We start from the raw sequence: 144,179 nt of genomic DNA on the forward strand, positions 1-144,179 counted from the left end.
AAAAAAAAACAAAAGAGAAAGGAAGTTAGTTACAAAATGGTGGTGTGTGTATGCACGAGTGTTTGACGTATCAAAAGTGTCTAATATACGTATGATGTGTGTGTTATATCAACAATGTATGTGTAAAGTAGGTTTAAAGGAATTGGTCTCTGTATGTATCGAATTGTGTTGATGGGTCAAAAATTGAAAAATATATATATATATGATTTGTGTGTGTAATTATGTAAAGCATATGCATGTGCATGTATGTGCGTATGACTTATTACTCTTCTACATCAGTGAAATTCACATTCATGATTTTCAATATAGAGTTTATGGGTTTTATGATTTGATTTATATGGTTTTATATATATTAATTTTGCCATTTTAATTGGTTCTACGATGGCCCAAAGCCATTCACATGTTAGGAACCAAATCTCATACTAAAGGCAATTATTATTTGATTTTATTAAGTTATGTATTCCAAATTTATTATTTAGAATTAATTTATTTATCAAGTCCTCATCCTTCGAATTAACTTTATATATCATCATGTATTTCATAAATTGATAACTCAAAACCTTAAAAGTTTCCATCACGGGAAGATCAACAAATTAGACCACGAAAATTTAAGTTCCATAAATCTCAAATTCAAACTATGATTAAATGTAGGCTCTCGTACTATTTGAGGACGGCATAATTTTTTTTTGTTTTGCTTTAGCTAAGTAAGGTATGGATTCTTTGGTCTTCACATCATAGTATTATTTGCTATTCGTTACGTCGAATTACAGATTCTGTCCTTTTTTTCATCGTAGCACAAATTCTAGCTCTTTATAAGAGTACGAATTTTTGGGTCTTGATATCGTAGTATAATCTTATCTTCATTACTCTTTAGTACGGATCCTTGTCCTTGTTTTAACCTCTGATTGTCATGGTTTGATACCTTTATCTGTTGATATGTGATATGTTATCTGAGTCGGTATTGTCTTTGTCTGCTTGTTTATTAGTGTGGTGTAGCATGCCATACCTCAGACTTATACTCATGGTCGCATGTTCCCGTCGGTAATTAACTTTAGTTATCTGTAAATTACATATATGGCCTAAGCTTTTGTACTCTGTCACCCAAGTATGTCTGGCTTGTCGTTTGGGCGTCAACGGCATGGCACTTATCGTGACAGTGCGTAATAAAGGTTCACGACGTCTCTAGCTCGTGCTTGTGTAGCTGATGTGTGTGTGGTGCTATATATATTAGGTGTATATTTTAAGCCCCTTTTTACACTTTTTAGCCAACTTTTAAATTTATAAAACACGATATTTACTAACACTAAATACACATATGGGCAGTTATCTGTAAATTACATATATGGCCTAAGCTTTTGTACTCTGTCACCCAAGTATGTCTGGCTTGTCGTTTGGGCGTCAACGGCATGGCACTTATCGTGACAGTGCGTAATAAAGGTTCACGACGTCTCTAGCTCGTGCTTGTGTAGCTGATGTGTGTGTGGTGCTATATATATTAGGTGTATATTTTAAGCCCCTTTTTACACTTTTTAGCCAACTTTTAAATTTATAAAACACGATATTTACTAACACTAAATACACATATGGGCAAGTGTACCCATCGTGGACGTAGTATAGTGTTGGTAAGATACCGAGGTCGTCCAAGGACACAAGAGCTTTTAGTACCGGTTTATCCTCAACGTCTAATCAAATCAAAAAGTTAAAAAAGGTTTTTAAACTAGAAAATAAGACTAACTAAAATGCTGAAAAATAAAATAAAAATAAAAACAGATAGCAAGATGAATCACTTGGATCCGACTCGTGTGTAGTGTAACCTTTGATTATTTCCCCACTTTTGCACATTTTAAGAGGTTATCTTAGTTATTGTAGTAGGCCCCTCTTTTGAAGGTGACGTTACCCTCAACCCAGTAGTTTGAGTTAGCAAGGATACAATCCTAAAGGGTCAGATTATTGAAAGATAATTAATTAAGTTATTAATGCATAATGTGGTAGGCCCCTCTTTTGAAGGTGACGTTACCCTCGGCTAAGTAGTCTGAGTCAGTAGGGATACAGTCCTAAGTAGCCGGGTTAAAGTTTTAATAGTAGTTTAACTTATGAGGGGTTTTAATAGTAGTTTAACTTGTGAGGGGGTCAAAGAGTTTGGACCCCCGCCATCCAATACCGGTGGGTATTGAAGGAGGTCCTACTAAATTTGACCCAGGTCCTTTGCAGAATCTATACACTGAACAATGGCAAGACTCTTACCAAACCGTTCCCTTAACCCCCGACCAGGTAGCCAACATATCTCCCTATAGACCGTGGAGATATGAATGGTGAAAATCTTTTATTTTATATAGATAGTAAAATAATGCCAAGACACCACGGACAAACGATAAGGAAGAATCACCTTCAACATAAGAAACTAGTTATTAAAGTCATTAATACATAACCAAATAAAAGTGCGAAAAGATTAAAAATAAAAAGTATTACACTAAACACTTGTCTTCACCAAGTGATGTAAGAGACTTAGGCAAACATGGCCTTTGATTGTCAAGAACTCTTACGATCAATCTTGGATCCCGAGACGACTCACACACTCTATGATGGACAATGGATGATGGTGGTGGATGATGGTGTTGTGATGGTGGTGGGTGGTAGGTGAAGTGTGAGAGAGGTGGTGTGCCAAGGGATAAGTTGCAAGTGAACCAAGCACTCCTATTTATAGGCTGAACAGAAGCTCGGGCACGACCCCGTGTCCGTTGGGCACGACCCCGTGTCCATCCTCCTCTCTTTCTTCATTAATTGCAGTTTGTCTGCATTAGTTGACCATGCCCCCGTGTCCGCTGGGCACGACCCCGTGTGCAGAAGCATATCTGTACTATCAAGATTTGCCTGGATTCCACGAATCTTATAGTTGACCACGGCCCCGTGTCCGCTGCGCACGGCCCTGTGGTGGGCGATGGAAGCTTCTACAACTTTGTCTTTTCTGCTGACACTTGGGCACGCCCCCGTGCTCACTGAGCACGGGGCGTGTTCAGCCTTCTGTTCTTTTGTTTTGTTTGGGAAGATGCTGTCGGGGGGGTCGGGCATGCCACGTTTGTTCCTTTTCTTGTATTTGTGTTAGATTTAGCTTCCTTTTTTGCTTCTTTTGTTTATTTGAGCTCATTTAATCCTGAAAATACAAAAGTAAGACAAAAACATACTTTTTCAAACATTAGTACTAAAAAGGGTTAGTTTTATGCCACAATTGATGTAATTTATATGTTGCATTTTGTGCACATCAAATACCCCCACACTTGAATCTTTGCTTGTCCTCAAGCAAAACTCTTTATAATGTGGCTTTACACTCCCAAATGGAATGGTTAGAAGAGAAGGTTTTTGGGCTTGTCATAGAGTGTCGGGATTTCCAAGATTCATTATTAAGTTTTATTTTTGTTTATTTACAATCCTATTCGTCATGATTCATTAAAAACGTTTCATAAGACAAATTACTTATTAGGGCATAACATACCTTTTTAAAATTCCATTTATATACTAGTTCACATACCTCACGGGGGATCACTCAACACTCGGCCGAAGGTGTATTTTTAGTGAATCACTCGAGAGCGGCATGGAATTTACTCCTACTATATGCTTGCCAAGTAATCAATCCTCCTCCTTTTTAACTATAGACCTTTGTAAATATCAAGAGGACTTTTTGGGTGAAGGGTTAGGCTTGGGCTAAAGGTGGGTGGTTGGGTTAGTGGTTAGTAAAGGGGAGAAAAGCTTAAAAAGCGTCGGTTTTCGTAAGACTTGATATTTTTCAAAACTTTTTATTTTGATGAAGCATTTCAAACAAAGTCATTTTTTGATAAACTTGTTTGTTTATTTATTTGGCTTCATTCTCATCATTTTTTATTTTATTTTTTTTTATTTTTTTTTCAAAGTCGTAAGAGAAACTGAGCTTTGTTACTAAAATAAAGGGTTTAAAAAGGAAAAGGGTTTAGGTGGGTAAAAAAGGTATTTGAAGTGGGTTAAGAAATGAAAAGGTTTAGGCTCAAAGGGGTTAACTAGGGGGATTTTGGGTAGGTGGTAAAAAAAGAAAAATAATGGTGTAGAAATAAAAAGGGTTAGTCCTAATGCCTCCATCATTTACTTACTCGGGTTTAAGTTGGTAAGGACCGAGAATGTATTGTTGTGGCAAGTTCTAGAGTTGTAAGAACCAAGCGGCTATTCACACAAGAAACGAAAAATGAGAATTTAGTTTAAAGATATGTATTTGTATGTTCAATAAAGGCTCAAAACTCACTTTTGTGAGAATGGGTTTTTATGTGACCAAGTATATATAATAAAATTTTAACTAAGTTTGTCATGTCGTTTCATAATTTTCTTATGTTGGTTCTTTTTATCACGACGCTGTCGGTTGTAAATTTGTAAAAATATAACCTTTTTTAAAATTTTGAAATTCCCAACTTAAACTTAGACAAGTAAAAAAATGAAAATTTGAAAAAATTTGGGGTGATTAGCGGTTCCAATAGAGTTTGGTGTAAGGCTTGTTAATTAGGACTTGCAAGATTCAAAGTTTTAGCATCCCCCCCCCCCACACTTAAATTACACATTGTCCTCAATGTGTCCCAAAAATAAGTTTTTAGGTTGATTGAATGTGTAAAAAGGTGTGAAAAAGCAAAATTTCATGTTACTGGTACTCTGGACATGGCCCCGTCGTGACCGGGCACGGCCCCATGTTCAAGTGCCAGTAATAAAAGTTTGTAAAAAGAAACAGAAGCCTGGACACGGGGGCGTGTTCAGTGAACACGGCCCATGTCCAGTTACCTGAACTGGACATTTCCCGCAGATTGTGCAGCACGAGGCCGTGTCGGGCAGACACGGCCCGTGCTGAACTTGCTGTATTAAAGAAAATTTGTCGGATGACCCTGTTTTCGTGCATGGAGCACTGGTGCAAGTTTCCCTTATTATCCTTCACCATCCCGAGTGTGTTTTAACCCTTACAACATCATCCAAACACTAAAACCATGATTTCATTAAAGTCATAGAGAATTACATAATCCTAAAAAGCTAATAATTTAGATAAGCAAGTTAAATGAAGCACAAGAAGCTCAAACCAAGAAGTTCTAGCCTAAAAGTTATTCTAATTAGCAAAATTTCCGAAAAGATAATTCTCTCGGTTGGATGCGGCTTTAAAGAACTCCTTTCTCCGGGCATGGGTTTCTCACACGTCGGCGAGCCATTCCTCTATCTCCCTTGGGAAGAGAAAGGCGGGCTCGTTGGCGTCGGTTTGAGGGGGTACAACTTCCACCGGGACTTCTTGTAAATTTTCAAGTGGAGGCTCCGCTGGAATGTCATCCCATCTGGTAGGATTGTTGACTCCAAGTGCTAGGTTCCAATCCTCTTGAGGGAGGATTGGTTCCATGGGAGGTGTTACAAGAATGTTTAACCTCTAGTGCAAGAGGTTAATTTCTTGAAAACTGTTTTCCAGCCCCACCGTAAGATAATTTATACGGTCTATTAGGACCTCTTATACCGAAGTCATCTCGTCAAGAGCTTCCCGTAGTGCCATGATGTAGCGTACGAGGGTAGCTTCAATTGAAGACCTTCTCTCTCTTCGACTGTTTCTGGAATGTGCAGAAGATGTTCCATTGTTTTGACTTAACATTCTACGAAAACAAACCAGAAATAGCTTATTTTGATGAAACAGTACTTTGGAGACGGCCCCGTGCTCAATGAGCACGGCCCCGTGTTCACCTTTCTGCTGAATTTTGGAACAAGGAATCTCGAAGTTTCAAGTTATTTTTCCAATTTGTGAAGCATTTTTGAGTAATAATAACTTAAAACAACGTTATACAACTTATTTTTAACAAGATTCCTTGAACAAAACTCAACAAACCTCACAATAAAGCTTGAAATCTCAAGCTTTAATGGAGGTTTTGGAGCAAGAAAGATAAAGAAGAAGGAAATGGATAAAAGAGGAAAGGACAAGATGGTTGTTAGAACCTTCTTTTAGCAACTACCTAAGATGGTATGTGAGAAGATTCCTTCAAATCTCTGTCCCTGGATGGTCCAAATGTGCAGGATTCTTGGCTACATTTATAGAAAACGACAGCAAGCTGGACACGGCCCCGTGTCGACTGGACACGGCCCCGTGTGCAGGCAAGATCCTGACACACTTTGTCCGTATTCTGACAGAAAGTCAGAAAGGAATCTTTCTGGTGGACACGGGGGCGTGTCGGCTGGGCACGGCCCCGTGTCAAAAGGCTGTTTATGAAGTTTGTCTCTTTTTTTAAGGAATTTATTCATATCGGTTGGTTCCTCACTCGATGGAACAACCCCAAAGTGCCTAAGATACCTTAATTGCTCCAGATTAAGACGAGAACGCAAGAGGTTATCGGTGAGGGTGATTCCTATGCTAAATGTAGGTGGACAAGTCCAACCCTTTTCCGGGCTCTCGTTAAAGAAGGTGTATGCCGAATCGCTCAGGTCTATGTATGCACTGAATGAAGTCGATGGAGAGTCCTTCACAGCACAATCGGCACAGGGACGACTATCGATCAAGTCCTCGCTAGAGTTGGAGGTATCATCGGGAATATTAGAGTTGTTTGAATGCGATCCCAACAATTCTTCTTTGGTATCGTCTTGAGATGGATCACAAAAATCCATCCTAAGTTCTTTTAACCAATTAAGGATTAGATCTTCTAGTTGAAATAGTTCATCAAGAAGCATTTCTCCTAGAATGTCCGGTTGGGCGCATTCGAGGGAGAGATAGGGATTATTTTTACTTTCGCCCCTCTTAAGGATTCCGCGAATCTTATAGTTGACCACGGCCCCGTGTCCGCTGAGCACGGCCCTGTGGTGGGCGATGGAAGCTTCTACAACTTTGTCTTTTCTGCTGACACTTAGGCACGCCCCCGTGCTCACTGAGCATGGGGCGTGTTCAGCCTTCTGTTCTTTTGTTTTGCTTGGGAAGATGCTGTCGGGGGGATCGGGCATGCCACGTTTGTTCCTTTTCTTGTATTTATGTTAGATTTAGCTGCCTTTTTGCTTCTTTTGTTTATTTGAGCTCATTTAATCATGAAAATACAAAAGGAAGACAAAAACATACTTTTTCCAACATTAGTACTAAAAAAGGGTTAGTTTTATGCCACAATTGATGTAATTTATATGTTGCATTTTGTGCACATCAGTAGCACCTTGGTCACTAGAGGCGTATAGATCGATCTTAGCTCTGAGTTTGAGTTTGTTTGTCTGGAGATGGAATAATGGGTGAACGCCACACTCACCATCTCATAGGTGCATGGACTAGCTAGCTGTGTACCAGTCTGTTCTGTTTATGGCTTTGGGTGCTTCTGTGTTACACGACTTAGTTTGTTGATATATCTGTCGTGTAAGTTAGCATATGTTTCAGTATGTAAATATGTTCAGTATCTGTTCAGATATGTTTTGTACGCATCTGATTATGCTTCCGATCGTGTTTGGGGTTTGCTTTCGATTATGTTCGGTATCTGTTCTGATATGTGTACGCATATGGTTATGTCTTCGATCAGTATTGGGTTAAGTATGCTTCTAACTATGTTCAGTGTCCGATTCTGTTATGTATTAGTTATGTCTATTTTGACTCACTGTCTGTTTTAGTTTCTTCCCAGTAGAAGTCTCAATTTGGGTTTCTATTCTGTGTTATATGTATAGTTTGTATCTACGAGTACCTGTTTTCAGTATTTGATTCAATCTTTGTTCTATACTTGTCGTTGAATCTGTCTTTGTTTCGTGTCAATTCTCTCGATCGGTTTAAAAAGTTTTGTAAGAATTAAATTATTCTACTTTTAAACTTAGGTTATTCGATTATTTTGGTTATTGAATATAAATCTCCAAAGTAATAAAAATAATTATTTTTATTATATAATCACTTATTAAGTATGATTAATTAATAGATATTAATCTTAGTCCAAACATTTATTTAAAGATGATAATTTCAACAGTTCTTTTCTTTTAAAGGTTAGGGGATTTTTAAATGGTATTTAAAATGTTTCGATCTACGTATTTGTTTTGGTTTGTGTATTGTTTTCCCATGCTGGTTTACGAAATTGTCATAAGTACTTGGTTTGAGATCCAAATTAGTTGAATTATTCTATTTCCTAAACGTAAGTTTTCAAAGTTAGAAAATTAGTTATTTTTGTTTAATGATGATCCGCTATGAAATTTGATAAATTATTTTATTGATCAAATTCAGACGTTTATTATAAGAAAACAGTTTTGTCAAGTATCTTGTTTTCACAATAATTGTATTATTTAATGTTGTTCAAAATATTAGATAATTATTAGTATTTAATTTGCTCAACGTTTCATTGATAGGTCAGAAAATCTCTGTATATTAATACTAGATTAGTTAAACGATGTTTAAAAATATGTTTGTTTATACAAGCTAAATTGTTCTAGTCATCATAGCCAACGATGTATCAGTCTCAACATCAGTTTTGTGTTGGGTTCGGTATCGGTGATGCATATCACTATTTTTTGTTTTCGTATCAGTTTCCGTTACTGATGAAACAATGGTTAACCGGGCAGGGTTAACACACTGGTCTCGTCAAGAAGGGTTAATCCCTTCCTCTCGGAGATCGCTGGCTGGGTCACCGGTGGATGATCTCCTGCACAAGGGAACAAGCCGTGACTCGTAACAAGGAGGATGGGGTGGGGGGTGCTCCTTGTTACCACTCTCCGGCGTGAGAATCAGTAGTTTGCTTGGGAAGCAAAGCAAGATAGTAGTAGTAGTGAGAGAGTTGTGAAGAGATACCTCAAACCTGGTTTGGGGTCGGTATTTATAGCCGAGGAGTGAAGGAGGAGATTGATGGATGGGCTGACGACGAGCTGCACCGTTGCAGGTGTGTCAGTCTCGCCGGCCGTGGGGGTTACGCCACGTCAGCCCATTGCTTTTAATAGCTCTGACAGGGGGCTGTCGCCGGCGCCACTTGCCTCGTGGTGTCAGCCACTTGCATGGCGTGTCAGTCCACTTGTTGGATATGCAGGATGCGGTGCGAGCCGTATCGCTACATGCGGTAACGTCTGAAGTTACCGCGTCTCCTACTTGTGATCAAGAAATACGCGAGATGCGGTGTTGGCCGCATCATCGTATGTGGAGACTATTTGCTCGCTTCCCTTGTCGTGACGAAAATGGCCATATGATGCGGTGCCAGCCGCATCGATATGTTCATCTTCTTTCGTACTTGGGTCAAGCTATTCATCTTCGAACCGAATGGGTTCGAAGGATGTGACCGCATGGGTGCGGTTCGAAGGATGTGACCGCATGGGTGCGGTTTGCTTACTGGTAGGGGTTTGTTTGATGCGGGTAATGGTCGTTTTGGGACCATACCCCTTCAAGTCCCCCCAGTCTAGTGTTGCTACCTTGTGCAAGTTGCACGTGGGAGGAGTACTGGACTTATGGTGTAGGAAGGTAGTGTGGCAGTCTGGAGAAAATTCTAGGCCGGATCAAACTGGTGATCTAGTAAAAAATCCGGCTATGCCTCTTCCGTACCGGTGAAGGGGTTTCGCTTGATGCGAAATTCTCAGCCGTTGCATGTCATCAGGTGGGTTGCCACCTGTTGTTGTGTTGAAGGCCTGTTAGGGACCTTCATAGTAATGCTGCACAAACTTCGAACCAACCTCTGGGATGGTGGTTCGAAGGTTTGCACATGTTTCGAACCTCTTGGAGGTGGTTTCTTCTTCGAACCATTTGCCAGAATGGTGCACGAAGAAGAAAAGAAAAGCTTTTAAACCAACCTTTGCGGTCGGGTTTGAAGGTTCTGGATGTTGTGTTAGAACTTTGCTCAAGTTCTATGTTCAGCATCCTATGACGAGATGACCATCCCTTTTTTGTGGGGTGTTCGTGTTCATCTTGATAGCTCTCAAGTAACCGTACGTTCTTTGCGGTTACTTCGTTGCGTCATTGTTGGCCCTGTTTGGTCGAACAATGTGGATCTAAACTATGGGTAAATAAACATGGTCATAGGCAAGGGGATGCCCATCGTTGTTTATTCCATGCGATCCATTGGTAGGTAAACAAAGTCCTAAGCAGACTTGTTACCGCGGTCCGTTGGCAGGTAAACAAAGTCATAGGCAGACTTGTTACCGCTGTTCGGACACTTGCTGCTTGATAAGTGCTTGTTTAGAGCATGTATCTGCGTTCTTTCTGGAGCCACTTTCCTTCACGCTCCAATACCGAGTTTATAACGAGGTAGCCTCGTTCGGTGATGTGGAGTGAGCTTTGCTCTTCCGTAGCAACCACTCTGCGGAAGCTATGTTATGTCTGTAGCTCTTCATGGGTGTCTGCGATGTTGCAGTCCCATATTCGCTCAAAGTGTGCTTGTTGCACGGATGTAACTCTTGAAGGTTCAGGAGTCAGGGCTGCTGATGTGCGGGAGCGTAGATGCCGTTCCTTCTTTTTTCTGAAGAAGTTGTTCATGCACCCTCTGTGGTTGTGAACCGGACAGGAGGGATTTGAAGCTTGAAGAAAATGAAGGCAATGCGCTTTGCCTGTTCCTGAGATGCGGTTCAGTCCAAAGAACAACACTGGTTCGGAGATCGCTGGCTGGGTCACCGGTGGATGATCTCCTGCACAAGGGAACAAGCCGTGACTCGTAACAAGGAGGATGGGGTGGGGGGTGCTCCTTGTTACCACTCTCCGGCGTGAGAATCAGTAGTTTGCTTGGGAAGCAAAGCAAGATAGTAGTAGTAGTGAGAGAGTTGTGAAGAGATACCTCAAACCTGGTTTGGGGTCGGTATTTATAGCCGAGGAGTGAAGGAGGAGATTGATGGATGGGCTGACGACGAGCTGCACCGTTGCAGGTGTGTCAGTCTCGCCGGCCGTGGGGGTTACGCCACGTCAGCCCATTGCTTTTAATAGCTCTGACAGGGGCTGTCGCCGGCGCCACTTGCCTCGTGGTGTCAGCCACTTGCATGGCGTGTCAGTCCACTTGTTGGATATGCAGGATGCGGTGCGAGCCGTATCGCTACATGCGGTAACGTCTGAAGTTACCGCGTCTCCTACTTGTGATCAAGAAATACGCGAGATGCGGTGTTGGCCGCATCATCGTATGTGGAGACTATTTGCTCGCTTCCCTTGTCGTGACGAAAATGGCCATATGATGCGGTGCCAGCCGCATCGATATGTTCATCTTCTTTCGTACTTGGGTCAAGCTATTCATCTTCGAACCGAATGGGTTCGAAGGATGTGACCGCATGGGTGCGGTTCGAAGGATGTGACCGCATGGGTGCGGTTTGCTTACTGGTAGGGGTTTGTTTGATGCGGGTAATGGTCGTTTTGGGACCATACCCCTTCAGTTACCGTTTCAGATCGGTTCATGTATTAGTTTTTGCATTAGTCATGTGCCTGCACTTGTTTTCAGTAATCGTGTCAATGACCGTTTCAATTCAGTCTCAATTCTGTTCTTTTGTGTTTCGCTTCTGCTGATATGACTTTACTTGTACTGTTGATTTCTCCGTTACTGGGCAATTTTTGGCTCAGCCATATTTTCTTCTTGTGTTTTTCCTATTTGTTTTACAGGTAATATGGGATGATCTGGGACTTCAGTGAGGAGTGTTAGGAAGTTGCTGGCCAAGATTCTTTATTTCAGTAATGTAATAAATGTAATTAGGATCTTTTATTTAATGTTATGGATTGGTTTTTAGTTTTGATATCTGTAAGAGTGACACGTCTGCCCTAGCGGCGTTGGGGTGTTACATGTATAAACAATAAAGTCATTGTTGTGGTAATTAGAATTTGGTTTCGGTTCGGGACGAGTACCGGGTAAATTTAAAGGTATAGAAGAAGAAGGAGTTGAAGATGGTACTGTGGTCGTGGGGGTGATTTTGAAAATGCAAGGTGAAGACTCAAAACCAGTTGGTCCGACCTGATTATGAGCAGAGTTTCAGATGACCTGGCAAGAACCTGCAACATCACAAGGAAGAGACACACCGTTAGCCTCGTCACAGGGAAGGGGGCTTCTCTGTGACCAAGCTCGGGCGTGAGAATAAGTATTTGTGAGGAGAAAATAGGTCAGGGAGAGAGAGAGAGAGGAGAGTTTAGAGAGAGAAAGTAGCGATTACCTTTGGTGTGGAGTCTTGGCGGGGTATTTATACTTTTGGGGGATGCTGACGTGGCGAGTTAGTTAGGGTCGGACCAGTCATTGTCATAGTAGTTAAAGTTGTGGGCCCCTAGTTAGTTACTTCGGATCAGGGAGTTGGATCGTTCCACCTATGACACTAGGTGCGACTGTTCCTTTGAGCATTCGCCTCGGTTTTGTGTTCCCTAGACATTCGGTCTGACCAAGGACGTATCCTCATCAAGTCCCCCTAGTTCGTAGCGTTTGTTCAGCAAAAGCTTCGAACTAAGTGGCGAAGTTTTGGCGATTCGGAGCCTTTATTTGCCGCTGATTTCGCTAATTTTTGAATTTCGAATTTTGGCGGTGACTTTTGTTTTGGTGACCGTCGGTTACCCTATTTTTACCCTAATCGATGTGACTTTTGATATGTGTCACCCATCCTGACGTGTCAATACTTAATTGGTCGTTTTGAGGCGGTGGAGGATTCCTATAAAAGGAGGAAAAAGTTTTTCATTTTTACCTTTTTACTTCTCCTTCCTCTTCTTTTTCCTCTGAAACGGAACACTGTTTATCCACCAGGTTAGTGTCTTCTTTATACAATGGCGAATAAGAGTAACTTGTCCGGTTGCTTTAATATTTTGAATAAAAACGGCTTAAAATGGTACGTGGATCAGTATGCAATTCCTACTTCTTTAAATCATGTTCTCGCTAAAAAAGATACAGCCATTTACTCCTTTGTTCCAGGAAAAATAGGTATTTATACCAGGTTGTTCGATTACTGTAACTATCGTCTTCCTTTGATGAAGTTCTTGATCGAAGTTCTTTTGTTTCATGAGGTTCATCTCTCTCAAATGAACCCTTTCGGCCTCGCCAGGGTGTGCCATTTTGAGTTGGCTTGTCGTGGTTTGAATTCTGACCCAGATTTGAATGTGTCCCGGGCTTTTTATAAGCTGAATCGGTCCGATAGCTGGTACACTTTTGAGGTTAGGAAGAAAAATGCCTGTTGTTATACGTGGATTACTACCAGTTTAAAAGATTGGAAAGACCGTTTCTTCCTGGTTGATGACCGATGCGTTCCAGCCGAGATGTCATGGAGACTGAAAAAGTCACGCCTCCCAGCCCCTCTTCCTGAAGACTTTGCGTTTAATTAAAATTTATATGCGGCTTTGATCAAGGAAGCCGGGCGCGTACAAAAGTATCCAGAACACATTCTTGTCATGGGAAGGATAAGCACGATTTGGGCCGAACCGGAATGGTATCCTACCCTTAGGTGGAACATAGAGGGTTAGTTATACTTTTAACTAGATACGGTGTTTCTCGTACTGCTTATTGATTATTTTATTGCACGTTTGTGATAACCCTCACCAAACCAGGTATCCGTACAAATTAATTAATATTTAATTAATGGTTAATTACTGTGCTTAATTACAATTACGAATAAACTGCTTCTGTTTTCTGATACATACATGTTCATGCATCATACTGTATTACTGTCACTTCATTCATGGCACACAAAACTATAGTGACAAACTTGATGCACAAAGCACAGTTAGCACGGTGAGCGGATAACCCAGTAAACATGCTGACATTGCCAGCACTAGACAGACATTGTCTCTGAGGCCAGTATGAGCCGGGAATAGATTACTACACTAGTAGGGAGTGTAGGGAGGTGAGGATTACAAAACTGCGTCAGTAGGAGGTAGTTATAGTGACCGGATGTGCCTAAAACATACTTTAATTACAAAATTCTGCACTTTATGCAGAAATTCAGCATTTAACATAACTAGTAAAGTGCAGAAACTGGGTAAAATAATACTAGACACTTTCCAAAGTGTCGGGAATTTATTGTGTCACTAAAAACACTATAAAAGACACTTTAAAGCTTCACTTGACACTTTAACGATCAATATCCCACCGAACAACCGGACTTTACCCGGAACATAAAAATATTGCCAAATACATTGTTTTTACTTTTCTGAGCTAGTTAGGTCCCCGAACACCCTAACACCCTATACATTAATAAACACATCAATATCCTAACAAAGTGCCATTTGATTTCAACTAATCACTAACTATATCATCACAAACCAACCCTTACCCCCCCCCCCCCCAAATTGACGGTCACAAGGGGTGACCCACCCCTTGCCATTTCTTGATTATTTTAATCACTTGTGTTGGAAATCTAGATGACGCATTATACATTGGTTAATGAGGAATTGGATTATAAGTAGACATGAGGGTTTAAGACTTTCATTTTCATCAAATCACACAACAAACCACTACTCTCTTTCTCTCCTTTGTGTCTTCGGCCGAAACCCCAACCACCATACACCCACCATCAAGTCTTGATCTAGCTATTTTACATACATACAAAGGTTCAAGGTGACACACAAACAAGCTCGGTGCACTCAGAAGCTCAAGAACCTCTCTAGATTTCTTTTACCCACCTCGTTTACCTCTTGTTTCTTCCCTAGCCTCGAGCTAGTAGTAAGTGCCTCTAAACATCATCTTGATCTTGTTTATGGTGGTTAATAGTAGATGTAATGGTTAAAAATCAAACACACACAAGAACATAACATAAAGTCTTGATCATATGATAAATAAGTTGGATAAAGAGAAACTAGTTGTGTAAATCTTGTGAAACTTGTCTAGTTGTGATTACTTGATGTTGTTTGTCACTAGAAGTGGGATGGATCATCATCTAACCATACTAGATCATGTTCAAGAACATGAACTAGTAGTAAGTTAGTGTTAAAATTATAAAAGATGATGAACCCTTCCACTCATGAAACATGAACTTGAGTAAATGTAATTTTTCTTGTAAAATAAGGTTCTAAACTAGTAGATCTAAAGATCTACAAGTGGTTTTTCGGAAGAACCAAGTGAAAGATGCTAGTCTTGTTAAAAAACCCGGATCTTACATAATCTAAAGGCATTTTAGTGAATAAACAAGTGTGTAAACACTTGTGTGACAAGAAAGTTTGGCAAAGAAATATTTTTGTAAACCTTGACTAGAAGTTGTAAAACTTCAAGTTCCTTAAAAATAAAGTTTTTAAGAAACTAATTTCATTTTTAAAGATAACAAGATCCACTAAATATGTTAGAAAGTTACTACATATTTTTGCAAAACTTCCAAGTTCATGAGTTGTGATTTAGGCTTGTTTTGCCAAGTCTGATGTTTAAATATGGTATATTGACGATTGTTAAATTGCTTGATTGAATTTTTGAAAAGAAAATGATACGCTTGTAAGCGTGGCCACCTCCAGTTACAGAAGAAACTCTGTCGAAATTTTTCCAGAAATATAACACTTAGAAATATTTTTGTGACAAATGTTTATAAATATATTTTTGACTTGTTTTTCCAAAATAAACTTCGCCATGATTTTTATTACAAAATAACCAAGTGTCGGAGGTGGATTTTCGTAATTAAAACTTGTTAAATATAAATTTAGAATGTATATTTTATAATAAGACGCTTGTGTGATTATGTGATTATTTTGTGAACTAGAGATATATTATTTTTAGGGTAAAAATAATATTACTTGAAATATCATGAAGTTACGATCTCCAAAATAATATCAATGCTCTCACAAAATAAATATATAAGTTATATAAGTATCGTAATAAAACGCGAACTTTAAAATGTAACTTACGTATTTTCGGAAAATACTCTTAAATGTGTATTTGATAAAGTATTATTTTGGAAAACTGAATGAAGTAAAATATAATATTTTTGGGAAACATATGTATATTTTGGAGTCAGAATATTTTAGACAAGTGATTTAAAAATATATTTTTCAAGTGAGACCTAAAAATATATTTTCGGAATCATAAAAACACACATGTATTAATACCCCCATCCTTGGGAAGGAATATATCTATTAAATAATTAAGAAGTGTAAATACGAAATAGTTGTCTAACTATTTCCCAAAAAACGTTAAACCTTAAGCCAAGGCACGGCCGTCCGTCTAATAGAAGTTAGTACGCGTAGGTCGTCACGCAACAGGTTGACTGGGATTGACTATTTCGAGACGCACTTCAGTGAGTTCATGTCCCCCTTTTCTCTTAACTGTTTTCAGTTTTTATACTTCGGGGGTGGAATACATGTTACAGTAATTACAGATACTTTTATAAATGGTATGGTTAGCTTAAGGAGGGTTACTACTTAGATCATGTGAGTGGGTAGGCGGGAACTTGAGGCCATTAGTCCTCATAGTAGGACCGAGGGTCAGTAGCGGTAGATCTATCTGGGTGTAGCGAGCCCAACTCCAGGCCCACTGTACGGACCTTGGGTTGACTTTGAGCCCGACGAAAAATGTGACAACCCTCACCAAACCAGGTATCCATACCAATTAATTAATAATTAATTAATGCTTAATTACTGTGCTTGATTACATTTACGAACAAACTGCTTCTTGATTTCCGATACATACATATTCATGCATCATACTTTATTGCTGTCACTCCATTTATTACACACAAAACTATAGTGACAAACTTGATGCACAAAAGTACAGTTAGCACAATGAACGGATAACCCAGTAAACATGCTGACATAGCCAGCACTAGACAGACACTGTCTCTGAGGCCAGTATGAGCCGGGAATAGATTACTACACTAGTAGGGAGTGTACGGAGGTGAGGATTGTAAAACTGCGTCACTAGGTGATAGTTATAGTGACCGGATGTGCCTAAAACATGTTTTAATTACAAAATTCTGCACTTTGTACAAAAATTCAGCATTTAACATAACTAGTAAAGTGCAAAAACATGGGAAAATAATACTAGAAACTTTCCAAAGTGTTGGGAATTTATTGTGTCACTAAAAACACTATAAAAGACACTTTAAGGCTTTGCTTGACACTTTAACGGATCAATATCCAACCGAACAACCGGACTTTACCCGGAACATAAAAATATTGTCAATGACATTGTTTATACTTTTCTGAGCTAGTTAGGGACCCCGAACACCCTAACACCCTTTATATTACACTACACACTAATAACCTACTTAAAATCCTAACTAAACTTAACTAGACACTAACTATCCATTTGAAATCCAACCATATACCCCCCCCCTCAATTGACGGTTACCATGTGGTGACCCACACCCCACATTTGTTGATTATTATATTAAACCATGTCTAGTATCTAGTGAACATTTTATATGATGGATAAAACACCAAAGTTGGTTTATAAATATGCCTACTAGTTCTCCATTATCTCACTTCAACACTTCACCAAATTGCTCTCTTTTTCCCCCTTCCTTTGTGTTTGGCCGAGATCACACACACACACCCACCATCACCATCAAGTTTCGATCTAGCAATATTACATACATACAAAGGTGCAAGGTGACATACAAGGAGGCTCGGTGCTTTCGGAAACTCAAGAACCTCTCTAGATTGCTATTATCCACCTTGTTTACGCCTTGATTCTTCCCTAGCCTCGAGCTAGTAGTAAGTGCTTCTAAACATCCTCTTGTTCTTGTTTAAAGTGGTTAATAGGTGATTTAACGGTTAAAATTCAAGAACACACAAGATCATAACTAAAAGTCTTGAAAGTAAGATAAACTAGTTGGATAAAGAGAAACTAATGGTGTAAATCTTGTAAATCGTGGCTAGTTGTGATTATTTTATGTTGTTTGTTGCTGGTAGTGGGACGGATCATCATCTAACCATACTAGATCATGTTCATGGAACATGAACTAGTAATATGTTAAGTGTAAAAGTTGTAAGATGATGAACCCTTCCACTCATGAACATGAACTTGTGTAAATGAAATTTTTCTTGTAAAATAAGGTTCTAAACTAGTAGATCTAAAGATCTACAAGTGGTTTTTCGGAAAAAACCAAGTAAAAGATGCAAGTCTTGTTTAAAACCCGGATCTAACATAAACTAAAGGCATTTTAGTGAATAAACAAGTGTGTAAACACTTGTGTGACAAGAAAGTTTGACAAAGAAATATTTTCGTAAATTTTGATTAGAAGTTGTTAAACTTCAAGTTCTATAAAAGATGAGTTTTTAAGGAACAAATTTTATTTTTAAAGATAACGAGATCCACTAAATATGTTATAAAGTTACTACATATTTTTACACAACATTCAAGTTCATGAGTTTGCGCTTTATACTTATTTTTGACAAGTTTGATATTTAAATATTGTATATTGATGATTGATAAATTGTTTGATTGAATTTTGAAAAGAAAATGATACGCTAGTAAGCGTGGCCACCTCTAGTTACAGAGGAAACTATGGCGAAATTTTTCCAGAAAATAACACTTAGAAATATTTTTGTGACAAGTGGGTATAAATATATTTTTGACTTGTTTTTCCAAACAAACGTCGCCATGATTTTTATTATAAAATAACCAAGTATTCGGAGGTGGATTTTCGTAAATAAAACTTGTTAAATATATATTTAGAATATATATTTCATAGTAAAACACTTGTGTGATTATATGATTATTTTGTGGACTAGATATATTATTTTTAGAGTAAAAATAATATAACTTGAATACACTGAGAAGTTACGACTCCCAAAATAATACCAACGACCTCACAAATAAATATTTAAGTTACACCGGTACTGTTGTTACCACTCGAACTTTAAAATGTAACTTATGTATTTTCGGAAAATACTCTTAAATGTGTATTTTGATAAAGTATTATTTTGGAAATTGTACGAAGTAAAAATATAATATTTTTGGGAAAAATATGTATATTTTGGAATCAGAATATTTTAGACAAATGAATTAAAATATATTTTTCAAGTGAGACTTAAAAATATATTTTCGGGATTATAAAACACACATGTATTAAAACCCCCATCCTTGGGAAGTAATATATTTATAAATAATTAAGAAGTGTAAATACGAAATAGCTGCCTAACTATTTCCCAAAGACGTTAAACCTTAAGCCAAGGCACGGCCGTCCGTCTAATAGAAGTTAGTACGTGTAGGTCGTCGCGCAGCAAGTTATTTTGGGACGGACTATTTCGAGACGCACTTCTGTGAGTTCATGTCCCCCTTTTCTCTTAACTGTTTTCAGTTTTTTATACTTCGGGGGTGAAATACATGTTACTATGATTGCGAATACTTTCTACATGGTATGGTTAGCGTAAGGAGGGTTACTACTTAGATCATGTGAGTGAGTAGGCGGAAACTAGAGGCCATTAATCCTCATTGTAGGACCGAGGGTCATTAGCGGTAGATCAATCTGGGTGTAGCGAGCCCAACTCCAGGCCCAACTGAACGGACCTCGGGGTGACTTTGAGCCCGACGCAAAAATCTGCTAGGTTTGAGTCTTCCTACTGCACTTCACACATATCATTGGCCTTGCAAACCAATGGTGATCTCATTTTTCCTTATTTGCTACATACCAGGGATTTTTCATACATACAAATGTATTACCAAGGTTTTTACATACTCACTTTACATGAACTCGCTCAACTTTTGTTGATTTTTCAACTTACATGTATTTCAGGGAATTAGGGATCTGGCGAGGTAAGCTATGTCTTCATGCTGCGTAAGAGGAGTGATGTCATCCAAGTTTAGGGATTGTGACTTTTACCTGGACGAGTCACAAGTCTTAAACTATGTTATTTCATGTTATGTGGTTGTGTCTTATGAACAATGTTTTTATTTTGTTGTGTTGTATTTTCATTGCATGTGTCGACGTTTGAAAACAATGTTGTCGTATTTTACTTTTAAAACTTGAATCAATGGATGATCATCATGGTTTTACTTTCATATAGTTTTGTTGTGATTAAGCTATGGTATTAAGAAGTCACGCCAAATAAACCCACGCTTCCGCAAAGCCAGGGTGTGACACAAAAATCTGCTAGGTTTGAGTCTTCCTACAGCACTTCACACATATCATTGGCTTTGCAACCCAATGGTGATCTCTTTTTCCTTATTTGCTACATACCAGGGATTTTCATACATACAAGCACATTACAAAGGTTTTTACATACTCACTTTTACATGAACTCGCTCAACTTTTGTTGATTTTTTTTTAAATTACATGTTGTTGGTGCACTTATGTCTGTACTTTGTCTATATTTTGTAATGTATAAAACGATGTCTTTTGTCTGTTGTGTTTACGTCTTTTGTTGTACTTGTTTAAGTGTTGAGATGTAATGTTTGACCAAGTCAACCATCCTCCTGGTTTGACTTGGCCAAACAGTCAACACCTTTGTGTTTATTATGTATGCTTCGAAGGATGTCATCGAAGGATGGATTGTACCCTTCGATGACCTCGAAAGATGATCCTTCATGGGATACTTATGGACCTCGAAGGATATATCATCCTTCGAGGTACATATGGATCCTTCGATATCTTTCGATGGATATTCTGGTCGATAGATGATCCTTCGACCAGAATGCCTTATCCTTCGTGCATGTAAACTGTTATGGGTATATATATCCCATGTGGGTTTCACTTCACAGCTAGTTGTTCTAAGTTCTTGGCAGACACCTAGAAAGATATTGAGAGCATTTGTGAGTGAACCCAAGGTCTTGTAAGAGAGCATTTCAGTTTGGTCAAGGTCTGTAACCGTGTCCACTGAAATACAAGAGAAAACTTTGATACTTTGCTTGTCTACTCTTTCTCTTTGTAATCTTTGCTTTCATCTAAACTACAGTTTGCACTCTAGCTTGGATTCCGCACTTGCTAGAGTGTTGAACATAACAAGGAATAGGTTTATCCTCAACCTCAGAGGGACCTACAAGTGGTATCAGAGCCGTGGCTCTTTTCCTTGTTAAAACCGGGTTTGTGCAAGACTTTGGTTGTGTTTTGGACAAAAACTTTCTTGGTTTAGCACTCGTTTTTAGTGTGTTTCTTGCCTTTCTAACCATAAAAACGTGTTCTAAACTAACCGGGTGTGTTACGGGAAGGTTTGGGTAACTTAAAAATCTTGTTCAAAGAGGTTTGCTATTTTCCGGCCAAAATTCCGGCTAAACTCCGGTTGCTTGGTTGTGGATAAGAAACTTCCTTTTTGGGCTTAATTTTGAAAGTCAAATCTGCCTTGGTGAAAAGTTGGTGCAGAAACATCCCTTCTGCCGAAAGTTGGTTCACCAACCACATCACCTTTTCACCAACCAGTCGTCCTTTCTGTCAGTGTGTCAGACCAGTCGAAAGATACCTTTCGAGCTCGAAAGATCATCCTTCGATCAAGGATATTCGATAGATAACCATCCTTCGAACATCTTTCGAAGTCAGTGTGTTGTCTTTCGAGTCAAGGAATCTTTTCGAAAGATACATCCTTCGAGTTACTGTTTCCCTTCGAAAGATAAGGATCCTTCGTGTAGGAGAATCTTTCGAAGTGATTGTTCGAAACTCAACAGTGATCCTTCGAACACTGTTGATCCTTCGAACAAGTGTCATCTTTCGAGCATCTTTCGAGTCTTATCTGTTTAGACTTAACAGTTTGTGATTTTCAGGTCCTTCGATCCTAGATCCTTCGACAGTTTGTTATCCTTCAATTTTTAACATAGTTTGTGAAAATCAATTTTTTTAAATTTTTTTTTTAAATTAATTTTCACCTAATATATTAAATATAAAATGGGAACAAACGGTCAATGGGATCCATCTGCGTGGACTACAACAACTTTGACTCCACAGTCATCATCTACGCAATCATCAACCACGCAATCTGCGCCAGAGTTCAACAAAACTGCATGGATGCAAGCTATTGCCCCAACTCAAGCTGCAATGATAACTGCAAATCAATGGGCATTGGTCACTAATCAAAGCAGCAGCATTCAAGCAATGATGCAGAACGATAGTGAAACTGGTACAAGCACAAAACCGCCAAAACTTAATCACATCAATGATTGGGGATGGTGGAAAGAAAGGCTGAGAACTTATGTTCAGGGGCAAGGTCAAGATCTATGGATGTGTTTCTTTACTCCATTTGAAAACGAGTTGGAAGTTGTAGGATCAAATCCAGAAACTTACAGCACGATGTCTGATGATGATAAGAAGAAGTTTGAATTGGAAAAGAAAGCATTCATGATTCTCACGCAAGCTCTTCACAGAGATATATACCACCAGTTTGTTTACTGTACAACAACTAAAAGCTTGTGGGATATGCTTACATTGAGATGTGAAGGAAATGCTCAATCAAGGAAGATCAAGCAGGAGCTGCTAAAGAAAGAGTTTGAAGGTTTTACCTGCATGGAGAATGAAGGTCTAGCAGAGTTGTCTACAAGATTTCACCATCTGTTGAGTGAAATGTTTGCCTTCAGAGTCACTGCCACTCCACAAGAAATGGTGAAGAGATTTGCTGATGGCTTACCAGCAAAGTGGAGCAGTTATCTTGAGATTCTCAAGGAAAACGGTGTTCTGGATACAATTACCGTTTATGAGCTAATTCAGAAGTTGGAAAACAAAGATGTTGAAGAAAAGCTCAAGGCGAAAAGAACAATCACTCCTCAGAATCCAGAGATGTATTTTGGGATTGCAGGTGGTATTACTGGAGAAAAGCCAGCTTCTCAGCATGCTAAGCTTCAAACAGCGTTCATCTACAACACCGGACCTTCAACAGCTAATCAGTTTGATCCTTCAGCATACACAATGATGTATTCAAGACCAGATTCGTCTTCTCAACAACAACAACAACAGACAGCTCAACAATTCACACCACCGCCTTTCTTGGATCCTAACAGAGCTCAACAGCAACAACCACAACAGCAAGGATTTTATGGAAGTTCTTCAAGCTTTCAAGCTACTTCCAATCCGAACACTGTCAGATTGGACACTTCAAACTTTTCAAAAGTCAGTGTCGAGATAGCCAAGGAGCATATGGAGATGTTGAATACCTTGGTTAGTGCTTACTGTGGGTTGGTTGCAGGTCAGATTGGAAATATCAATCTAACCAACGAAGATTACCAGCAAGTTGACAAAGAAGAGTTTGAGATGATGGATATAAAGTGGGCTCTTGCTAGTGCTATCCGTAGAGCTAAAGAGTTTATGGAGAGAACGGGGAGAACCAACTTGGAAAGCAACAACAACACCAAGTATGGTTTTGATAAGAATGTTGTCACTTGCTTCAACTGTGGTGAAAAGGGTCATTTCAAGCGGGAATGTCAGAAACCACCCAAGCAAGGCAATCAGAATCCTTTCAGGAATCAAAGACAGCCTCAGCAACAACAGAACAACTCTGACAGACAAATAGTTCCCGTGGGAGGAAATACATCTGGAACCGCAAACTCTAATCCCCACAGAGGATTAGTTGTTCAAGCTGATGAGATTTGCAACTGGAATCTTCAGCTTGGTGAAGGAGGAAATGGTGGAACAGCATGTTATGCTAAGGTGGTTGAAAAGGTTGAAGAACCCGTGTCTGCTGGTGAATCTTCAGAAGATGAAGATAGCTCGGGTTACAGTGGAAGTATGGATGGGGAATCACTTGATGCTGGTGATTTATCAAGTGAGGCTTTAGATCTGGAGGTTGATGAGCTATTGGCTGATGCTGAAGCTTTATGCAAGAGGAGATCTATTCTTTGCCAGAAAGCTGCTGGAACTTCTGAGAAGCTTTCTCAATTTTTCTCTGAAGATGGATCTTTTTCTTTTCATACAGCCTTCATGGCTCATGTTGAAGGACAAACCTCTCAGGTATGTGATTCTAAATCTGACTCTATTTCTGCTGCTGTTGAATGTGCTAAATGTCTTGAATACGCAGAAAAGGAAAGTCTTTTTGAAATCACACACAAACACAATCAAGAATTGATTGTTGATCTTTCTAAAGCAACTGAGGCTAACTTGTTTTTAACAAGAAATGAAAAAGAGTTTAAAGCAACAATTGCGTCATTAAAACATGATGTTTCTGAACTTCAAAAGGCTGTTTTGAGAAAACAACATGCTAATAATAATTTGATTGACACAATTGAAAAACAAATGGTAGAATTAGCTACAGCTAGATGTGAATGTGAAACAATCAAGCAGAAATTGGAAAGCTATTCCAATTCCCGCTATGTTTTGGATCACATTATTGATGTCCAAAGGAAAAAGGGAGATGCAAAATGTATTGGTTACAAATCATGCCCTCCTCCGATGAATCACAATTATTCCAAATTGCCTAATGACGAGGATATGCCCCGTTTTGAACCTACTGTGCCACTCGGTCTAGATGACTTTGCAGCAGGCCTCGGGTTCACAACTGGTACATCATCCTCGGGGCAATCTGAATCTGAGAATGTGAAAAATTCATCGTCTGTTAAGGAACAGAGTTCTCCGATTATTGAGGATGCTGATTCTTCGGACGATGAATCTGAAGAAAATGAGAAACCACAGTCTAACTCGGTTACACCTGACATTCCAATTGAGAATCACATCCTGTGTGATCCACCAGTGAAACCGAGTAAGGCTGAAACACCAAAGGCAATGAAGCCCAGTGTACCTAGCATTGAAAAGAATAACTTGTTGTATACGCTCAAGGGAGACAGCAAAATTTATTCTGAAAGAGATTTTCCAATCAAAAATGTAAATCAAGATTTAATTGAGAAAATTTTTGAAGGACGAACTGATAAGTTTTTGGGAAACAAAGGTAACAAAGTGACGGTCACTCAATGTGAACCAATTCCGTGTGAGCTAATTAGAAAACAATACGGAAACCAAAAACTGCCAGTTGAGCGAAAACAACAAGTGAATTCTGGAAAGGGTAAGGGCCAGGTACAAGAAAAGAGGGCTCAAAACAAGAATGCTCAAGCACCAAAGGTTCAGCAGCCTAAGACTGAACAACCAAGGGTTCAACAACCTAAAGTTGAGCAGTCTAAGGCTCCTCAACCTAAGGCTGCACAACCTAAAATTCAACAATCTAAGGTTGAGCAACCCAAGGTTCAAAGGGTGCAAAACAAAAGAGCTCCTGTCAAGAAAAGAGAACAGAAAGTGAACTTTGTTGGATCAAAGGGTACGGACAAACTTGAAACATTTCAAAATAAATCTAACATTGATTTTGTAAAACAAGTTAGGATTTTAAAGCGAAATGATGAGAACAATTATACCCAACACACAAATGGATGTGACTTAGGTCCTAGCACATCTAGATCACAAAGTTCAGTGTCTGGTTCTCAGTCTGGTCATCAACACGTTTCTCCGAGGTTTGTAGAGCGGAGAATGTGTTTTGAATGTGGAACAGTTGGGCACATTGTAAGATATTGCCCATACTTGCAAAAATTGAAAGGAAAAACAAGTGCTCCCCAAGAAACCAATTACCAAAAACAATCGGTTTCCCCGAAACAAGACCCACGTGTCTTGAAAGAAAGGGAAAAGAAGGTAAAACAAAAGAACAAAAGGGTAATTGAGAAGGCCTTAAAATCAGAGGTCAAGGATGAAAAACCTGTACAAGCTAAACCTACAAGTGTAAAACCAGTAAATCAAAAACAATTAAATCAAATACTGGTAAGGGACAACAAGCTTGGAAACAAAAACAGGTAATTCAGTCAGGGGGAGCACCAGAGGTTTTATTTCCTAATCATCAAGTGATTAAGATCACTTTCCTTGATGATCAAGGACGACCCAAGTCCACAAAGGCTTGGGTCCCCCTCTCAAACTGATGTGTTAATTGCATGTGCAGGCGGCTCCAGGAGGAACTATTAATAGTCTTTGGATTGTTGATAGTGGGGCTTCCAGGCACATGACGGGCGACTATCGTCTTCTTTTCGATGTGCGAAGTATAAGAGGAGGATATGTTGCGTTTGCTGGAGACAAAGGAGGGTATATCACCGGCGAGGGAATGATCTCAAATGGAATTGTGAGTTTCGACAAAATCAATTATGTGCAACAGTTGGATCACAATCTCCTGAGTGTTTCTCAAATCTGCGACAAGAAGTTCACCGTGCATTTTGATGATGCCGGTTGTTATGTGCTGAAGCCAGGTTTCAAGATTCCCGCTGAATGGATTCTCTTATCAGCACCAAGAGTTAATGATTTTTATGTCCTTGATATGAGCCAAGCAATAACTCAGTCAAAACAAGTTACTTGCTTTATTTCAAAAGCCACTGAAAAGGAGACGATCTCTTGGCACAGACGAATGGGTCATATTCACCTCAGAAAAATGAATCACCTTGTCAAAAACAACTTGGTGAGAGGTGTTAATGTGAAGAACTTTCAACTTCAAGATGTCTGTGTGCCATGTCAAAAGGGAAAGCAGACCAAGAAATCTCATCCATTGAAGAAGGTTAACACTGTCAACATGCCACTCGAGCGTTTGCATATGGATCTTTTCGGCCCAGTCAAACACAAGAGTGTGCACGGAGAAGTTTTCTGCTTGGTAGTTACTGATGACTATTCAAGATTTTCATGGGTTGACTTCATGGTCCACAAGAGCGAGACTCCAGAAATTCTGAAGAATTTGATCACCTTGTTGGAAAATCTGTATAATCTAAAGGTGAGGCGAATTCGAAGCGACAACGGTACCGAGTTCAAAAACAGGGTTATGGATGAGTTTTGCACTGCAAAAGGAATCCTTCATGAATACAGCTCTCGGTACACGCCACAACAAAATGGAGTCGCTGAAAGAAAGAACAGAACCTTAATTGAGACTACTAGAACCATGTTGGTTGAGTCTCAGCTTCCAGTTCGATTCTGGACTGAAGCTGTTGCCTCGGCTTGCTACACGTTAAACAGGGTTCTCACAGTGAAAAGACATGGAAAAACGTGCTTCGAACTCCTACACAAGAAGACTCCTGACTTGGAATATCTAGAACCTTTTGGTGCATCATGTACCATGATTGAACCTGATGGGAAGTTTGGTGCCAAAGCTATCGAAGGTTACTTCCTTGGGTATGCTACTCCTAATCTGCGAGTATGGAACCTGACTACCAAAAGAATTGAAGAATGGGGTGAAGTCAGAGTTCAAAGATATTCTAATCCTCCGAAGCCTTCTGGAGATCCATGGATGTTCGATTATGATGGTCTTTTCGACTCATTTAATCTGCCGACATTTGATGATGACAATGCAATTGCTCAAATGTTGTCTGAAAGCGAGAATGCGACTGGCTCTCAGTTAGCTCGTCCAATCATTGTTGACTCTCAAGCATCTTCTTCTGTCAACAATCTCGCTTCAAATGAGGTGTTTAATGATGTTGTCGATTACAATTTGTCATCGGAAGATGAGGAGTATGTTGATGCAAATGATGGTGAAGCACTGCGTCCGGTTCAAGGTACTTCAGAAGCAACGGATCCAGTGTCTGCACCAATTATCCAAGAAGAAAATGCATCATCTTCTACAACTCATCAGCTTCAGAATGATATCGGGAATTTAAATATCAATAACTTGAGGTCAAATGTTGAAGTTCCTCCAGTTTCTGAAACCCAAATTCATAACATTCATCCTCAGCAGAATATTATAGGTGATGTTCTCAGTGGTGTAAGGACAAGGAATCAAATCAGAAATAACGAAAATGCTGGCTTGTATGCTGAGATACGAGAATCGGGACAACAAAATGATTGGTCTTTCGCCTGCTATGTTAGCCAAGAAGAGCCTAAATCTTGGAAGGAGGCATTGAAAGATGATTCCTGGGTGGAAGCCATGCAAGAAGAACTTCAGCAGTTCGAGAAGTTGGGCGTATGGAAATTGGTTGATAGGCCCGACAACTACAAAAAGATCGGAACTCGCTGGGTGTTTAAGTGCAAAAAGGACGACCGTGGGATTGTTGTCCGAAACAAAGCAAGGTTAGTGGTACAAGGCTTCAGTCAGATCGAAGGTATTGACTACAATGAAGTGTATGCACCTGTTGCTCGTCTGGAGGCTATTAGAATCTTTCTAGCCTACGCATCCTTCAAGAAATTCAAGGTGTACCAGATGGATGTTAAAAGTGCTTTTCTACACGGAGTAGTCGAAGAGGAAGTATATGTCGAGCAACCACCGGGGTTTGAAGATCCATTACATCCTGACAGGGTTTTACTACTTAACAAGGCGTTATATGGTCTTCATCAAGCACCTCGGGCTTGGTATGAAACGTTGTCTACCTATCTGCTCAGCAATGGTTTTCGACGAGGTTTGATCGACTGTACCCTCTTCATCAAAGAAAAAGGTGAAGATCTTCTGTTGGTACAAGTGTATGTCGATGATATTATCTTTGGCTCTACCGATGATAAGTTATGCAAGGAATTTGAAAAGGTGATGCAAGATCGATTCGAGATGAGTGCGATGGGTGAAATGACGTTCTTCTTGGGTTTGCAAGTTAATCAGTCCGAATCTGGAATTTTTATTCATCAAACCAAGTACGTCGGAGACATCTTGAGCCGGTTCCAGATGTCCGATACGAAGCCAATTTCTACTCCTCTTCCGCAGAATCACGGGATTACTCCGGATGAAGAAGGGGATGCTGTGGATTCTTCACTTTATCGTGCTATGATTGGATCCTTAATGTATCTCACCGCATCAAGACCCGACATTATGTATCCAACTTGTCTTCTCGCTAGGTATCAAGCGAATCCGAAGGTCTCTCACTATGCTGCTGTCAAAAGGATTTTTCGTTATCTGAAGAGTTACCCTGACACCGGGTTATGGTACCCTAAGGATGATAACCTCGATCTCAAAGCTTTCAGTGATTCTGATTTCGGCGGCTGCAAGAAAGATGGAAAATCAACTACAGCAGGATGTCAGTTCTTAGGCAATCGCCTAGTCACTTGGCAATGCAAGAAGCAGACATGTGTGGCTACGTCTACATGTGAAGCAGAATACATTGCTGCGTCTAGTTGCTGCTCCCAGGTTCTATGGATCCAACAACAGATGCGGGACTACGGTTTTGAATTCCTAACTACTCCTATTTATGTTGATAATGAGGCTGCCTTACAGATCACTAGAAATCCTGTACAGCACTCGAAAACGAAGCACATCGATATTAAATATCACTTCATACGTGATTGCTTTGAAAAGAGACTTATCGATGTGGTTCATATTCATACCGACCACCAACGTGCCGACCTTTTTACCAAAGCATTTGATAAATCAAGATTTGATTATTTACTTTTGGTAAACGGCATTACGGTGAAGCAAGAGTAACCGACATCAGGAAATCGTTTTTGTAAATATTTTTCTATAAACCAAAAATCCAAAAATATTTTTACTTTACTTTATTTTTGAATTTTAGGGGGAGAAAGTTTCAAGAAAAATACAAAAACATTGAAAAACCACAAAAATACAAAAATATGTCCTTAATTTATTTACTTTCTGCATTTAAGGGGGAGAAAATTCAGAAAAACACAAAAACAATAGAAAAACAAAAATGAGTTTCTTGGTAATATAAGAGAAAGTGATATTACATCAGAGGTCGGTTGAAACATGTTTCCAGAAATCAAAAGAAAAAGAAAATGATAAGTAGCTCTACTAATGATGTACCGGTAGACTCACGATCATTTTAAAGTATGCAGGAGATATAAACATAACGAACTGAAAACCGCGTGGGAACCGTTCATTGGCATATGGTCTTGGTACCGAAATTTCGTTTGATAGATTGCCGAGGTTCTGAGATATTCGGGGTTTATGCTGTTTATCATCTGGGTATCATGGTTGTTTCTATAAAAGACAAAGTCTAAGTTCTTCCATGATACCATACATACGTGTACATATCTCATATTGCATTCGACCTCAATAAGTGATAAACAATCACATGTCCATACAAAATAAGTGATAAAATATCACATCTATCCGGGAGTCAAGTTCGTCTCTCTGCTGTACGGAAGTACTGACCTGTTCACGGACTTGCTCCTGTGCCTTCATGCATCGAAAATCAAGTTCCTCATCAATAAGTGATTCTATCACATAGGGCTTGTTTTCAAACTCAAATAAGTGACTTGTTCACATTGTAAATATATATACGTTAAAAACGGATGATAAATGGTATACTCCCCAGTATGATGAACTCTCGTGCATACCTTGATACGGGAATGTGTCGTGAGTGGATGAACAGCGGTCGGTAAGTATAAATCATACCTTAAACATATCTCATTGTATTATGATTACACTTGATTGTTGAGTTTAAGTGGATAACAATATCGGTAATTGTGGTAGAATGTTTATCAACTTCTGTAAAAGAATTAAAAGGAAATGTGTTTTGACAAAAGATCGCCAGCTGATATGATTCTCTTCGCCAGAAACTCGCAAAAATATTGTTGTGTTGGTACATATTTATTTACTGCTTTATTTTTAAACAAGTTTTTGTCGTTTGGTGCATATCAGCACGACATTAGCGGTGATGTCGTTTGATAACATTCAAAGGATACTAAAATTGTTGCCTTTTATTTTATCAAATCACAAAATACAAAAAGATTTTCCATTTAATATTATTTTTGATTAACTGATGTTGGTGCTCGATCCGATACCTGACAAGCCGAGATACTTCATAAAACTAACCTTTGCAGAACTTCATAACGGACAACTTTTCAAAATGGTCACTTCTGAAAACCTCCAAAATTTGAAGTATGTGAATTGGAAATTCCCAAAAATCCAAAGTGTTGGTGGGAAATCTGATCCTTCGAGGAAGCAATGGCCCTCGAAAGATCAGATGGTCAAGAAAGTCAAAGAAAGTCAACTTTCTCAGTCGAAAGATGCTTTGGTCAACGAAGGATTTGACAAATTGATCCTTCGAGTTGACCAGACCCTTTGAAAGATGGTTTAGATCGAAAGATATCTTTCGAAGGATTCCAAAATATCTGGTATCCTTCGATCCAGATCTTTCAAATATCTGGATCCTTCGAGCCAAACAGGGATCTTTTGAATCAAAGATTATCTTTCGAGTCAGTTGTACATCTTTCGAATGGTCTTGTGTCCTTCGAGGCGGTTGGACTTTCGAGGTCAGGGTATATAAAGGGTCTTCTTCTTCATTCATCATTATCAGTTCAAAAATTCATCTCAAAACCTTTCATCCTTCCGAAACTCTGCCAAAATTTTCTAAAAATTGTTGATTTCAGGATTTGTAAGCATCACTCGGTAGGATGATCATGTCTTAATCCCTTAACAAACATTAAAACAAACAACTTCATGAAGATTTCATTGATCATGTTATTTAATGTTCTTACTTTCAGTTTGTGAAAATCTAAATGATGTATGATGAATGTAGTCAACAGATGTTATAAACATGATAGTTATAAGATTCTTATGATTGTAATGGTTATAACAGGTTTGTGTTTGAATGTTGTTGTCGGAATGTTTGGTTTGGGTTAAACAGGGGATGTTTAGGGTTTATGGTAAAATTTGATGTATGTGTCTGGTTTCATATCCGGGTTGGGTTAAAATGTTGATGGTGTGAAATGGTTATTAGTGTTGTGTTTGTGTGATATAACATACACCTGAATCCAGTTTAAACAATCACCGGAATTTCATTTAAAATCCACCGGAAAATTTCGCCGATGAACAGTGCCTCCGGTAATCAAAACGAAAGATGATGACTCATCATCTCGATAGATGTGCAGAACAACATCCTTCGAGGTGATTCTTGAAAGATGTTAGATTTCACGAAGGATCATCCTTCGATTTGATCAACCTTCGAAGGATCAAGACATCTTTCAAATTTCTTGATTCTTCGAAAGATGATCTTTCGATATGGTTGTTATCCTTCGGGGAAAGTGACATCCTTCGAACCATCTGTCATCTTTCAAACAGATTGCCATCTTTCGTGCTTTGATTAAATCCTTCGATGGATAATTGGATCCTTCGAAGAGTTCAACACTTAGAATTTTTCAAGAAATTGAAAATTTTCTAAGTGTGGAATTCCAATGTTGACCGTTTGACCTTTTTCTTATTACGTGTCAATGTGATGTGCAGAAATGGCACCGAAAGTGAAAAAGGAGCGGGCAAAGCCAACAAAGAAGGAGAAATCGGAAGTTGAGGCTATGTCTGAATCTAGACATAATATGGCTGCATATTTACAACCGGAAGGCAGTATCAGTCCGGAGTTTGCTGGCATCATGGAGTACCTTCACCGCTCGCGCATCAATTATGCTATCACAACGCAATACATTGCCTATCAGTCGCACATCAAGGCATTCTGGAGTTCTGCTGGGATTGAAACGGTAGATAATAAGGAAGTGATCAGGGCTACTGTTGCTGAAAAACCTATGGTTATTACTGAAAACACTATCAGAGAACGTCTACGACTTGGAGATCAACCGGAAGATCCTACTTCTATAGATCTACAATGTCAACGGGGGTTACTGATGAGGATTAATTACAGCGAAAATGTTTTGGCTAATCAAATCAACAAGAAGTATATGCCACTTCGGTATAAGTTCTTGCTGCATATTCTTATTCATTGCCTGAGCAACAAGCGTTCTGGGTATGACTTGTCACCGATCGATTTGACTGGATTGTTTACGGCGTTGATTCTGAACAAGCCGTTTAACATATCTCGCTATATCTTCGACAACCTAAAGGAAAACACTCGAAGGCCACTTCCGTCTGCAACACAGCGAACATCCACCAAGTTCTGGTTATATCCCAGCTTTCTGCAGATGATGATAGATGATCAGATTCCTGATCTTGCTAAAGCCGAGGCAGATGTTCTTCCTGTGAATCCGATGATCGAACGTACTCTGCTGATATTCAAGTCTATGGCCGCCTATAAGGAATCGGACCCAATTAGGAAGCTGATTGGTCATCTTAATATTCCTAACTATGAGGCACCGCAGCACAAAAAATGGCGACATGACGCAAGTGATTCTGACGATGAAGAACCAAGGTTGATTGCTTTGGCTGACACGCAGCTTGGGGCTAAACATGGAATCAAGGCAACTAGAAGGTCTGCTGGCAGTTCTAGTGCTGCAGCACATGTTGAGGTTGACGTAAATGTTGCTGCTGAAGAGGTTCAGGAAATGTCTGTGGATCCTGATGTTCGTGCTGGTACTGGTGGTGATGGTGGTGCTGTGGTTGTTGAAACAGGTGGTAGTGCTGGTGGTGCTGGTGGTGTTGCTGGTCAGTCTGGTACTGTTGCGACTGACAAGGGTAAAGGTAAAGTAGATCAGCCGAGGAAGATAGTTGATGAAAGCAGCTCGTCTTCTGAAGAGGAAGGAGGTTCTGATGGCGATGATTCTTCGTCTGAGGATGATAATCCTCCTCCTCCAGGGATGATGAAAGTCTTTGATAAACGCGGGAACCCCCGATTTGTGCGTATCAAGAAGACGGGTGATACTGGAGACTCTGACACGGATGAAGATTATACGCTTACTTCTCCGGGTTTTCTTAAGAAGAGGAAGGCAAAACGACAGGTTGTTCGTTCATCGAAGAAAACTGCTGATGACACCTCTGTTCCTGTCTATGTCCAGCCTTCATCTGCTCCTGAGCAGCAGTTTCCTCCCTCTGGTGATCAATTTACTGAAAAAGAGACGTTGGAGCTAATGTCTTCTCCTCAGAGGTCTTCTGGGACACGCACGGCGACTGTTAATCAACAGCCGCCTGCAACTCCCACCTCAGGTACACATGCTCGACCCCCTCTCACTATTACTGGTCCTACAGGTGCTTCGGGTCAGGTTGGTCAGTCTGGTTCTTCAAGACCTGAGCCTTCAAGGCCAACTCTGGCAGAAACCTTGTCTGGATTTTCTGAAGCTGACAAGATACAATTCCTGATTGAACAAGTCAGTGAATTGGGATCTATAGTTGGTCGACACACAAGAACTATTGAAGAACATCGTGTCTAGCGTAAACAGGATGCAATGGCACACAATCATCTGTGTAAAATTGTTGAAGCTCAGAATATTAAGATCAAGGAACAAGCTGAGGAAATCGAAAGGTTAAAAGAGGCAAACAGGGCACGAGATAGGGAGGTGGAAATTATGAAGAGGCATAGTACTAATTTGGAGACTCAGGCGAAGGCGTTAAGGGAAAAGGTTAGTAGTCGTGATGATAGACTGATGGAAGCCTTCAAACCCATGTATACAAACTTCAATAAGGTTCATTCGATGGTTGGTACATTGTGGAATGAAAGGTGCAAAACCTTAGGGATAGTTCCCTCAAGGCGTGAGGATGATCAAGATGATGATGCAGCTAATCCAGATCAAACAACTGCCTCAGGCTCCGGTGCAACTGCATCCGGTGCTGCAGGTGGATCTGGTACAACTCAGGATACTCCTTCTGCTCCTCCGACAGCTACCACTGGCCCAACAGAACAGACAGAAATACTGGAAACGTCTACAGGGCCTGAACATATTAGTATTGAAGCAGAAACGTTTACAGATCTCCCTGAATCCTCAGGTGCTCAGAAGTTTCATCCAGTTACGGGTGAAATGTTAGAAGAGGGAGAATATATTGCTGAAATGTCGGATGAACAGATACTGGCTCTGAAGGAATTGGATGATATTGCAGTAAGCATGATTGATAACACTCCGTTAGTTCAGGATCAAACCGATTTCTCTTCAATAGATGAAATCTTCATCGGTTCGGATTCTGATCGTCCTGTATATGTTGGAAAGGACAATGTGGAGGTGAATGCCCTTGATGATGATTTTGTGGCTGAAAAGACTGCAGAGTTCGCCAATCTTTCTTTTGATTCGCCATCAGCTCAAGAAAACCGTGAGAAAACCGTGAATGAATGGCGAGCGGTTTTCCTTGCTAGGAATTCTCCTCCGCTCGCTCCTTTGGAACAGGTTAACTATATGATGCTGGAGAAGAATCGGGCTCGGGGTCGCATTATTAGTTGGATGTTTGTCAAAGATCTTCACTGCATGGTCGTGAAAAGAGAAACGGGTCTTCAGTATTTCAGAACTCTCCTCAGTATTCTCACACTTCCATATTATGATGTTGCAGTGTTAGCCCAACTAGATGTCATCAATCGGAGCGAAGAAAAGATGGTGGATCTGTTCGCTAAGAAAATCAGGTTGGAAAGGAGATTGGGTTGGAAGGATCCTCTGTACAAGCCACAGTTTCCCAGATACGAGCAGATCAGGTTTACACTTGATCCAGACACAAACACAGCTCGTTATCATTTGGTATATGATCCTCCCAAGGTGATGAAGAAGATACCCTTGCTGAAGATGAAGACCGACTTTCTTGGAAACTTCCGTTGCTGGGTTTATGATGCTGATACTGGAGAAGCGGTGATCCTCTTCAGAGATAGTCAGGAGAACTTCAGGATAATAGATCCGATGTGGATTACTAACATGTCCAGATCGGATATTATTGTTCTGACGGATCATGAGATAAACTACTTAGTTCAGGATCGAGATCAAGCTATGAAGTTTCAAAGGATGGCCCGATACTGCTTCAATCTGCTGGTCAACGCAGGAAGTGCATGGTCATCTCATCATCTAACAGTGGAAAGGACGTCCGAGACTTAAGACACGAAGACCGAGACAAAGCTACAGCCAAGGGGGAGTTTGTTGGTGCACTTGTGTCTGTACTTTGTCTGTATTTTGTAATGTATAAAACGATGTCTTTTGTCTGTTGTGTTTACGTCTTTTGTTGTACTTGTTTAAGTGTTGAGATGTAATGTTTGACCAAGTCAACCATCCTCCTGGTTTGACTTGGCCAAACAGTCAACACCTTTGTGTTTATTATGTATGCTTCGAAGGATGTCATCGAAGGATGGATTGTATCCTTCGATGACCTCGAAAGATGATCCTTCGTGGGATACTTATGGACCTCGAAGGATATATCATCCTTCGAGGTACATATGGATCCTTCGATATCTTTCGATGGATATTCTGGTCGATAGATGATCCTTCGACCAGAATGCCTTATCCTTCGTGCATGTAAACTGTTATGGGTATATATATCCCATGTGGGTTTCACTTCACAGCTAGTTGTTCTAAGTTCTTGGCAGATACCTAGAAAGATATTGAGAGCATTTGTGAGTGAACCCAAGGTCTTGTAAGAGAGCATTTCAGTTTGGTCAAGGTCTGTAACCGTGTCCACTGAAATACAAGAGAAAACTTTGATACTTTGCTTGTCTACTCTTTCTCTTTGTAATCTTTGCTTTCATCTAAACTACGGTTTGCACTCTAGCTTGGATTCCGCACTTGCTAGAGTGTTGAACATAACAAGGAATAGGTTTATCCTCAACCTCCGAGGGACCTACACATGTATTTCAGGGAATTAGGGATCTGGAAAGGTATGCTATGTCTTCATGCTGCGTAGGAAAAGTGATGTCATCCAAGTTTAGGGATTGTGACTTTTGCCTGGACGAGTCACAAGTCTTAAACTGTGTTTATTTCATGTTTTGTGGTTGTGTCTTATGAACAAGGTTTTTATTATGTTGTGTTGTAAACTCGTTGCATGTGTCAACCTTAAAACAATGTTGTTGTATTTCATTTTTAAAACTTGAATTAATGGATGGTCATCATGGTTTTACTTCATATAGCTTGGTTGTGATTAAGCACCAAATAAACCCACGCTTCCGCAAAGCCAGGGTGTGACAACGTTGTATGCTTCTATTATTCCAGACTATGGATATTATTTGTTTTTTGTGCAGCTATGGGTTTGAAAGATGCTTTGAGGTTGAAATCCTTCGATTCCACCGAACTTGATGTTCGAGCCACCAAGACGCCGAAAGGCGATCCGCCGTATTTGAGTATAGTGCAAGAAAATCTTTATCAAATTAGAGAACCAACTACCTCGGTCAATCAAGGAGGTTCAGCTGGACAGGGGGGTTCGGGATCATTTCTTTCGATACGGACGATGAATGTAGCTCCAGCTCAGGCGGCTGCGGTAGTTGGTGGTGTCAAGGGAAAGAGAACTGAGTCGAGCGGAGCGAAGGGGTCTGATTCCAAGATTATTTTGTACGGTTCTGAACACCTCTCTATGGAGGATGAAGGAGTGAACGTTGAAGATGAAGGTGATGGTGATGATGTTGAGGCGCGTCCTCAAGTTAGCTTGAAAAGAGGACGGACTACTTCTTCCAAGGCTGACCCGAATCCGAAAACACTGAAGAAGAAAAAGTTGGATTTTAAAACAATCACACTGGAGGATGATGAGGACGATCAGGCCACCGGGTTTTCTACTGCTGGGTGCTTGTTGGAGAACTTAGATGCTCATCTTCACGGTGGTAGAACTCCAAGGGATCAACCGGTCAATCTTCCAACGAGCCCGTTATCTTTTGGAGGGCCGACCACCAAAGTTATTGAAGACATCCATATGCTTGATCCTTTGTCTTTCAAGAAGATTGAACCTTCTCCTTCGGGTAAGCCCACAGCGGGTGTTACTTCTAATGTGTCGAGGCCGAGCCCTCAACCGATTGACGGTGGGGATAGCGCCTCCTCGTCCCCTTTATGGTACGAGACTGAAGCTATTTTTATATGTCGAGAGCTAGATTCGGGCGATGCTGTGGATGTGGACTCTGCTCATGCTCTGGAGAAATATATCCCTGATTGGTCGTTGGCGAATAAGGACAAGATCATGGATGCTCTATCGGCAAAGATGGCTTTGTTTCATCTCGGAACTCCTGCTGAGCATGCGTATTATCAGAAGATGAGTGGTCCGGAGCTTGGAAATGCCCTGATGCTGAATCAAGCCCAATCTAACTCTCTGGTGGTGGAAACCTATAAGCGTTGGGTTGAATCAGAGTCGAATTGTCGTAGGTTTGAGCGCAAAATCGCCTCTTTGAAGAACGAGGATAATGTTCGCTCGAAAACCAAGCAGGAGCTCTCATCTTTTCGATCTCAGGTGGATCGTCTGAAGGAGCAAGTCTTGAAAGCAAAAGAGGTTAGTAAATCTTCACTAGCTTTGGCTGCAGCTGCTCATGAAGCTCGGGACAAGGCTCTTCAGGACCTGGAGGCTCTCAAGTTGAAGTTTGGTAACTTGGAGAAAAAACTATCTGATGTCGAAGGGAGAAGCAAACAAGAGATGAAGGAGATGCAAACCCGATCATCATCGTCTGATTAGCGGTACATTCGTAAAACGGGCTTTATTGTTTTGTTTTTCTACTCCTTTTTAAATCCTTTGTTTCTTTTGTCAGATAAGGCTGAGCTTGAGAGGGCTCGTGACACGGCCATCGAGTCACATCAGCAACGATTGATGAAGCGAAGGGTATGTTAACTCGTTGTGATGGTGAGATGGTCGAGTTGTACGCCCTCGTATCGGAGCTCATGCTTACCAAACAGTGGTTCCTGACTGATGGGGTAGCTTAGGTTGTTAAGCTGGTTCATCAAAGCCCCGAATTAGAGAAGGTTGTTGCGGATCTGGTGAATAGTGTTAATGCAGTTGGTGTGAACGAGGGAATTAAGCAAGGCTTCAAAGCTGCCAAAGATTCAGCCCGGTCTGCCGAAGAAGTTCTCGGGTATGATGAAGGGGCCAAAGACATCTTAGATGCCGCGATCAAAGCTTTCGATAACTTTCATATCTCTGTTCTTGACAAAGTTTCAGAATTGGTGAACGAATCGTTGTCGGTCATAAAGCAGAAGAGTGAACTTCCGATCGTCAAGGAGGATTGAAAGACCTTTTTTCTGTTTTTGTAATCGTATAACGTTTTACTTTCAATATGGCATGTAACCATACAATTTAATTTCTTTTTGCAATCTGCAGAACATGTTCCTTTTGACTTTATGGTATCGTACTTTTGATCATGATATTCAATGCTTGGCTTCTTAGTTTTAGTTTGCGTCCAAGCTTCCACTACTTAGCCAAGACTGTATTGGGTCATCTAGGTTGACCGGATCGTAGCAAGAACTTTTATAAGTTTGTTTTTTCTTGCTTAGATTCTTTATGCTTTTTATAGTCGGGTCGGATCGGATCCTTTTGCTTAATAGATTTTTGTTATTTTTTGAACTATTTAAGCCTTCTCGATCGGCGCGAGGCATGGGTCGAGGCCCGTTCGTGCACATTTTATATTGTTCGAACTTATACATAGATATGCTATGTTTTGTATTTGTAAAAATGCAGATCGCTTTATTTAATAATTCACTAGTCATAGTTCCGGGGTAGACCCTCCCGGTTTACAAGGAAAATAGAAATATACTCGGGGCATTACCCTCCTGATTTTTACATGGAAAAAGGAAATACTTAAAAATAAAAGATAGCGATCTTTCTAGCCCGTAGCGGACTGGCGTTTACATGAAGCACTTCTTTAGATGAACCGCATTCCATGTTCTGGGGACGGGGGTTCCGTCGATTTTCTCGAGTACGTAGGAACCTTTATCGCTTGCCTCTTTTATGCGATATGGTCCCTCCCACTTTGGGGTCAACTTCCCAGGAGCTTCGACGCGGCTCGCATCATTGCTTCGGAGCATAAAATCTCTAACTTTAAATTTGTAAAGTTTGGTACGGGCATTGTAGTATTTATCGATCTTCTTCTTGTACCGTGCTTCTTTAATTGCGGCCACGTTCCGCCGTTCTTCCGACAGATCGAGATTGGATCGGAGCTCCTGTTTGTTTTCCTCCCAGTTTTTACACCTCTGATTTGGGAGTCCGATCTCTGTGGGAATCACGGCTTCGGTGTCGTATGTAAGACTGAACGGTGTTTCTCCGTTACTCGTCTTGTGTAGGGTTCGGTGAGCCCATAATACGTTCGGCAACTCGTCTGCCCACCCCTTTCCTTCGTAACCAAGCCTTCTTTTTTTCCCATCGACGATTCGTCGGTTTATCTGCTCGACCTGTCTGTTCCCCTGGGGATGAGCAACCGAAGAGAAGACTTGGTTAATCTTCAAACTTTCGCACCAGCGCTTGAATGGGTTCTCCGCGAATTGTTTTGCATTATCGCTCACTATGTAGAGCGGGAGACCGAAACGACACACGATCTGCTCCCAGAAGAATCTCGTCACATTATAACCGGAGATAACCGTAAATGGTCGTGCTTCTACCCATTTGGTGAAATAATCCACCGCTACTAACAGATATTGAGCGCTTCCACTTGATCGTGGGAAGGGTCCGACTATACCAACGCCCCATTTCTGGAAAGGTCATGCGGCGATTGCCTTGGCTCGATCTGGTGCCATGTGCCTTTTCCTCTGTCCTATCGACTTGATTGATTCTTTTATGTTCAGATGGTGCTTTGCCATGGACCTAGGAACCCCTTGCATATCGGAATGCTTCCATGCAAAAACATCGATTGAGTTACTCAACAATTCCCATAGGAGCTTCTTTGTTCGTTTTGGGAGCTGAGCACCGATAGCTACTTGCTGTTCTGGGAATTCTGGGTTAATCGCCCAGAGTTCTGTAGGTACTTTGGAGTTTTTGGAGCTTGTTTCTGCTACGTGCCTTACCTCTGCGACGAGTGAATTTGATTCCGAAAGGATAGTGGCGACCCCAGCTTCGGTGGGGAATTTTATGGCACCGTGTATTGTTTAACTAATTGCTCCAAGAGCTCGTAACCCTGGTCGCCCAAGTATTACGTTATGCGACGAATGAGTACCCACAACCAGGAAGGTTAACTGAACAGTTCTGCTTCTGTCATTATCTTTAAACGTGGTCGGAAAGGTGATTTGCCCTATCGGACGGACCACCTCTCCCGAAAACTTATTAACGAAGTAGACACCTCGATTAATCTCTTTCTTGTTTGGGGGTTCAGCTGTTGAAAACATTACAAATACATTATCTAAAAGGCGCTTCCTCCGTCTACGTAAATTCGTCGGACCAGATGTCCTGCAATCACGGCCGATATTGTGACCGGTTCGTCTCAAGCATCTTCCGGATCGATCGGAGGAAAGTATGTTGGTTGTTGCATCCAAGCTGCCATGTGTTGGTTTGACCGCTTTACCCCCTTGGTTCGGTAGACCGAATTATATTGATTCCGGCCTCGGTATTCGGATTGTCAATCGCTGCTGCAGATTTCTTCCCATCCATTACTTCTTTCACGAGATGGGAGAGTTTTCCGGATCGTATGGCCTTCTCGATCTCCTGTTTTAGTGCCCAACATTCGTCGGTCGTATGCCCTTTGTCTCGGAGATACTCAAAGTACTTTTTGGAGTGCTTATCTGATGTAGGCCGCTGCTTTGATGGTGTAGGAAAACGGGTAGTCCGTACTAAGGATCTCGCTCGGCGACTTAGTTAGTTCGAAGAAAGTGTTGAAACATACGTTACCGGTTCGGAAGCTGTTTCGATCAGACCTTTGATATGGGCCACGACTTCTGTTCCAATTGTTGCTTCTATCTTTTGGTGGTGACGCGTTCCGTCTCCATGTTGCGGTTCGAGCCTTGGCATTCTTTACTATTGTTTCATTCGGTTGACCGCAGGCGCTCTTTCCTCGGACAAAGGCTCGAGCTCGTTCCATAAGTATCTCCATGGTTTTCGGGAGATCTTCGTGGAGCTTTTCTACGAGCTGATTGTTTCGGACTCCATGACAAAATCTGGAAACACAGAGCTGATCAACTGCCCCGCTTATCTGCATGCTTTCTCGATTGAAACGATCGATGAAATCTTCTACGGACTCTCCGTCGCGGCGTTTTATGTGGTGAACTTCGGTGATGTCTTTCTTGCAGCGTCGTTGCTGACAGAAATTTTGCAAAAACATACGCCTGAAATCTTCAAAGTGATCGATCGACCCTTCCGGTAAACCATCGAACCACACCCTTGCCGACCCGGTGAGAGTCTGAGCAAACATGTGACACCATGCCGGCTTGGGCCATTGTTCGACCTTAGCTGCTCCGGCGAAAGCGAACATATGATCGTCCGGGTCAGACGTGCCATCATAAAATTTCAACGTTGGGGGCATCTTCAATTTTGCCGGGAGCGGCGCATTAACAATCCTTAATATGAATTTCGACTGAGAAGTCATAGACGTAGGATGATACGGCATGATTAACTCCTGATCCTGAGGGTTTAGACCCATAGATCCCTAGCGAAACAGGTCGCAAAGACCGTTATTTATTGGAGCGCTCGTAAATGAGGAAACTTGTGAAACACATGTTATGGGAGTGGAGATTATAGGACTTACCATAGATCCAGAGGTGAAAGCTCCGACGAAGACGGGATTATCCCCTAGATAAGCACTGCTGAACAAGTTTGTGCGGAGACTCTACAACATTTCCTCTCGCTGCTGCTGCTGCTGTAGTTACCGTAGTAAGTCGACATTCCATGAAAGGAAAGCGTTGTCGAAACTAGGCAACAGCGTGGCGACTAGAGCAGTAACTGAGAAACTGGTGATAGAGCTCGCGATTGCGGAACTTGTAGGTGGAGGTACTGTTACCGATCCTGCTAAGACTACTGAACTGACAACTGTTGTAGGAACAGCTGTTATAGGTGCAACACTTCCTTCCCAACTGTCGCTAGAAGATAGGAAAGTGTTTGTGGAGACAACTATTGTGGACTCCATAATTTTGAATAAAAAGAATCCAGAAAGTTATGTGAATTTGAGGGGATGGCGCCACTGAAGACTCAAAATCAGTTGGTCCGACCTGATTATGAGCAGAGCTTCAGATGACCTGGCAAGAACCTGCAAGATCACAAGGAAGAGACACACCGTTAGCCTCGTCACAGGGAGGGGGGGCCTCTCTGTGACCAAGCTCGGGCATGAGAATAAGTATTTTTGAGGAGAAAATAGGTCAGAGAGAGAGAGAGAGGAGAGTTTAGAGAGAGAAAGTAGCGATTACCTTTGGTGTGGAGTCTTGGCGGGGTATTTATACTTTTGGGGGATGCTGACGTGGCGAGTTAGTTAGGGTCGGACCAGTCATTGTCATAGCAGTTAAAGTTGTGGGCCCCTGGTTAGTTACTCCGGATCAGGGAGTTGGATCGTTCCACCTATGGCACTAGGTGCGACCGTTCCTTTGAGCATTCGGTTCCGTTTTGTGTTCCCTAGACATTCGGTCCGATGAAGGACGTATCCCTATCACAAGGATAGGTGACGGTAAATTTTCAATTGAGTAGGTAGTGTGAGTAGGTGTGGAATTTAATGTTGAACTTGAAGGAGTGGGATTGGAATTGTGAGTGGAGGGTGAAAAAGTCATCGAGAGGGTGATAGTATACCATTGGTCAACAGACGGGTGAGTAGATTGTGTTGATTTTGATAATTTAGGAAAAGTAAAAACATTTTCAATAAAAGAAACATGTCATGATGTGTACAATGTGTGAGTAATTAGGTCCAATGTATAGTATCCACTTTATGTGGATGAATAGCCCACAAAAATGCACGGAATAGAACGAGAATGTAGTTTGTGTGGAGAACAATATTGAAGCAAAGGGTAACATAAACAACCAAAAACTTTTAAATTTAAGAAAATTCGTGTGTTTTTGAAAAAGAGAGAAATAGGGGGATCGATTTTGGGGAGTATCAGTGGGCATACAGTTTATAAGATAAGTAGTGGTGGTTAAGGAAAAAGGCCAATAGGTAGTGGGAAGTTTGAAATGGGAGAGTAAAGCAAGTTTGATTTCCAAAATATGACGCTGATGTCGTTCGATGTAACAATTGTATTTCGGGGTGTAGTGTGGATGTAATATGAGAAATAATTCCGCAAGAGGTTAAATGAGAAAAAGATTGAAATGAAGAAAATATGATAAAAGTGGTAACACTTTATTATGAGGATGGCCTTAGTGATGATGCAAAGTCTTGGTGGACATTTGAATAGTGAACACCATATGTGGAGTGGGTGATCATAATTCATATACTCCTTTGCTGGTTGTGCCCTCGGGGAGAGGGAGTTTAGAAAAATTCATAAAAAAAAATTCAATTAGAAAATGATTATTGATGCATAAACGAGATAGAGATATGATGTTGCGAGACAAGGAAGGTACACAAAGAACATTTATTTTTAAGAATCAATGAAGTAACAGAAGTGGGAATAGTAATGGAACCAATATGAGATAAACACAAATCATCTCTAATCACTAGCTCCTCAATTCCATCATACAGTGCATGCAAGGACAAATTGTTGAGATCGTTTCTAATATGGTGAGATGCACCAATATCGAAAAGCCAGTTTGTAGTTGATGAAAAAATTGAGATGCCCATTGTATGAACTTGTGGTTGAGAACCTTAGCAGTTAAAAGAGAGAATTATAATGTTGTGGTTTACCTTTTTCAGTGCATCACAATTGGTGAGAATATGCCCTTTGATACGGCGCCATTGGCATTACCTAGATTTTTGTTCGGTTGTTGATTTGGAGTCGGCAGGAGACCAATAGCAGGCTCCTTAACGATGTTGTTGTCTGACCATTTTTTGTTAAGTGAACGAGACTGAGCCACAAAGGCCGAAGCAGTTTGGTGCAAGCCGGCTGATGCAATGGTTTGAGCAATGAAAAACTCAAGATTTATGAGCTTTTCATGTTAATAGTCTACCGTAAATCACGGTAGTGATTTATGTATATATGGATTGTAGTTATTGTATTATTCTGCTTTATTTGCTTTCCTAGAATAGGCTCTCTTGTACATCTATATATTGTATCCTATTGTTCAATAATAAACTCGATTGATTGAGTCCTAATATGGTATCAGCCTAACACGGCGATCCTACCTCTTTTCCCTTCTCTTTCGATCCCTTTTTCACCCTTCCAGCCGTCTCCTTTCTTTCTATTTTAACCTACCTACCACCGCCCATGGCCACTCCCTCCTCTTCGATTACAGCCACCTCCACTCTTCACTCCCTTCTTCACTTCATTCCCCACAAACTAACCTCCTCAAACTATTTAGCGTGGAGTCAGCAGATCACCCTTTTGCTATCCCTACAAAAACTTACCAGTCATGTTGACGGTAAACAATCCATCCCAGCCGAAACTATTCAAGAAAATGAAAAACCTTCTCCCAACCCTGATTATCTAACCTGGATAGCCGATGATCAGACTGTTTGTCTTCTTATTCAATCCTCTCTGTCGGAAGAAGCCATGTCCGAGGTTATCGGCTTATCTATGGCACGCCAAATCTGGTTGGCCTTAGAGAGTGCCTACAGCCATCGTTCAACCGATCGGATGCATACTCTGCGTGATAATCTTCGTCTTCTGCAGAAGGGTTCCTCCACAGTTGTTGAGTTTGGTCGCGAGTTCAAGGCTATATGTGACCAACTCGCTGCCATTGGTCATCCAGTTTCTGAAACGGACAAGTGCCACTGGTTTCTCTGTGGTCTTGGTCTGGCCTACGAGCATTTTTCCACCACCCACTATGCTCTCGGAACTGCCTCCTTTCGTGAGCTTCTAGCAAAATCTAAAAATCAAGAAACCTTCATGCAGTCTTTCCATGGCCAGCAACCGCCCCTAGTTGCTTTTGCGGCCCAACAATCCCGAACTGGTAATACTTCTCGTTCCACCTCTACTTCCTCTTATTCTCGACGTGCAGGTCGTGGCCGTGGCCGCGGTGCAGGCCGTGGTCGATCTCGTCGACCACCTCATTGGCAACTCTGCAGAACTGATGTCACTATGCCAATACGTGCCCAAATCTTGCCAGTTTTGCCAAACAAGCTGCCCCCACTGTCGATGCTCATCTCGCACATGCGTTCCATGCTAAATGTCATGTCACTAACGAGGACCATCCTGACTGGACTGGTGAGGCAGGTGCGTCTGCCCACATGACCCCCTTTGTTAAGGATCTTAATACTTCCTCAGCCTTATCGGGTCCTGATTTTGTTCGCTTTGGTAATGGTCATACATTACCCGTAACGAACATTGGTACAAAATCACTTTCAAATAATATTCATTTAAAAAATATTCTCGTTGTACCACATCTCACCAAACGCCTTTTATCCATTAGCAAACTTACTCACGATTCTCCTGTTGATGTCTTGTTTTCTAATAATTCTTTTCACATTCAGGATCGAAAAACCAAGGCGATCCTAGCAAAGGGCACATGTGAAAATGGTCTCTATGTTCTTCGCGAAGGAAATCATGCTTTCATTGCTTCCTACTCGACTCCGCATCTAAAAGCCTCCTATGAAAAATGGCATGACCGCCTTGGACAGGTGTCTTTTGATATTATTTCTAGACTTCATAAACATGGTTCTCTAATTGTTACTTAATTATTGCCAAAACCTAACGTTTGTGCTTCTTTTCAATTGTCTAAATCTCATCGTGTGCCATTTAATTTAAATTCTAAACCGTCTATTCATGCTTTAGATTTAGTACATTGCGATTGATGGGGACCATCGCCTGTCACCTCCTCTAGTGGCTATCGATTTTATGCCATCTTTGTCGATGACCACTCCCGCTTTACATAATTTTATCCACTTAAGCAAAATTCAGACTTTTATGAAGCTTTATTAATTTTTGCACCGTTTGTTCAAAATCAATTATCATGTAAAATAAAGGTGTTTCAAAGTGATGGGGGAACCGAATTTACAAATAATCGTGTTCAAAAAATTTTTCATGATCAAGGCATTCATCATCAAATGTCTTGTCCTTACACCCCTTACCAAAATGGTCATGCTGAACGAAAACATAGACACATCACCGAAACAGGTCTTGCTATGCTTTTCAACTCCCATGCTCCCGCCACTCTGTGGTCCGATGCCTTTGCATCTGCCACCTTCATCATCAATCGCCTACCTTCCTCGGTCCTTAACTTCAAATCTCCTTATGAAATCTTATATGGTCGTTGTCCGACCTATTCCAACCTTCGCATTTTCGGTTGTCGTGTCTTCCCGTACTTGCGCGATTATGCCAAACATAAACTTGCGCCTCGCAGTGCTGAATGCATCTTCATTGGCTACGATGTTCAATATAAGGGTTATCGGTGCTTAGACCCTTCCACTAAACGTATTTACACTACTCATCACGCACAATTTGATGAGGAAAATTTTCCTTTTGGTGCACATGTTTCTCAGGTTGATCAAGCCAAATTAATCTTCTCAAATTTTGATGAGATCCTTCCAAATAATCCAATTCCAAACCCAACATGTTTACCCACACCTACTGATCACCATCCATCTTCTCGGCCTAACTCACCCACACAAGGTTCCTCTCCTTGTTCCATGTGCTCGGCCCATCCCTTTCCATCCTTATCGGCCCAACTATCGCCCCATCCTGTTTCCGCTTCCTCCGCCCAATCGGATCCAGCCCCCTCAGCCCCATCTGGTGCTTCCTCGGCCCCTTTCGATTCTTCACCTCCCACATCTCCTTCGCACACCTCAGCCCACTCGCACACCTCCTCTCCATCACACACCTCGGCCCAATCGCACACCTTATCTCCTTCGGCCCAATCACCTGCTCCCCACTCTGCTACCAGTATTCTTGGCCCTCCTCCTACCATTACTTCAAACCCTGAGGATGGATCATCTGCTGGGCCAATACCTACTCATCCTATGCGGACTCGATCAAAAAGTGGAATTTACAAACCCAAATATTTTGCTAATCTGTCTTTGTTTTCAGGTCCTTTACATTATGCATTACTTGCAGCATAGGATCCTCGTGGTTATAAGTCAGCAGCAAAACATTCTAAGTGGGTAAAAGCTATAGAAGAAGAGATTAATGCTCTGCAACAAAATCATACTTGGGTTCTTGTTCCTCGTCCGCAGGATGCAAACATTGTTGTCACACCCCAACCGATGGCGGAAACATCGAGGTGTGGCACTGAGCGAAACAGATTGTCCAGAAGTTTCCATAACAACTATCATTACCAATTATTTACAGCATCATGTCCCATACCATGACATAAAAGATAACATAATTATTACAGACAAAATCCAGTCAAATTGTTCTGTTCCGACAACTCGGATTTCAATTACAGACAATTCGTTTATTTGTTTCTAGACTTTCCTAGCCTCGATTTCACAGCAAGCAACACATTCAAACATCTTAAGCATCTGCCACATACGTTAAAGTAAAAGTCAATACACATAGTGTAAAGGTGAGCATACAAGTTTAATAGATATAATAGAGTTCGAAATCGATTACGCATAACCAGCACGTACACAATGTGAAATGAAGCACGTTAGTTATCGACATGAACCTATCGATACCAATGACCGCGGGTTGACTGCCCATGGCAGTTCGTAATACACACTCACCACTATGAGCCATGTAACAAATTGTCCTTAACAACCCTTGAGTGAACAGGTGCTGAGTCCAAACTAATAGTACTATTGTTGCTAAGGCAGTAAGACAGCATTCCATGTGTAAACATAACAAACAAGCATTCATTAAGTCACGTATAACATGCGGTAATGGTTAGCGTTAAAGTATTTCGTAGTGTGTTCGATGTGATTTTAGAATAAGTAACGTATGTAACACCCAAAAGTGCGTAAAGAAAAAAGGGATCGAGTATACTCACAGCGATGATGGATTTAAGGGAGCGCTAGAGTAAGTTTAGCCTGATCAAAACGATAGCATAATGATAAGTGATACGTAAATTGGTGAGAGGTGTCAGTGGATCGGACGGTAATCCGATCGGATGGCAATCCGATCGGGTAGCCGGTCGATCGGGTGACAATCCGCTCGGATGGTCATCTGATCGGGTGACCTTTCGAGTGGATTGTTACTTTGTTTGGGAAGGATGTGCTTGTGTATGATGGATTGTCTTTTGAAGTTTTCGTTGTAGCATTTTGAAAACATAGAAGTATCTCTACCTTTCAGGTCGATCGATCAAACGGTCGTTCGATCGGGCAACAATCCGATTGGTTGGACACTTTAGTGAGAACAAGTTCACAGCAGTTTGTCACTCGATCGGATTGTAGTCCGATCGGATGGCAATCCGTTTGTATTGAACATGTTGAAAATTGTTTAAGTGTTGAGTTAAAAACATCACAGGGTCGGATGGTCGGTCGATCGGGTGGCAACCCGATCGGGCGGCAGTCCGTTCGATGTTTAAATCTCTTGAAGTTTGAAATAAAAGCTAAGTGTGGGGCCAAGTTGCAAGTCGATCGGGTGGCAACCCGAGCGGGTGTCAATCCGATCGAACGGCAGTCTGATCGGACTGCATTCCGTCCTGGTCGACCTGATCGTCTTACACTTGGTTGTTTTAATAGTTTTGTAGCTTTATCCAGACGGTGTGACAACGTGCTAATCAACAGAACCCCATCTTGACCCAAATAACCCGATCGAACAGGAATCACCCAAGTTCAACTAGTTAACCGGTTCAAGACAATTGTTCTTGCTTAACCCGAAATCAGTGGTCTCATGGATAGGATCTAGATCTTGAGCTAACACAACACTAAGAACGAGTAGAGGTCAGAACGAGATCCGATTCCATCGGTTTTGAGTGCATTGAGTGTAAAAGAGTTGAAAGAAAGTTAGAAACCATCCTTCAATCCTTTTTCACCATGAATATGTTCAGGTCTATGCAAGATCTTTGTTTATTTTAGTGGAAATCGTTCAGATCTAAGTTATTCTTGGTGGATTGAAGCCAAAACATGAAGTTCATAAGAACACCATGATGACATCATCCTAGAACACCTCAAATCTAGTGATTTCACGGTTAAAAGTTTAGATTCAAAAGATAGAAAGGTGTAGGAGTGTGTGTAGATCAAGAAAGTATAAGATTTAGGTTGAATACTTACAAGAATCGCGAGAAATCTGAAGAAAAGTGGGCAAGAAGCGCTGGTCGGACGAGAGGTGTAGAAAAGGTAAGTTTGTGATGTTGACAGGGGTATTTATAGGGTTTCCGTAAAAGGAAAGGGGGAAAAGAGGCTGGTCGATCGAGTGGCATCCTAGTCGGGTGGGCAGCTCGATCGAGCAGCACCTCGATCGGGTGGCAGCTCGGTCAGCTGGCCACTCGATTGGAGTGATTTGCGCGACGAGTTTGCAGTTTTGATTTGCGTGCTGAGCGTTGCGATGCGATAGAGTTTCTCATTCAAATTACTTTTAATCCCAACTACTATATCTAACATACAATCATCCTAAATTACTTGCGTTTAGCTTTTGCGATTCGATTGCGATTGAGTTTCGATTGAGTTTCGATTGCGTTTCAATTAATCACCACAACATAAACATAAATAATCATGCACAAGTAACACATAAAAGCACACACACACGTAAAACAATATCCAGAACGCGTAATTCGAGCTGCGAGTGCGATTGCGATAAGCGAATAAGCGGTAAAACATGCGATTAATATCGATAAATAGCGGTAAAACCTCGATTAGTAATAGATAATCCACATAATACAACTAACGTAAAAGCATAAAAAGGCTATCTACGAGTCAAAGAAGTCAAAACAGGAATTGAGCAAGGAGAGACATATCACAATTAGTAGGGCTGGCAATTTTACACGAATACACGAATACACGACACGAACCTACACGAAGTTAACAGGTATCATGTATGACCTTAACAGGTATCGTATACCAAACAGGTAGACACGAGATTACCTGTTAATTTTCGTGTATAAACAGGTTAAATACATGTTTACCTGTTCATACCCGTTAGTACACGATAAGAAATTAAATTAAATAAACCTCATCAGCTATGTGCGTGTGGGTTCCTTAATTCCTTTCTATTTTCATTCCTCATTCAATTAAACAAAAATAAAACCCTAAACTCCCTCTATAACTCTCAGATAGCATGTCGTGTTCGTGTTTTTGTTCGTGTTAACAGGTAATTTTCGTGTATAATAGTCGAACAGACGTGTTAACAGGTATTAACAGGTAATTTTCGTGTATATCGTGTCGTGTTCGTGTTCGTGTTTGAAAAAAAGGACACGATAAGTTATCGTGTCGTGTTCGTGTATGGTATTTCGTGTATCGTGTCTTATCATGTACAGGTATACACGATATACCAGCCCTAACAATTAGCAATCTTTTCTCCCTTTGACTTCAATCTTGACTTTGACTTTGACTTTCGAAACACGGGGTGTTACAGCCTCTCCCTGTTTAGGGAATTTCGTGTCGAAATTAGGCTTCAGCCGTAACAAACAACTGTGGGTACTTCGCCTTCATTTTACTTTCGAGTTCCCAAATGAACTCTGCACCTCGTTTGCCTTCCCATCGAACCTTCACAATGGGAATGTGCGAGCGTCTGAGCTGCTTGGTTTGGCGATCCATGATCTCGACAGGCTTTTCCGATCCTTTCCAGAATCTTAAAGGGTCCAACATATCGAGGCACGAGCTTTCCTTTCTTGCCGAATCTGACCACAGCCTTCCAAGGTGATACCTTTAGGAGCACATGGTCGCCAACGTCAAATTCAAGGGGCTTGCGTCGTCTATCGGCGTAACTTTTCTGACGACTCTGAGCTTTCAGCAGGTTGTCTCGAATTTAGAGGATTTTGTCAGTCGTTTCTTGTAGTAGCTCAGGACCGGTTAATTGCGAGTGCCCGATCTCGTGCCATACAATAGGCGTTCAACATCTTCTTCCATATAAAGCCTCAAACGGTGCCATTTGAATGCTGGAATGATAACTGTTATTATACGAGAATTCGACTAACGGCAGGTAAGCGTCCCAATTACCATCGAAACCTATGACACACGAACGGAGCATGTCTTCAAGGGTCCGAATCGTTCTTTCAGTCTGACCGTCGGTTTGAGGATGGAATACGGTACTTAGATTAAGCGTAGTACCGAGAGCAGCTTGAAACGTTTCCCACAGATGCGAGGTAAACCGAGCATCACGGTCAGAGATGATTTCGCGAGGCGTCCCATGTCGAAAAATGATCTCATCAGTGTAGATTCGGGCTAATCTTTCTACCTTGTAGTCTTCCCGTATTGGCAGAAAATGAGCAGATTTGGTCAAACGGTCAACGACAACCCAGATGCTGTCGTGACCTGATGACGTGTGCGAAAGCTTCGTTATGAAGCCCATAGCTATACTTTCCCACTTCCACATAGGGATCAGGGGTTGTTCAAGTAAGCCAGAGGGTCTTTGGTGTTCAGCCTTGACCTTCAAGCAAGTCAGGCACCTTCCAACGTAGAGAGCGATATCCCTCTTCATGCCCGGCCACCAGTACTTGTAGCGAAGGTCCTGGTACATTTTATCGGCACCGGGATGAATAGAATATCGAGATTTGTGGGCTTCATCCATCAAAATCTATCATAAATCAGTCCGCTTAGGGATGCAAATTCGGTCCAGATAATGGAAGATCCCATTTGACTTATTCACTAGCTGGGCTCCATCGTGATGAATCCTTTCCTTCTTCAAAGTTCGTTCAGTAAAGCATGCATGTTGGGCTTCACGAATGAGAGACTCAAGATGATGTTGGGCTGGAATATTAGGAGTGCTATGCAGATAGCTTCGTCTGCTGAGAGCGTCGACAACGACGTTTGCTTTGCCTGGGTGGTAACGAATCTCACAGTCGTAATAGTTGAGAAGTTCTACCCATTGGCGTTGACGCATATTAAGTTCCTTCTAGTTGAATATGTGTTGTAGGCTCCTATGGTCGGTGAAGACCGTACACTTTGTACCATAAAGGTAGTGTCGCCAAATCTTCAACACAAAAACAACTGCGCCTAGCTCGAGGTCATGGGTTGTATAGTTCTTCTCGTGGATCTTGAGCTGACGATATGCGTAGGCAATAACCTTGTCTCGCTGCATAAGAACACAACCAAGGACAAGGTTCGAGGCATCGCAATAGACAATGAAGTCGTCGTTTCCGTTGGGTAAAGCAATGTTGGTGCATATGTCTGTCGACTTCGTCTTGTATCGAGTCATGTAACTAGAATGATAGATCAAGTCACGTAGAACGAGAAAAACAAAAAACATGTAGGATGGAGCCATTTCGCACGAACTGGTAAGGCCAGTTCGCACGAAATGCCATTTCGTGTGAATTGGGCATGTCCATTCCATGCGAAATGGGTAGCCTATAAATAGGTGCCTTGATCATTTCATTTGTATCTTTGGATTCCGGTAGCGAAGCTCTGCCGAAGTGTCTCCAAGCTTGTAAAACATTGGGAAATCAATTCTAGAGACATTTAAAGTGAATCTACATGCAAATCAAGCTGATTCAACATCAAAACGGCTGTTTCCGCCTCTCGTTTTGATCAAAAACTCTTCTGAACGACTCGTTTGGTTGTACAAACGATCCGACAAGTGGTATCAGAGCTCAGGAGGAAGCGTTCTTACCATTTTCAGCTTGATTTTATCATAATTTCTGATTTCTACTCAATTTCTTCACATTTTTTTCAAAATTAACGGAGATTTTTCGGTTAAATGGACTGATTTTCACATATTATAAGAGAAACACGGTTTTAATCAATCCTTGAAAGAATTAGACCTAAAATCGACCTAAATCTTGTTCAATTTTGTCAAAAACCCGTCCGATCGTGTGAAATTAGTGTGACGTCATCATCAATTCGCACGAATTGATCCCCAGATCGCATCAAAAAGTCCATTTCACACGAGTTGAACCTCTAATTCACACGAATTGGACTCCATTTCACATCAAGACATCCAGGTCGCACCATTTTGGTCCAATTCGTTTGAAAGCTAACCCAGTTCGCATGAAATGAACTTCTAATTCGCACGAATTGAATATAAATCATCCATTTCGCACCAAATCAATCCATTTCGTACGAATTGAATCTAGGTCGCACCAAAAAACACTCACTTCGCTTGTAAAGTGCCAATTCGTTTGAAAATCAGGATCAGGTCGTGTGGAATTGTTGCTAGTTCGTTTGAAAACTTGTTTGAGAAATCTTTCGATATCGAAACATGGAAACCGAGTTTTACAATGTGTTTGCTACAACTCCGGGTACTTCGGTTACCGTTGCTCAGAGCGTGAACATGGAAAATGAAACGAGAATGTTACAGAAACCTCCGAAACTAATGTGCATTAAAGAGTATTACAGTTGGCAAGAGCGTTTTGAAAACTGGGTTCAAGCAAATCATCTAATGTCTTGGGAGTGTATTGAGAAAAAATGTGTTCGTCCTCGAAATAACATGGGAGTTGTAAAGACTATTTCTAAATTTACGGACAAAGAGAGAGACATGTACAAAGCAGAAAAAATGATGATCGGTTTACTTCAACAAGCTGTGAAAGAAGATATTTTCATACTACTTCAGCATGATAATAGTGCTTATTCGATTTGGATAGCACTTCGTACAAATTTCGAAGGAAGTACGGAAATGATCAAGAATAAGAAGTCTCTTTTAAAGAAAGAATTTGATTTGTTTTCAAGTTTGCCTGGTGAAACTACAAAGGTTCTTATTGAAAGATACTTTCATTTAGTGCGTTCGATGACCCGGTTGGATATCAAAAAGGATCGTGAGGAATGGGTTGAAAAATTAGCCGATGCTTTACCTCAAAAAGAATGGGGTACATATCTTATGATCTTGAAGAATACCGGAGAGTATGATGGTTTGACAATTGCTCAGTTCATTGAAAAACTTGAAGGACAAGATCTTGAACAACAGAAGATTGCTAGAATGAACAATCCAAGTGGTCAACAAGATATCAATTTGTATTTCAAAGGTAATGTTCAAAATGTTGAAGCAAGTCCGAAGATCAAAACCGCTTTCAGCGCAGAAAAATCATCCGGATCGCTTAATCAAAGTCCAATCAGCAACAGTGGATTTTCTTCATACTCGAATGTTAATCCGAATGTTTCAACCTCAAGTTATCAGTCTCAAAGCTCAAACAACGGTAATGGTCATGTGCTACAATGCAACATCGCGTTGCATCTTCAGGACGGTCAGAATTTTTCTGAAGAAGTTGCTAAAGGTCATATGGCATTACTAGCTACAGTGTTAAAATCTTATGAGGGTTTGGTTGCGGGAAGGATCGGAAATCCTATGTTAACAAAAGAGGATTATAATCAGATTGATGCTGAAGAATTGGAGCTGATGGATATTAAGTGGTGTTTAGCGAGCGTGTTGAGAAGAGCTGAGAGATTTAAGCAAATTACCGGAAGAGATGACTTACGTGATGCTAATGTTTCTACTTTAGGTTTTGATAAGTCTAAAGTTACCTGTTTTCGATGCAGGGAAAAATGACATTTCAAGAGGGAATGTACCAATCGAGAAGCAGGAGAAGCTCAAAATCCGTTAGGGAACAATGATTATTATCGGAAAGCAATATATCATCAAGCAGCTCAACAACTGTCATCGTCCCGTGCTATTGAAGATGGAAAGAAGAGGGCTTGTATCACTATTCCAGATCAAGAAGATGAAAGATTGCCTGAAGGATTTAGCTGGGACAAATATATTCCGGCTGACTCAAAGTTCAGAGCATTTGTTGCACAGATCATTAAAGAGCCAGAATTAATGAAAAAATGGATGGATGTGTTCGCAGATGATGAGAAGAGTCAAGATGAAGAGTCTGTTTCTTCAGAAGAAAGTTCGGAAAAGACAACAGTCTTTGATCAATCATCAACTGATAGTAGTGATGATGATGATGAAGAAATTAAACAAATAAACATTGGCAAAACTCATCTATCTCCTGAAAGTTTCAAATTTTATTTTGCAGATAAATTAGAGAAGCTAAAGGAGAGAAGAGCAGCAAAAGAAAAGAAAGAAGTAAAATGTGAGAATGTGGCTGAGAATGAGAAGAATGAACAGAGTGAAGATGTCAAAGTTATTGAAAAGATTGTAGAGGTCACTAAACCTTGTCTAAAATGTTTGGAACCATGCAAACATTGTGAAGAAAAAGACAAGAAGTATAGTGAGCTCAATGAGATGAAAGAAAAATTATTGTTCGATGTTAAGTACATGAAAGAGTCGTATGACGTGTTGAACAGAACGGTTAATAGTTTGGAAAAGACAAATTCAGAAAGGGAAGATGCTTTGACAATGATGAATGCAACAATGATGACTAAACAGAAGACCATCAATCACTACATTGAAGAGTGTGCAGAGTTGAAGCAGAAATTGGAGACTGAAAAGATTGAAAATGAAAGAGACGATTGCTGCTGAGTTACTCAAGTTCTGATTACTTGATTGACAAAATTTATCCGACTATTGCAGGTTTTGAAGCCTTTCAAGATAAGAAGTTGAAAGATATGGATACTGGTAAGAAACAAAGAGATAATTATAAAAAGTGTCCGCCTCCGATCTGGGAAGGTTATTCTCCCAGAAAACCAAATGAGGAACAAGTCAAAAAGACAGTCAATATAAAGTTACAGTCTGAAACAACTGATGAGTTACCAGAAAACATTGATGTCACGTTCACATCGTCTGACACTGATCATGAGTCTGAGTTAATAAAGAAAGTGGTCGATCAGGTGTTGGATAAAGATGAGTAGTCAGAGTCAAAATCCGAATCCGAGAGTTCGAGTTCATCAGTTGACAGTCCAAAATCGTCGGTCAAAAGGGTTTACAATAAAGAACTCTTGTTATCAAAAAATAATCTGAACGATGAACAAATCAAAGTGGCATATACTTTGAATGATTCAGACAAATTATATTCTGATGAGGAATTTCCAATAAGAAGTGTTCAAATTGAAAAAATTAAAAAGGTTTTCAAATCAACAGAAATTAATATTTCTGAAATAAAAGAGGTAAATCTTACTGAAAAACCTAAAAAATACACTTCAAGAGTTCAACAAAGATTGAACAAGAAAAAGGATTACAGTTCTAGTTCTGGTTTTCAAAAGAAACCAAACCATAACAGTAATTTTAAAAAGAAAGGTTTAGGTTTTATTTCACCCAAAAATTATAAAAATGAGAAAATTTCTAAAACAAAAACAATATTTGTTTCAGGGTCAAGTTCTGAAGAAGAAGAAGAAGAAGAAGAAGAAAAGAGCTCACTCTGGAAACAATCGAACAAAGAGTTCTTTACAGAAAAGCAAAAGTTTGAAAAGAATGGAGCTAATCAGAAAAGGGAGACAAGAACCTGTTACCGATGTCAAGAAGTTGGTCACATCGCCTGGAACTGTCCAAAGGCAACCAACACAAAACAGGAAGTTGTTTCTAAACTCAAAGAAAAAATTGTTGATAAAACTGAACCACCAACTGAAAAATTCAAAGTGTTTAAAAATTCTACATTTGAAGTTGGTGAGAGTTCAAAAAGATTTTATAAAAGAACAGTGAATCTTAACAACCAAACGTGGGTTGTTAAGAAATCTGATGTTAAATCTGGAGATGAATCTGACTCGTCAAAGTCAAAGGAGCCACAAGTTGAACTAAAAAGAGAAAATTCAGTTCCGCTAATGGATGATGTCAACTTTCCACCATTGCGGACTGAAAATTTTAAACAAAAAGTTGGAAAAGTAGAGATTTCGAATCAATTCTATTCTGAGAAGAAAGAATTTGATGTCCAAAAAGCGTTAAATGACAAAGTGAAACATATTTTTGGAAGAATGGTCGATAGTAAGGAAAAAGGGGTAAAAGAATTTTATGAAGCAAAAAGGAATGTTCAAACCCTGAGTGAAACTAAAAAGGTCACACCCAAAGCTGGTCAGGCTTGGGTGTCAGTATTCCGTACTTCAAAATCCTGACTTGCCGGAGCTCCCAAGTTGGTAATCGTGGAGCAGGAATCGGCATCTTTCTTGAAAAATGTTTTTGTGAAAAACTTACAAGTGGTATCTTTCTTAGGAAATTCACGAAAGTGATATTTTGACCTATAAGTGGTAGTATTCTTGAAAAATGTCATATGATAGTTCTTACAAGTGGTGAAAGAAAGGAAATGTGATCTTACAAGTGGTTAATCAAGGTCATTAAGTTGAACTTGATTTAACTTTCATAAAAGTGGTTGAAAAAACAATGTGATGAAAACCCCGATCTTACAAGTGGTTTCCACAAACTTATTTTCAGGAAAAACCATTTTGATTAAAACAAACTTAAGTGTTTTGAAATCATAATGGGAAAATAGTTTGTTGTCACGGGGAGTTCTGATTGTTTACGCCAAGTGAATGGAGAATTGAAGCAATTCTAGTCGGTTTGTCAAATTTTCTTTAAATGGTTTTGAATTTTAGGGGGAGTAAGAAATTTCAGAAAATCCAAAAACATTTGAAAATTTGAAAAAGCACAAAACTCATTTTGATATGAAAAATATTGAAAAACGACAAAAACATGAGGAAATGAAAACGAGTTTTGTTGTGAAAAAGAGGAAATGATAGTATATCAGTGGACTATCACAGCACGCAAAAGAATTGGAAAGTCAAATGTGATAAACGATCTCACTAAGGATATGCCAGTAGGTTTTTATACATTTAGTAGATTGTTGTCGAGATATAAACCTAAATATCATAACTTAATTATTTCGTGGGGAACATCTCTCGGATATATAGGTAACCCCTGAAATCTTGTTTGAAGGGCTTTCTATTTCTGACATACTAGGTCTTTATGCGTGATGATATCTGGGGTATTATACCTGGACTTCTAATTTTGTGGGAGCAATAGCCTAGTCCTTGTATAATGCTCTGCACTGCTTTAATCTTAAAGCTCACCCTCAGCATAAAAAATGATGAAACATTGAAAAATGCTAATCATGTGTTGTTGAAGAAAAGATCCCTAAACGGGACACACCGAAAGACGAGCCATCATCTCTTTGTCTGAACGGAAGTTCTAACCTGAGCTCTCATGGTCTCGCATTACCCGTTTACAGATATCATTAGTGTACACTCACCTGTAAGACTGAATATAGGAGTCTGGATATGGGAGTATATTCTGAGGTGGTACACGCTAATAAGTTTAAGTCCTTAAAACACTAATCTCGCATCTCGAAACAGTTGAACTTTGTGTGAAAATTTAAATGGATCAGTATACTGACAATCTAAATGAATCGTTTAGAATTTAAAATGTTTAAAGCTTAACGGTGTTAGTGATTTGTCTCAAAAACTGATATGATCCTCTTATACAAACTCACAAAAATATTGTCTGTAAATATTTCTTTACTATGTTTCATTAAAAAAAATTCCAAAAAGATTTTCAGTGTGTTTTAGCATAAAATTTTGAAAAATCAAAAAGATTTTATTTCATCTTATTTTCGACAACTGATGTTGGAAAGCTGATTTTCAAAATTCCGAGTGCTAAACATGATGAACAATGGTTTGGGAGAGTTTGTTTGAGATGATAAATGATTTTGAAAAAATTAAATGGTTTCAAATTAATGATTAAATAAACCAAATTTGAATGTTTCGATTACAAGTGGTTAACAGGAATTTTAAAATTGTTAAATCTTAACGATTGTAAAACTTACTTTTGGGTAGAGATTTATGCAGGTCCCCATGTCTAAGCCTGAGCAGAATTTGAGCCAGGTTTCGATCTTAGAACGAGAGCTATGTCAGATTGCGATCCCGGAACAATTTAAGGGGGAGTCTACTAGCAAAGGGGAGTCTGAAGATAGTAGAGCCAGTTTCAGATCCTATCATACACACCAGCTGCTAAATACAGAGGAAAGAGAAAGAGGAGATTAAAGTTTATTAGATTAACATCCAAGGGGGAGGTTAGCTCTTGATGCTGATAAAGAGAAGAGAGAAGATTGAGGATGCTTACAATGTCAGATACTTTGGAGAGAGCGAAAAGACTGATAAAGACTGAAGACTCGTCATACTGAAGACTCGACACCGAAGACTTCGTCAACATCCAAGGGGGAGTCTGTTGGTGCATATGTCTGTCGACTTCGTCTTGTATCGAGCCTTGTAACTAGAATGATAGAATCAAGTCACGTAGAACAAGAAAAACAAAAAACATGTAGGATGGAGCCATTTCGCACGAATTGGTAAGGCCAGTTTGCACGAAATGCCATTTCGTGTGAATTGGGCATGTCCATTCCATGCGAAATTGGTGGCCTATAAATAGGTGTCTTGATCATTTCATTTGTAACGTTTGGATTCTGGTAGCGAAGCTCTGCCGAAGTATCTCCATGTTATAAATCGTCATCAAATCAATACAAGAGATAGTTAATGTGATTCTTTATGCAAATCAGCTGAAATAACTCCTATACGTCTGTTTCCGCCTCTCGTATTGGACGAGATCTCTTCTGAACGACTCGTTTGGTCGTGCAAACGATCCTACAAGAAAGGACGGGAGCATTGCAACGCATGTTCTTAAGGGTTTAGAAAGCAGATTCCTGTTCAGTTCCCCAAACAAAGGATCTGTCTTTATGCGTGAGAGAGGTAAGCGGCACGGCGATTTTAGAGAATCCTTCGATAAATCGACGATAATAGCCCGCTAGTCTGGGAAGAGAACGGACTTCAGACGGGTTCTTCGATGTAACCCAACTCTTAATAGCTTCAATCTTCGCGGGATCGACATGAATACCTTGACTATTGACAATGTGACCGAGGAATTAGACCTCCTCTAGCCAAAATTCACACTTGGAGAACTTGGCATAGAGTTGATTCCCCTGGAGTAGCTCGAGAACCAAACATAGATGCTGCGCGTGTTCGGCTTTCGACTTGGAATAGATCAGGATATCATCGATGAACACGATGACGAAGCGGTCCAGAAAGGGTTTACACACGCGATTCATCAGATCCATGAAAACCGCGGGTGCGTTAGTTAAACCAAAAGGCATAACAACGAACTTATAATGGCCGTATCGAGTGCGAAAGGCGGTTTTAGGTATATCCTCCTCTTGAATGCGTAACTGGTGATAGCCTGAGCATAGATCGATCTTGGAGAAACACGTAGCACCTTGTAGCTGGTCAAACAAATCATCGATGCGAGGCAGGGGATAGCGATTCTTGATTGTTAGCTTATTCAACTCCCTGTAGTCGATGCACATCCGGAATGACCCATCCTTCTTTTTGACGAAAAGTACTGGTGCGCCCCATGGAGAGGTGCTCGGGCGAATGAAGCCTTTATCAAGCAATTCCTGGAGCTGACTCGAGAGTTCACACATTTCAGACGGAGCGAGTCGATAAGGAGCTTTAGCAACAGGGTTGGCTCCAGCAATGAGGTCAATACGGAAGTCGGTATCATGACTTGGTGGTAAGCCGGGGAGATCATCAGGGAATACTTGAGGAAATTCACATACAACAGGAACATCTTTCACTTTTGTCTTCCCTTTCTTTTCTTTCTCCGCTACTATAATGTTTGCCAAGAAAGCTCTGTATTCCTTGCGGAGATACTTGCTAGCTTGGACACATGACATGAGCTTGAGACCTTTCAAAGCAGTTTCACCATAAACACACAATAAATCACCATTCGCGAGCGAAAATCAAATCATCTTATCAAAGCACACAACTTCAGCATGGTTTTCACGAAGAAAGTCCATGCCTACTATGATGTCAAAACTTCCGAGTTGCATCATAATAAGGTCAATTGGAAAGATGTGATTGTTGAGCTCGAGAGTACAATCACAAAGAACAGAATTGACGGCGACGGTTCTTCCGGTGGCGACTTCAACGTCGAACGTCGAGGGGAGATGGGAGCGCTTACGATTTAGGAGCTTCTCGAATTCGAACGACACAAAACAGTTATCGGCTCTAGTATCAAATAAACACAAAGCATAAATACCATTCACAAGGAATGTACCATTGACCACATTGTTGTCAGCCTGGGCTTGGCACACATTGATGTTGAGAGTTCTGGCGCAGGCGGCTTGTTGCTGTTGCTGCTGCGATTGTTGTTGCTGAGGCTGCTGCTGCTGGGGCTCTTGTTTCACAACCCTGTTCGGGCACATGTTCATGAAGTGGTTGGGATCACCACATGCGAAGCAGACTCTGGCGTTGACCGCGGGTGCCTGAGCCGCTTGTTGGCCTTGCGGAGCTGGAAGTAGAGCTTGATGAGCAGTAGCTTGAGCTGGTGCTTGTCGAGGACCTGTACGGCAGTTTGCGGTGAAGTGGTCGTACATATTGCAGTGCACGCAAAATCGGCAGGCGATACCCACCGGATGATGATAGGTACATGTCGGGCAGGCGGGGTGGGGGCCAGTGTATGCACGCTTTGCAGGCGGTGCATAGGTGACTGGTACTGGAGCTGATCGGTGTTGTTGTTGTTGCTGAGCTGGTACTACTTGGAGTGGAGCAGCGGTAGTGACAGCACAGTTCTTGTTACTGGAGTTGCTGTTGTTGTTCTTCCTCTTACGGCGAGAGGACTTTGAAGACTGGGGAGTAACGGTAGTTTCAGCAGTTGCGGCGGTGGTAGCTTGGTGCAGGTTCTTCGAAGCTTTATCCCAAAAACCAGCTTTTACTCGCTTGTCGTTGATTTCAGCAGCAAGCAAGTAAGTTTCTTCGATGGTTGCTGGCTTTGAAGCATGCACAAAATCTGCAACACAATCTGGCAGAGCGCGGATGTACTTCTTGATTGTCATGTCGGCAATCTTGACTTGATCAAGACAGATGATACTGAGTTGCTTGAAGCGAGCAGTTAAAGCAGCGTTGTCACCATCTTTCTGCTTCAGATGCCAGAATTCGTCCTCCAACTTTTGGCGCTCATGGGGAGGGCAGAACTCTTCGAGCATAGCGTTCTTCAACTCGTCCCATGACAGACCATAAGCTGCATCGTTTCCGCGTTTGTTCCTCTCGGCCGTCCACCAGTCTAAGGCGCGGGACTGGAAGACACCGGTAGCATTCAGAGTGCGGAGATTGTCAGGACATCCACTCTGACGCAGGGTGACCTCGATTGAGTCGAACCATTGAAATAAAGCCGTAGGGCCTTCTTCGCCAGTGAACTCTTTCGGTCCGTAAGCTTTGAACTGTTTGAAGCTAAAAGCAGCTTTAGGAGTAGCTTTAGGAGTCTCGGTCCTGGACTCTTTAGACGATTTTTTCACATTCTCGTACAGTTCACTCACGATCTGAGGAACTACTTTTGCCACTTGCTTGGCAACGAGAGCAGCAAGGCGTTTGTCTCTCTGTTCTTGTCGAGTAACTCGGGGGTGACGGGGTCCAGATGACGACATTGTCTGCAACAGACATCGCCACATGGCTCAATCACACTATAATCGAATCTCACCTCACACGCCTAATACTACTAAAGCTCAGGAACACGATCACGTAAGCACATAGGCACATAATCACGGATTCACATAAGCACAGAAGCACATAAACACGTAAGGCACCGAAACACAGAAGCATATAAGCACACAATTCACCTAGATGCACATAGAGGCATTCAGAATACAGAAACCTATCATTCAAGTCCGCGAGCGTTCGAGATTAGTGATTGCGATTAGCGTATACATAGCGAGCAACGTGGCGTACGGTGGTTCCACGAATAGTAGCGATTTGTTGGCGTGTTGAGATAGAGGTGCAGTGCGAGTGTGTGTGTCGATCAAAGCGAAAAGCGAATAAATCACCAAAAATCGTAACACATAAACAGATAAATCACGTAAAACACATAAAATCCACATAAAATCGGTAAATATCAGAGTCGGCAGTAGCGAGCTCAGAATCGAAACACATAAAAATCGAGAGATAGATTGTCTGTGGCTATTAGACGTCGACTAACCAAAGTGGTTCAACTATTCTCAAGGACCTGCAATACACACTTCGACCTTCGAGGCTGTGCTCTCGCCTCGAATCTGGGCGAATGGCACGCATCCTTCCAGTTACAGTGTGACTTCAAGTCGTTGGAGTCCGTCGAGACTTTGGTGAGAGTTTTGTAAAGCAAACATAGGGAGGAATAAGTCGTCAAGGTTCGGGTTTCACCCCTAACTTAACAACTTTGTTCCTGTTTTGATAAAAATAGAGACGAAAATCTGCGTTAAAGTACGGATTTCACTCCTGATTCAATGCAAATTCTCGTGTTTGTAGATAAAATGTGGGTTGAACAAGCAATTTAGTCAAGAGTTTGCGGTTCTCACACCTAATCTCGACCAAGTCACTCGTTCATTTTCGAAAATTAGTGTGCAGTGATGGTGTAGCGTAGGCGAGAATAGCGAGAAATAGCAAGCAAGCTTGTATAAAAACCCCTACAGGGTATGCACAAGTCGGTCTGTTGGTACCTAACTATAAACTAGGTCGTTTCTAAGACATCGACCCGGACTAGTCGATTCTTGCCTAATTCCCTATAGTTATGGCTCTGATACCAATCTGTCACACCCCAACCGATGGCAGAAACATCAGGGCGTGGCACTGAGCGAAACAGATTGTCCAGAAGTTTCCATAACAACTATCATTACCAATTAATTACAGCATCACGTCCCATACCATGACATAAAAGATAACATAATTATTACAGACAAAATCCAGTCAAATTGTTCTGTTCCGACAACTCAGATTTCAATTACAGACAATTCGTTTATTTGTTTCTAGACCTTTCCTAGCCTCGATTTCACAGCAAGCAACGCATTCAAACATCTTAAGCACCTGCCACATACGTTAAAGTAAAAGTCAATACACATAGTGTAAAGGTGAGCATACAAGTTTAATAGATATAATAGAGTTCGAAATCGATTACGCATAACCAGCACGTACACAGTGTGAAATGAAGCACGTTAGTTATCGACATGAACCTATCGATACCAATGATTGCGGGTTGACTGCCCAAGGCAGTTCGTAATACACACTCACCACTATGAGCCATGTAACAAATTGTCCTTAACAACCCCTGAGTGAATAGGTGCTGAGTCCAAACTAATAGTACTATCGTTGCTAAGGCAGGTAGACAACATTCCATGTGTAAACATAACAAACAAGCATTCATTAAGTCACGTATAACATGAGGTAATGGTTAGCGTTAAAGTATTTCGTAGTGTGTTCGATGTGATTTTAGAATAAGTAACGTATGTAACACCCAAAAGTGCGTAAAGCGAAAAGGGATCAAGTATACTCACAGCGATGATGGATTGAAGGGAGCGCTAGAGTAAGTTTAGCGTGATCAGAATGATAGCATAACGATAAGTGATACGTAAATTGGTGAGAGGTGTCAGTGGATCGGACGGTAATCCGATCGGATGGCAATCCGATCAGGTAGCCGGTCGATCGGGTGACAATCTGCTCGGATGGTCATCCGATCAGGTGACCTTTCGAGTGGATTGTTACTTTGTTTGGGAAGGATGTGCTTGTGTATGATGGCTTGTCTTTTGAAGTTTTCGTTATAGCGTTTTGAAAACATAGAAGTATCTCTACCTTTCAGGTCGATCGATCGAACGGTCGTTCGATCGGGCGACAATCCGATTGGTTGGACACTTTAGTGAGAACAAGTTCACAACAGTTTGTCACTCGATTGGATTGTAGTCCGATCGGGTGGCAATCCGTTTGTATTGAACATGTTGAAAATTGTTTAAGTGTTGAGTTCAGAACATCACAGGGTCGTATGGTCAGTCGATCGGGTGGCAACCCGACCGGGCGACAGTCCTTTCGATGTTCAAATCTCTTGAAGTTTGAAATAAAAACTAAGTATGGGGCCAAGTTGCAAGCCGATCGGATGGCAACCCGAGCGGGTGGCAATCCGATCGAACGGCAGTCCGATCGGACGGCATTCCATCCTGGTCGACCTGATCGTGTTACACTTGGTTGTTTTGATAGTTTTGATAGTTTTGTTGTTTTATCGAGACGGTGTGACAACGTGCTAATTAACAGAACCCCATCTTGACCCAAATAACCCGATTTAGGTTGAATACTTACAAGAATCGCGAGAAATCTGAAGAAAAGTGGGCAAGAAGCGCTGGTCGGATGAGAGGTGCAGAAAAGGTAAGTTTGTGATGTTGACAGGGGTATTTATAGGGTTTCCGTAAAAGGAAAGGGGGAAAGAGGCTGGTCGATCGAGTGGCATCCTGGTCGGGTGGGCAGCTCGATCGAGCGGCACCTCGATCGAGTGGCAGCCCGATCAGGTGGCAGCTCGTCGGCTGGCCACTCGATTGGAGTGATTTGCATGACGAGTTTGCAGTTTTGATTTGCGTGCTGAGCGTTGCGATGCGATAGAGTTTCTCATTCAAATTACTTTTAATCCCAACTACTATATCTAACATACAATCATCCTAAATTACTTGCGTTTAGCGTTTGCGATTCGATTGCGATTGAGATTCGATTGCGTTTCGATTAATCACCACAACATAAACATAAATAATCATGCACAAGTAACACATAAAAGTACACACACACGTAAAACAATATCCAGAACGCGTAATTCGAGCTGCGAGTGCGATTGCGATAAACAAATAAGCAATAAAATATGCGATTAATATCGATAAATAGCGGTAAAACCTCGATTAGTAATAAATACTCCATATAATACAACTAACATAAAAGCATAAAAAGGCTATCTACAAGTCAAAGAAGTCAAAACAGGAATTGAGCAAGGAGAGACAAATCACAATTAGCAATCTTTTCTCTCTTTGACTTCAATCTTGATTTTGACTTTGACTTTTGAAACACGGGGTGTTACAATTGTTGGCTCGAAATGGATTTATTGTACCAAATTCAAAACAGATGGTTCTATTGATCGTTACAAGGCCCGTCTTGTTGCTCAAGGCTTCACTCAGGTTCCTGGTATTGATTTTATGCACACTTTCAGTCCCGTTGTCAAGGCGTCTACTGTTCGGGTTGTTCTTGCACTCGCCACCATCTACGGGTGGTCGCTTCGATAGTTGGATGTCCGCAATGCCTTTCTCAACGAAAATCTCATTGAAACGGTTTACATGGAACAACCGCCAGGCTTTATAAATTCTCAGTTTCCTCATCATGTGTGTCGTTTACAAAAGGCTCTCTATGGACTCAAACAGGTACCTCGTGCCTGGTTTCAGCGCCTTAGTGCATTTTTGCTCACAAATGGTTTTCTCTGCAGCAAAGCCGATACTTCTTTATTCATCTACAAGAAAGGAGCCTCTACTGTTTATCTTTTAGTTTATGTGGATGACATTAATATCACAGGCAGTGATCCTCAGCTTATTCAGTCGTTCATCACTAGTTTGAATAAAGAGTTTTCGGTTAAAAATTTGGGTGTCTTGGGATATTTTCTTGGACTTGAAGTTGCTTATTCAGACACCGGTGTTTATCTCAGCCCAAGCAAAATATGTCCATGATATTTTAGCTCGTGCAGGTTTACTAGATTCCAAGCCAGTTGACACCCCGCTCTCTACCGCTGACACTTTTCACAGCAAAGGTGATCCGTTTCATGATCCCACACTTTACCGATCCTTAGTTGGTGCTCTACAATATCTCACCATCACTCGTCCGGATCTCTCTTATGCGGTCAATCAGGCGAGTCAACACCTTCAGTCTCCCACGGTCTCTCATTTTCAGTCGGTCAAGCGCATCTTGCGGTATGTTAAAGGGACCATTGCCTTCGGCTTATGTTTTTCCAAACTAACCACTACTCAGTTAGTTGGCTACTCTGATGCTGATTGGGCTAGGTGCATTGAGACCAGACGCTCGACTTACGGTTACTCTATTTATTTAGGTGGTAATCTTGTCTCCTGGAGTGCCAAGAAACAACCAACTGTGTCTCAGTCAAGTTGTGAATCAGCATATCGTGCTATGGCCAACACTGCTGCAGAGATCATTTGGCTTACTCGTCTTCTTCGGAAGTTGCACGCTTTGCCCGTGGATTGACCTACTCTTCTTTGTGATAACAAGAGTGCCATATTTCTCAGTCAAAATCTTGTCTCTCACAAGCGTGCCAAACATATTGACATTGACTATCACTTTGTTCGTGAGCTTGTCTCTTCTGGTCAAATTCATACAAAGTTTGTTCCATCCAATCTCCAGGTTGCAGATATTTTTACGAAGAGTCTTCCCAAGCCTCTCTTTGAAAAGTTTCGTGGATTGCTACGTGTTGGTCCTCCACCTGTTTGAATGACGGGGGGTAATAGTCTACCGTAAATCACGGTAGTGATTTATGTATATATGGATTGTAGTTATTGTATTATTCTGTTTTATTTGTTTTCCTAGAATAAGCTCTCTTGTGCATCTATATATTGTATCCTATTGTTCAATAATAAACTTGATTGATTGAGTCCTAATACATGTAATTCATTAAAAGAGACGTGTATCTCTCTCTTGCATTCATAGCATCTATAACCGGTTCATAAGTGTTGGGAGTCTTTGTCGTCCAAAAAAGTGTTGGAGTCTAACCCGACTAGAATGGGGTCGACCATATCTTTGGTTTCCATCTTCTTTTCAAAGATTGCAAGCTCATCAACAATAGTCTTGATTTGGTGCATGTAATCTATGATGGTTTGGTTTGGTGATTTAGTGCATTGTTTTATTTGATATTAAAGTTGTTTAATGTGACCCCGAGATGGAGAAGCAAAAGTGTGGGATAGGATTTTCCAAGCCTCATGAGATGAGTAGACGAAGCACTTGTGATGAAAGGGATGATAGAAGGAGAGAGACTGTCAACTATGGCTCCGAAAAGAAAACCAGAGCCGGCTATTGGGCCGGCCAAGCCGGGCAACGGCCCGAGGCCCAAACTTATAAAGGGCCCGAAAAGTTTTTATTAAGTGTTAATATATTATACATGATATAAATTACCTTTATCATCTTCTGCTATAGCTCAGTTGGTAAGCGTATCTAGTTTTATCGTTGAGGTCACTTGTTCGATACCATCATCTTGCGTTTTTGTATTTGTTTTCAGCTTTCCAGAATTTAAATGCTAAAATGTTTTATTTCTGAAAATAATTAAAAGATTGGCTATTGGTCTATACTCTACTGATTCATCATTTAGACAAATACAGGATTGGTGTAGGTTCGATCCCTGCATTCCCTTTACAACAAATTTTTTTTTTTTGTCGTTTTTAGCTTAAAGAAATGATGCAATGTCAATCAGTATTTTTAAGTGCACCTGAGTCCTGACATAAAATAAAATCATATAGAGGCATAATGTTTATTACTACTGCAGTTAATTACATTTTATTAATTGTGTGAGTGCAAACAAGCCGAGCTGAGCCCGAGCTTGACCAGGCTCGAGCTCGAGCTCGATTAACTTATGAGAGCTCGGGCTCGAGCTCAGCTCGTTGGTATTTTCTCAAGCTCGAACTCGGCTCGTTTATTATCTATAAATTAATATATTAAATAAAAATAATATAAATAATATAGTACTTTTTAGGCTCGCGAGCTTGATAAGTGAAGCTCGGGCTCGTTTACTAAATAAGCTTATTTTTAGGTTCGAGGTCGGCTTGTAAACAAGTTTAAATAAGCTTGGCTCGACTCGGCTTGTTTACACTAAGGCTCGATAAGGCTCGACGAGCCTAACAGGCTTCACAATTGAGGCTCGTGCTCGGGCTCGATAAACAAACGAGCTTTATTTTAGGCTCAAGCTTGGCTCGAGCTCGATAAGGCTCGGCTCGTTTCGAGCTTTTTCTCGAGCCGATCTCGAGTAGCTCGCGAGCCGCTCCGTTTGCACCCCTAGTTGTGCTTATAAAAACCTGTTGGGCATAATGTTTATTATTTATATTGAGTACTCGTATTGTATCACACTAAACAAAACCAAGATTCGATCAATACCAATTATAGGGAGGGGGCCCAATTTTTTTTATTTCGCACGAGGCCCAAAAGTTTTTTAACATTCTCGGAGACGGCTCTGAAGAAAACGATCTTATCGAACCCATGCATCGAAGTCTTTGTGTGTAGTGGTAGTGCCATCGGTGCCGACAATGCGAGGTGGAGCTAGATGTGAACCATCAACGAACTTGTACAATCGAAGTCCACGAAAAAGCCTCGATTTGAATCTTCCAACCCGGAGGTGAGTGTTAACGTGCTTGGAAGATTGACCATGGTGATAGTGGTTATTAATCCATTAACATTCACGGTTTGAACAATTGGTTGGGTGTCAGGCATTTTGTAGGGTACGTATTAGGTAATTAGGGTATGGAAGATGTGAAAAAAAAAAGGTGTGGTGGCTTGAAAAAATATTGTTTTGGTTCGTGGGAGAAAGAAGTGTGGTGGCCGGAAAAATAGTGGGTCACAAAAGCTGGGTCTTTAGCTATGTGATTCCATATGGAGATGGTAAGTAATTGTTTAATAATTGATGCGTAACAAAAAAAAAATGAAATCATGGACCAATGATATGGTGACATGTAGCGATGCATGTTAGCACACCTCAATATTTCTGAAAAGACTATCTGAGATAACAACAAAATAAATACAATGCATAGTCACATGTGCAAATTTTGAATATTATTTTACCTACTTCACATGTGGGATGATTAGACCATGGGGTATGGTGGGGCTTGGGTTGAGGTTTGAGTTGGAGCATTGGTTGATACGTGGAATAAGAGTCCCCCCACCACTCAAACCCACGCCCATGGGGTATGGTGGGGCTTGGGTTGGGGGGCATGAGTTTGGTTTGGCCATTGAAAGCCTGCCATGTCACCTACTAGCCCGCCCCACGCTCGGCTTCAAACCCACGCCAATGGGGGCCACGCCCAAAACACACGCCCAACCCAAGCCCCCAGGGTGGTGGCTTGGGCGTTTTTAGCCAACCCACGCCCCAACCCAAGCCCCATACCCCATGGCAATACTGACTACAACACACCAAGGTGAACCCGAATGGTGCTCCTTCCAGACTATGAGTTTTTTTACCAAACTGTCCATACTCTAAAGTATTTAATTGGAATTTTGGACCGAACTCAAAAACACAAAAAACTCATCCGATAAGAAAACCCAAAAACATTATCACATCATCATCACCTTTTACCATTATTTTTTTAACTTATCACCCAACCCCCCACCCTTTGACCCCACCACCTGACAACATCACCCGTTCTTCCACAAATATGAAAGCTAAAATCAATTTGCAAAAATGATTCACACTATAAGAAAGAATGAGTGAGTTGTAAAAATGAGCAAAAAAACAATCCTTATAAATGAGCTATTGTGGATGCTCTAAATTGGAGTTTTGGGCCAAAAATTGAAGTAATAAGAGCATTCACATCCAAATAATCAAATTGTATGTGTGGTGTTTTTAAAATATAAGAAGTATAAAAAGTGGTTGTGAGTGGAGGAGAGAGAAAATGTTACTGTTCATCTGTATACTTGGGGGGACACTGTTCACCCCCTATAATTTTTTAATATATTTTGAAAGTGGTTGTGAGTGAAGGAGAGAGAAAAGGTAATGATAAAGGTATAAAAAAATATGATTTAATTGAAAAGGAGAGAGAAAATATAGTGTTTTTTAGTGTAATTTAGGGTGAAAATATGGTGGAATTGATGGGAATGCTCTAAGAGCATCCGCATCCCTTTCATCATTTTTACCCTATAATTATACTAAAAATAACTACAATTTTTCCTTTTAATTAAATAATATTTTTTAGAGTTAAATGCTCGGTTGGTCCCTGTGGTTTGCAAAAATTTCACTCTTGGTCCTAGTGGTTTACTAATTACAAGCGTGGTCCCAAAACTTGTCAAAAATGAACTCGGTTGGTCCCCAGCCCTAACATCAATTAAATTTCTCAGTTAATTATGTATGAAATGACTATATTACCCTTAAACAATTAAAAGAAATAAAAAAAATATGTAAAGCCCACTGATCATCATCATCACCACCTCTAAGACCGCCCGTAGTGGGGCGTTTTTTTTAAAAAAAATTGCCTGAAAACGCCCGAAAACGCCCAACCCCCCATTACAGGGGGCGTTTTAAGGCGTTATATTTTGAAAAAATGGTTGTGCGCGTTATAATGAAAACGCCCAGTTTATGTTGGAACAAATGCTATCCACCAATCAGGTATATCCACATGGCTGACACAATGCTGAATGCCCCCCATGTGTGCTTGTTTTTTTTTTTTTTTCATTAAAAATAATATGGGGGTTATTGGCATAATGCCCCACTACACCACTTTTGCTATAATGCCCCCTTGCTGACTAGGACGCCACGTGTCGGATAATGCCCCATGGTGGGGGCATTATAACCTTCTACCACTACACATGGTCTAACCCAAACACCTACTCTCTCTTCAACTTTCTCAACTCTCTCTCTAACTAAACCCACCGGCCACCACCACATGCGCCGACTACCACCACCTGTTTGCCACCCCCGTCAGGATCCACCACCAGCCACCCCCATTTACTCGATTTTGTCGTGTTGGCCCAATCAGGGGGTCATCGGAGCAAGGGCGAACTCAAAATCGACTTTAGGGTTTACTCGTGAACGCAAATTCGAAGATGGTTGGAGACCCTGCGATCAGAGATCCATCGAGAAGTTATTCTGGTTGGTCAATATTAAGGTTTCGTCATTCACAGATCTACATTATCATAAAATTAGGGTTTCAAAATCTCCATTCAGAAAACATAAACAACTTCTATAGATCAATCGTCAAGCTTGTTCGGTGAAATCGCTTCCGGTTATGGAGATGGAACGTGTTACCGAGTTTCTGATGAGTCAGCTGGATCTCAGGTCGAGAAAACGACAGCGTTTGGGCTGGGATGTGGCTCCTCTCATGCCAAAGGTATAGATCCTGTTTGTTTTTGCTTTGTTAAAAAAAAATTAGTGTTTTTTGTTGTTTTGATGATTTATATATTAGATTTTGTTGATATTTGATCGTTTCACAGGTAGAAACATTAGGTTTGCCTTGTCGGATAAGGAACTAATAGAAGAGGAATACCGAAAGAAATTTGAGGAGTCGAAGAAAAAGGAAGTGTCTTTTGGAAAATGATTTGGCAAACATGTGGGTTCTTTTTGCTCAGCTGAAGAAAGAAGCAAAGGGTTCTGTTACTTCTGTAACTGTTCCTGAATCAAACAGTAATGAAAATGTGAATCATACTGAGAAATCTGAAAATGTGAATCACCTAAAAGTAGAAAACGGTGATTGAAATAATTTTGTGGTTAAAGAGAGCAACATCTTGAATGTTTCACAAACAACACAGAATGTGACTAAAGAAGAGCCCCTTGTTGCTCGTTTGAAGGTTTACATTGGCTATAAATGACTTTGAAGTAATTTTACATGCTTTATTCTCATAGTTACAATATGGTCAGGCTCGAATGCAAGAGATGAAGGAAAAGGAGGTTAATTATGTTAGAAATGGAGATGCAAATTCTCATGTATGTAAAGTATGCTTTGAGTCACCAACAGCAGCCATACTTCTTCCATGCCGCCATTTTAGTTGTAAGTATTTTAAACCTGCTCACTATTCAAAAGTTGTTACATTTCACCGTACTTAACCGCGATTGACGGTATTATTATTCAACCTTTTTTTTTTCTTTTTGCAGTGTGTAAATCTTGTTAATTATGGTGGAGGTAGTTGCAGGTTGTGGTGGGTTGTGATGGTGAAGGAGGTGGTGGTGTTTGAGATTTTTGAGGGAGAGGTTGAAGATGATGATGATCAGTGGGCTTTATATATTTTTTTATTTCTTTTAATTGTTCAATGGTAATATAGTCATTTCACACATAATTAACTGAGAAATTTAACTGAACTTAGGGCTGGGGACCAACCGAGTTCATTTTTGACAAGTTTTGGGACCACGCGTGTAATTAGTAAACCACTAGGACAAAGAGTGAAATTTTTGCAAACCACAGGGACCAACCAAGCATTTAACTCTATTTTTTAGACTATCCGCATCAGTAAAAGGCTATCCTTTCTACAAACAGCCTAATCAGCATGCCACATCAGCTTTTCACTTATTCTTACCACAAACACTTTTTACCCACAACAATAACATATATATTCTTCCCACAAACAACCTTATAAAAAAAAAGAAAGGGCCCACCATTAGGCCATTCTTCACCATTCTTCCCCAAGAATTGTGAAGAATGAACACCCTCCATGTCATCCTCTACAACACCCACTAATCCATCCCTCTCACAAATGCCCTCCACATAGGAATGAACACCCTCCATATCACCTACAAACATCCTTGATGTAGATAGTCTTATACCTTTATCATTACATTTTCTCTCTCCTTCACTCATAACCACTTTCAAAATAATATTAAAAAAATTATATAGCGTGAACAATGTCCCTCAAATATACACATGGACAATAACATTTTCTCTCATATACTTATAAACTTTACCTCGTGACTCGGTTATCCACGTCGAAGAGTTGACACTTGACGGTTTGACACAAACGAGAACATGTTGCGGAATCACTCTTTAAGATTATCCTAAAAATAATACAAATAAAAGAGGGTTTTTTAAAAGACTAAGTGGCTGTTTGTTTACCTTTTAATGGGACTCTTAATGGTTCAGACCTCTTACTGGTTCAGCACTTAATGGTTCAGACTGTTTGTTTCGTGAGCAGATGTCTGAATGGTTCCGACATTTGCCTCTGAATGGTTAAGTATTATACTGAGTTTGAATGGTTAAGACCTCTAATCTGAATTGGTCAGACATTTGCCTCTAAGCGGATAAGCATTATACTAGCTCTTAATGGTTCAGACCTCTTGCTAGTTCAGCACTTACTGGTTCAGCACTTAACCATTCAGAAGTTGTCAAACAGCCCCTAAGTTTAATAATTAGGGTAAGATATAACTTTTCGTTACATAAAATACAGCTTCAATTAACATCATACATCTCGACTCAACAACATAAGTTCTTAAAGACAATCTTCGATAACGATACTATATATCTTGAACCAATAAAAACCAGTTTACATCCCGGTTTTGTTGACGGGTCCTTGACAACGAGGCAAAGGACCCCCGCATAACCCCGGGTTACCTGCATAACTCGCTGCTGATACGTTAACATTTTTAAAAACTGGAACCTGTCCATATAAGCTATTGTTTGCAACGTTAAACTCCTTAATACGAACAAGCATCCCTAATTCTACAGGAATTTGACCCGAAAACCGATTGTTAGCAAGTTTGAGGACATTAAGGAACGAACAGTTGGCAAGGTTCCGAGGAATTTGTCCCGAGAAATTGTTTGAGGATAGATCAAGAGATGTTAAATAAGGTAACATCTCGGATATGTTGTATGGAAGATTCCCAAATAAGCGGTTTCCCGAAAGGTCTAATCCCGTCATCGAGGTACAACTTGCAAGTCCCAGGGGTAACTCACCCTTGAGTCCTGTGTTGGAGAGGTTGATATTTAAGACCCTGTCCTCGTCAGGATGCCAGCATTCGACGCCCATAAATCTGCAAATGTTCCCTGTGATATTGTTACTAAAATCCCATGTAGCAAAGACGTTTTCGGGGTCTTCCATTGAATCTTTAAAGGCTTTCAGGCAACTGATATCGGTGTTAGCACCGTTGCTCAATGTGAAACATATTACCATCAATATAAATGTAACGATTACAGGTTTGTTGCACGGTGCCATTGGACAACAAGATTAAAGATTTATAGAACCTGCAAAGAACAAAATTGATAAAAATGAACACACAATGATGAAAGAGGATGAGAAATTGCAGATGTTAGAACTAGGGAGCTGAAAAATGTTTAAAAAAGCACGAGGCGCACTGAGGCGATATCTCCCGGAAGCCGAGGTGCGAGCCGAAAAGCGAAAGCGCAACCATCATGTACCCGAGGATGGGCAAGGTAGTTATATAATATTTTTTTATATATATGGTAGCTTTCTGTCATCACATAACAAATATTTATATATAAATATCCTCAATATACAGTTTAATGTATAAATAACCTTTGTGTAAAATATAAAAAGCTATATTTTAAGAGAATATTTTGTTAAATAGTTGTACACCAATTGTTTTCTTTTATTAGCATTTTTTTTTATTTTTATAGTTAAAAATCACCTAACATTGCACTTCTAGAGAAGAGGATTTGAAACAACACCACTTTTACAGGGGGTAAATATCATACCACTAGACCACTAGGTCATGAGTAGTTGTAGACCAACCAATCATACATAGATAAGACACATTCAATACATGATCACTTTTAAGTGAACCAAACCCGAGCTTCATTTATTGAGCTCGAGCTGGATTGCGAGCCTAATGAGTATATTATTTATATAGTTTTTATTTAATACATTAAATCTATATTTGTATAATGAAAAATTATTATATATAAAATTATGATAAAACAATGATATATATTTTGTTGTATAGAGGAGGTTCAATTAAAAACCACTAATTAAAACGAAAATTTGAAAACTAACTAAAAAGTCTAAAAAACATGCCATTTTTTTAACAAATTTTCACTACTTTTTATATATAAAAAAACTTTTTTTTCCAAAAAAAAAAGCGTGTACTACACATGTGCATTATTGCACATGTGCACTACAATTTTTTTTTTGAAAAAAAAGTTTTTTTATATATAAAAAATAGCAAAAATTTATTAAAAAAATTGTAAAAAAAAAGAAAAAATTTGGTATGCTTTATAGGTTTTTTAAATTAGTTTTCGAGTTTTCACAGTAAAAGAAAGTTTTCGCTTGAACCCTCCCCTTGTTGTATAATTATATATAAATATAAATATAAATTATTTAATAAATACTTTGAAGCCGAGTACAAGTTTAAGAAATACAGCTCCGCTCCTATAAGAGCTTAAAAATACCATTGAATCAGATTATCAATAATAACTCGTTACTCCGTACACATATAACTTCAATTCATGAAATTCATTTATGAAGTCTCGATATTGTAAAACCCTATTTAAAGATCTTTGGCATCAATATTACACTGTACGTAGTGGTAAGGGTGAATAATGCCCTCACCCTTGGGCGTTTTTCGCCATGTGGCAGTCTAGTCAGTTAGGGGTATTATTGGACGCTTTTTTCTAAAATGGGTGTGGTGAGGATGTGTGTATTATGTTAAAAAGGGGGCATAAAGAATTAAATAAAACAAAAAACTAACAAAAAAGGGGATTGGTCAAGAAATAGTGGGATACATCTGATTGGTCACCCCAAACCCATTTGAGCGTGTTTTAAACAACGCTGGAGGGGGGGTTTTCCGCAACATAACACCGAATCACGCGGGGCGGTGATGGGGCGGCGGTGGGACGGCGCCATTATCAGGCGTGTTTGAGGAAGATCACACCGGAATGTTTCACCACACTACGGGTGGTCTTATAGAATAACAAAATTTACACAGAATTAAGCATCAACCAATGGGAAAATCAGAAATTCCAACATCAAGACAGATAATTTATAATATTTTATGGAATTGAAATACTAATAGAACACAAAAGAATTATGTATATGAAGAACTTACAATTGGGAGATTGAAGAACTTGCTGCTGGAGTGAACTTTGATGAAGTAATATTAATATTTATAACAGAAAATGGAATGGTCAAAGAAGCGATTTCCGTTGAAGCTTCAACCGACGACTTCATCCAAAGCTAAGATTTCAGTAGAAACTTCAACCCTGTGAAATGACCTGACTTTGGGGAGAAAATATTATTTCTTTTTGTGGAATTTGGACTCCACTGAAAGTGATTTCTGAAGACCATTTCATGAAAAGATATAATCTCTATATATAAATATCGATTATGGGGAAGGATAAAGTGAAAACTCCTTTTAATCGTGAGAACTTGAAAAAAAAAACATAAAAAACATATCAAAATTTATTTTTTTTTACATTTTTTATTAAAAATTGTTTTTTATATGTAAAAAAATAGTTTTTTACAAAAAAAATTAAAAAAAAATTGTAGTGCACATGTGTAATAATACACATGTGTAGTACACATATAATGCACATGTGCAGTACAATTTTTTGTTGTTTTTAAAGAAGTTTTTTTATATATATAAAAAGTAGCGAAAATTGGTAAAAAAATTGGTATGTTTTTAGTCTTTTTTTGTTAGTTTTCGGGTTTTCACTCTAACTAGTGGTTTTTAATTGAACCTTCCCCTATCGATTATAAATAAGAAGTGTAAGAAGAACTCTAGTCCATTGATCTTAGAATTTGAGGGTTGAGATTAATTTTAAAGAAAAGAAAATAATGGAAGGGCATAAAGGGAATCCTACATTTATGTACTTATTCTCTCCACATGCAAAGCATATGTCAATTCTCCCATCAATTTAAAACGTCAATAACTTTTTCGTACGACTTTAAAAAAAAAGAAATTCACGATAATAACGATTGTTTTTTATCTTTAATATGAGTATCATATTGTCATATAAAAATAAAATAAAATTTTCATTTTTATTAGGTTTTTTTTGCATTCTGGTTAAGGTCCTGATCATTGTGTTTTTTAACTCGGTTTAGGTCATTACGTTTTACTAGGGTTTCTATATATTGTGTTATTATCAAAATCTATAACACATTGTTAATTTGGATTCTACCTATTGCGTTTTTATAATAACTTATAACACAATATATGACATGATGAAGATGGTGTTATATCTGGTTTTTCTATATATTGTGTTATTAGTTGTGGTCATTGTGTTTAATATGTTATTCACTGTGTTTTAATATGTTGTTCATTGTGTGTTAATCTCTTGTTCTTTGTGTTTTAGTTTGTTGTTTATTGTGTTTTAGTTTGTTGTATGTTGTGTTTCAATATGCTCTCCATTGTATCTTTAACTGTTGCCATCAATTGTGTTTTTATTTAGTTTGATACTTATTGTGTTAGACATTATGGCCACTGTGTTATACGTTATGGTCATTGTGTTTTAGTCTGTTGTTCATTGTGCCTTTATCTGTTGTTATTGATTGTGTTTTATTTATCTATTTTCCATTGTGTTTTACGTCATATCCATTGTGTAACGTAACTGGGTTTCCGATTTTCTTTTTTATTTTTTTTGAAAAATATAACAATATGGTACTTATATTAAAGATAAAAAGACTCTTGATTTTATGGTATGATTTTTTTTAAACAAATGATGTATAAAAAAGTTACGAACGTTTAAAAATTTGGGGAGAAATAACATGTGACTTACATGTGCATATTCTTCTTTCTCTTGTGGACAAAATTACCCTTCCTATTTTATTCCTCCTAGGACACTTGTCACTCTCTAGTGGCTTCTTACACTTCTTATTTTTAAATCCTTTGTACTGTAACTCAACCTATATAAATACAAGGAAAGAATAAATCGAAAACCCATCTGAGTTAAAAAAAAAAAACTCAGAAAACTTCATCTCCACCATCAATCTAATGTTATCAATGGTTGCTATTAAAAAAGTACAAAAAATTATTTTTCAGAGAATGTTACAGTTTGACAAAAAGTGTAACAACTTTACACTTTTATCTCTTGATGTGTGCGAAGTGTAATATAAATTAGATGTATATTTAAGCCCTTTTTACACTTTTAGCCAAGTTTTAAATTTATAAAACACGATATTTACTAACACTAAACACACATATGGGCAAGTGCACCCATCGTGGACGTAGTATAGTGTTGGTAAGATACCGAGGTCGTCCAAGGACACAAGAGCTTTTAGTACCGGTTTATCCTCAACGTCTAACTAAATCAAAAAGTTAGAAAAGGTTTTTTTTTTAAACTAAGAAAATAAAAACTAACTAAATGCTGAAAAATAAAATAAAAATAAAAACAGATAGACAAAATGAATCACTTGGATCCGACTCGTGTATTAGTATAACCTTTGATTATTTTCGCACTTTTGCACTTGTTTAAGAGATTATCTTAGTTATTGTAGTAGGCCCCTCTTTTGAAGGCGACGTTACCCTCAACCCAGTAGTTTGAGTCAGCAAGGATACAATCCTAAAGGGTCGGATTATTGAAAGATAAAGAATTAAGTTATTAATGCAAATTATGGTAGGCCCCGCTTTTGGCGGTGACGTTACCCTCGACTAAGTAGTCTGAGTCAGCAGGGATACAGTCCTAAATAGCCGGGTTATAGTATTAATAGTAGTTAACTTATGAGGGGGTCAAAGAGTTTGGATCCCCGCCATCCAATACCTATGGGCATTGAAGGAGATCCTACTAAATTTGACCCAGGTCCCTTGCAGGACCTCTAAACGCTGAACAAGGGCAAGACCCTACTAAATTAATCTCTCTTCATTAATTGTAATTCGCAATTACAATTAATGCGCCTGCTGTACTTTCGCCACGCCCCCGTGCTCACTGGACACGGCCCCGTGGTGGGCAATAGAAGCTTCTATAGGTTTGTCTTTTCTGCTGCTTCTTGGGCACGGCCACGTGCTGGCTGAGCACGGGGCGTGTTCAGTCTTCTGACTTCTCTTTTCTGCTTGGGAGGATGCTGTTGAGGGGTCGGGCAATCCACTTTTGTTCCTTTTCTTGTATTTATGTTAGATTTGGCTGTCTTTTTGCTTCTTTTGTGAATTTGAGCTCATTTCATCCTGAAAATACAAAAGAAAGACAAAAACACTCTTTTTCCAACATTAGTACTTAAAAAGGGTTAGTTTTATGCCTCATTTGATGTAATTTATATGTTGCATTTTACACACATCAAATACCCCCACACTTGAATTTTTGCTTGTCCTCAAGCAAAACTCTTTAATATGTGGCTTACACTCCCAAATGGAATGGGTAGAAGAGAAGGTTTTTGACTTGTCATAGAGTGTCGGGAATCCAAGATCTTTTTGGTTTTATTTTTATTCATTTACAATCCTATTCGTTATGATTTATTTAGAACGTTTCATAAGAGAAATTACTTATTTGGGCATAGCATGCCTTTTTAAAATTTCATTTATATACAAGTTCACATACCTCACGGGGAATCACTCAACACTCGGCCGAAGGTGAATCACTCGAGAGCGGCATGGAACTTATTCCTACCATAAGCTTGCCAAGCAATCAATCCTCCTCCTTTTTAACTTTATACCTTTGTAAATATCAAGAGGGCTTTTTGGGTGAAGGGTTAGGCTTGGGCTAAAGGTGGGTAGTTGGGTTAGTGGTTAGTAAAAGGACGAAAAGCGTAAAAAACGTCGGTTTTCGTGAAACACTTTGTTTTATTGACTTTTTATTTTGAAGTATTTCTCCAAACAAGCTTTTTGTTTTAATAGATTTGTTTGTTTATTTCTAACTTCATCATAATTTTTTTTTTATTTTTTTTGTTTTTTTTTTTGTCACACGAAAAACCGAGCTTGTTACTAAAATAAAGGGTGAAAATAAAAAGGGTTTTTTGTGGGTAAACAGGGTTTTAGGGTAAAGAAATGAAAGGTTTAGGCTCAAAGGGGTTAACTATGGGGATTTGGGGTAGGTGGTAAAAAAAATTGAAAAATAATGGTATAGAAAAAAAATGGTTAGTCCTAATGCCTCCATCATTTACTTACTTGGGTTTAAGTTGGTAAGGACCGGGAATGAATCGTCGTGGCAAGTTCTAGAGTCGTAAGAACCAAGCGGCTATTCACACAAGAAACGAAAAATGAGCATTTAGTCTTAAAGATGTAAATTTGTATGCTCAATAAAGGCTCAAAACTCACTTTTGTGGGGATGGGTTTTTTATGTGATCAAGTATATATAATCAAATTTTTAACTAAGCTTGTCATGTCGTTTCATAATTTTCTTATGTTGGCTCTTGTTATCACGACGCTATCGGTTGTAAATTTGTAAAAATATAACCTTTTTAATCCTAGGATTCCAAACTTAAACTTTAGACAAGTAAAAAAAATGAAAATTTTTGAAAAAATTTGGGGTGTTTAGCGGTTCCAATAGAGTTTTGTGTAAGGCTTGTTAATAGGACTTGCAAAATTTCAAGGTTTTAGCTTCCCCCCACACTTAAATTACACATTGTCCTCAATGTGTCCCAAAAATAAATTTTTAGGTTGATTGGATGTGTAATGTGGTGTTAAAAAGCAAAGATTTATGTTACTGGCAGTCTGGACACGGCCCCGTGTTCAGGTGCCAGTAACAAAAATTAAAGAAAAAAAACAGAAGCCTGGACACGGGGGCGTGTCTGGTGAACACGGCCCGTGTCTAGTTACCTGAACTGGGCTTTTTTTCTGCAGGGGGTTCAGCACGGGGCCGTGTTGGTTGGACACGGCCCGTGTTGAACCTTCTGTAATGGAGAAATTCATGTCGGGTTGCTTTGTTCTTGTGCATGGGGCCATTTTTCTCGTTCCCCTTTTCATCCTTTACCACCATGAGTGTGTTTTATTCCTGCAAAATTAAAACTAAAAGATTAAACTAACTAAGGATAGTTCCGCGGAATGCCTCTGTGGTGCGCCACGTTTATAAGGGTCCTTGGCTAGACCCAATGTGAGGTTATATATTTTCTGAGTGGGATGTTTGGCATCCCATGTTACACCGTCGGAGAGCCGCATCCAAACTCGAATCAATAACCTTCATGTAGATGACCGGGTCGTTGTCTTCTATTCTCTTCCCAACTCCGAATTTTACTTCATCATCCCCGTACCTCAAGGTGAGCGTTCCATCATTCATATCTACCACTGCTTGTGCGGTGGCAAGAAATGGTCTCCCTAGTATGAGGGGGACCTCGGTGTCTTCCTCCATATCGAGTATGACAAAGTCGGCCGGATAGACGAATTTGCTTACCTTTACCAGGACATTTTCGATGACACCTTGCGGGAATTTGACGGATCGATCAGCAAGTTGTATGCTCATTTTTGTAGGACTCGTTGTTCCTAGTCCGAGTCTTTTAAACATAGATGAGGGCATGAGGTTAATGCTAGCCCCAAGATCGGCTAGTGCATTACGAATGGGGGAATCCCCGATTGAGCAGGGAATCGTGAAGCTTCCGGGATGGATTTTCTTTTGGGGAAGTTTGTTGAGTATGAGAGCAGAGCATTCTTCGCCTAAGTTAACTAATTGCAAAGTTTCAATTTTCTTTTTATGAGTGAGGAAGTCCCTCATGAACTTAGAGTATTTGGGCATTTGGGTTAGGACATCAATAAAAGGAATATTGACATGCAATTGTTTTAACAGACTTTCGAATTTTGCGAATTGCTCATTGGTCTTTTGACGAATTAACCTACCGAGGTACGGAACTCGAGGAGCCTTGGCAGGCTCTGATGACGGAGGGGAGTTCTTTTCCTGCAGAGGCGGGGGTACAGTTTCTTCTGTCGGCGGTGGCGCCTTCGCAGGCCCCACGGTGCGGTTTCGTAACGTGATGAGATGAACTTGCGCTTTTGGGTTTGTTTCGGTATTGCTTGGTAATGCACCTTGTGGTCTCTCGGAAAAATTTTGAGCTAGTTGATTTAATTGTTTTTCTATGTTTTGAATACTAGCTTGTTGATTTCTAAAATTTGATTCTAATTGTAGAAACCTTTCCGAGTTTTTCTTTTCAGTGTCGGAGATGAGGCGAGATACAGTATCTTCAAGCCTTTCTCGTCCACCTTGTTGTTGAGTGAAATTTTGTGACTCATTTCTTGGTTGTTGAAAGTTTGTTCATTGGGTTTGATGGTTACTACTATTTCCAGGCTCTCTCCAACCAAGGTTTGGGTGGCTTCGCCATCCTTGGTTGTAGGTGCCCGTTGGAGGACCCGACGGCCTAGGTCTATTATCAATGTAGCTTACCGACTCTTGTTGATCTTCCGTTTCTTTCATACAACTCCAATTTTCATGTGGCCCACCACACCCTTCACAAGCCATAACCGAGACTGTTTTTGTCATTTCTAATTTTTTTTTATTTTTTAAGAAAGGGCCTCGATTTGGGCTTGGAAAGAAGTGCTTTCATCAACCTTATGGGCGCCCGGGGCAATAGATTTATTGCCTCGGGGAGTGTGCCACTGAAAATTGGTTTGAGCAATTTCCTCAATTTGGTTATATATTTCATGCGGGCGGCGATTACCTAAAAGTCCCCCGGAGCTAGAGTCAAGTGTCTGCCTTGTGTGTGGCAACAATTCATTATAGAAAGTGGATACTTGTTGCCATATCGCAAGGCCATGATGTGGACACTTGCGTAATAGTTCCTTGAACCTTTCCCAAGTTTCATATAAGGATTCCCCGTCCTCTTGTGAATATGTATTAATTTCAGTCATTAATTTAGCCGTTTTAGCGGGAGGGAAATACTTATATAGAAATTTTTGGGCTAGTTCATCCCAGGTGTTTACCGATCCAGCTGGGAGGGCGTTGAGCCAAGCTTTCGCTCGGTCTTTTAGTGAAAAAGGAAACATTCGGAGGCGGATGGCGTCATTTGATGCTCCATTAATCCGAAAGGTATCACATATTTCTAAGAAATTAGTAATATGTAGATGGGGATCCTCGTCCGCAAGCCCATGGAAGGTTGTGGAGTTTTGGAGCATTTGTATCAAATGCCGCCGAAGTTCGAAGTTATTGGCTTCAACATTCGGTGCATTGATAGCGGCGCCTAGGTTACCTATGGTGGGTCGTAGATAATCCATGAGGGTACGTTGGTCCGCCATAGGTGGATTCCCCGAAACTTTCTCTTGGTTTTTAGCTTTTAGTCTTTTTCTAAGAAAGCGTTCGGGTTCTTCTAAAGGTTCTTTTATGTCCTTATTAGAACTGGAGCTCATACACTACATAGGATGGCCCCTGGTTCCAAGTCCTGCAATAAAAACAGAAAAGAATGTTGGTCAGAAGGTTCACCACGGCCCCGTGCTCAGCGAACACGGCCCGTGGTCGGAGTTACAGTGATTGTTTTCCAGATCCCAGTTACTGGAAAGTTGGACACGACCCCGTGTTACACCGACACGGCCCCGTGTTCAGCCTTCTGTAACTTGGAAAACTAAAAACTGCAAGTAACGATGTTGGGCACGGCCCGTGTCCGACCAGGCACGGCCCGTGCTGAGCTCTGTAGAAGCTGAAAAACTAAGAAAATCCTAAAAAATTAAAAAGAAAAATAAAAATATGATTAGGCCGTTGATTCCTAACTTTCTAAAAATCCTTGTGTCCCCGGCAACGGCGCCAAAAACTTGATGTGTGCGAAGTGTAATATAATTTAGATGTATATTTAAGCCCCTTTTTACACTTTTAGCCAAGTTTTAAATTTATAAAACACGATATTTACTAACACTAAACACACATATGGGCAAGTGCACCCATCGTGGACGTAGTATAGTGTTGGTAAGATACCGAGGTCGTCCAAGGACACAAGAGCTTTTAGTACCGGTTTATCCTCAACGTCTAATCAAATCAAAAAGTTAGAAAAGGTTTTTTTTTAACTAAGAAAATAAAAACTAACTAAATGCTGAAAAATAAAATAAAAATAAAAACAGATAGACAAGATGAATCACTTGGATCCGACTCGTGTATTAGTATAACCTTTGATTATTTTCGCACTTTTGCACTTGTTTAAGAGATTATCTTAGTTATTGTCGTAGGCCCCTCTTTTGAAGGCGACGTTACCCTCAACCCAGTAGTTTGAGTCAGCAAGGATACAATCCTAAAGGGTCGGGTTATTGAAAGATAAAGAATTAAGTTATTAATGCAAATTATCGTAGGCCCCGCTTTTGGCGGTGACGTTACCCTCGACTAAGTAGTCTGAGTCAGCAGGGATACAGTCCTAAATAGCCGGGTTATAGTATTAATAGTAGTTAACTTATGAGGGGGGTCAAAGAGTTTGGATCCCCGCCATCCAATACCTATGGGCATTGAAGGAGATCCTACTAAATTTGACCCAGGTCCCTTGCAGGACCTCTAAACGCTGAACAAGGGCAAGACCCTTACCAAACCGTTCCCTTAACCCCCAACCAGGTAGCCAACATACCTCCATATAGACCGTGGAGATATGAATGGTGAAAATCTTTTATTTTATATAGACAGTAAAATAATGCCAAGACACCACGGACAAACGATAAGGAAAGATCACCTTCAACATAAGTAACTAGTTATTAAAGTCATTAATACAAAACCAAATAAAAAGTGCAAAAGATTAAAAATAAAAAGTATTATACTAAACACTTGTCTTCACCAAGTGATGTAAGAGACTTAGGCAAACATGGCCTTGATTGTCAACAACTCTTACGATCAATTTTGGATCCCGAGACGACTCACACACTCTATGATGGACAATGGATGATGGTGGTGGATGATGGTGTTATGGTGGTGGTGGGTGGTGGATGAAGTGTGAGAGAGGTGGTGTGCCAAGGGATGAGTTGAAATGAAACCAAGCACTCCTATTTATAGGCTGAACAGAAGGCTGGGCACGGCCCCGTGTCCGCTGGACACGCCCCCGTGCCCGTCTGACACTATCTCTCTTCATTAATTGTAATTCGCAATTACAATTAATGCGCCTGCTGTACTTTCGCCACGCCCCCGTGCTCACTGGACACGGCCCTGTGGTGGGCAATAGAAGCTTCTATAGGTTTGTCTTTTCTGCTGCTTCTTGGACACGGCCCCGTGCTGGCTGAGCACGGGGCGTGTTCAGTCTTCTGACTTCTCTTTTCTGCTTGGGAGGATGCTGTTGAGGGGTCGGGCAATCCACTTTTGTTCATTTTCTTGTATTTATGTTAGATTTGGCTGTCTTTTTGCTTCTTTTGTGAATTTGAGCTCATTTCATCCTGAAAATACAAAAGAAAGACAAAAACACTCTTTTTCCAACATTAGTACTTAAAAAGGGTTAGTTTTATGCCTCATTTGATGTAATTTATATGTTGCATTTTACACACATCATCTCTCATTTCTCCTCTCTCGGCTGACACAAAAAAGTGTGACAGCTACATTGTTACATAAAAATTCCGTTGTAAAAAAGTGTAACATGTTTTTATGCATATTACAAAATAAGGACTATATTATAATACATGAGGAGGGGCATTTTAAGATACCAAAAAAATAAGAACCTTTTCCTTCTTAATTTATAAATACACCCCTAAAATGAGGGTAAATTGGTCTTTTAAACAATAATTATATTTTAGCCCCCGATCTTATTGCACTTAAGTCCCTAAGTTTTAACATAATTATGGGTAATTAGTTGCATTTTTTCCTTCCAAAACAAACTTATAATTTTTTACGTATTCTTGTCATATCTTATAAACTATAATGTTTTTAAAAATCCAAAAGTATCGTGACGACCTACTCATTGTTGTCGACGTTTTGATAGTTGCATTGATCAGTATTGATGCGTGGATTGAAAGGTACAAGTAGATGATGCATCGGTGTACAAGTGATTAAAGCCCAACGTACTTAGTTATTATCTCAGAGTGTTTAATAACTATAGAATGTCATTAAATCCCGTCAATTTCATCATCTTATCTATATTACATTTTAATTCATTATCTTTAACAAAATTATAGATAATTAGTTAATAGTTACACTTTATCCACTTATAAAAAAAACTAACTCTCCCCCTCCCTGTCACACCCTGAATATTGCGGAAGCGTGATTATGGTGTGACCTTCTTAATATCATTCCATTCAATCATAACAACCACTATATGATAAAACCATAGATCGTCATCCATTAAATAGATTTGAAAACAACACAAACATCATTGTTAAACAAGACTCTGATTTCAAGTTTTACAAACCATACGAATTGTTTTAAGAGTTCACAAGGACTCTTCAAAAGACTCTAAATAAAACCAATATTTGGAAGAGGTGTGTGGTCCAGGATAGGACACCCTAACCAAACCTTAAACCATGGATGACAACTTTTATTTTTAATAACACTTGAAAAACCTTCGAACGCCCGCCAGATCCACCTTTAATTTCCTGAAATACATGTAATTTGAAAACATCAACAAAAGTTGAGCGAATTCATGTGTGTGTTTGTGAAAAATCCCTTGAAATATTTGTGAGTATGTTTATATGTGAAAAATGAACAGATCAATTAATTGTTTGCAAGGCCATCAATATGTGTGGAATAGTGTAGGAAGGCTCAATCCTTTGCGTATTTCGCACCGGGCCTCCCGGCTGGAACGACATAGTCACCACATGAGCCAACTCGCGGATCATGGGTGGGGCTCGCAACACCCAAATAGATCTATCACTCATGCCCCTCGGTCATTCTAAAGGATTAATGGTCTCAAGCTAACGCCTACCCTTTCACATGATCTAACAGTTCATTCCATTAGTAAATTCTAGGGATGGCAATCAAACCCGAACTCGATGGGTAAACCCGAAACCCGACACATTTGGGACGGGTTTGGGGTCGGTTAATCGGGTTTGGGACGGGTTTGGGAATAGTTTTTATTTTTTTCGCGGGTTTGGGACGGGTTTGGGATTTAGTGATATACCCGTTTACCCGACCCAATTACCCAATAAAGTGTACCCGCTTACCCGATTATATACCCAATATAATTTCTTTTATATTATTAATACGTATATATATATATATATGATACATCCATTTTTTACACATATAGGTATTCTATTCCGTATACATTGTAGTTATTTGATATATATATATTTATAATAACAATACAAAATGTAACCGGTTAGTAGTTACCCGATAGATACCCAATGGGTTTTGAGATGAGTATACTCAACGAATAATCTTTTTAAATTAACGGGTTTACCCGAAACCCGCGGGTATACCCGATACCCGATGGGTATTTACCCGCTAGAAACCCGACGGGTTTTGGGACGGGTTTGGGACAAGCTTATCTAATCGGGTTTGGGTTTGGGATTACCTAAACCCGTCCCAAACCCGACCCATTGCCATCCCTAGTAAATTCTTTGAAATCATAATCATTTATAACATGTACTTCACCCCCGAAGTTCTTTATACTTAATTTCGTATTAAGTATACGTATTTGTATTGTAGTCATTAAGTATTCTTTATACTTAATTTCGTATTAAATCTTCTGGAATAGTATCCTTAATAAAAATCATATATATATATATATTTCCAAAATATGTACTTCAAGGAATATTACTTAGAAAAATTATTTATAATTTTTCTTTGGCAAACATATTTGTATTCTCTTATAAATTCCAAAAAAATAATATATTTTCAAGTCCACTTGGAAAATATATATATAAACTCATTTTCCCCAAAAATGACATACTTCACATTTATTTAAGAAAGTGTATATTTTCCCAAAAATATTGTATTTCATGTTTGCTTAAGAAGACATATATTAAAATAATATATCTTCTAAAAATTTCAAGAAAATATATTTCGTACTTGCCAAACATAATATAGTTTTCTCGTGTCAAAAATATGATATATTCTTGTAGTAATTTGTAAAGATCATATTTTTACTTACTTGATATCCAAAATATTATTTACCAAAATACTCTTTGTGAATAAATTTTCCGGAATATTTTGTAAGTTACACTTCATGGCTCGGTTCTCCAATATTGTTGTATTAGCTTGTATATTTATTCTTTGGAATTTTGGTATTATTTTAGATTGTAATTTCTTGGTATTTTGTGAGTTATAATATTTCAAGTCCTAAAATAATATAACTAATACATAAAATATACAAATAATCACACACATGGTGTCATCTAAATATATATTTCCTAAATACATATTTAGTCAGATTTATTTATAAAAACTAACCTCCAATATTTATATTTTTGTAACAAAAATTGTGGCAAAGTTTATGTAGGAAATCCATGGTTTAAAATACACTTGTAAATATTTGTTTAAACATATTTTTCTAAGTGTTTATATTTTTAGAAAATTTGCCATAGTTTCCCCTAAAAATGGAGGTTTCCATGCTTTTAAGCATATCATTTTCTTTTGTAAAAATCATCACAATCAATTTACAATCATCAACAAACAACCTTTACTTACTAATCTTGCCAAAATCATGCATATTCTACTACTTCATGAACTTGAATATTTGTAAAAATTTGTAGTAACGTACTAGTATTCTTAGTAAGTCTTGTTACCCTTTAAAATATGTTTACTTCTTTAAAAACTTCATTTTTAAAGAAGTTGGATGTTTACAACTTCAAAACATATTTTCTAAAAATATTTCTTTATGCAACCTTCTTGTTTCACAAGTGTTCTCACACTTGTTTAACTACTAAAATAGGATTTGTTTATGTAAGAACCAAGATTTAATGAAACTTATATTTTAACTTGGTTTCTTTGAAAAATCATTCATAAATATTTAGATCTACATGTTTAACAACTTACTTTGTTCATTACTTTTCAAGAAAACAAAGTGTTCTTTCAAGTTCATGATCTTTATGTGGATGATCTATCATCCTACAACAATTTCCTTTCTTACATCTTGCAAGATTATGTTTTTAATCATGATCTAGCAAGATCTTATGATGATCAACATCATTTCTACAAATAATCAATGATCAACAAGCATAACAACTTATATTCATCAAGATATCTTTACTAAACAAGCTTATGCTCATGTTCACTTCTTATGATTTTTAGTGTTCTTGATGTTTTTTATTATGATCTTCTTTAACCACTAAATATTGATGTAATATAGATGGATCAAGGTTCTTACCACTAGCTCAAGGCTAGGGATGATTCAAGTGAAGAAAATTAGTGGATAAAAGCAAACAAGAGAGGTCTTTGAACTTCCGAATGCTCCTATCTTCCTTATGTGACCTCTAACACCTTTGTGTGTTAATAAAATGGATGAAGCTAAGTCGAATGATGGTGGTAGGGTGGTGGATGGTTTCGGCCGAAAGCATGGGAAGGAAGAAGAGAGAAGTGGTGTTGGTGATCTTAGGTGCACAATGAAGGTTATGGAGCTCTTGGTTTAACTTATAATCCTTCATAACATTTTAACTAGTGTGTAATGTGTTTCAAAAGGTGAAACATGATCTAGTAATTTAATCAAATAAAATATCTAGTGAGCCATGCTTAGTTGGCCGATTATAGGTGGGGGGGGGATTCTAGCATAGGGTTTAACTAATTTAGTTACAATCTAGTTACAAATCAAGTGTTAGTTAGGGTGTTTAGTTATTAGATATTTTTAGGAGGTGTTATGATGTTCGGGGATCATAACTAGCTTAGTAATGTTAAAACAGTGCTTCTAGTGTAATTTGATGTTTCGGGTAGTGTCCGGTTGTTTGGCTAGATACTGGTTCGTTAAAGTGCTAAATTATATAGTTTAGTGTTCTTTATGTACCCTTTTGTGACACTTTTAATTCCCGACACTTAGGAAAGCATTCAGGATCATTTAAGCATATTTTTGCATGAAATTAGATTGTTTAAATGCTGAATTTTGCTGAATTCAGCACTTTGGGTGAGTTTTAGGCACTTTCCGGCACTTAAACTATCACTAAGAACGGCAGTTTTATGATCCTTACTTTCCTTCACACTATACTAGTGTAGTATCTTAGTTTCTGGCTCATTCTGTGTCTAAATGCACTGTCTGTCTATGTGCTGAGTTCTGTCAGCATTTTACTGATTCATCAGATAACTATGCTAACTGTACTTAAGGCATCATTTAAGGCAATACAGTTTTCATGCAGTAATGATATGACATTAAACTATATGTGATTCACATGCATGTATTAAGCAAAAGTCAGAAAGTAGTTAATTGAAATTTAGCAAAATCATTAAGCAATATGGGATGCACATGTAGGTATAAAGCAATAATCAGAAAACAATTCAGATCATTAATTGTAGTTCAGCACAGTCATTAAGTACTAATCATCATTAATTAATTGTACTGATACCTGGATTTTTGACAGTTGTCACACTCCCCCCAATTTTAAATGATCATAATTTTTGGTACGTTAATATATTTTTTTAAATCACACCATATAAATGAATATTTTATTCTCTTTAATTTGAGTATAGTATTGCTATCGTTTTTTAATTAAAAAATTGATATGTTACGTGATTAATAGTGTCTAAGGGTGAGTAATAACTGAATCGTTAACTGAAACCGAACTGAAATCAACCAAAAACTGAATTAACTGAATACTGATTAACCGAAACCCGAATTAACCAAAAACACGTATCGATTTTTATTTATACCCTCATTTAACCAAAATTAACTGAACCGAACCATTAATATTTTCATATACTTCTAGCTTTATACCTTCGTTCATGTATTTCATATGTATACCCCCATTTTATGTTTTGGAGGTTTCTAGTGGATCCTTGGATTTACCAGAATCTGGTACATCCTTGGGTTTACCAAAATTACCTTCACCAGATGTGAAAAACAAATTTTCACCCTGGATTTCCTTGTTTCCTTGAATCGTTGTGTGAATGATTCTTCACAAGTTGTTGAGATAAACAAATTATCCCCACCCGGATTTCCTTGATCAGTTTCTTGATCTCTATCCGTTGTAATTTAAACCTCCTCCTCATCATTTGATTCAGAGTTGAGATGGATTGAACTGGATACCTCCTCATTAACACCAGTTTTTCTAAATTCAACTTTATAAGTTGCAGTAATTGATTCTTCAGAATATGACTTAGCTACAGAAGTATCAATTAAAATGGTGTTTATGGGTGAACCTGTTCCAGCAACATGTGACTCTGCTTCATGTAGGATTTCTGTATCATGATGGGGTTCAGCTTCTAAATGGAATCCAGCGTCAGGATTCTGATGGCTTTCCTCATTTTCTGGTGAATTCCTGATCTGCAGAGTTGAGGTTTCCTTCAGCTGCTCCTGATTCTGATGACCATGACTTTTGAACTTCTTCTTTAGGTGAAGAAGAGCAGTTGTAAACACCAATAGTGGTTGTATCTTTAGGTGTATCTGATCTATTCAGGATCTCCTCATGTAGTAGTCTGTATGGTGAATCTGTTTCAAACAGATTCATCATACTTTCTGGTAACACAGGGACATCCTTATTTGAGGCCCACCATTGATTTGCATTCTAGGGCTTCATGGTTGTTGAACTCCAAATTCCTTCTAAGATAGGAATTTCCACATTTTTTCTCAAAGATCTCAGCAATAAAAATTGAGATGAATCTTGGATAAGGCAAGTGAGAAGAGATTCTCCCAGTTCTGGTGAGAATTGATCTTTTCATCGGATTGAAGATTTCAGTCCCATAATCAAGTTTGTACCCAGTTATGAGTCCATACATGTTTAACAGAATTGATTGACTAATTTGATCAGCTCCACCAATTTTTGAAGTGAGACATTTGTTCAATGTCTCCATCATTGTCGATCCCCAGATAGAGATACCCAAATACTTAATATGGCAAGTGATTTCAACAAATAGGAAAATATAGTGCGGAACTAGAAATCAAACTTTCAAGAAACAACTTACAGAATTTTTCAAGTGTATTAATGAATTTGTAAAACAAAGTTATTGGATATTACAAAATGAATACTTAAAGAATTATGTGCGAAGGGTAATGGAGTTTGTGGTGTGTATATTGAATGCTTAGCTCAACTCATTTAACCTTCTGGATTGACATCTCTACTTATAGAGAGTCTAGATCTGAATAAGCATTTGTTTATTCATCACTTGATCTGCACAAAGTGACTTTTTGGTATATTCATTGAATTGGTTATTGCCAACTTTCTACTTTTTGGATTGTGTCAGGGCTTATCTCTTAAGACAAGTTGGTCCACCAGAATTTCTGGTGACTAGCTTACCAGAATTCTGATGAACTTGATCATCAGAATATCTGATGATCAGACTTCATTAGAATGGTCTTGTCTGATTATCTTCTTTGTCTTGATCTTTTCCTGATATTTAGTTGAAGATGTATCTTTCTTTTCTTCTTGTCACTTTATCATGTAGACACATTTTTAGTGATACTCTTTGACTGTATCTTCAGCTTATGATCAGGTTGATCATCTTTTTCATCAATACATACATTAAAGTTTCCTAACAATTTTCCCCTAAGTATTTTAAGAAAAATAAACTACCTTATGACAGATGAATATACTTAGAGAAAATTTCCCAAACAGTGGAAAGAAAATTTGCAAGTCACACATACTGCTGTTCAAAAAAAGATTACAAAACAGAATAATCATAAAAATTAAACATGTTCTTAAACTAATTTTGGACGTTTGTGTACATCCCCTTTCTTCAGCTGTTTCTTGTAGTTGATGTACCTCTTGCATATGTCATACATTCCCTTGTACCATATTCTTGCTTGCATCCATTCATCAATCATTTGTTCAATCTCTTGTCTCTCCTTTTCTTTGTTTTTCCCTTTCTTCTAAAGTTGCTCCTGTTTTTTGTTCATGCACTCCTTGATGAATCTCAGTGTTTGGTTGGAGTACTTGTAGATGTCAGTACTTCTAAAGAGAACCTTGTTATCTTTAATATCTCTTAACACAACACAGGGATTATGTCTTCCTTTAATTCTGGGTAGTTCAAAGATATCTTCTGTTCTGGCATGATCTTGTAGCTCTGAGGGGATTGATGTGTCAGGTGGAGGGATGTGGACCTTTTTCTGATGCACATAGTCATAGTTGATGAATAAATCAAAATCAGCAAAAGATATTCTTTCAAATAGCTTTATTCCTGCTTTTGATATGTTTTTAGTGCTCTTCTGACAAATTGGTTGTTGCCTTTTTCAGCTTCATAATGATTCTTCAAAAACAAAATATCCAGAGGATGTAGGTGATCAGCCAGGTTTCCATCTGTTATCTTTTGTTCTATCCCATCTTGTCTGAGAAGAGTGTACCTGTTTTGTACATAATGTCCTCCCATGCCATCTGCACCAATCTTTTGTTCATCCACTTTCACAACTCTTTTTATTGGATTGACAAATGCATAGTGAATGCTTCCTCTACCTCTTTCTAGTCTTTCTTCCCTTATGCCTTTGTTGTATGGACTTTCTTGTCTTTTCAGCTCATCTTTCTCTGTCTAGTAGTATTCCTTCAGCCAAATATTACAAAACTATTATGCATCAGTGAAGTCAACTTTATTTATAAAAAATAGGGAAAACATGAATCTGTGTGTACCTTTATGTTCATTCATTTAAACAAACTTAAATGAACAAGCATTAACGAACAATGAAAATGAATGTTCTTTTGTTCGCCCATTGTATCTGTTAAACGTAGACGGAGTATGGGGTGTATACAAGCCGAGCTCAAGTTTGACTCATTTAAATGAGAGTTCGAGCGCGAACACGGTTTTAAGCTCTATTTTTAAATCTCAAGGTCCCACTTTGTGAGTAGTTTAAAAAGCTTGAGATCAGTTCATATATTATTTATTAGGGGATTTATTTTTTATACTTATAGGTAAAGGATCCTGTAAAAAGTGCCCAAAGTGTAAGAAATGTAAGAAATAATCTGGTGTTGACATGTGTCCATCAATTATATTAATGAATAAGGGTAATAATGTAATTTACTCCTAATGGTAGTTAAAGTCAATTAAAGGAAATGAGATCATGTGTTAACTATTTTAGGAGAAATTTTAGGAAACATATTTGTTTTTACGATTTTATACATCTGATTGTTTTATCTTCTTCATCATCTTTTAATCGCAGTGTTCATATCTTCTTTTCATCATCTTTAAATTGCAATACAATGTTTTTTGGATTCCAGATAAAACACCATGACTTGAATCATAGTCAATGTCTCCAGATCTTTAAAACACCATGCCATGAACAATGTCTCCAGATGTTTAAAACACCACGCCATGAACAATGTCTCTAGATAAAACACCATGACTTGAATTATAGTCATGGTGTTTTAAAATCTGGGAATGTTTTGTATTGATTGTCCAGATGTTAATACACCATGGATGTAATCACAATACAATGTTTTTTGGATTCCAGATAAAACACCATGACTTGAATCATAGTCAATGTCTCCAGATGTTTAAAACACCACGCCATGAACAATGTCTCCAAATGTTTAAAACACCATGCCATGAACAATGTCTCCAGATAAAACACCATGACTTGAATCATAATCATGGTGTTTTAAAATCTGGGAATGTTTTGTATTGATTGTCCAGATGTTAAAACACCATGGATGTAATCACAATACAATGTTTTCTGGATTCCAGATAAAACACCGTGACTTGAATCATAGTCAATTTATCCAGATGTTTTAAAACACCACGCCATGAATCTGATTACAATTCTTCTAAACGTAAAACACCACGCCTTGAATATTATATAAAACAAAGAGGCTTTCGATTTAGATCTTGGTCATTAATTCCAATATTTAAGGAAAAAGGAGTGAATGTAGGTGTTTTTGGTTGTGTAGGATACGGTTACCATATTTGAAACATTGAAAAAGACACTATTGCCCTTCGATTTTACATAAGGTCCCTCTAATTTAAACACAATTTACATTTTTATACCCTATTGATCTCAACCATTAGATCAAATATCCAATGGTTTAAAACACTTCTTACCCTTCTCACATTTTAAACATTTTTTTACCATATCCCTACCCTATATATATATATATATATATATATATATATATATATATATATATATATATATATATATATATATATATATATATATATATATATATATATATATATATATATATATATATATATATATATATATATATCATTTAGTTATTTCTATCATAATTCTATATTTAATCAATATTATTATGTAATATAAAACAAAAGTTATATAAATAATAGAATCATGAAGCCACTGGAACTCCATAAGTAAACTTGTGGTTTATTTATTAAACGAGCTTATTTTTGGGCTTCTGCTCAAGCTTGTTTATGTTTGGCTCGACTCGCCTCGATTTGAGCTTTGAGTGAGTTGTATTCTAGTAGATCACAAGTAGCTCTGTTCTGCTCGTTTACACCCCTAGACACCGGTTACTTTTCCACGGGGGTTACTTTTATGTTATAGTCGTTTACACCTCTAGACAAGGGTTACTTTTCTATCATAGTCGGTTACACACCCAGATGAATGTTACTTTTTTGTTATAGTCGTTTATACCCGTATTATCGGCTAATAAATCATAATTTAAATTATTAACTTAAACGATTTTATTTATTTTTTTAATAGCAAAGCTTGCTCCTACCCTACACTACACTAATTAATTAAATAACTCTTTTTGTCAAGATTTGAAAATGAGATTTTTTCTCTAAAAGATATGTGACTCTACCAAATGGCTAGCCTCACACATTTACATTTTCTTAAATCTTCTATACTATATAATAAAGTAAACTTATGGAGGAGACGTGTCGTATTACTATGCATCCTCAGAATTCTTTTTCCGACCTTTCTCTCTCTCTCTAATTTAGTTAATATATTTTAGGTTTAAATATTATATATATATATATATATATATATATATATATATATATATATAGTGGAGAGTTCAAATGAGAAGAATTTTTTTGTAAGAAGAAAAAAGAACAAATTTCAACCAATAAGAATGCTTTATTTTACTTCATTTAATATAAGTATTTAATGTTACTATAAGGGTACATTGGTAAATCTACATAGGTCATTAATTTGTAGTCTTCCTCTTTAATAGCTAATACATTAAATATTTTGTAACTTATCTTCAAAATATATTTTTTTTTAAAAAATAAAATAAAATAATTTAAAGTGTAGGATAAATTAGAAGTTGTGTAGGATAAATTACGAGTTGTGTAAGATAAATTTCAACGTGTAGGATGAATTTCGAAATATGTAGGACAACTTTTTGATGTGTGTAGGCAAAAAAAGTTAGTGTGGAGGATAATAGTCTTTATGACTAATTCATTAGTCAAAAATGATAATAAATGAGATAAGTGAAAAATTATTTAATGTTTTACAAAATTACCCTTTGTTCTTTTTCTTCTCAATTGATTTTTCTTCTCAAATGAACCTTCCCCTATATATATATATATATATATATATATATATATATATATATATATATATATATATATATATATATATTCTAACTGATAAGTGATAACACATAATTATAAATAAGTTTTATTTTTTATTCTACGTCTTCTTTAGGTTTAAATATTATTTACATATTTCTTAACTAATAAGTCATAATTATAGATAAGTTTTTCTTTTTATTTTTAACTGATAAATGATAAGCCATAACTAGAGATAAGTTTTTCTTTTTATTTTACGTATTTTTAGGTTCAAATATTATTTATATATTTTTTGAGTAAAATGTCAAAACGGTCTTTAAGTTTAGGGCACTTTTGTCACTTCAGTCTAAAAATGAAACTTTTTGTATCTGGGTCACTCAGGTTTCATTTTTGTTGCCATTTTCATCCAATTGGCAAAATGGGTTAAACGTTTTTACCTTTTTTGTTGTTTTCCTTATTTAAATGGAGGGTATAATCGTCATTTTATGCCTGAATTCCATCATTTAAATGAGGTAAACGACAAAAAAGGCAAAAATTTCTAACACAGTTTGCCAGTTAGATATAACTGACAACAAAAATAAAATCTCATGAACTCATTTTGGACTGAAGTGGCAAAACTAACCTAAACTTATGGACTATTTTGGTATTTTACTCTAGATTTTTATTGAATTCATTTAATTACTTTACAAATTTCATAATATTGTTAAAATTCTTAAAGTTATGTCTTTCTTTTGTATTCCAACTAAAGAAAATTCAATTCATTATTATTATTATTATTATTATTATTATTATTATTATTATTATTATTATTATTATTATTATTATTATTTAGTTCTATAATTAGGATGTTATATAAATGAAACTACATAAAAGATAACTAGCTTAGTCTAGCGCTATCATGACGTGTGAAAAATGTATTCATACAAATTATCTACAAGCTGCATTCAGTACTTTTATTATTATTAATATTGTTATTATTATTATTATTATTATTAGAGTAAATTACACAGATTGTCCTTTAATTATACTCTAAATTGCAGTCTCTGCCCTTTCCTTTTAATTTGTGCAGGCCATGTCCTTTAAATAACAAATTTGCACACTCTTTGTCCTTTGCTCCAAACCCCATCCAACAATCCAGTTAAATGCACCCATGTGCCTCTCACATGATGGGTAAAATTGTAATTTATCCTCCGCTTAAACATCACCCGAATCTGAACTAACGAATCTGGAGCCCTATACCCGAACCCGAGCTGTAAACAACCACCACCACTGCCACCAGCGTCCACCACCGCAGATGGCCGCGACGCAGCCGCCGTCATCACCACCATCAGCCTCCATCATCATCATCAACAGCATCTATTATTACCACATACTCGCTTATCAGCAAAATAGAGAAAAAAAGGAACGAGAGGTGAGGGGATTTACCGGAAAATCTGTCGGTGAAAAGCTCCACCGCCGTCGTAGCGGCGTTTCTGGTCACCGGAGCGACGACTCCGTCCTCTGCACATCGCCGCACCACCATAAAGGGGTGACCGACACTACTTCTCCATCCCAATCGCTCTCTCTCTCGCTGTTTCTCTCTCTACAAGCCTCTCTCTCTCTTCGATCTCTCTATCTCCGTCATATCCAGTCCGGTGTGGGTGTGAGGGGGGTGTAAGAGGTGAGGGTTGGGTGTGTGTGAAGCCGATCGGGCTACCGGCGCCAGCGGCTGGCCTGTGTATTGCCGGTCATACGAAGAGAAGAGAAATAGGAAGGATAGATCGAGTGGAGGTGGGTAATGGCCGATTTTGTGCTTCAAATGGAAAAGATGAAGTTCTGATTATCTATTTATGTGTGTATGTTAGGTTGCAGGGAGGAAGAAAGACTCCAGAGGTTTTAAAAGGTAGGTGGAGGGTAAATTACAATTTTACCCATCATGTGAGAGGCACATGGGTGCATTTAACTGGGTTGTTGGATGGGGTTTGGAGCAAAGGACAAGGAGTGTGCAAATTTGTTATTTAAAGGACATGGTCTGCACAAATTAAAGGGAAAGGGCAAGGACTGCAATTTAGGGTATAATTAAAGGACAATCTGTGTAATTTACTCTTATTATTATTATTATTATTATTATTATTATTAGTATTATCATTTTACGTCATATGTTATAACGTAATGAATCGGAGATTTATTTCCTCTATTATTTCACTCTCTTTCAGATTCTATTATTTAAATTTAATATTTTATCTAAAAAGATCAATAATATCTTATCACAAAAACTGTTTTATAATATTTTAATAATCTTCATTAGCATGTATATTTATTTAACATTTTAACCCATATATAAACAAGAATAAAGGTAACGCTTACAACCCAAAAGGTGGTTGATGATCATCCCGCTCGCCACTATCTTATCATATCTAAACTTCACCTCACTTTCACACACTCTGCCATATTTCTCTCTTATGGAGTCCCTCTCTATCATCCTCTCATCATCCCCAATTCCCCCAAATCAAAACCCTAAATTTCCCAAATTTAAAACCACCAAAAACCTCAAATCAACCAACACCACCACCTCCCTCAAAACCCAATCTTTATCATTCCTTTTCACTACTTTCCACTTCCCCCTTTCATCATTAGCTTCCGAAGAATCACCCACAGCCGCCAAAATCGATCTAGAATCCGTTGTGGTTTCAATTGATGATTTTTTCAACCGATACCCGTTTTTTGTAGCTGGGGTTGTGTTCGTTTGGCTGTATGTTATACCTGCCACTGAAGAATACTTGAGAAAGTATAAGTTTATATCCGCCATTGATGCTTTCAAGAAGCTTAAAGATGACCCGGATTGTCAGCTGCTGGATATCAGGGATAGTAAGACTTTGCGGGTTCTGGGTTCGCCGAATTTGAAGTTGTTGAATAAGAATGCTGTGCAGGTTGAGTTTCGACAGGGGGATGAGGAGGGTTTTCTGAAGAGAGTGAAGGAGAGTTTTAAAGATCCTCCTCCTGCGAATACCACAGTTTGTATTCTTGACAAGTGAGTTTTTGCATACATTACATACCAGAATCTTTGTGATGTAAATTTACACTTTAAATCCTTATGTATGTATGTATGTATGTATGTATGGAGTCTGAGGTCTCGGTTCCTCCACCGGTTTTCTGCCTTTAACCACGCCAAGGCCAATTGTCCAGTGTAAGCTGCGTTTTACCTCATCATATTGGTTATTGGTGTTACCAAAAACAAAATGCCAAATTGAGATACAGGTGAATCATTGTGGAAACAAGACTAGAGATATTAAGTCATTGGTTCATATGGGGAATTTAAATTCAAGGACATTGATTTAAACCTAATGCAAACCTTCTCTTGGATATGAGCACCATGATTTGGTCTTGGTAAATTATGCATATATAACAAGAATCAAATTTTTTGGATCAATTTTTTTCAACAAAGATTGTGCTTTGTCAGAACCAAGGAATTGATATGAGGCCAATTATCCTAACAACTGGGATCATGAGAACTCGTTATTGGTAAACTCACATGTTATCCCACAAATACCATACTATCCAGTGGGATCAGGTAAAACGCAGGCGGCCTTCAAACCAACGAAAGCTGGTTTATAAATATAATTTTTTACCACTCAAGCAACTCATTTGCTAGAAAATGACTATGTTGCCCTTGCATGCTCTTTTATTTTCAACTATGGCCTTAGAAGTTTGTTTTGTTTTTGATTCCTTTCTTTTGTTTGTAAGGTAGTTTCGATGGTGAATCCATGAAGGTAGCTGAGTTATTGTTCAAAAATGGGTTTAAAGAGGCGTATGCTATCAGAGGCGGGGTTAGAGGCACCAATGGGTGGCTGGTATGTTATACAGTTTTTGATACATCTTATGATTATCAAATAATGCCCGTTGTGATTTGAAACCAATTTAAACTCCTCATTATCTAGTATCGGGTCCTCGCTAGATCAGGGATGTATGCTTTGATAAACGGCTTAATAGGTTCTCCGAATCTGACTATTTTGATCCACAATGTTTTAGAAATTTGGAATCACAGTCACTTTTACCCAAACAATCAAAACTGATATTTCTATTTACAGGAAATACAAGAAAGTCTTCTCCCGCCATCTGTACACATTACCCTCAAAAGAAAAGTAAAAAAGTCAACAGAAGCAAGGAATAATGGAGCAATTGAACAACAGAGTGAGGTCAAAAGCCAGCCAGCAACCGTAGCCGAAATCAAACAAACCGACAATGGCTATGCCAATACATCAAAGGAACCTAAGACAAGATCATCATCTCCATACCCAATGGTAAGATCTGGAGGTGGGAGTGCGGGTTGGGCAATGGGTCAAAACAGGTGTGATACTTTTGTATGCTTAGGGTTACGTTTTCAATAATAAATAAAATGATTTATGCACTAGGTGACTTTGGATACATTTGGCGTGTTTTCTATTAAACAATATTTTATTCTACCCGTATGGCACACCCGGCCGCCTCTAATTTTTCCTCAATTAAATGATGAATCAACAACATGAAGCAAACTAATAATACTAAATTTTTGGATGCAGTATCCCGACATGAAGCCGCCATCTTCCCCAACCCCATCTAAGCCTCAATAGTGAAGCCATGCAGACTCATTTTGTACTCACCGAGTCAACTCAATTTGTTTTTTTTTTTTTTTTTTTTCTATTTATGGACTGCGGTCCGGTTAAGAGAAACATTGAGCTTTATGCGAAAACCTCACTTTGGAATGTAATGAATTGAGGATGGATAATTGTCGTGTTCGAGTGATTGAAGTGTGATAGTTTATTTTGCACATCAGGTTTATTTATTTATTTCTTTTTGGATCTTTTAACCCGTGGGTTTTGATAATGGATTAGTCCACACGTTACAGGTCTTAAAAAAGCCGTTTGGAGGTTGCATATATATAGTACACTTAAAACGACTTTCTTAACATATGCACATCCATCTTCAATTGAACAACAAATGTCATATCTAATCTAAATATATATATAAAAGCTTGGACATAAAATGGTTAACCGGGGACGTACTAAAAGATTATAAATTTTGACTCAATACCCGTCCTGTCTGTCTGAACTGCTCATTTTGCCCATCTCTACTCTACTTACTAGCGTCACCAAAAATTCAACAAAAGCCAAAAATAATTCAACAGTGACTGTTACTATTTCCAGGAGACACGTACAGCAAAAGTGAAACTTAAAACACTATAGTTTTGCACCCCCGGGAGGGGATAAGTAGTCTACTACTCTGTTGTCACTGGTGAATTGGTGGTGGTTCTGGTAAAACAAGCCAAGAATTCAATGTTTCCTTCAGCACCCTTTAAAGGAGACTCTATCCAACCATTGCATTGGAAACCAAGATCTTCTACACCCTTCACAATCTTCTCCCGCACCTACACAAGGTCAACGTTTACTCACTTTTACATTAACCGCCCGCTAGGAACATAGCAGATTGGGGCTACATTCCTGATTTAATGGGCAAATGAGTTAAATAAAAAGAAAACGGGTCAAAGTCAACGCAGATTGAATTGAACCTACTAAATCGCTTTATTCTAAAAGTTAAATTACAAATGTAAAGAGACCGGCAACATACCTCTTGATGAACCAAGGGATCTCTAACAATCCCACCTCCTCCTACCTGTTAAAAAAAAAAAAAAATTAAAAATTCCCTTCAGTGATAAATGACTTAAAAAACTGACCAAATTTTACTCGAATGTGAGTGTTTTTATATACGAGTACCACAAAGCCAAAAAAATAAAATGAAGTGGGCACACAGACCCTTTTTCATACTTGTGATCTACGAGCCTCGAATTGAGGTTTAATTAATGTAATCAGTGTAGCTTCTTCTTTCATCAGGTTAACAACAGCAGGCATGACCTAACAAAACGAAAGGAATGAAACAAACATTTAAGAATTTGTCATGAATGAACTTGTTTCTTTAACGACAAAGCAAACAACGCTTACTACAAGTATAGAGATGAATGAAAGATCCAAAGTCACCAAGTCAACTTTCTGAGGAAGCTCAGTAAGATATCTCAAATTGGTCCTCTCGATAACAGATACACGTTCATCTCGACGAATTTTATCTGCCACCTGTATAAAATCCAAACATGTTTTATTTTTCATAATATTATACTTTATGTTAATTTATCATGTAGGATTTACCTGTCCATAACCTACATCAACACCATAAACAAAAGAAGCACCATACTGAAGCAAACAATCAGTAAACCCTCCGGTTGACAGCCCTGCGTCAAGTGCCACTTTTCCAGTAACATCAACACCTAATTGTTCAATGGCAGCTTCTAATTTATGTCCTGCTCTAAAGTAACGTAAGTGAAATCAGATATAGAAGCTAGATTTTCACATATAAATAATAAATAAAGTAAGTTGCTTGGGAGAATAATCACCTACATACATATTTTGGTATTTCAGCCTTGATCTCTACAATGGCTTTGTCAGAGACCTGGTGTCCAGCTTTAGTTACAACTTTCCCATTAACAATCACCTTACCTAAAACACAAAGCTAGTTTTGAGTAGAGGTCGTAAAAGAAGCTAATTCTGTAAGGGTCAATAGACCTGATTACAAAAAGCACATAATTAGACCGCTTCTATCCAATATGTTTAAGTTTTTTTAATAAATCACTAGTGTTATATATGATTACAGAAATGTACTAGGAGTGACGCTCTACCCATTTGGCCTGGTGGAGATAAAATAAAACCAGAATATATATATATATTTAAATGGCTTGGAATTGCGACTGCAAAGTAAACAAAGAATGAACCTTGTATGATCCACGATTGAATGTAATTTCGACTATATTGCTGAAACTTCTCGAGACATACTTCATCCAATCTCTTCTTCCTATTAATTAATATAAATCAAGAAAAAAAAATCATTGAGAAATCAAGATTCTAGAGCCACCAAAGGAAGGCTACCTTATGAGACGAAATAGACTAGAAGATTATTATTCAAAAAAGGGCCGAACCATGTCATGTGTATACAGTAAGCAAAAGACTAACAACAATCAACATAGAACATGAAGGGATGGACATAGTCTACTGATATGTCTAACCACAAAGCACCCAAAGTCTGGGCGCGTGCCTAAGGAAGGAAGGAAGAGAGACAGAAAGAGTTGCTCACTTGTTTACTGGTAAAACTTTTCCTGATTTTAGAGTGGCGAAGCTTCGTATCGGACAAGTTTTGTGTGCATTCACTGAATTGCAACGTGGAAGTAGTTAACATCAAATCACAACTCACTAGCAGATGCGATGATTATCATCAAACACAAATCCTTTTATTTGCATAATTACTACTACAAATGTTTAATAACTTTCTGTGACATCCTTTTAACTGAATTAGCAAATTGTATCGCTCTCAATTCAAATTCAAATTCAAATTCAAATTCAAACAAATACTAGATCGAATTCTAAAATCAGTAACTAGCAGGCTGAAATTGACAAAACTTTCGGAAAATAAAGCAGGAGTACTTGGATGGTAACTCTGTTTGGAGAAGAAGAAGGAGGCTCCATCACACCGGCGAAATAACGGCAGCTTCGACAGTTGCAGCAGCGCCATTGATGTTTTCGCTACCTTTGGATGAGCGGCTACCAAATCGGATATGCGGTGGGCTGATGTAGTATTGGGCCTTCAAGCATTTCAATTGGACCCACGTAACCCAATTCATGCGTTTGGTTTGGGGCATTGCTCGACACGTGGCGATGGTTGGATCCACAAGCCAATACTCAAAAACTAGGGGTGTGGTGGAGCGTCGCTTAGCTGGCGTGGCCAGCCATGTGGGATCCACAAGCTAATACTCAAGCCCAACGGCTACTTTGAACCAACCAACCATAACCAGACACGTCACCCCAGGCCAGCATCCCACGCCAAGCAATATTGGCACGCCAAGCGGGCAACGCCCACCAAAACACCAACCCGGGGTGAAGCACCCGGCGTTAAAGGGCCAACAACGCCAAAACCCACGCCCACACCCACCGGTCTTATGGAACGAGTGTATGGAAGGATTCTCAAACCCTTATCTGATTATAGTTATAAAACTATGGGTTGAGTTATAATACAAAGGGATTTAAAAGTGTAATAAGCTACTATAGAGTGATAAGTTTCCAAGGAGAAATCAAGTGGGAAGAGTAATTTTGTTTAAGGGAATTAAAAGAACATGCACATGCAAATCACATGTTATCCCCCCCCCCCACATTTTTTAATTGCCCGTAACTTTCTACGTCATTTTTTTTAAATTATACCATAAAATCGAGCTTCTTTTTATCTTTAATATGAGTATCATATTGTTATAGTTTTCAAAAAATAAAAATAAAAAATAAAAATAAAAACCCAGGCGTATTACACAATAGACATAATGTAAAACATAATGAATATCAAACTAAAAACACAATAGAAAATAAAAACAAAAAATACAATCCTTTTTAAACCTTATATCCTAAGTTCCCAACAATATCCCCGTAAAATGATGCTAAAAACTTAATTTTCAAAAATTGTTTTAGTTTGTCAACTATGAGACAAAAGCCTTCAATCCTTTTTAAACCTTCCATCCAACTTCATTGTTACTTCCATCGATTATGTCCTATTAGGTTTCAATATGTCAAATTTGATTAATTATGTCAGCGATTGACGAGCTCTAACTTTGTTTTCAAATATCGCTCATAATGAGTTAAAAGAGTCACACATGTCTATTTTACCATCATTGAGCATAACCGGCCCCGTTGACTGTAACATCCATAAAAAATGGATCTCTGAAACCCGATCCGGATCGTAAAACCGGACCTCTTGAAATTTAAAAAAAGGAGAATTAAATACACAAACCGTCCAAGAATTGTTTTTCCCACTTGTCTTACAGGTTGTAACCCATGCGCTGCCTTCCTCCTTCCTCACTTTCACAACCCGACGAAGCAGCCCAACCCAAAACGCGACCCGATTTTGTTTCATCATCTCACCCAATGTATGACCTTTCAATTGACCCCATTCTCTTGGCCATTATGGGGAAATGATTGTAGGATCTTCTTATTCAATAAGCACAGGACCTAGATTTGTTTGCCTAGTTCATATGTGTGGAATTCATATTAACTAGTGACAATTATCAAGATTACTGTTTCAATTCACTTGTTTCATTAATTTGTTTAACAATTACAGATCTGTGTGAAATCCGATAGGGCTTCGCCATATCAGTCACCAAAACACGTACAGACTCAGACCTCAACACTCCTATTTATAGACTTGGTGTTTACCTTTGTGCGAGGTTAAGTCTATTTTCGTACGAAGGTAAGTTATCTTCGTACGAAGGTAAAAGCTACCTTCGTACGAAGTGAACTTCACTTCGTGCGAAGTTAATATATACAAAAGAAATCTAACAGTTTAAGCCCTATTACATACTCAGACACGACCCTAAGACGTATGTTATAGACATAGTGCATCAACAAACTCCCCCTTGGATATTGTCACACCCCAACCGTTGGCGGAATCATCAGGACGCGGCACTGAGCGAAACAGATTGTCCAGTAGTTTCCATAACAACTATCATTACTATCCAGTTTAAAATGACACGTCCCATACCGTGTCCCAAATATTATAATAAATTATTACAGATAACAACTAGTCAAGTAATTCTGTTCCGACAACTCAGATTTAAATTAATACAAAACATAAATATTGTTCAATGCTCCTAAAGACCCAGCCTGACAAGATCTACAGACAACTATGCCCTAGTTGCTTGTTCCTGACAGACAACTATTTGTTGGGGGCCTCTAAGGCTTTATTCTAGCTTCACTTCCCTAGCAAGCAAATACCTTAAACACCTGTCACATACGTTAAAATAAAGTCAATACATAAAATGTAAAGGTGAGCATACAAGTTTAATAATAGCATATAGAGTTCGAATAGTTTACGCATAACCAGCACGTACACAGAGGGAAATGATGCATGTTACTTATCGACATGGACCTATCGATACCAACGACTGCGGGTTGACTGTCCGAGACAGTTCGCAATACATGATTACCACCGTAATCCATGCAAGTAATTGTCCTTAACAACCCCCGTGTGAACGGGTGCTGAGTCCAAACTATAGTACTACGTTGCTAAGGCAGGTAGACAGCATTCCACGTGTAAACATAACAACAAGCATACATTTAGTCACGTAATACATGCAATCGGTTAGCGTTCAAATAGTTGGAATAGTGTGTTCGATTGTGATTTTGATAAGTAACGTATGTAACACCCAAAAGTGCTAAAGCAAAAAGGGTTCGAGTATACTCACAGTGGTTGGTTATGGATTGAAGGGAGCGCTGAGAGTAGGGTTAGCCTGAATAGTTCGATAACATAACGATGAGTAACGCGGAAATGCATCAAGTGTAAAAGGATCGAATAGCCTGGTCGATCGAACAGCAGGTTCGATCAAACGGGCTGTTCGTTCGGCTTGAAAGTCCGGCTGAATAATCTTGTTCGGTCGGCCGGTAGGCTCGATCGGCTGGACCATTCGAGTGGATTGTTTCTTCCTCTAATGTGTTTGTGTATGATGGTTTGAACTTTTGAAGTTTTCGTTGTAGTATTTGAGAACACCGAAGTGTTCTTACCTTTCAGGTCGATCGATCGAACGGTCTGTTCGATCGGCCGGCTTAGCCGATCGGTTAGGAACTTCAGAAGTAGTTCTCAGCTGGATGTCACTCGATCGAACAGTCTGTTCGATCGGCTGGCACTCCTTACTACGAACGAGTTGCAAAATCGATTAAGTGTTGAAGCATAGTATCTCATGATCCGAAGAGTAATGTTTACCAATCGAGTAGCATATTCGATCGAACATCACTTCGTCAATAGCATACTTCATGAAATTCGAAAAGTGTGGAACCATGTGCTAGCCGATCGGCTGGCCCGGCCGATCGGCTGGTATGTTCGATCGGCTGGCCCGGCCGATCGGCTGGTATGTTCGATCGGCTGGGCTGTTCGTTCGAGCAGCCTAGCCGTTCGGCCAACAATTCTGACCTGGTCGGCCTTTCGTCTAACACTTGGCTGTTTGATTATTTGTCATGATTTTAAGGTATTCTGACAGCGAGTTAAACCATAGAACGTGGGTTCTTACTTGCTTCACCGGTTCGGACAGGAATCACCCAAGTCCGGCCGGTGAACGGTTCGGAACGGTAGTTTGATGTTTAACCCGAAATCGGTGAACCTTGTAGATAGTATCCGAATCTTGAACCTTTTAACCGTTAGAATGACTAGTTAGTTGGATCGAGCTCCGTTTCTATCGGTTTAAAATGTTGAAGAAAAGTTGGAAATCCTTACATGAAAATGTTAAGATTCTTACAAATCCTAGTTTGTTTATGTGGAAATCGGTCAGATCTAAGCTATTCATAGTTGAATGAGGCCAAAGTATGATGTTCTTCAAGAACACCATGATGACATCACCCAAGAACACTTAGATCTTGGTGATTTCACAGTTAGAAATCAAGTTTTGAAAGATAGAAAGGTGTAGAATCATGTAATGATAAAAAACGTACAAGAATTAGAGTGAAAACTTACCGGAGTTGAGAGAAATCTGAGAAAAGGTGAAGAACAAGGCTGGTTCGGTCAGAGCTTTCCAAAAATAGAAAGGGTGATAATGACAGGGCTATTTATAGGCCTCCCAAAGAGGAAAGTGTCAACCGATCGGCCAGGATCTCCAATCGAATGGCCTGCTCGATCGGCCAGGAAAGTGCTAGCCGATCGGCTGGCCTGTTCGATCAGGATGCTTCCTGCTCGATCAGCAACCCTTTTCGAATGTTTCGCGACGGTTTTTGATATTTCGATTTCGATAGACGATGATACGAATGTGATAGAGTTCCTAGTCAAATTACTTTCAGTCCCAACTACTATATCTAACATACAACCATCTATAAGTCGCGTTTCGATGTCGGTTTCGATTGAGTTTGATTGCCTTTCGAGTTTCGGTCCGAGTTTCGATTGATTCGATTGAATACCACACAAAACATAAAGTAAACATGCACAAGTAACACATAAGGCACACACACGTAAGTATTACCACACTAGTTTCGCATAGTTCGAGTCTCGAGTTCGATTGATTGATTTGATTAACTTGATTATTGATTGATTAACTTTATCGCATTGTTACTTCCTATTATTCACAGTCGTAAATCGGTCGCATTGATTAAGCATTCGATCATTTTATTTAGACAACACTTACTCCACATAATACAAAAAGCAAAAACAAACATTAACAGTCAAAGAAGTCAAAGTTGCTTGGACTTTGACTTTGACTTTGACATTCGAAAACACGGGGTGTTACAGCCTCCCCTTGTTTAGGGAATTTCGTCCCGAAATTAGGCTCGAAGTTGCACATCACCGTGAGTCATTTTACCAATTTGATGCTTCAGATCTATTTAAACAACTGCGGGTACTTGGCCTTCATGTCGCTTTCGAGTTCCCAAGTGAACTCCGCGCCTCGCTTGCCTTCCCATCGGACTTTCACGATAGGGATGCGTGAGCGCCTGAGTTGCTTGGTTTGACGATCCATAATTTTGACAGGCTTTTCCACGAAGTGTAAGGTTTCGTTGACCTGAAGATCGTCGAGTGGTACGATTAGATCATGATCAGCAAGGCATTTTCGGAGGTTAGACACATGGAAAGTCGGGTGGACGTTACTGAGTTCCTCCGGTAGTTCGAGTCTGTAGGCGACTTTTCTGATCCTTTCCAGAATCTTAAAAGGTCCAACATATCGAGGCGCTAGTTTCCCTTTCTTGCCGAATCTGACTACACCCTTCCAAGGGGCTACCTTTAGGAGTACGTAGTCGCCAACGTCAAATTCAAGGGGCTTGCGTCTTCTATCGGCGTAACTTTTCTATCTACTTCGAGCTTTTATCAAGTTGTCTCGAATCTGGTGGATTTTGTCAGTCGTTTCTTATAGAATCTCGGGACCGGTTAGTTGCGAATGACCGATCTCGTGCCACACAATAGGCGATCGACATCTCCTACCATATAAGGCCTCGAATGATGCCATTTGAATGCTGGCATGATAGCTGTTATTGTACGAGAATTCGACTAGTGGCAGGTGTTTGTTCCAACTACCACCAAAATCTATGACACACGCCCGGAGCATGTCTTCAAGAGTACGGATCGTTCTTTCAGTCTGTCCGTCGGTTTGTGGATGGAATGCAGTACTCAGATTAAGCGACGTACCAAGAGCCGCCTGAAACGTTTCCCACAACCGAGAAGTAAACCGAGCATCACGGTCAGAGATGATGTCGCGAGGCGTACCATGATTACAAGTGATCTCGTCGGTGTAGATTTGGGCTAGTCGTTCCACCTTGTAGTCTTCTTGTATTGGCAAAAAGTGGGCGGATTTGGTTAGACGATCAACTATAACCCAAATACTGTCGTGACCTGATGGCGTGGGCGGGAGTTTCGTTATGAAATCCATAGCTATACTCTCCCACTTCCATATAGGTATCGGCCGTTGTTCGAGTAAGCCAGAAGGTCTTTGATGTTCATCCTTGACTCTTGCGCAAGTTAAACAACTTCCAACGTAAAGGGCGATATCCCGTTTCATGCCCGGCCACCAGTACTTATAACGCAGGTCCTGTTACATCTTGTCAGCACCGGGATGAATGGAGTATCGGGATTTGTGGGCTTCATTCATGATAATCTTTCGCAAATCGGTCCGTTTAGGGATCCAGATTCGGTCCAGATAGTAGAATATCCCATCAGCTTTGCTTACTAACTGAGCTCCATCGTGATATATCCTCTCTCTCTTTAGCGTACGCTCGTTAAAGCAAGCATGTTGAGCTTCGCGGATAAGGGCTTCGAGGTTATGCTGGGCTTGAACGTTTCGGATACTGAGTACGTAACTCTTTCTGCTGAGCGCGTCGGCAACAACATTCGTTTTGCCTGGGTGATAATCGTTGAGGAGTTCTACCCATCGGCTTTGACGCATATTAAGTTCCCTTTGATTGAAGATATGTTGTAAACTCCTGTGATCAGTGTAGATTGTACACTTAGTGCCATACAGGTAGTGTCGCCAAATCTTTAATGCAAAGACAACCGCGCCTAGCTCGAGTCCATGGGTTGTATAGTTCTTCTCGTGGATCTTGAGCTGTCGAGATGCGTAAGCTATAACCTTGTCTCGCTGCATGAGGACACAACCAAGACCAAGGTTGGAAGCATCACAGTAGACAATGAAATCGTTGCTTCCGTCGGGCAGCGTAAGAATCGGAGCGTTGCACAACATGTGCTTGAGGGTTTGAAAGGCAGATTCTTGTGCGGTTCCCCACACAAAAGGCTTGTCTTTATGGGTAAGAGCGGTAAGCGGTACAGCGATTTTGGAGAATCCTTCAATAAATCGTTGATAATAGCCTGCTAGTCCGAGAAAAGAACGAACTTCAGACGGGTTCTTAGGCGTAATCCAACTTTTGACGGCTTCAATCTTCGCGGGATCGACGTGTATTCCCTGACTATTCACGATGTGACCCAGAAACTGAACTTCCTCTAACCAGAATTCACACTTGGAGAACTTGGCGTAGAGTTGGTTCCCCTGAAGTAACTCGAGAACCAAACGTAGATGTTGCGCGTGTTCGGCTTTCGATTTGGAATAGATCAAGACATCGTCAATGAACATGATGACGAAACGGTCTAAGAAAGGCTTACAAACGCGATTCATCAGATCCATAAAGACTGCGGGTGCGTTAGTTAAACCGAAAGGCATAACAACGAATTCATAATGGCCATATCGGGTTTGGAAAGCGGTTTTGGGGATGTCTTTCTCTTGAATCCGCAATTGATGATAGCCTGAACGTAGATCGATCTTCGAGAAACACTTGGCACCTTGCAGCTGATCAAATAAGTCATCGATTCGAGGCAAAGGGTATCGATTCTTAATGGTTAGCTAATTCAATTCCCTATAGTCGATGCACATCCGGAATGACCCGTCCTTCTTTTTGACGAAAAGGACTGGCGCGCCCCAGGGAGAGGTGCTTGGGCGAATAAAGCCTTTTTCGAGCAATTCCTGGAGTTGGTTCGAGAGTTCCCGCATTTCGGATGGAGCGAGTCGGTACAGAGCTTTGGCAACGGGGTTAGCTCCAGGAATGAGGTCAATACGAAAGTCGATATCACGACTCGGCGGTAGTCCGGGGAGATCGTCAGGGAACACCTGAGGAAACTCACGGACCACTGGAACATCTTTGACTTCAACTTTCTTTTTCTTGTCCTTCTCCGCTACTACAATGTTGGCCAAGAAGGCTCGGTATTCCTTGCGGAGATACTTGCTGGCTTGAATACACGACATAAGGTTGAGACCTTTCGACGCTGTTTCACCGTATACACATAGAAGATCACCATTTGCGAGCGAGAATCGAATCATCTTTTCAAATCACACAACTTCAGCATGGTTTTCGCGAAGAAAGTCCATGCCTACTATGATGTCGAAACTTCCGAGTTGCATCGGAATAAGGCCGATTGGAAAGATGTGATTGTTGAGCTCGAGAGTACAATCACGAAGAACAGAGTTAACTACGACAGTTCTTCCCGTAGCGACTTCGACTTCGAATGACGAGGACAGATAAGAGCGCTTACGACTAAGGAGCTTCTCGAATTCAAACGACACAAAGCAGTTATCGGCTCCAGTATCAAACAAACATGATGCATAAATACCATTCACAAGGAACGTACCACTAACCACGTTGTTATCCGCCTGAGCCTGACGGGCATTGATGTTGAAGGTTCGAGCATGGGCCGCTTGCTGCTGTTGCTGAGGCTGCTGTGGTTGCTACTGGGGCTCTTGCTTAACCACCCTGTTCGGGCATCTGTTTGCAAAGTGGTTAGGGTCACCACATGTAAAGCAGACTCGAGCATTGACTGCAGGTGCTTGAGCTGCTTGTTGGCCTTGAGGGGCGGGGAGTAGAGCTTGATTGACGGTAGCTTGAGCTGGGGCTTGACGGGGACCATAGCGACAGTTCGTAGTGAAATGACCGTAAAGGTTGCAGTGAGCGCAAAAACGACAGGCTAGACCCACTAGATGATGATACGAGCATGTCGGGCAGAGTGGGTGAGGGCCTGTGTATGCACGCTTTGCTGGCGGTGCGTTGATCACTGGAGCTGAGCGGTGTTGCTGTTGCTGCTGAGCTGGTACAGCTTGTAGAGGAGCAGCAGTTGTTGCGGCAACACAGCTCTTGTTGCTGGAGCTGTTGTTGTTGTGCTTCTTCTTTCTTCTTGATGACTTGGAGGATTGAGCAGATGAGTCGGTGGGTGCTGCGGTGGTGGCTTGGTGCAGAGACTTGGTATGCTTATCCCAAAAACCAGACTTCACTCGCTTGTCGTTGATCTCAGCGGCGAGTAGGTAAGTCTCTTCAATCGTTGCTGGCTTGGCGGCGTGAACAAAGTCGGCTACACAGTCGGGCAGGGCTCGAATGTACTTCTTGATGGTTTGATCTGGGGTCTTGACCTGATCGGGACATGTGATGCTAAACTGCTTGAAACGAGCAGTGAGAGCAGCGTTGTCTCCATCCTTCTGCTTGATGGTCCAAAACTCGTCCTCCAACTTTTGGCGTTCATGAGGAGGGCAGAATTCGTCGATCATAATTGCCTTCAACTCCTCCCATGTTAGCTCATAAGCTGCATCATTTCCGCGCTTGTTTCGTTCGGCCGTCCACCAGTCTAGGGCACGGGACTGGAAGACGCCTGTAGCATGGAGGGTGCGGAGATTCTCAGGACAGCCGCTTTGGCGCAGAGTGACTTCAACCGAGTCAAACCAGTGAAACATGGCGGTAGGGCCATCCTCGCCAGTGAACTCTTTGGGTCCGCATGTTTTGAACTGCTTGAAGCTGAAAGCAGCCTTGCTAGCATCTTTGGGTGCATCTGTTCGTGATTCATCAGTCGACTTGCTGACGTTTTCATAAACATTGCTCACAGCTTTTGCCACACTTTTGGTGATGATAGCGGCAAGACGCTTATCTCTCTTTTCCTGACGAGTCAGGTGGTGTCGGGATCCAGACGACGACATGGTCTGCAATAGACATCGTCACAGTACTCAACACAACGTAGTCGTACCTCACACGTCTAGACTACTAAAGCATAGGAAAACGTCAGAACACATATCACATAAACACATGGGCACATAACCACAGATACACGGAAACACATAGAGCACAGAGTCACATAAACACAGAAGCACATATACTCATACACACCTAATCATAGAAGCAGTCAGAAAGCAGAAACCTATCCTTCCAAGGTCGAGTGTCGTTCGTATAGCGATCACATAGAGTGTATCGGGTAGCATAGTATAGTATAGTCTATCTTAGTCGTATAGCATAGCATAGTGTGATATCGTCTAGATTGCAGCAACTGGAGATCGAATTGAGACAAAATGGAAATGCGAGTCATGTGTGTTGATCGAAATGGCAGCAAAATCGAATAATATCCAAGATATAAACACATAAACAGATGAAGCACACATAAACACATAAAATCAACGAGTTATCAGAGTACACGGCTGTGGTTCTCAGAATCAAAACACATAAAATCGGGTGATAGATTGTCTGCGGCTATTAGACATCGACTATCCAAAGCAATCCGACTATTCACAGTAGACTTGTCGTCACCTTCGACTTTAAGGGTCGTGTTTCTGCCTCGATTCTCGGGCATTCCACACGCATCCCCTAGGTCATACTTGTGAGTTCAGGTCGTTGGAATCCGTCGAAGCTTTGGTGAGATGAAACATGTAACAACTCTCACTAAAATCAATACTTAGGGTGTTAATTATCTATTAAGGAAACCCTAATTAAGAAACCCAAGTAATTCTGCATAAACCCTAAAATTTTCATAACAATCAGAATTAGGATCAGGGCCCCTAAAACTCAAGGGGGATAAACCCTAATCGATATTTATCTTCTAAATTCGTTGTCTGAATTCAAATTTCACGAAATGTCAACTCAGCAAGCCTACTGGGACACAAGGCTACCCTAGGGTAGATTGGCATCTCTCGCGCCACGCGACAGGTGCATGTATCCCTGTCGCGACACGCGAGGGGGACCATTTTCTGGGTATAAATAGTCGGGTCTGGGACTTGAAATTTTGCTTTAATTCGACGTTCAAATTCCTATTATGCTATGAGTTATAGTCGAAACAGTCCAACAACACACACAATTCACGAATCACTGCCGCAATCCGGGTAATAACTCAATCGCTATTACGATTCAATGTCCGATCGATTGTAACTATCCAATGATTGATTGAGTGCTGCTCAAATTGATTTTATACTTTGTTATTCATCGTGATTTCGACTTGAATGTTTGAGTACCTGCTCAAATTAGGGCTATACTCTGTCATTCGTTGTGAATCTGTTGAATTGTTAAGTATTGCACTTGTAAATCGTTGTGAGGGTTTAATCTCGTGAATTGTCGTAACTGCTGTATTAGTTACTAACCTGTTTGTGTGTACGTTGTTATTCGAATTAGGTTAATCAAGGCTAATCAGTAGGCTTATACTCTGCTCGTTAAATCTGCAATGTGAGTCATTCTTTTTTTATCAACTGTTTTACAATACTCCAAATTATTTTTCAAAGGTTATAGTTACAGGGATTAAGTCGTGGTTATCTTGAATCACTGGCTAGTGGGGTATTGTGCACATTACTAATTTTCTCCCAGTTAGGTTCATTGACCTACTAGGGATAATCATCACTATTTGGGTTCATTGACCTAATAGTGGTATGACCATCGTCACCATTGTGACATGTCACCATTGTGACACGGCGCCAGATAAATATAAAGATATAAACCATTGTAATCGCTCTTATGCTGTAATTTATAACTAAGGGTCATTTTATAAAACCTGAATGAACTCACTCAGTATTTCCCGCTGACAAAACCTTTTTCAAACATGTTTCAGGTGATCTGTTGTGATTCAAGATAAGTGCCGTGAAACACTTCAAGCTTAGAAAAGTGGCTCAATGTAAATAAATAAAAGAAACATGTTTTGTAAAATAAAGATTTCCCAGTGAAATCATCTTATTATAAATTACCGGGGTTTTATCCCTAGATTATATAAACGGGCAGTTTTAAATATTGAAAGATCCTGTTTTAAAAAGACTTCCGCTGTCACCTAAATTAAATACCACGGGATTTCTGTCCCGCGGCTCCTGAAACGGGTCAAACCGGGTCGGGGGCCGTGATAGAAAAAGGTGGTATCAGAGCCACTGATATAAGCTTACTACTGATTTAAGCCTATTAAATTATTTGAAGAATACTTAAGTTGCTATTTTATGATTATGTGTTTTATTATCTAACTAATTGTGTACAGTATGGACAGATCTTTTATATGCTAGCCAATATAGCAATTGATGCAAATCCTTAAATAATTTGACCCAATTTTTAGTACCTTTATTATCTACAGTCTAGAAACCTCATTCGGTAAATAAATAAATTTACAAATAAAACCTAGTGTGTTTTAAATTTCAGTTGTTTTGGTAGTTAACCAGTATGAATATTTAAAAGTTTTTCTATAAAAAATTTTGCTATAAATTTTAACTTAGTAATTATGTGTATTTTGTTAAACAGCATGAGTAACTTGTCTGACGCCCTTCAGAATTTAAATCTATATCCGGTAAGCATAGAGGTTTCCAGAGATTTCAATAGGTATATACCAGACATAGAAGAACCTATAGAATTTAACGCTTTACCTCTCGAGAAACCCAAGCCTAAGAAAATGGAAATTGGGGAAAGTTCTAGGCAAATTGAAAGGTTACCATCTCAGGAAGAGCTAGATTTTATATTGGCAAGCTATAATACTATTAAGCCTGTTAATGAAAATGTTTTTATTCACTTTCTTGAAACACAACTACCAATGACCTTAGAACCAGCTATTCCAAACCCTTCAATCCACTCGCAAATAGATGAATGGTTGACTAATGAAATACAGTTACAAAACCATCCCTATAAGCTTTTTCCTCAGTCCAAATTCAGAACCTTTACCAAATCCACCAATAAGTAACGAGAATACGGCTGAACTTCGCTTTGGTAAAGAACTAATGGATAGTGGGAATAGGATCCAAGAGATTGGGGGACAGATCTCCTGGAAACACGATGAGAGGGAACGTCGTTACTAGAATATCATCTGACAAAGGATAGGGGATTTATGAAACTGTGGTTGTGTAATAGTAATAGTAAAATCAGTATGTGTAAAATAAATAATAAAACGGTTGTATATAGAAGCATGATATAATCAATAAAACAAATGAAATTTTAGAAAATTTACAAATTTTGTTCGTTTACATGATTATGTGCAATTAAGTGTGACATTGGATTATTTCTTGTATACTAATTATTTATGTATAAATAAGTTATCAGATGGAAAACGCTAATAATGAACCAGTTAACGAGGTTAATCAATCTGAGCAACAATCAGGGGATCAATATATGACTAGGCAGGATATAGAAAATATCGTTGCTCAAGGGATAGCCAACACTATTCCAGCAATAATTGCTCAAGGGATAGCCAACGCTATTCCAGTAATCGTTGCTGCCGTTAAAAATCCAATAGAACCACAACAAATCGTTCCTAGCAAACGTATTTCTAAAGATAACTTCAGTAATAGCGTAAACGGAGGCAATAATCACGTTAATCATGATAATGAACCACGACAAGCTCCGCTCCCTAAGAAAATGAAAGCTGCAACGCCTGGTTGCACTTACAAAGAATTTCTTGCTTGTAAACCATCTGAGTTTGCGGGCAATGAAGGAGCGACTGCGGCACTACGTTGGTTAGAGAAAACTGAGGCAGTAATTGCCATAAGTAAATGTGCTCAGGATGATCAGGTCATGTACGCGTCAAACCTTTTCAAAGAAGGGGCACTAGAATGGTGGAATACGGTGTTACAAGCAAAAGGAAGAAGGATGGCATATGCTATGAACTGGGAAGAATTTAAGAACTTTGTAGAAAGAAAATTCTGTCCCGAATATGAAAAAGAACAAATGACAAATAAGTTTCTAACCCACCGGATGGTGGATGTAGATTGTCGAAAGTATACTTCGACATTCTTCGAGTATGCTCGAGTAGTACCAACCCTGGCTTCGCCATAGCCGGTACTGATTTCTCGTTATATTTGGGGATTGATTGCTGAAATCCGTAATATCGTCAAGGCTGCAAAACCTCGCACGATTGATGATGCGGTGGATTTAGCCAATACTCTGACTGACGAACTAGTACGGACAAGAGAAGAAAATAGAAGGAAGGAAGTAGCCCAAAAGATTACCCAAGGATTTCGTCCGGGTAACCATAACAATTTCAAGAAAGGAGGGAATGGGCAATCTTCCACTAGCCCATTTTGCAATTTTTGCAAAAGAAAGCATTTTGGAAGATGCAAAGGATATTGCAATTTTTGCAAAATTCCGGGGCATCAAGAAGAAGAGTGCAGGAGGAAGAGATTTTCAGTCTGCTACAACTGTGGAGAGGCTGGACATCTTAGGCCAGATTGTCCAAAACTGAATAAACTATCTAACAATAAAGCCAAACCGGCAGAAGAAGCAAAAAGGAATGTAAGAGCCTTCCAACTGACTGCTCAGGAAGCAGAGCTCATTCCAGATGTGATAGCCGGTACGTTCTTAGTTCACAACGTTTACACAAAAGTATTATTTGACTCTGGTGCAAACCAAAGTTTTATAAATATTTCATTCTGCCAAACTCTTAACTTACCTTTAACCAGCATTAGGCAAATCTTTACAGTCGAAACGGCAGACGGAAAATCTGTTAGCATAGATAAAGTTTTGCAAAAGGAAAATAAAGAACTCTCAGATCATAAATTCTTTGCAAACCTATTACCTATGAAATTATCTAAATTTAATGTTGTGGATTGGTTGATAGCCAACCATGCTCGAATTTTCTGTGATAAGAACTTTATAGAAATTCAGGCACCCACCGGAGAAGTAATTGTGATTACAGGAAATAAACCACGTAAGGTCACGAAGTTCATATCAGTAATAAAAGTTGCTAGTCATGAACAAAAGCAAGGAATAGTATATATGATTTCAGTAATCATTAGTACTAAGAGTAAAGAACTTAAGGAAATTCCTGTAGTTTCAGAATACCTAGATGTATTCTCAGAAGAGTTATCAGGATTACCACCAGATAGGGAGATAGAATTTAGGATTAATCTAATTCCAGAAACTATACCATTAGCCAAGGCACCTTATCAGTTAGCACTCACAAAAATATTAAAACTGAATAATCAATTAGATAACTTATTAAGTAAAGGTTTCATATAATCTAGTTTATCCCCGTGAGAAGGGGCACCCGTGTTGTTTGTTAAGAAAAAAAGATGGTTCGATAAGAATATGTATTAATTATAGAGAATGGAATAAAGTTACAATTAAGAATCAATACCCATTACCTAGGATTAATGATCTTTTTGATCAACTTCAAGGAGCTAGAAATTTTCTAAAATATACCTACGTTCCGGATATCATCAATTGAAAGTACACATGGAAGACATACCTAAAAATGCTTTCAAAACTAGGTATGGTCATTACAAGTTTACAGTCATGCCCTTCAGATTAACAAATGCAATTGCAACATTCATGAACAAAATGAATAGGATCTGTAAACCATATTTAGATAAATTTGTAATTGTCTTCATCGACGATATACGTATTTATTCCAAAAGTCAGGAAGAACATTGTAAACACCTACACGCACTCTTAACTTTGTTAAGAAAAGAGAAGCTTTTCGCCAAATTCTTGAAGTGTGAATTTTGGCTGCCAGAAGAACAATTTCTGGGTCATATAATAAATCATGAAGGTATTCACATAGATCCTGATAAGATAGCAGCAATTATCAAATGGAAGATTCCGCAATCCGCAATGGAAATTAGGAGTTTTGTAGGTTTAGCCGGATACTATAGACGGTTTATTAAGGATATTTCCAAGATAGCTATATCATTAACTAAGCTAACCTGTAAAACAGTTAAGTTTAAATGAGGACCTAAACAAGAAGAAGCCTTTAGGATCTTAAAACATAAATTAACAAATGCCCCAATCTTAGCCTTACCAGATGGAACAGAAGATTTTAAAAGTATATGGTGATGCTTCATGTGTGTTAATGCAACGCAAAAAGGTAATTGCGTATGCATCAAGGCAATTGAAAAAGCACGAAGAAAACTATACCACTCATGACTTAGAATTAGGAACCATAATTTTGTCCTTAAAGATTTGGAGACATTAGTTATATGGAAGTAAGTGATGTGTGTAAAATGCAACATATAAAACACATCAATTAAGGCATAAAACTAACCCTTTTTAAGTACTAATGTTGGAAAAAGGGTGTTTTTGTCTTCCTTTTGTATTTTCAGGATGAAATGAGCTCAAAATCACAAAAGAAGCAGAAAAACCACTAATTCTACCATAAATACAAGAAAAGGAACAAAAGTGGACTGCCCGGACCCTCAACGGCACCTCCCAAGGCAAAAAGAAGGAAACAGAGTCTGAACACGCCCCGTGTCCAGCGAACACGGGGGCGTGCCCAGGAAGCAGCAGAAAAGACAAACCAGTAGAAGCTTCCATTGCCCACCACGGGGCCGTGTCCAGTGAGCACGGGGGCGTGGTGAAAGTACAGCAGGCGCATTAATTGTAATTCGCAATTACAATTAATGAGGAGAGAGAGTGTCAGGCGGGCACGGGGCCGTGTCCAGCGGGCACGGGGCCGTGTCCAGCGGACACGGGGCCGTGTCCAGCCTTCTGTTCAGCCTATAAATAGAGGAGCTTGGCTTCATTCTCTCTCATCCCTTGGCACACCACCTCTCTCACACCTCATCCACCACCCACCACCACCATAACACCATCATCCACCACCATCATCCATTGTCCATCGTAGAGTGTGTGAGTCGTCTCGGGATCCAAGATTGATCGTAAGAGTTCTTGACAATCAAGGCCATGTTTGCCTAAGTCTCTTACATCACTTGGTGAAGACAAGTGTTTAGTATAATACTTTTTATTTTTAATCTTTTGCACTTTTTATTTGGTTTTGTATTAATGACTTTAATAACTAGTTACTTATGTTGAAGGTGATCTTTCCTTATCGTTTGTCCGTGGTGTCTTGGCGTTATTTTACTGTCTATATAAAATAAAAGATTTTCACCATTCATATCTCCACGGTCTATATGGAGGTATGTTGGCTACCTGGTCAGGGGTTAAGGGAACGGTTTGGTAAGGGTCTTGCCCTTGTTCAGCGTTTAGAGGTCCTGCTTGGGACCTGGGTCAAATTTAGTAGGATCTCCTTCAATGCCCATAGGTATTGGATGGCGGGGATCCAAACTCTTTGACCCCCTCATAAGTTAACTACTATTAATACTATAACCCGGCTATTTAGGACTGTATCCCTGCTGACTCAGACTACTTAGCCGAGGGTAACGTCACCGCCAGAAGCGGGGCCTACCATAATTTGCATTAATAACTTAATTCATTATCTTTCAATAATCCGACCCTTTAGGATTGTATCCTTGCTGACTCAAACTACTGGGTTGAGGGTAACGTCGCCTTCAAAAGAGGGGCCTACTACAATAACTAAGATAATCTCTTAAACAAGTGCAAAAGTGCGAAAATAATCAAAGGTTATACTAATACATGTGTCGGAACCAAGTGATTCATCTTGTCTATCTGTTTTTATTTTTATTTTCAGCATTTTAGTTAGTTTTTATTTTTCTTAGTTTAAAACATTTTTCTAACCTTTTTGATTTGATTAGACGTTGAGGATAAACCGGTATTAAAAGCTCTTGTGTCCTTGGACGACCTCGGTATCTTACCAACACTATACTACGTCCACGATGGGTGCACTTGCCCATATGTGTGTTTAGTGTTAGTAAATATCGTGTTTTATAAATTTAAAACTTGGCTAAAAGTGTAAAAAGGGCTTAAATATATATCTAAAAACATATATACACTAACACGCATCAAGTTTTTGGCGCCGTTGCCGGGGACACAAGGATTTTAAGAAAGTTAGGAATCAACGGCCTAATCATATTTTTATTTTTCTTTAATTTTTTAGGATTTTTCCTTAGATTTTTAGCTTCTGCAGAGCTCAACACGGGGCCGTGCTTGCTGAACACGCCCCGTGCTCAATCATTGGAACTGGCAATCCTGTTTTAAGTTAGACAGTAGGCTGAACACGGGGCCGTGTCCACTCAACACGCCCCCGTGCCCAAGATTCAGTTGCTGAAAACAGAACCGTTAGATCCCGGCGGTTGGTAATTTCTGATACAAACATGAGTGATAGTAATTCTTTTTACTTTCGGCACTCTTATGGTTTGTGGTGTCGAATATGTGGAGGCGAACATGAGGAATTAAAATGTTTCTTCCTCACTTATAGGCCCCACTATATAGACCCACCGATTCCTTGTAACCTTAAGAGGGGCGAAAGTAAAAATAAGCACTATTTCTCCCTCGAATGCGCCCAGCCAGATATTCTAGGAGAAATGCTCCTTGACGAGCTATTTCAACTAGAAGAACTACTTCTCAATTGGTCAAAAGAACTTAGGAAGGATTTTTTAGATCCATCCCAAGATGATGACCATGAGGAAATGTTGGAACCGCATTCCGACAACCTCGCTGCTCCCAAAAATACCTTCTTACCTAGACAAGACGCGGACGATAGTCGTCCCTGTGCCGATTGTGCCGTGAAGGACTCCCCATCGACTTCGTTCGGTGCATACATAGACCTGAGCGATTCGGCATACACCTTCTTTAACGAGAGCCCGGGAAAGGGTTGGACTTGTCCACCTAGAATGAAAATAGGAATTACCCTCACCGACAACCTCTTGCGTTCTCGCCTTAGTATAGGACAATTAAGGTATCTTAGGCACTATGGGGTTGTTCCAACAAGTCAAGAGCCACCCGATATAGATTAACTCCTTAGTAAAGACAAAACTTCATAAGACAGCTTTCCGACACGGGGCCGTGCCCGGCCAACACGCCCCCGTGTCCACCAAAAGATTCCCTCTGATCAGAATGTCAGAATACGGACAAACTGTGTCAGAATTTTATCTGCACACGGGGCCGTGTCCAGCGGACACGGGGCCGTGTCCAGCAGGCTGTCGTTTTCTATAAATGCAGCCAAAAATCCTGCACATTTGGACCAACTTGGGGACAGAGATTTGAAGGAATCTTCTCTCAAACAATCCTAGGTAAGTCTAAAAGAAGTTTCCAACAACCCATCTTGTCATTTCCTTCTTCTTCATCTTTCTTCAAGAACTACCATGAAAAGCTTGGATTTTCAATCTTTGTGGTAGGGAACAATGAGTTTTGATCATAGAATCTTGGTAAAAACATGTTATGTAACATTGTTTAGAGTTATTTACTGACAAAAAGCTTGCATAAATTCAGAAAATAACTTAAAAACCCAAGATTCCTTGCTCCAAAATTCTGCAGAAAGATGAACACGGGGCCGTGCTCAATGAGCACGGGGCCGTGTCCAGAAACTGTTTCGTCATAAAAACTGCTTTTGGTTTATTTTTCGTAGAATGGCGAGTGAAAACAGCGAAACATCATCCGTTCATTCCTCAAACAGCCGAAGGGGAAGGAGGCCTTCCGTTGAAGCTACACTTGTGCACTACGTTATAGCGCTAAGGGAAGCTCTCGACGAAATGACGTCAGTGGAGGAGGTCCTTATTGACCGTATTAACGATCTTACAATGGGACTTGAAAGCAGCTTCCAAGAAATTAACCTTTTGCACCAAAGGTTAAACATTTTGGTAGCACCCCCTATGGAACCAGTCCTTCCACAACAAGACTGGAACTTGGCACTCGGTGTTAACAACCCTACCGGGTGGGGAGACTTTCCCGCAGAACCTCCTATGGAAAACCTACAAGAGGTCCCAGCGGAAGTTGAAACTCCTCAAACCAATGCAAATGAGCCCTCTTTTCTCCTCCCAAGGGAGGTAGAGGAGTGGCTTGCCGACATATGAGGAGAACCGTACCCGAAAGGAGGAGTTCTACAAAGCCTTATCTAACCAAGACTAGTATCTTCTTGGAAATTTTGCTAAATTAAAATAAAACATAGGGCTAGAACTCCATAAGCTTAATATCTATGTAGTTTTTATCTTTATGTAATATCTCTCTATGATTTGCAATGTTATGATGGTTTTTATGATTGATGGTTGTTTTGAGAATAAAACACACTCATGGTGGTAATGGATGAAAAAGGGAACGAGAAAAAATGGAACCATGCATGAAGAACAGAGCAACCCGACAAAAATCTCCACCACAGAAGGCTCAACACGGGCCGTGCCCAACCAACACGGCCCCGTGCTGAGCCCCTGCAGAAAAATCACCCAGTTCAGGTAACTGGACACGGGCCGTGTTCAGCGGACACGCCCCCGTGTCCAGGCTTCTGTTTCAATTCTGAAATTTTTGTTACTGGCACTTGACCACGGGGCCGTGTCCAGAGTGCCAGTAACATAAATATTTGCTTTTTAACACACTTTTATACATTTTAATCAACCAAAAATATTGTTTTTGGACACATTGAGGACAATGTGTAATTTAAGTGTGGGGGGGATGCTAAAACCTTGAAATTTTGCAAAATCCTAAACACAAGCCTTACACAAAACTCTATTGGAACCGCTAAACACCCCAAATTTTTTTCAAAAAACTTTTTTTTTTATTTACTTGTCTTAGTTTAAGTTGGGAAGAACAAGTTCTAAAAAGGTTATATTTTTACAAGTTTACAACCGATAGCGTCGTGATAAAAAAGGAACCAACATAAGAAAATTATGAAACGGCATAACAAGTCTAGTTTAAAATTCGATTATATATGCTTGGTCACATTAAAAACCCATTCCCACAAAAGTGAGTTTTGAGCCTTTATTGAGCATAAAAATACACATATTTAGATTAAATGCTCATTTTTCGTTTCTTGTGTGAATAGCCGCTCGGTCCTTACAAATCTAGAACTTGCCACGACAATACATTCCCGGTCCTTACCAACTTAAACCCAAGTAAGTAAATGATGGAGGCATTAGGACTAACTATTTTTTTTCAAAACCATTATTTTTCATTTTTTTACCTACCCAAAAACCCCCCTAGAAAACCCCTTTGAGCCTAAACCTTTCATTTCATTACCCCAAAACAATTTTTTTTACCCACCAAGAACCTTTTTCATTTTTTTTCTTTTATTTTAGTAACAAGCTCGGTTTTTCGTCAACTTGCCCTTTCATGTGACATGAAAAAAAAAAATCTTATATGAAGTCAAAAACAAACAAAAGCTACAAAAGCTTGTTTGGAGAAATACTTCAAAAATAATAAGTCACTAAAAACAAGGTATTTTACGAAAACCGACACTTGTTACGATTTTCGCCCTTTTTTACTAACCACTAACCAACCACCCACCTTTAAACCCAAGCCTTCACCCAAAAAGTCCTCTTGATATTTACAAAGGTAAAAAGTTAAAAAGGAGGAGGATCGATTGCTTGGCAAGCCTATGGAAAGACGTAAGTTCCGTGCCGCTCTCGAGTGATTCACTAAAATATACACCTTCGGCCGAGTGTTGAGTGATCTCCCGTGAGGTATGTGAACTTGTATATAAATGGAATTTTAATAAAACATGTTATGCTCGAATAAGTAATTTATCTTGTGAAAAGTTCAAAATAAATCATAACGAATAGGATTGTAAATAACTTAAAATAAAACCTATAAAAACCTTGGATTCCCGACACTCTAGGACAAGCTAAAAAAACTTCTCTTCTACCTATTCCATTTGGGAGTGTAAGCCACATTTAAAGAGTTTTGCTTGAGGACAAGCAAAAGTTCAAGTGTGGGGGTATTTGATGTGTGTAAAATGCAACATATAAAACACATAAATTAAGGCATAAAACTAACCCTTTTTAAGTACTAATGTTGGAAAAAGAGTGTTTTTGTCTTCCTTTTGTATTTTCAGGATGAAATGAGCTCAAAATCACAAAAGAAGCAGAAAAACCACTAATTCTACCATAAATACAAGAAAAGGAACAAAAGTGGACTGCCCGGACCCTCAACGGCACCTCCCAAGGCAAAAAGAAGGAAACAGAGTCTGAACACGCCCCGTGTCCAGCGAACACGGGGGCGTGCCCAGGAAGCAGCAGAAAAGACAAACCAGTAGAAGCTTCCATTGCCCACCACGGGGCCGTGTCCAGCGAGCACGGGGGCGTGGTGAAAGTACAGCAGGCGCATTAATTGTAATTCGCAATTACAACTAATGAGGAGAGAGAGTGTCAGGCGGGCACGGGGCCGTGTCTAGCCTTCTGTTCAGCCTATAAATAGAGGAGCTTGGCTTCATTCTCTCTCATCCCTTGGCACACCACCTCTCTCACACCTCATCCACCACCCACCACCACCATAACACCATCATCCACCACCATCATCCATTGTCCATCGTAGAGTGTGTGAGTCGTCTCGGGATCCAAGATTGATCGTAAGAGTTCTTGACAATCAAGGCCATGTTTGCCTAAGTCTCTTACATCACTTGGTGAAGACAAGTGTTTAGTATAATACTTTTTATTTTTAATCTTTTGCACTTTTTATTTGGTTTTGTATTAATGACTTTAATAACTAGTTACTTATGTTGAAGGTGATCTTTCCTTATCGTTTGTCCGTGGTGTCTTGGCGTTATTTTACTGTCTATATAAAATAAAAGATTTTCACCATTCATATCTCCACGGTCTATATGGAGGTATGTTGGCTACCTGGTCAGGGGTTAAGGGAACGGTTTGGTAAGGGTCTTGCCCTTGTTCAGCGTTTAGAGGTCCTGCTTGGGACCTGGGTCAAATTTAGTAGGATCTCCTTCAATGCCCATAGGTATTGGATGGCGGGGATCCAAACTCTTTGACCCCCTCATAAGTTAACTACTATTAATACTATAACCCGGCTATTTAGGACTGTATCCCTGCTGACTCAGACTACTTAGCCGAGGGTAACGTCACCGCCAGAAGCGGGGCCTACCATAATTTGCATTAATAACTTAATTCATTATCTTTCAATAATCCGACCCTTTAGGATTGTATCCTTGCTGACTCAAACTACTGGGTTGAGGGTAACGTCGCCTTCAAAAGAGGGGCCTACTACAATAACTAAGATAATCTCTTAAACAAGTGCAAAAGTGCGAAAATAATCAAAGGTTATACTAATACACGTGTCGGAACCAAGTGATTCATCTTGTCTATCTGTTTTTATTTTTATTTTCAGCATTTTAGTTAGTTTTTATTTTTCTTAGTTTAAAACATTTTTCTAACCTTTTTGATTTGATTAGACGTTGAGGATAAACCGGTATTAAAAGCTCTTGTGTCCTTGGACGACCTCGGTATCTTACCAACACTATACTACGTCCACGATGGGTGCACTTGCCCATATGTGTGTTTAGTGTTAGTAAATATCGTGTTTTATAAATTTAAAACTTGGCTAAAAGTGTAAAAAGGGCTTAAATATATATCTAAAAACATATATACACTAACACGCATCAGTAAGTTTACTGTCTATACGAGTCATAAGAATTTAAGATATATTTGAGCAAAAAGAATTAAACATGAGGCAACGGAGATGGATGAAAATCCTAAAGTGACTACAACTGTGATATTCAGTATCACGAAGGAAAGGCTGAAGACGGCTAGAGGTCGCCAGAAGAGTTATACAGATAATAGACAAAAGCCATTGGAGTTTCAAGTTGGAGACAAAATGCTATTGAAAGTATCTCCTTGGAAAGGAGTTGTTAGATTCGGTAAGAAAGGAAAACTGAGTCCAAGGTACGTAGGACCATTTCCAGTAATGCAACGAATAGGACCAGTTGCTTATCATTTACAACTACCCGAAGAATTAACTGGAGTACATGATGTGTTTCATGTATCCAATCTCAAGAAAAGTTTATCTGACGAATCCCTGGTAGTACCTCTTCAAGATGTGGAGGTAAATGAAAAGCTGAAATTCGTGGAGAAACCACTACAGATAGAAGATAGAAAAGTCAAGTTTCTCAAACGTAAGCGACTAGTGCTAGTCAAAGTCAAATAAAATTCAAAGAGAAAACCAGAATACACTTAGGAGCTGGAATCAGAAATAAAGCAAAAAAATACCCTCATTTATTCCAGTAAATCTCGAGGACGAGATTTTTCTTAAGGTGGAGAGGATGTAACAAATCTCACTAAAATCAATACTTAGGGTGTTAATTATCTATTAAGGAAACCCTAATTAAGAAACCCAAGTAATTCTGCATAAACCCTAAAATTTTCATAACAATCAGAATTAGGATCAGGGCCCCTAAAACTCAAGGGGGATAAACCCTAATTGATATTTATCTTCTAAATTTGTTGTCTGAATTCAAATTTCATGAAATGTCAACTCAGCAAGCCTACTGGGACACAAGGCTATCCTAGGGTAGATTGGCATCTCTCGCGCCACGCGACAGGTGCATGTATCCCTGTCGCGACACGCGAGGGGGACCATTTTCTGGGTATAAATAGTCGGGTCTGGGACTTGAAATTTTGCTTTAATTCGACGTTCAAATTCCTATTATGCTCTGAGTTATAGTCGAAACAGTCCAACAACACACACAATTCACGAATCACTGCCGCAATCCGGGTAATAACTCAATCGCTATTACGATTCAACGTCCGATCGATTGTAACTATCCAATGATTGTTTGAGTGCTGCTTAAATTGAGTTTATACTTTGTTATTCATCGTGATTTCGACTTGAATATTTGAGTACCTGCTCAAATTAGGGCTATACTCTGTCATTCGTTGCGAATTTGTTGAATTGTTAAGTATTGCAGTTGTAAATCGTTGTGAGGGTTTAATCTCGTGTATTGTCGTAACTGCTGTATTAGTTACTAACCTGTTTGTGTGTACGTTGTTATTCGAATTAGGTTAATCAAGGCTAATCAGTAGGCTTATACTCTGCTCGTTAAATCTGCAATGTGAGTCATTCTCTTTTTATCAACTGTTTTACAATACTCCAAATTATTTTTCAAAGGTTATAATTACAGGGATTAAGTCGTGGTTATCTTGAATCACTGGCTAGTGGGGTATTGTGCACATTACTAATTTTCTCCCAGTTAGGTTCATTGACCTACTAGGGATAATCATCACTATTTGGGTTCATTGACCTAATAGTGGTATGACCATCGTCACCATTGTGACATGTCACCATTGTGACATGTCACCATTGTGACACGGCGCCAGATAAATATAAAGATATAAACCATTGTAATCGCTCTTATGCTGTAATTTATAACTAAGGGTCATTTTATAAAACCTGAATGAACTCACTCAGTATTTCCCGCTGACAAAACCTTTTTCAAACATGTTTCAGGTGATCTGTTGTGATTCAAGATAAGTGCCGTGAAACACTTCAAGCTTAGAAAAGTGGCTCAATGTAAATAAATAAAAGAAACATGTTTTGTAAAATAAAGATTTCCCAGTGAAATCATCTTATTATAAATTACCGGGGTTTTATCCCTAGATTATATAAACGGGCAGTTTTAAATATTGAAAGATCATGTTTTAAAAAGACTTCCGCTGTCGCCTTAATTAAATACCACGGGATTTCTGTCCCGCGGCTCCTGAAACGGGTCAAACCGGGACGGGGGCCGTGACAAAACATGTCCGGAATAAATTGCCAAGGTTAGGGTTTCACCCCTGGCTTAGCAATTTCTTCCTTGTTTTTAGGAAATTGAGGAGATTATTCATCAAAAATATGGATTTCACTCCTGTTTCGACATAATTCTCCTCATTTATGTTGAGAAATCGATAAGGAATCAATATCGGTTAGGCAATTTAGTCGGGAGTTCACGGTTTTCACACCTAATCCTGACCAAGTCGCTTAAATTTAATTGAAACTCGAGTGCAGTGATAGCGAATAGTTGCAGAACAGAGCACATAAGCTTGGTCTGTTGGTTCCTAACTATAGTCTAGGTCTCTCTGACAGCGACCCGGACTAGGTCGTGTCTAGCCTAATTCGCTATAGTTATGGCTCTGATACCAATCTGTCACACCCCAACCGATAACGGAATCATCGGGGCGCGGCACTGAGCGAAACCGATTGTCCAGTAGTTTCCATAACAACTATCATTATTATCCAGTTTAAAATGACACGTCCCATACCGTGTCCCAAATATTATAATAAATTATTACAGATAACAACTAGTCAAGTAATTCTGTTCCGACAACTCAGATTTAAATTAATACAAAACATAAATATTGTTCAATGCTCCTAAAGACCCAGCCTGACAAGATCTACAGACAACTATGCCCTAGTTGCTTGTTCCTGACAGACAACTATTTATTGGGGGCCTCTAAGGCTTTATTCTAGTTTCACTTCCCTAGCAAGCAAATACCTTAAACACCTGTCACATACGTTAAAATAAAGTCAATACATAAAATGTAAAGGTGAGCATACAAGTTTAATAATAGCATATAGAGTTCGAATAGTTTACGCATAACCAACACGTACACAGAGGGAAATGATGCATGTTAATTATCGACATGGACCTATCGATACCAACGACTGTGGGTTGACTGTCCGAGACAGTTCGCAATACATGATTACCACCGTAATCCATGCAAGTAATTGTCCTTAACAACCCCCGTGTGAACGGGTGCTGAGTCCAAACTATAGTACTACGTTGCTAAGGCAGGTAGACAGCATTCCACGTGTAAACATAACAACAAGCATACATTTAGTCACGTAATACATGCAATCGGTTAGCGTTCAAATAGTTGGAATAGTGTGTTCGATTGTGATTTTGATAAGTAACGTATGTAACACCCAAAAGTGCTAAAGCAAAAAGGGTTCGAGTATACTCACAGTGGTTGGTTATGGATTGAAGGGAGCGCTGAGAGTAGGGTTAGCCTGAATAGTTCGATAACATAACGATGAGTAACGCGGAAATGCATCAAGTGTAAAAGGATCGAATAGCCTGGTCGATCGAACAGCAGGTTCGATCAAACGGGCTGTTCGTTCGGCTTGAAAGTCCGGCTGAATAATCTTGTTCGGTCGGCCGGTAGGCTCGATCGGCTGGACCATTCGAGTGGATTGTTTCTTCCTCTAATGTGTTTGTGTATGATGGTTTGAACTTTTGAAGTTTTCGTTGTAGTATTTGAGAACACCGAAGTGTTCTTATCTTTCAGGTCGATCGATCGAACGGTCTGTTCGATCGGCCGGCTTAGCCGATCGGTTAGGAACTTCAGAAGTAGTTCTCAGCTGGATATCACTCGATCGAACAGTCTGTTCGATCGGCTGGCACTCCTTACTACGAACGAGTTGCAAAATCGATTAAGTGTTGAAGCATAGTATCTCATGATCCGAAGAGTAATGTTTACCAATCGAGTAGCATATTCGATCGAACATCACTTCGTCAATAGCATACTTCATGAAATTCAAAAAGTGTGGAACCATGTGCTAGCCGATCGGCTGGCCCGGCCGATCGGCTGGTATGTTCGATCGGCTGGGCTGTTCGTTCGAGCAGCCTAGTCGTTCGGCCAGCAATTCTGACCTGGTCGGCCTTTCGTCTAACACTTGGCTGTTTGATTATTTGTCATGATTTTAAGGTATTCTGACAGCGAGTTAAACCATAGAACGTGGGTTCTTACTTGCTTCACCGGTTCGGACAGGAATCACCCAAGTCCGGCCGGTGAACGGTTCGGAATGGTAGTTTGATGTTTAACCCGAAATCGGTGAACCTTGTAGATAGTATCCGAATCTTGAACATTTTAACCGTTAGAATGACTAGTTAGTTGGTTCGAGCTCCGTTTCTATCGGTTTAAAATGTTGAAGAAAAGTTGGAAATCCTTCCATGAAAATGTTAAGATTCTTACAAATCCTAGTTTGTTTATGTGGAAATCGGTCAGATCTAAGCTATTCATGGTTGAATGAGGCCAAAGTATGATGTTCTTCAAGAACACCATGATGACATCACCCAAGAACACTTAGATCTTGGTGATTTCACGGTTAGAAATCAAGTTTTGAAAGATAAAAAGGTGTAGAATCATGTAATGATAAAAAACGTACAAGAATTAGAGTGAAAACTTACCGGAGTTGAGAGAAATCTGAGAAAAGGTGAAGAACAAGGCTGGTTCGGTCAGAGCTTTCCAAAAATAGAAAGGGTGGTAATGACAGGGCTATTTATAGGCCTCCCAAAGAGGAAAGTGTCAACCGATCGGCCAGGATCTCCGATCGAATGGCCTGCTCGATCGGCCAGGAAAGTGCTAGCCGATCGGCTGGCCTGTTCGATCAGGATGCTTCCTGCTCGATCAGCAACCCTTTTCGAATGTTTCGCGACGGTTTTCGATATTTCGATTTCGATAGACGATGATACGAATACGATAGAGTTCCTAGTCAAATTACTTTCAGTCCCAACTACTATATCTAACATACAACCATCTATAAGGCGTGTTTCGATGTCGGTTTCGATTGAGTTTGATTGCCTTTCGAGATTCGGTCCGAGTTTCGATTGATTCGATTGAATACCACACAAAACATAAAGTAAACATGCACAAGTAACACATAAGGCACACACACACGTAAGTATTACCACACCAGTTTCGCATAGTTCGAGTCTCGAGTTCGATTGATTGATTTGATTAACTTGATTATTGATTGATTAACTTTATCGCATTGTTACTTCCTATTATTCACAGTCGTAAATCGGTCGCATTGATTAAGCATTCGATCATTTTATTTAGACAACACTTACTCCACATAATACAAAAAGCAAAAAGAAACATTAACAGTCAAAGAAGTCAAAGTTGACTTGGACTTTGACTTTGACTTTGACATTCGAAAACACGGGGTGTTACAGATATTGCCGCAGTCTTGGCCGGTCTTCAAAACTTCAAAAACTTTATAACATTAACGTTCATCTTCCAAAAAAGTTCTTTCGAGGCTTCTGACGCTCTTCACTAGGTATCGGTGTTTGATTGGTCGTTGGAACCCATTTCATAAACTGAAATCTTCTTAGAGAAGCTTCCTTTGACATTTTTTTAATCTGTTCCTCTTTTTGAATCTGCTTCATAAATTCACTAGGTATCGCTCTTCACTAGGTATCGCTCTTCACTAGGTATCGGTGTTTGATTGTAAACGAAGATTCAAACGAAGATCCATGAATCAAGCTAGAGATGTTGAACGCCAAATAGCGAAAGATCTAGAGTTGGAGAATTTGTGGGGATAGATTTAGGGTTAGGATGAAGTTCGGTGTTCACAAAGAATGTTTAGGTATAATAATCTGGGTTATTGTATAGAGAAAAATTTTAGGCGGCAGTTGACAAAAACAATGGCTTTCGATGCTGCCATGTGGCCAGTATTATTATTAATTTTTTTTTATTGTAATGTATAGATAGATTTAGATATAGATAGATTAGATGAATTAGTAAAAGGTAATGAGGTTATAAAAATGCTAAAGCAAAGTTACTAATTTATCAATCCTGTCCGATACCCCAAGAAAGTATCTTTGCATAATGGGCCCAAAATCTGGCCCAAATACTTACCACTTATTGTGGCCAATTGCTACACCTAAAATCCATTTATTGCTCATTTTGTGAAACTTTAACCCACACTGCTTTAGGTGTTGTTTGTTTTTTAAGAGGTAAAATGTTTGCAGTCTGCGGACCACATCTGTATCTGTAGAAGAAGAGGTGAACCAAACCTCTGCAGTCTTCAAGAAGAAAGCTGTTTGTTTTTTAACGTATGCAGACTTCTAAAATAAGCTGGTGGTGGTGTACGGGTGGTGGTGGTGGTTGGTGGTGGTGCTGGACGGTGATGGTGGTAGACGGGGGTTGTGGGTGGTGGACGGTGGGGGTGGTGATGGACGGTAGTGGGTGGTGGACGGTGGTGGTGATGGACGGTGGTGGTGGTGATGGACGGTGGTGGTGAACTGTGGTGGTGGTGGTGATGGGCAGTGGTGGTGAGTGGTGGTGTTTAACCCCCTGTAGACCTTAGAAGATCTTAGAAGTGGTTGGTCCAAGTCTGCACCAAGAAGAGCTCGTGCATACGTTTTTTAATGAAACGTCTTCGGAAAAACAAACAGTCTGTGCATGGTGTGCGCGGCGCAAACATAAGAGGTTGTGTAGACCTTTTTAGAAAAAAAACAAACAACACCGGTGATAAATAGAGGTCTACAAATCGTTTTTTTTTTAAAAAACCGGTTTCGGTTATTAACCGGTTTCGGTTATTGACCGTTTTCGGTTTTTTCACCCAAAATAAAAACCGGTTTTTTTTATAACCGGTTCCGGTTACTAATCGGTTTTGAGGTCCAAAACAATAACCGGTATAACCGGTTGGGACCGGTTTTTAACCGGTTTTCCCAAAAAAACCGTGTTTTTACCGGTTTTTTAATAACCGGTTCGGTTAATAACCAGTTTTTGAAGTCAAGAATAGTAACCGGTATAAAAACCGGCGGTTAAAAAAAACCGACGGTTAAAAAAAACCGGTTATAAAAAAACCGGTTTCGATTTTTTTTCCGATTTTAGTTCTAAAACCAGATTTTTTGTACACCTCTAGTGATAAATACCTATCCCGGAAGACCAAGAGGCCAGGGACAAAAAGAAAAATAATAATATAATCAGAATGGGGTTGAGAATCGGGCCCAAGTACGTAGCTACTACCGTGGCCCATAAATGGATTAGCCCAATCATCGTTGTTTTTTCCGGGTCGAACGAAGATGAAGTCGCGATAAAAATAAAAACCCTAGAAATATCCCAAATTTTTGTGTACAAATCAATCAATGGATTCTCTGCTAGCTTCTTATGCATCTTCAGACGAAGAAGACGATCAACAGCAACCTCAACCAATTCATTCGCAACCCGCATCAAACTTATTCTCCTCTCTTCCACCTCCCTCATCTGATTCACCTTCATCCGCATCTCTATTCTCTAAACTTCCTCAACCCAAATCCGACCCTCTTTCTCTCAACCCTAAGCCCAAAAAAGTTGTACAGTTTCGGCCCCCAGTAATTACAAAAGTTGTTGTTGATGATGATGATGATGATGATGATGAAGATGATAAGAAAGAAGATAGGAAAAAGGATGATTTTTTACCTCAAGCGCCATCTGTGAAGTCTTTTTTGTCGAGTATTCCGGCTCCCAGGAACTCCGTTTCACTCGGTGCAGGACTGTCGTCTGCTGGCGCTGGCCGACGATCGATTTTGGAAGCCCAAGTACCTGGATTATCGAGTTCGAATATTGCTAATGAAAGCGTTGGTAAATCCTCTGATAAGCAGGTGAAGGATGAGCATAATGTGAATTTATCTGCTGACAGTTACAATGAATACGCCAATGTGGCTGCAGATTATGGGAGTTATGATTATAGTGGTTATGGAGGATATCAAAATACGGATACGGATGTATATGGTCCTGCAAGTGGTGGTTATGAGGGTAATAGTGGGTATGGGCAGTATGAGAGTAGTAAATGGGTTGCTGAAATTCCAGTGGTGCAGCAGCCACATGGAAAGAGGGGTAGGAATGAGATTCCTGCGGAAGTGATTGAGGTTAATCAAGATGAACTGATGAAGAACCGCCCACGACCCGATCAAGCTAAACTAACCGGAATCGCTTTTGGGCCTTCGTATCAGGTCATTCATTACATTTCAATATTTTGCATATTTTTCAGCTATTGTGCATGCTTGAACATTCAGCTGTTGCCCTTTGAATATGCATGAATTCAATTTTGAACAATCAACAATTCTGCGTATTTGGAAATTCTCCTGGATTTGGTCGTCGGTTGGTGATCATATTTGGTCCCGCAGTTTTTTTACCCCCTCGACTTTCTAGTATGTGTCGGTATCAATTCACGAGAGTCATTTAGTGTTAGAAATTCGTGTTTTTAAGTTTTTTTCTCGACTTTGGTCGTCGTTTGGGGGCTTAAGACTAGTTTAACTATTGCACATTGAATATGCATGAATTGAATTAAATGATCAACAAGTGCGTGTATTTGAACATTTAACTGTTGCACTTTGAAAATGCGTTAATTGAAACTTGAACACTCAACTGTTGCACTTTCAAACATGCATTGATTGAGGCCTGAACATTCACTTCAAATATGCTTATGATTTGAAACTCGGACATTTAACTACTGCGTGTATTTGAACATTCAACTGTTGTACTTCAAATATGCATGAATCAAAATCTGAACATTCAACTATTGCCCTTTAAATATGCATGGATTGAAATTTGAATATTCAAGTATTGCACTTCCAATATGCATGATTTGAAACTCGAACATTCACATTCAGGTATTATCTATTGCAGTTCAAGTATGTATGGATTAAAATTTGAATATTCAACTGTTACACTTCAAATCTGCATGATTTGAATCTCTAACATTGTTTACTATTGCATGTGTTTGAACATTGAACTATTGCACTTCAAATATGCATGGAGAGAAACTTGAACATTCAACACGTGCACTTCAAATATGCATGGATCGAAATTTTTAAGATTCAAGCATTACACATATTTTCTTGAATCCTTATACAAACTTGTTTTGGTTTGCTTTGCTTGCAGCCGACTTCTTCAACAAAAGGGAAGCCATCAAAGCTGCACAAGAGGAAACATCAGATTGGATCGTTATATTTTGATATGAGATCGAAAGAGGCGGAACTTGCAGAACGTCGATCCAAAGGCTTTCTCACAAAAGCAGAAACACAAGCCAAGTATGGTTGGTGACAGATTCTTGTATGTATGTCTACTGCAATCTTGTATTACATTTCTTCATGTTTCATATGTTAGTTTTCTGTAAACTTCCTTTTGTTTCAACTAAGAAAAATAATTGCCAATATTAACTTTTTTTCACTTTTTCTTTGGAATTAGGCATTACATCAATGTTTTTTGAAAGTTTTTGCAGTTGTAACCAATCAATTTTTGTCATTTGCGTTATATGAAATGCTCAATACAGAAACAGTTTTTGTAAGAAATTTACAATTTACCATAGTTGTTAAAAGTCATCGCCTCTTGCGCCTAGGCCCATTCCAGGCGAGGCAAGGTAACTGCGCCTTAAGTCAAGGCAATTGCGCTTGAATTTTCCAAGTGATGATCCCGGCGCAGATTCTAGATTCCAGAGAGTTTCCGGCCAAATTCTCTGAATTCCGGCAAGATTCCCGCTAGATTTTTACATTTATCTAACGAAAACTACTTTTCTACACTTATATTTTAGAACTTTTGGTATTAAATAAATGATATTAAATGTTATATAATAGCTTTAGTTTATTTTATTTGAAGAATAGTGTTAATTTTCTAATACATAAAATATTTTTTTATTAATTTTTTGTGTTGGGCGCTTTTATTTTCTCAGACCCTCGCTTTTCTTGCGCCTAGGCCTCAAGCGAGCCCTAGCGCCTTTAATAACTATGCAATTTACCCAATGAATTGAATCACTTTTGTTATGAGTTAACACTATTGCCTGCTACAAACACAATGAAGATAACTTGAGGCTTTGTTCAAACCTAGTTGCATGGTTATAAAAAACATGACCAAGGCGTGAGGCGGTCAAGGCGTATGGGAAAACACCTAAACTTTGTAGAAGCATAGAGATCCCGTGAAGTGGGCTAAAGGCTGCGCTTGAAGCGCATCTTTAGATGGAGCTTTTTGGCTAACCTAACAAGGATAACATGACTTTTTATTTTTATGTGATTTTTTCTGATTAGTTTATTTATTCTTTGCTTGTTTTTCGAGCTTTTTTGTACGTAAAGAATAGAATATGTTTTGCATATTTTTAGATTGATTATAATTATTATATTAGTTTATACATAACATATGAGTATGATGTCTAGCATATCGCGTATGTGAGTTTATCCTATCAAGCATAGGAATTACTGAATTAGGATTCATATTATATATATTAAAGAGAAAGGTCGGTAGGTGCATTTTATATGTTATGTCCTTCGTTTCACTTCTTTTTGCTTTGGTCCCTTGTCTCATTGTCAGTTTCCCTCTACATTATATGATATATTTCATTTTAAAGGGATTGTGAGGTTCTATAATGTTTCACGCAAATTCAACAAATATAAACCGATCTTTTCTATCTTCAAATTTAAATATTAACAATTCTAAGACCAAACTAATCATAAATACTGTAAATTAAAAACTATTTAACCAAAGTAATAACTAGATTTTATTGAATCTATAGTATACATTTATACTCTATTAACTTACTATATGTTATTAATTGAAGCTTAATTGGGTTTCTAATTGCCTTTTTTTTTTTCTAATGCAAGACATGTGTGTTCCTGGTGATTACATGTTTTTTATTATTTTTTTTTGGTTTTCATAATCTGATGTACTCGAAAAGGTTTTTGTTGAATACACTTTAATGTAATTTTTGTTTGGAAACAAGGTAGGTCAACAATATAAAGTTTTGTTTTTATGTACGTTTTGAGTTGCACTTTGTTTTGTCGTAAATTTTGTTTGGAAACAAGTCGAGTCAGATATAATACATTTTTCATTCAACGGCATGAATTTGGATTGCTCTACGCTTCAACGTAAATTTAGTTCGAAAACGAGTCGGCGCCGCCGCAACACGCGGCGGTTAAAAAACCTAGTTAGCATGGAACTTGAACTTCTCCAGAAAGCTTATGATGTTCATGTGATTTAAAAAAAAAAAGAGTTGGATCTACGATTAAAATGATGCAAAATGTAACCAAATGATGGATTCTTAGATTGAATATGAAAGGCCATAGATGTACATGGTATTTAAACAAGATGGTAATTAAAAAACAGAGTTCAGTAGGTGTAAATCAAGCGCTTTAAATGGCTGCAAAGCCACCACCTTTCATCATCTCCCTAAACTCTTGGTAATTAACCATCCCATCTCCATCTTTATCCACCTTCTTGATCATGAGTCGACAATCCTCGATGGTTCGACCTTGTCTCAACCCAAGTGAAGTCAAGACGGATCTAAGCTCTTCAACCGTGATGAACCCATCTCCATTCATATCAAACACATTAAATGCCTCTTTCATATCCTCTTCTTCGTCCCTCTCCTCTGTTATTATTGTTTCGTACAACCTCTCAAATTCCTCCATGTTTATCATCCCGTCACCATCTTTGTCAATATGATCGATCATGTGGTGAAGGTCGTTTTCGGGTATGTCCATCCCGAGCCTTTCAAGAGACCTTGATAGCTCATGTATGGTTATCTTGCCATCACCGTCATGATCGAACATTTGGAAAAAGTGATGGATCTCCGGGAGATCCATCAAGGGGTTGAGAGGAGAGGGACTAGTGCAGATGAATGATAAATGAATTGGGATGAATTAAATTTGGAAGTTGAGTAACATATAAAAAGATGGATTTGGGTTCAAAGAAAAAGATTGGTGGGAGGGAGGAAAAGTAGGAGTGGGAGAAATGTAACGAGTGAGTGGACATCCATGAAATTTGTAGATTTAATTCATTGGTTTAAATTTATGAAGGTTTTCAGTCATGCAACTATTCGACATTTCAATATACAAAATATCTGGTTAACTAATCTTAAAAAAAAAAAAAAACTACTCGACATTTCAATATACAAAATAACATCCATTTTGTAAAATGTACTAATAATAATCAACTTGTTTATCAGTTCTGAATAAACATCATGGAAAACATAAGTGAAATACCTGTGACAGGTCAGCAGACGGGCCAACAGAGAATCCAGTCAGTGATGCAGCCATTGAGTTTGACATTCTTGTCAGGATGATCTGGTTCCTCCTTAAGGTGCAAGATTATGATGGTATTAACCGAAACAAGGGAGGTTTCGGGTTGGAGAGAGAGGGGCGATATTATGATGTTATGAGTTATTAGGTTGTGTAACCTGTAACCTCTCTAATAATCTCCTTATATATACACCCAAGAGGAAACTCAATTACCAACTAATTACATAATATGTTATTAATATATTTTGATCTATATAATATAAATGATTATAATGGCTACAAGATTAAATATTACAATAATAATATATTTAATCTTACATTCTCCCACTTAGCCAAGTAATCATTTACCATGAGTATTAGATAAGCCTGACCAGGAGTTAACACTCATTTTAGCTTTAAACCAAGAACCGTAGCAGAGAAATACAACCGTTGAATCATTATGCGACTCAAGACCCCCATTAGTCATACTACAGCCTCAATTTAATACCTAACAGTTATGATCAAAATATGCATAAGCCCTTTAGTGTTTGATTTGTATTTATATTTGTCTATATGTCATTATACCGGCAGAACATATGTTAGAGACATACAAAATAAAACTGAGGAAATTTCATTAATTAAAACATAAGGTGGTACAATATGCTATTAAATAAGGTTTTTAGTAAATCCCATATAAACCTGTTCTTCGAAAACTTTAGGTGGGAGACCTTTAGTCATCGGATCCACAAGTATATCTTTAGTACTAATATACTCAATACAAAGATTGTTTTCCTCAACTCGTTCACGTACGAACAAATACTTTATATCGAGATATAAACCAGCTCCAGTCGAACTGTTACTGTTCGAGAAACTAATGATAACTGAGTTATCACAGTAAAGCTTCAATGGTCTAGAAATGGAATTAACGATCTTGAGTCCAGTGATCAGATTCCTAAACAACATTCCATGACAGGTTGCGTTATAAACAACAATGTATTCTGCCATCATTGTGGAAGTTGTGGTCAACTGTTGTTTATATCTCTTCCATGAGATGGGTCCGCCTACTAACATAAAGATATAACCCGAAGTAGATTTCTTGTCATCTTTGCATTTGACAAAGTCAGAATCAGAATAGCCTACCACTTCTAAATGATCACTTCTTCTATAAGTCAGTTTATAGTCTTTTGTCCCTTGCAGATATCATAGTACCTTCTTAGCTGCTTTCCAGTGATCTAGGCCAGGATTAGTCTAATAACGGCCTAACATTCCAGCAATATAAGCGATATCTGGGCGAGTATAGACTTGAGCATACATCACCACTTTTTAAACTAATGGTGGAGGGTAGGTTTTTTGAACCTGCAACCCCACTTTGCAGCCTAGATTATTGGAAAATTTAAGCCAAACCCCGTTTTTTTTTTCAAGAGCCACACATTTTGTTTTTATTTTTGTTGTTGAGTTTTTAACAATTTTTTTCCCGGTTGATGATGATAAATTCAATCTATCTGAGACGTAAAAACGTAAACTTTTGTAAAAAAAAGTTAAAATCGTAAACTTTTTTAACATAAAACGTAAACTTTTTAACGTAAAACGTAAGTTTTTGACATAAAACGTAAAAATGTAAAACATACAAAGTTTAACGTAAAACGTAAAACGTAAAAGGTTTAACGTAAAACGTAAAAGATTTTACGTAAAAAGGTAAAAGGTTTTACGTAAAACGTAAAAAGTTTAACGTAAAACGTAAAACGTAAAACGTAAAAAGTTTAAAAATTTTAACGTAAAACATAAACTTTTATGTAAAAACTATTTAACGTAAAATGTCAACTTTTTCTACGTAAATTGTAAAACGTAAAAAACCGTGTGATAAAACGGCGCCTAAACAAGGGGCATGAATACGGGGCAAAAAAATGCCGCGAAAAAACAGGACGTAAAAAACGCCGCGCTAAAACGGGACGTAAAAAACAGCGCGTTAAAAAAACGACGCTTGAAAAAGCCGAGCGTAAAAAAGGGCGTCCAAAAACGACACGTTAAAAAACGACGCGTGAAAAAGCCGTGCGTAAAAACGGCGTGCATGACCGGCGCGCAAAAAAAATTTGTTTTGGTAGAAAAATTTGAATTTAAAAATGGTTTTAATAAAAAAAAATTCTGTTTAAAAAAATAAAAAGTAATATAATAAAACAAAAAAGTAATAAAAAATAATAAAAATAAAAAGACAAAAAAGTGTAATTTTACTAAACTACCATTTTTTATTAAAATATTAAATACATAATAAGGCAAAATATATTTAATATTAATTTTAGTTACTTTTAATCTCATCCATCCATCTTGTTGATCTAGTGGATAGAAAGTGGTTCTCTCGGTTTTCTTACAACTGGAGGTGGTTTTCATTTTAGCGCTCCTGATGTCTGTCGTTAGTGACATGCAAAAACCGAAATAAACTAGTAGCTAGAGTAAGTCGGATATCGAACCAGAGGAGGATTGTGGAAAGTGTATAATGCTCAGTTTTGACTAACTACTATTAAAAAGTAAAACTCAATTGTTGGATTTGATTGATTATCTAAAAATTACGAACTAAAAGTGAAGTTTAAAGCAATAGAGAGAACAATGGTTCCTCCAGATTTCAGGTTCTGCAGTTAACTTCAATTATGTGTTTAACCGTTACCTACATAGACATAGGTGTTAATTTTAATTCATCAATTGTGATAACCAACGACTAAGTACTCAGGTCAATACATAACGGGAGGTTATCGAATGATTATCAATTACAATTTACAAACCCTAACCCCATGTCAAATATATCCCAATTACTAGAACTCTCGGGAACTGAATGCTTAGAAATTAAGGTTTAAATAAACGTAATTATTTACAATCAAGAAATCAAATCAATGGTGAAAAGCATCGAATGCTTAGATCACCAGGTTAAAACGATTGTGTCAACACATAATATCAATCAACTTACAAAAACCCTCCATCTGGAGGAAACCACAAAAAGTTTAGCCGCTCATCTCGCACGAAGAATCTTCCAAAGCTTGGATTGATGATGAATTCATGATCGTGGTTGATGATTCGGTGTGATGATTGATGGATTGGAGTGAAAAAGCGTCGATCTTGATGCCCTAGAGGTGCCTGGGTTCGACTTGGAAGATGAGATAATCATTGCCCACATTAACCAACCCTAATATATCATAAAAACCCTCAAATTTGCGTTTTTCCGTAACCCAAACCGTAGGCTACGGTTTGGGAACCGTAGCTTACAGTTTCAGAATTCTGACCAACATCAGCACCCAACCGTAGCTTACGGTTGGTGAACCGTAGCTTACGGTCGGCAGATTCTTCCAGAATTGTTTTCTTCATAACTTCTTCGTTTTAGCTCCGTTTTACGCATCGTTTTCGCCCACATCTTCGTAATTCAACCCTCTATCATGCCATCTTCTAATATCTTCATTTTCAATCCATTAACATTCCCCAAAACTCATCCAATCTTCGTATTTAACCTGCAAAACATCATTTTCTCATAGTTATCCAATTCCACACATATAAACAACCAAATATGCATAAGATTAGACATTAAACACATATAAATCACATTCCTTAACCCATCCATCAGCTCCCATATATATATATATATATGGTTTGAATTTTGAATCTGGAGCCAAAATTTTGAATTTTGAATCTGGACAGAGATTTTATTATAACAGAGGTTTTGTATAGATGAATATGGGCAGAATTTTGAATATGAACAGATCTTTAAATAAATTCTAAAGTGATTTAAAATATTACGATTTATGATACAATAATGACATAAGAAAATGATTGTTAAATAGCTTCGATGGCTGCCACCTTAGCTTTTCTTATGTTATCGCGTTTTATATTTTATAGAAAGTATATATAGATCATTACTTGTTTTTATTATTATTATTTTCTGTTTTGTTTTGTGAAAGGCTTGAATACTAACCCAGCAAAAATTACATTGTAAAATGCTGTAGTTATTTAATAGTCATATAAATAAATATGACAAAAATCATGAAATATGTTTTAGCTTCTTTACTATTTCATTTTGATTAGTCTATTTGATTTAATCTATAAAGTATTTTAATTTGATAAATTGTATAATACATACGTAATTTTATCGTTTTATTACTCTTTATATTTTTTTCTTTTGTTCTTCAGGAAAGAAAATACTTTCCATCCTATTTTAAGCTTTTTATAATTATAATGGTTTGTTTTCAACAAATAGAAAGAGTCGAATAAATTAAAGTATTGGTGTTCTGTTTCTTTCCCGGTTCATAACCCACTGCCTTCGTTTTACAAAAGCAATGTATGTGCAATAAACTCACATTAATGTGTTATTTGTGGTCTACCCGAACCTAGCCCAACGCAAATTGGACCGATATTTTTTTATAAAATTTAACGGCACACAAGTGACTTCTACAAAATCCCCCCCTCCCCCATGAAAAAGAATTCTGAGTCCGCCACTGGTCCTCGGTCCTTTAGTTTTCTTAGAACGTCCAACAAAAGCCATATTATTTGGGAGTTGGGGTAAATTTAATGGTAATCCCAAGCTTGCAAACACAAATTTATGAAAGGAAATGGGTACATCATGGAAACCAAAGCGCAGTTTACGCAAACTTAATCACGAAATCAAAGAATTCTTGCAAATATGGAGAGCTAATAGTTGCACCTATAAACATTCACATAATATCTTACCTAGGTATATGATCCAAAAATCGTTTTTAACTAGATTTAACTCCCCGCTACG

The 144,179-nt window shown here is 39.1% G+C and overlaps 6 protein-coding genes, 1 long non-coding RNA gene and 1 other non-coding gene across 8 annotated transcripts; 5 read left to right on the forward strand and 3 right to left on the reverse strand.

The window, feature by feature from the left end:
* The first annotated feature begins 66,245 nt into the window (after positions 1–66,245).
* Positions 66,246–67,088, forward strand: LOC110866584 (secreted RxLR effector protein 161-like). Its single transcript, XM_022115726.1, has 3 exons — positions 66,246–66,259; positions 66,322–66,463; positions 66,519–67,088. Exons 1-3 carry the CDS (start codon positions 66,246–66,248, stop codon positions 67,086–67,088), a joined length of 726 nt encoding a protein of 241 aa, XP_021971418.1.
* Positions 67,089–71,416: 4,328 nt separating this feature from the next.
* LOC110866278 lies at positions 71,417–72,842 on the forward strand. The gene is made up of 4 exons (XR_002551290.2): positions 71,417–71,920; positions 72,024–72,377; positions 72,448–72,577; positions 72,682–72,842. It is a non-coding gene; the product is annotated as an uncharacterized LOC110866278 (long non-coding RNA).
* A 1,076-nt stretch (positions 72,843–73,918) lies between these two features.
* On the reverse strand, positions 73,919–76,857 carry LOC110867949 (inactive LRR receptor-like serine/threonine-protein kinase BIR2). Its single transcript, XM_022117015.2, has 2 exons — positions 76,579–76,857; positions 73,919–74,758 (listed from the first exon to the last, which is right to left on the reverse strand). The coding sequence occupies exon 2, from the start codon at positions 74,727–74,729 to the stop codon at positions 74,061–74,063; it is 669 nt and encodes a 222-aa protein (XP_021972707.1). The 5' UTR covers positions 74,730–74,758; positions 76,579–76,857; the 3' UTR covers positions 73,919–74,060.
* Positions 76,858–83,131: 6,274 nt separating this feature from the next.
* On the forward strand, positions 83,132–83,238 carry LOC118480840. Its single transcript, XR_004863821.1, has one exon. It is a non-coding gene; the product is annotated as a small nucleolar RNA R71 (small nucleolar RNA).
* A 15,939-nt stretch (positions 83,239–99,177) lies between these two features.
* Positions 99,178–101,605, forward strand: LOC110867947 (rhodanese-like domain-containing protein 4A, chloroplastic). Its single transcript, XM_022117013.2, has 5 exons — positions 99,178–99,827; positions 99,921–99,983; positions 100,545–100,647; positions 100,885–101,097; positions 101,356–101,605. The coding sequence occupies exons 1-5, from the start codon at positions 99,181–99,183 to the stop codon at positions 101,404–101,406; spliced, it is 1,077 nt and encodes a 358-aa protein (XP_021972705.1). The 5' UTR covers positions 99,178–99,180; the 3' UTR covers positions 101,407–101,605.
* A 157-nt stretch (positions 101,606–101,762) lies between these two features.
* Positions 101,763–104,455, reverse strand: LOC110867948 (hemolysin A). The gene is made up of 9 exons (XM_022117014.2): positions 104,299–104,455; positions 103,952–104,024; positions 103,593–103,672; positions 103,218–103,320; positions 102,973–103,129; positions 102,772–102,900; positions 102,598–102,684; positions 102,401–102,445; positions 101,763–102,200 (listed from the first exon to the last, which is right to left on the reverse strand). The coding sequence occupies exons 1-9, from the start codon at positions 104,384–104,386 to the stop codon at positions 102,051–102,053; spliced, it is 912 nt and encodes a 303-aa protein (XP_021972706.1). The 5' UTR covers positions 104,387–104,455; the 3' UTR covers positions 101,763–102,050.
* Positions 104,456–134,470: 30,015 nt separating this feature from the next.
* Positions 134,471–136,612, forward strand: LOC110867946. The gene is made up of 2 exons (XM_022117011.2): positions 134,471–135,388; positions 136,320–136,612. Exons 1-2 carry the CDS (start codon positions 134,543–134,545, stop codon positions 136,479–136,481), a joined length of 1,008 nt encoding a protein of 335 aa, XP_021972703.1. The 5' UTR covers positions 134,471–134,542; the 3' UTR covers positions 136,482–136,612.
* A 1,829-nt stretch (positions 136,613–138,441) lies between these two features.
* LOC110867945 (calmodulin-like protein 3) lies at positions 138,442–139,086 on the reverse strand. The gene has a single exon (XM_022117010.2). It carries the CDS (start codon positions 139,007–139,009, stop codon positions 138,557–138,559), a length of 453 nt encoding a protein of 150 aa, XP_021972702.1. The 5' UTR covers positions 139,010–139,086; the 3' UTR covers positions 138,442–138,556.
* Between the last annotated feature and the right edge of the window lie 5,093 nt (positions 139,087–144,179).

Source organism: Helianthus annuus, chromosome 7 (genome assembly GCF_002127325.2).
Source record: "Helianthus annuus cultivar XRQ/B chromosome 7, HanXRQr2.0-SUNRISE, whole genome shotgun sequence".
NCBI classification, from domain to species: domain Eukaryota; kingdom Viridiplantae; phylum Streptophyta; class Magnoliopsida; order Asterales; family Asteraceae; genus Helianthus; species Helianthus annuus.

Excerpts from the sequence above, each read along its gene's own strand:
- LOC110866584 (XM_022115726.1), top strand. Across the intron at positions 66,464-66,518 it reads GTTTGAATAAAGAGTTTTCG|ACACCGGTGTTTATCTCAGC; the intron begins GTTAAAAATTTG and ends TTGCTTATTCAG.
- LOC110867949 (XM_022117015.2), bottom strand. The coding sequence starts at position 74,729 with ATGGCACCGTGCAACAAACCTGTAATCGTTACATTTATATTGATGGTA.
- LOC110867947 (XM_022117013.2), top strand. The coding sequence starts at position 99,181 with ATGATCATCCCGCTCGCCACTATCTTATCATATCTAAACTTCACCTCA. Across the intron at positions 99,828-99,920 it reads ACAGTTTGTATTCTTGACAA|TCTGAGGTCTCGGTTCCTCC; the intron begins GTGAGTTTTTGC and ends GTATGTATGGAG. Across the intron at positions 101,098-101,355 it reads CATCATCTCCATACCCAATG|TATCCCGACATGAAGCCGCC; the intron begins GTAAGATCTGGA and ends TTTTGGATGCAG.
- LOC110867948 (XM_022117014.2), bottom strand. The coding sequence starts at position 104,386 with ATGGCGCTGCTGCAACTGTCGAAGCTGCCGTTATTTCGCCGGTGTGAT. Across the intron at positions 103,673-103,951 it reads AAAGTTTTACCAGTAAACAA|GAAGAAGAGATTGGATGAAG; the intron begins GTGAGCAACTCT and ends ATTAATTAATAG. Across the intron at positions 102,901-102,972 it reads TTGATGTAGGTTATGGACAG|GTGGCAGATAAAATTCGTCG; the intron begins GTAAATCCTACA and ends GATTTTATACAG.
- LOC110867946 (XM_022117011.2), top strand. The coding sequence starts at position 134,543 with ATGGATTCTCTGCTAGCTTCTTATGCATCTTCAGACGAAGAAGACGAT. Across the intron at positions 135,389-136,319 it reads CTTTTGGGCCTTCGTATCAG|CCGACTTCTTCAACAAAAGG; the intron begins GTCATTCATTAC and ends CTTTGCTTGCAG.
- LOC110867945 (XM_022117010.2), bottom strand. The coding sequence starts at position 139,009 with ATGGATCTCCCGGAGATCCATCACTTTTTCCAAATGTTCGATCATGAC.